The 114179-nt window shown below is 35.9% G+C and overlaps 5 protein-coding genes, 2 long non-coding RNA genes and 2 pseudogenes across 7 annotated transcripts; 2 read left to right on the forward strand and 7 right to left on the reverse strand.

The window, feature by feature from the left end:
• Positions 1-2318: 2318 nt before the first annotated feature.
• LOC126718003 (DNA topoisomerase 2-like) lies at positions 2319-7534 on the reverse strand (annotated as a pseudogene).
• An 882-nt stretch (positions 7535-8416) lies between these two features.
• LOC126719611 (uncharacterized) lies at positions 8417-28811 on the reverse strand. The gene is made up of 17 exons (XM_050422146.1): positions 28714-28811; positions 28328-28439; positions 17610-18373; positions 17147-17237; positions 16642-17034; positions 15313-16134; positions 15083-15157; positions 13792-13929; positions 13619-13695; positions 13444-13537; positions 12157-12217; positions 11580-11704; positions 11464-11506; positions 10891-11053; positions 10626-10714; positions 10321-10538; positions 8417-9393 (listed from the first exon to the last, which is right to left on the reverse strand). Exons 1-17 carry the CDS (start codon positions 28809-28811, stop codon positions 8638-8640), a joined length of 4119 nt encoding a protein of 1372 aa, XP_050278103.1. The 3' UTR covers positions 8417-8637.
• Positions 28812-48988: 20177 nt separating this feature from the next.
• Positions 48989-54331, reverse strand: LOC126718005 (chlorophyll a-b binding protein 7, chloroplastic-like). Its single transcript, XM_050420024.1, has 3 exons — positions 54198-54331; positions 52454-52546; positions 48989-49368 (listed from the first exon to the last, which is right to left on the reverse strand). Exons 1-3 carry the CDS (start codon positions 54300-54302, stop codon positions 49066-49068), a joined length of 501 nt encoding a protein of 166 aa, XP_050275981.1. The 5' UTR covers positions 54303-54331; the 3' UTR covers positions 48989-49065.
• On the reverse strand, positions 49386-51518 carry LOC126718004 (uncharacterized mitochondrial protein AtMg00810-like). Its single transcript, XM_050420023.1, has one exon. It carries the CDS (start codon positions 50770-50772, stop codon positions 49561-49563), a length of 1212 nt encoding a protein of 403 aa, XP_050275980.1. The 5' UTR covers positions 50773-51518; the 3' UTR covers positions 49386-49560.
• An 11881-nt stretch (positions 54332-66212) lies between the features above and the next one.
• Positions 66213-70025, reverse strand: LOC126716399 (uncharacterized). Its single transcript, XR_007652108.1, has 3 exons — positions 69356-70025; positions 68786-68894; positions 66213-66451 (listed from the first exon to the last, which is right to left on the reverse strand). It is a non-coding gene; the product is annotated as an uncharacterized LOC126716399 (long non-coding RNA).
• Positions 70026-73152: 3127 nt separating this feature from the next.
• Positions 73153-74956, forward strand: LOC126719612 (uncharacterized). Its single transcript, XM_050422147.1, has 3 exons — positions 73153-73684; positions 73736-74472; positions 74807-74956. The coding sequence occupies exons 1-3, from the start codon at positions 73153-73155 to the stop codon at positions 74954-74956; spliced, it is 1419 nt and encodes a 472-aa protein (XP_050278104.1).
• Positions 74957-75821: 865 nt separating this feature from the next.
• On the reverse strand, positions 75822-85896 carry LOC126719613 (kinesin-like protein KIN-4A; annotated as a pseudogene).
• LOC126719614 (uncharacterized) lies at positions 85837-89158 on the reverse strand. Its single transcript, XM_050422148.1, has 6 exons — positions 88419-89158; positions 87967-88057; positions 87443-87853; positions 86536-87357; positions 86326-86433; positions 85837-85902 (listed from the first exon to the last, which is right to left on the reverse strand). The coding sequence occupies exons 1-5, from the start codon at positions 88661-88663 to the stop codon at positions 86344-86346; spliced, it is 1659 nt and encodes a 552-aa protein (XP_050278105.1). The 5' UTR covers positions 88664-89158; the 3' UTR covers positions 85837-85902; positions 86326-86343.
• Positions 89159-91826: 2668 nt separating this feature from the next.
• LOC126716400 (uncharacterized) lies at positions 91827-93652 on the forward strand. Its single transcript, XR_007652109.1, has 2 exons — positions 91827-91916; positions 93472-93652. It is a non-coding gene; the product is annotated as an uncharacterized LOC126716400 (long non-coding RNA).
• Positions 93653-114179: the final 20527 nt, after the last annotated feature.

The following is a 114179-nucleotide window of genomic DNA, read 5'->3' on the forward strand; positions in this document are numbered from 1 at the left end:
GGACGTTTCCGGACCACGATGGGTGCCTGACCCACTGCTATTGCGGGGCATAGGTCGTCCTGTGAAGTCAAGAATAAGGAATGAAACGGATGGGGTACAGCGAGAACGGGGAAGCCGGAGGGAAGATCCAGACTTGAGGGAGACTCAACCGAGGCAACGATGCGGAGTGTGTCATCAAGAGGGGCATAACCGTAGAAGTTGTCCCAATTCCCGTGGGGCATCGACAAGTGGTACTGCTATAAACTAGGCAAGTGCCCTCACTGTTTTTATATAATATATTCAGAATTTCATTTTCTTATTGTTCTTTGCATTTGGAAACTAATGACCGTATTTTAATTTTTGGCAGGCAAGCGGAAACTCGATTTTGCTAAGTCACATTGTACGTGGGACTTGTGGTTATCTTCTGTATGGACAAGTGCTAGGTGACTATGTAGAGTCTGTTGTATCAGTATGGAGAAGTGCTTGGTAACTATGTAGAGTATGTTGTATCAGTATGGTTTAGTATGGACAAGTGGTAGACAAATATGGAGACTATGTTGTATTTATTAGTTGTTATTTTGGTTATTGTTGAATGTTGTTGTAATTGAACTATTTGCTGTCCATTGTACTTGTTACTATAGTTGCGTTGTGCAGCTTTTGCCTATAATGCCAGCAATTATATTACTTTGGCATTAGGTGCTACTACTTTGGCAAATTCAACCACAGGGCCCTCCTTTGAAGCGATGATAGCTAGTATTGAATGTTTTTTGTCCGTTAATAGGGAACCTATAATGGGTATGAATAGTAACTGTTTGAATTCAGTTGTTTGCATATGATGTACGAGCAATTTACCAGTATCATATGCTTGTATCTACTTGTTTACCGCTGCTTATGTTATGTGTTCTGGCTCTAGTTTACTGCTGCAGGGGAAGGGAAACCAATTATGGTTTACTGCTGTGCCAAAAACAAAAAAAAAAAAAAACCCCAGTGGAAATCGACTATATGATGGTCGACTTCTACTGGGGGATTTTTTTTTTTTAATCCCAAGTTGGGAACTAATTTCAACAGGCAAGTGAATAGGATTGAAGTGGACTAAAATAGACTGAATGAACCTAATAGACCGAATTGGACTGCAGTGAACTGAATGAACCTAAATGGACGGAATGGACCGAATTGGACCAAAATAGACCAAAAGGACCAAATAGACTGAATTGGACCGAATTAACCAAAGTGGACCTAAGTGAACCAAATTAGACCGAAATGGACCAAATGGGACTTAACATAAAGTCATAACCCTTGTAGGTCTTGCATGAAATACATATGCCAGATCAAACGAGCGCTAAAGTTGATGCCAAAGTTGGCACTTAACATAAAGTCATAACCCATGTGTTTATAGTTTTGATCTTCATGGCGGTCAACATGAGACCTATTATTAAATAATTGATAAAATGCTCACTGCTTGTTCTGAGAAACTAAAACTGGTTTTTCAAATGGAGAAACCATCTTGCTTCTACAAAACCATCAGTCACGAATTGCTGAAAATGATACTGTCCCTTTTGAAACACTATTTGAAAGAATCTTAACACAAGCTGATCGGACAAGTTCACAAAATATAAGCCAAACAATCTATAGAGGAAGTTCATACATCAAAAGGCACCATGCTATTCTCTCATAACTTGACCAATCAAAGACTTAAAAATAAAACGTATTATGCAGATCTTATATTAGTTGCTGGGAAGCATAAGCAGGTCTCCTTCCATTAACTTTACGCAGAATATGGTATCCTCAAGGCCATTCTTTGGGCAAGCCAAGGTCTTTCTGAATCTGGGTCAATGAAACGAGGCATGAGGAACTGTTCTGCTTCTTCGTCTATCAATTCTCTAGCCCATGCGACCCTCTTTGATGGGCAACTACCTGGCCCATAGCACCTGCATTTTTAATTGAAGCATTCCATACTTATTTAGTGTGCTATTAAGAATAAACTTTCATAAAGACACCAGCATCCATTTCAGAAGAAAAGTCAAAGAAAAGAAAGTACAACCAACTCCACCAAAACAGTAATCCAACATGTTATCAATTCATTTTCATTTTCATCTCTACTCAGCATCAAAAAAAGGTTATCAAAGAGCATCTGCACTTGTTACAAGCTACCAAATCATAATGGTAAAATTGGCGAAAATTTAATTGCAATTTATTAATTATATGGTCAAAAATGCGATGTTCATAATAAAGGCTTATGGTCATTAAGCACAGGAATTAGCAAGCAAAGAATTTGAGAAGCATGGTGATGTGTTCTGGCAGCAGCCACACCAAATTGACTATGCTGGGATTGGACGCTTACCAAGTTAATTGAGTCATACTTTTCATCAGCATCTGTAAAACAAGAAAGGTATGTTGTAAGCACTTCACACACTAATGTAGAATGACAACAATTGAATTTAGCGGAAATTCATACAATCAATCTAGTATCAAGTAATTACATACTTTTTTAAGGTAAAATACAAGAAGCCTGGCCTGCACTGTGCTTTCTTCTGCTTTTGATGCCAGGTACAAGCAGGTTGGAGCCACAAGACGCGGATCATATTCTGTCATACTCTTTCTGAAAGCACAAAAAGAAGTTAAGCTTAGCAAGCAAAAGAGGTGATGCTATTTTTGTTTTTTGTTTTTGTTTTCTTGTTTTCACTTTCATCAGTCACTTCATCAAATTCAGAATCCTCAGTGGCATCTTCACTTTCAGAGTCACTCAACACATACCTTGTTTTCTAACTTGGTTCACCCTTTGAGGTCTTGCTCTTGCTGGTGCAACTTCAATAGTTTCTTCAGTACTGGTAGAAGTAGAAGCAGAACCCGAATTTTCTTCATTTTCAGTCACTTCATTTACCTTACCAACCCTTCCCAACACAGAACCACTTTTCTTGTTGAATGGAGATGCCCTCATCCTTCTCACTTTCTTCTCCAGTGAAATCCTGGAATTTTCAGCAGGCTTTAACATGTCAGTTAAAAGCTTCTGGGCCAATGTCTGAGGCTGCTGCTTATTCGCTGCACCTCTCTTCTTTGCCGCTGCAGGGGCCTTAACTGCCTTAGCATTTGCAGCCAGTTTTCCCCCGCCCTTTTTCCTCGCTTCTGGAGTAGCTACAACTTCTATCTCGCTATCTTCATCATCATCATCATCAGATATCTCCGAAACAGTTGCCAAGGGCTTCTTCTTCTGTGCAGCAGCAGCCCTTTTGTGAGGTTCTTTCTTCTTGGCTGGTACTTTGGCCACTTCAGTCTCCATGGCTGTCAGGCATAAAAACAAAGAGAAATTTACTGTGGGAATACTTACATTTCAAAGAACAGTCCAACACATTCCCAATGATCACGGTAAAAGATCATGGAAAAATTCACAAGAAACTAATTATTAGTGATGCTGAATCTCAAGTGGGAATTTTAGTTGGTGCTTGTAACATGGAAAATTTTTATCTATGTACATTACAGTATTTTGTTCTCTTATAATTGATTTTATGAAGAAGAATAATAGAAACACAATTTCTCACACAAGATCATATATTAACTGGTTTGCAAACAATATCCCCATATCATCCACTGTAATTTTTCTTACATTACAGCTGAGTTGTGTAAAGATTATAATAACACAACCTAATGAAATATAATAATATAGCATTTACCAGCTGATTGATCAGGAGATGCATCGAGGTTATAGGCAGCAAGTCGTTCTTTAAGCTCATCCTTTCCAAGGAAAAATAGAACATAGGAACAGAAACAGACCTTAGCAGGAGCTTTCCTAGAGCCTGCTCTGTCTTTGGGTTTTGCAAACTCAGGAGCTTTCTCTGGTAAATGAAGCAGAAGTAAACCAAAAATCAAACAAAAAGTAATTCCCATATAATAAACATAATATTTTTTGACACTTACCAATTTCCATTGCAGCCACAGATGACGAGACAGCTTCTGCAACAGATTTTGCATTATTTGCCTTCTTATTATTGTTCTTCCGTGGGTTCTTGGGTGCTTGTCTAGCAGACTTCATAGCAGCTTCACCCCTTGCTTTGCCTCTCATTTTCTTTCTTAACTCCTCTGACTCACATCACTTCTCTCTAGCTCCTAAATGACATAAAACTAAAAACAGTCAACAAATAGAAAGACAGAAAAATAAACAAATCATCACAAGGAATTGTTAATTTTTCAGTCATACATCGAGTTGCCCCTCCAAAGCATCAAGATCTGTCCTCCAAAAGGACTTTGGAGTTTCCTTTCTCAAATCATCAACCTCCTTATTGACCTTATCCCTTTTAGCGCATAACTCCTGAACCTTCTCAATGGTCAAGCTTCCAATTGCCATGGCCAGTAGATACTCATAATCACTTATCTGTGCCCCATTACTACTGCTGTCAGCAGGAGATTTCACTTCTGTTTCTTCTGTATCATCAGTTGCACCAGCAACAGAATGGCTCAACAACTTTAGTTTTCTTTGGAAAAGGAGTGAAACCTTTTGTTTGCAGCTCAACAAACAGATCAGCTCTCTTCCTATTACTTACAATGATCTCTCCCTTCACAACTGCAAGGATAAACCTAACCTTGTTTTCTAACTTCAACAACTCCATTTCACGTTTGTTCAGTAGAAATTTCTGCATAAAATACAAAAACTGCAATTAATAATTGTTTCCCTAAGAAATGGCTGAAATTATTGAGTATCAGTGTTCTATTTGTGTTCACACAACAGGCCATGACATCAAAGGCAAAATAGACCCATTGTAATAAATTTGTTTTCACATACTCATTCTTCATCCCAACTAATGAAAAAACAATTTTTTTTTTTTTTTTTTTAACAAGAAAGGTGTGTTCCAAATCACTCATCACTAATACATTGCCAATGCCAACTGCTCCACACCAACATTCTTTCAAATTTCCTCTCAAGATATAAATTCTATGAAGCAGCTTAACAAGCTTGCAATTTCTTAAAGCAACAAAGTTTTTCAGCAATTAGATTCTTCTGGAAAAAAAAATACAAAAAATAATAATAATAAACAAAATAGATTCCAATATGTTTGACTGTAAGTTTGCTATAAGATGCTTCCAAAAAGAGAATTTACTTACTACATTCAGGATTTCCTAGAGATTAATATTCATGGAGGAAAAAAATAAATAAAAATAGACCTATGTGGAATGTACTCATCTTGTAAATAAAAATAATTCAGAATACTTGGGGATGTTGAACAAATTACTGGGAACTCTCAGCAGTAGAAGAAAAACATATGCTTGTCATGACGAATACCACCTCTATTTGGCAATAAAAATAAGTAGAGAAAAGAATGAAGCTTACATGGTAATCATCCATGTAATCACGACGGTCCTGCATAACAAATTAAACCTTGAACTTAGGACAAATTTTGAAACAATCATACAAGTCTTTTGAGTCCAAAAAATAGGGAGAGTTTTAGAGAGGCAGGTAGGGGGGGGGGGGGGGGAAGCTCTCTAAAACTCTCCGTATATGGAATGTGGTCAACTTCTAAATGCATGCACAATCATCAATCTGCATCAGTTTCCTATTATAAAATTCCATTAAAATAAAGAAGTGTTTCCATCAACTGAATCATATCCCTGCAATACCAAGATAAACATTAATGGAAGCACATAATTTATATAGATACTAATTGCATTTTCAGTAGTTAGAAAGAAATACAAAGTTTTAATACCTCAGGTTTAACCTCACTAGGATCATCAATATATTCCCTATCCTCCCAGTCTGCAGGCTGTGAGATATGACAAATGACAGTCAAATTTCTAATGAAAATTTCTAGAACTTGAATAGTTGTCATAAGAACAAGGTGAATCACAAACTATCCTAGGTCCACTTACAGATTTTCTGCTTTTGTTTCCAAAGTCCTCCAAGTCTTTAACAATTTCTTCATTCATCACACCATTGGCGCCAGCAGCATCACTATTCTTTTTCAAAAATTCATCCCTGTTCAACGAGCTGAAGATATCAACTAATTTGCGTTGTCGAAACTTGTCCTCCTTCTCACGAACCTTCTTATGCAGCCAATCAGGATGTACTACCCTAGGGACGGGATTCGCAACCTGTTATAATCAACTCATCTTACTTCAGATCACACAAAAGAAAAAGGGAGATATACAAAGGAAAAAAATAACAATGAACAAGCAACAAAACCTTTTGCATTGCTGCAGGAATGGTAATAACTTTCTGAATTGCTGAACTAAGCCTTTGCTTGTAATAAGACCAGTCAATAATGGATCGAATGCCCACATCTTTATATTTCTTGCACCATCTCCGCACATAATGCTTCATTATTTCTGTGAATTCAAATGTGTACATGCTTTCTTTAGTGCATAAACAAGAAGCAAATGAAATTTAAGAAAACCATGGCAGAACTTTACCAGCATCAGTTTCAAATATTGCAACAGGAACAGCACGCTCACTTAAGAAAACCTTGGATGATGCATTTAAATTTGGCTACATGCAAGTGGTATAATTAAAATAAATGTCAGATAATTGATGAGGATTTTGACAGTTGACATAAAAAAAAACAAACACCAATATGTCACTTTATAAAGCATGAAGAGCAGAATCGTACTTGGTTTTGAAAGTAAAGTTCCCTGGAAAAGATCCAGGGAGCACACACCAGATACCATCTCTATCTAATTCAAGTGGTTTTCCAATTTTTTCAACCAATACGCGAGCATTCTGAATTATTTTTGCTCCTGTATACGTAACTACTCCAGCCATTTCCATTGAGTACCATCTTGCACCCCTGGAAGAAATAAATGTTTCAGAGATAACACAAACACAGAAGCCACTGTAACAACAGGCTCCATACAATTAGTTTTCAAACCAAATGGAAATCACCAAACTCAGTTGCGCATGACGTAACCATAGAAGGAATTCAGTATACACTTATGGGCAAGTTGTAATGAATAAAAGAAGCACTACCATATCCTGCAAAAACAATACGAGACTATGTAACTCATTATCACAAATTGACTATATTCCAATTGTTCCAAAAGCTGATGAATACAACAACCACCTTGTGCTTCCTGGATTTTTATAGAATTTCCACTAGCCTTGGCTTCTGACAACTTCCCTTTCCAAACCTTGTGAAGTCCTTTGTATTCATACCTTCTGTCCCGAAAGCTTGAACAAGATCAAAAGAAATGCGACTTAGTGAAAAGAAAATGTAATTCAGGAATACACAGACGCACACAAAAGGACTTTCCTTTTGAATATTACAAATTCAGAATTTATAGCATACCAAAATTTTGAAACCCAAACGATTCTTTGTTAGTCACTACTACACATAGAAGCTTTTCTGGCTTGGAACTCTTTCAAGCTGACTTAGGTTTTCTATTATTTGCAAATCATATTGTAAAAGGGAAAATAATAATAAAGTTACCATAAGCCATCTAGGAAAACACTATTTATTGGGAGAGAGTATTTAGCACAAATGCAAATATACCTTTGATTTCCTCTTCAATTCACCCCATCTGATTGCTCTAGTACAAAGTTGCTCCACCCTCTTGTGCAGAGCATGTGATTTTCCTGCAATCACATTACATCGTTAATTAACCCTTAAGAAAGAGGGCATCTGAGATAGAGTGTACTGAATCAAATTGAAACAAGACAAGGCAACAATAAAACTACTTCAGCTCGTGTAATAAAACCATTTAAAATAAAATGTAATTTATGGTTAGAGTGGGTCTGAATCTGTACTTGTTTTCAGAAGTAAATACTGCACTTGATTTGTGTATAGCTGAGGAAGCTTTTGGTTTTTTCCTAAGAGCATTTCCAAGGTGATGACTTAACTATAATCAGACTATATAAGCAATAACAATAAAATGAAATTCCAACAACAATAGAAATAATTGATAAGGAAGATATACTTGCCTGTTCTAGGATCCCGACCGGCAAAAACAATGGGCTCCATGCCTCCATCTAGCTCTGGCAGAGCAACTTGCAAAGCTACTTGAATTGGGTGAAGCCCCAACGTACTATTCAACCATTCCTCAGTTGTCTGAAATACCAGAGGCAATGCAACAATATAAGGCACATCAAGCTTCCTCAGTGCCTCAACAGCCCTGGGATGATCCTGCCTGGCTGGCCCCCTGACAAGTGCAAAACCAGTAAGTGATATCACTGAATGCACAAACGGCTTCTTCGTGATTGGATCAATCAAATACCTCTCCACAGGCCCTGAAAAGTCAAGCCCACCGGCGAAAATTGGAATCACTTTAGCCCCTTTTGCCTCCAATTCCATAATCACAGCCATATAGTGACTCTCATCCCCAGTAACAATGTGACTCCTCTGCAAAATCAGACCAACAATTGGTGCATTTGGACCCTTAAGCTTCTCATTAGCATCCTTTTCTAGTATCATACCAATTCAAATACTCCTTCACATCCTCATACATACAAGGAGCCAAAGGATGCCAAACCCCACTATCCAAATATAAAACCGGGTCCGAATACTCAATCTTGATCCCCTTCAGGGCAGGCACATAAGACCCAGAAATCATTTTCAAGAAATTTTGCAGGTTATCAGGTGAGGCTCCTAGCCAAAACTGCAAAGTAAGTATATAAACCCTAGCATCCTGAGCCTTATCACTAGGCAAATATTTCAAAACCTTAGGCAAAGTCCTTTCAAACTAAGTTAACATACTCTCTGCAAACCTAGCAGACTGCTTCTTTCTCTTAAAGAGCTGGAAAAAGGGGCTCTTTGACTGTCCCAGCTGTGACATACTGAAAGACCCCAGCTTGTTGAGTCTCATTACCTCAGGCATTGAAGGAAACACCAACACTGCATCAAGTCTTTCCCTTTCTTTCTCCACAGCATCCTTAACCTTCAAAGCAAGCTCCTCTACAAAAATGAAAGACCCAATAAAGATATTGGCATCCTCAAGGTCTTTACAGAAGGCTTTATATGTTGATTCATCACGAAGCTCTTCAACCAAGTAACCAACAACTTGAAAGGAAGCGTTCCTCTGGTTTTGGTTGAGATCCTGAACTGCGGCTGTGAGTGATGATTGGTATTGTGCTTCTAAGACTACATAGACAATTTTGACTGTAGGGAGGTCCTGTTTGTTGTCTGGGACAATTCTACGAACTTCTGGGTTGGTTTGCGTGAATAGGCCATTGCCAATTGCAGTACATTTTACTTTTAAAATGGAGGACTTTGATGGGTTGGTTTGGTGGGGTTTCTTGGGGAGGAAAGAGTGAAGAAAGTAATGCTTTGTAGAGAGAGAAGAAAGGTGGTCAGTTTTGGAGGTTGGTAACGTAAATGGTGAAGATACATATAAAGATTTGTGTATCATTACCTCATTTCTCACATATGTCACTTTAAAATACCCTTCAAATTCCGGTTTTGGAGTATACTCTAAGTCCTCTATATCATCTCCAACACACTGAAAATAAACACAAAAATGTTGCAGATATTTATTAGCAATTGCGAATGAAGGATTGAGTCTATCAACACAGAACAAAATCATGGCTAGGGGATCAATGAATAACAAGCAATGGCAATAATGGGGCTTACATAGATGCAAAAGAAATGAATAATAATTCATTTTCATCAGCAATCACTGGAGGAAATCAAACTTTTATGAACATATACTGGCCACAATCTTAAAAATCATTGATTTGGTTAATTAATTACAAAGGTAACATAATATTGGAACTCGAGAATATAACATCTGTTGTAACCAAGAGTAAATCATAGATATTATAAGGAGATAATCTTCAATGCTTGTCAATGAACTGAATTAGTATTGCCAAAATAGTTAGGATATATTACTTATAAAAATAAAAATAAAATAAAAAGGAAAGCTCTGGCTGTCATTCACTAGAAACATCCATACTAGAGCCTGACAGAAAGGACTTCATATAACATCTCCTGGCCAAAAATCAGTACTAAAATGAAACAATAAGTTTGTAAGAGTTGAACTCGTATGCAGTCATCTTTTACAAATACATCCCCCCCCCCACCCCAACCCTGCTCCTCACCCCCAGGTTCTTTAACATGCATCTGTGAGAGCCATTAACTCTACCAATATGTCCCAAACTTCTTAATTAAAAAGCAGATAATTCTCATTTTATACATCTTAGGCTGATAAATCACAGTTATACTGGGAACGGGGAGAAGCATACAACAACCACCCCCCCCCCCCCCCCCCCCCCCCCCAAAAAAAGCTTCGGCATGCAAATAACTAGTTATAAAATTAAGCAACTATTATAGCTGAACATAAGACAGACCAGAGGAATCACAAAATCTTATTGCAAGACAGATAAAGAATTCACTGAAAGAGCACTAAGCTTAAGCCAATCATGTGTACCTCTCTGTTAATAATCAGGTACCCTTGTCCATCATCCATGTACGCAATCATCATTATTAAATCGTATTCAGCATCAGGAAATTTCAAAGAAAGCTTTGTAGTCTCAATATCAAATGCACAAACATGCACTTCAGCACGTTGCAAAAGATCTGTCCTCTTTTCCAGCATAAGACCAGTACTGGATACACTAACGTCATACCATTGCCCACATCGTACATCTGAGTCATGAATTTCTCAGTGTCTCTAAAGGAGATAGAAAAATAAAAATGAAATCTCAAAAGAAATAGAAAGAAACAAGAAATCACCATTATCAATGGCAAATCGAACATGATAAGGAACATCATACTCGCGGAGATCAACAATACAGTCTACAAAATCTTGAGGCCTTTGTTCTCTGCAGATCAAGTACCAAATATTTTGGGATAAGTAAAGAGATACCACATGTAAGAAGAGGTAAAAGGTCAGTGCTAGGGAGTAGAACTGCAGAAAGAAAACAATAACCTTTTCACTGAAAGGGCAATAATGGCTGGTTCAACGCAAATGGAACCTGAATGAAGAATACAGCCTTACCTTTTCCCTGCTATAATGGACTCATATGCTTCTGCAGCATCAAATTTTGCCTGGTTTCTTTGAACGACATGCAATAGGTCACTCTTCACATTCATTAATTGTTGAACCGTGTCAAAAGATAGCTTCAAATAAGGTTTGTGCAAGCCAAACATGTACTTGATTTCTGTCCAGAAGCATACAAAGATATCAGAATGCATATATAGGGATACAGAATTATAATACCAACTGAAGAATAAATAATGATAATGATGTGCAAGGATATGACAATTAAATAACCAATCATAACAAGCCCACTATAGTAAATTAAGTCTGCAGGTGAATGATATAGATTATAAAATTATCTGCAACAATTATTTTAGCATGGTACGACCTAACACTCCAAAAAAGATGATTAGCAAGAAAATGGGTTGAATAGACAAGTATACACCCTAACTGCAAATTTGATGATTTTTTTTGCAAAACATAATGGTTATTTAATCATGAAGCATACAAGGAAAGATAACAAAAAGGTGGAATGATATAGTTTAAATATTCTTTGTCAATCATAAATAAATCATGCAATCCTATGCATACTTCCAGAATTTCTACAATTTAATGATAGGCTAACAAGAAATGGCTAATGACCAATAAGCAGAGCATAAGCCCAACTTCTGCATGAAGTACAAATTCAAGCAATAAAGATTAATTACCTGAGCCGCAGAAGTTGCACCATGCCGTTTTGACAGCTTACTCCGATCAGGTGCAATAATTGGATTCTCAAAGTTACTCACCAGTTCATCTTTCGGAGGTTCATATGGAGGCACGTTTTCAAGTTCTGCTTTACAAGCAGCAAGAAAAAGTTAGCTTTAATGATTCTTTGTTACCGAGATTCTTCTTGCAACCTCACGTGTTCCACTTCTTTATATTTCTTTCTAATACCCCTTAGGAAAAAATATAAAGAAATGGAAGACCTGAGGAAGCAAGAAGAATCTCGGAAACATAGAATCATTAAAGCTAACTTTATCTTGCTGCTGCTGAAGCAGAACTTGAAAACATGCCTCCATATGAACCTCCAAAAGATGAACTTGTGAGTAACTTTGAGAACCCAATTATTGATTTATGCCTCAGGTCGTGGGTTATGACGTGAACCCACGACCTGAAGCTTGAAGCCCATTTTGACGAAAATACTTTTCAGTAAAAAAAGATTAGAAACCTATTAGAAATAAGTCATGCCATGGAAAACAACACACCCACGAACCATTTACAAATTTAATTGTATGAAGTAACCAACCTCAGTATTAATCCTTGCTTTGGATATGGCATCATCCTTGAGCAACTTCTTCAATACCTGCACAAAGTTCACTAACCATTAGCATCACAAGCTGAAAATCTCTATACACTGCCAATAACCAAAAAACCTCAAAACATAGTCACTTGCCTTACGAAATGGAGAAACTATAAATAAATATAAGAGCTGAGGAAACAAGAAGAATATTGTCAACAAAGAATCATTGATGCAACAAGTTTGTAGCTACTGCTGAAACAGAACATAAAGCAAGATAGTCGTATTGTTGTTAGTTTTTGGTGGTTTACTACAGCTAAGATTCATTGCAAAAATTTCTTATTTACAAGTAAAAAAAAAAAAAGAAAAATCATTCTGTGCATGGTTTTTTCAAAGGTAGCTCTATTTACCTTATAGTGTTCCTGCTCTCTGTATAATTAGTTTGAAAGGACTGATTGGACAAATTCAACTGTGGCTTTTACTTAAGTTCCTGAAATAGTTGCTAGCTTTCTCTTGATCTAAATAGTTCCTCAACTTAAACACTGGTTATAATTTACTCAGTTCTGTTTCCTGGCCGTAAGTCGTTGATTGGTTGAACTCCAGTTCAAAACTTGTTCAGGATTTATTCTCGTAAGGCTCTCCTATCCCACTTAAGCTTTATGGCAAAGCCTAGGACTGCAAGTGTTTTTTTTTTTTTGGCTCTTGTCTAACCTATTTCATTATATCTTTCACCCAAACCCTGGGTTTTGGCTTTCTTTTCTTGGATTCAATTTTCTTCTCCATTCTCTTCTAGTCCATTTATTACAGTAACCTAGCCTTATTTTTTGTTACATCGGGCTCTTCCCTATTTACCCCAACCTCATATTTCTCTTCTCTAACTCTTCCTCACCTAAGCAGTATATCTGTACATGTAAGTAATGGACATAAATAATGTAAGCTGCACCCACATGTAAGAGGCAAATATTATAAATATAGCTAGAAGCATGAGACAGATTGTATGTCTCCGCCTTGAATTATAAACCCAAAGGGTGACCCTCGAAGCTTTTTCTTGGACTCCTCAAGACACAACTTTTACATTTCTTGTATAAATATAGCTGAAAATAGAGCAGAAAAATTCTTTGTATCATCAAGGGACAATATTTCATTAATGTACAATGAAATAAGTCAAGATTCAAAAATATAAAAAAAATCATTAATAAAAGAAATAATTTAGATTCATATGTTGCAAAGAAAGATTAATAAGTGCAGAAAACTAACAAACAAGCAACATATAACCCAAAATTACAACGTACATCCTTTTTGTCAACTCGATGCTGTTCCGGAGGGTGGCAAAAGAAATCAGCATCAGCACGCATAGGCCAACCCAGCCGAAAACAATCAACTGACCTACAATTCACTCCAAAATAACTTTTAATATACTACATTCTGTACATACGAAACTCATATAAACAAAGAAACACATAGTACCAGAAATATTCATTTAAATCATCATAATTTCTCCACTGAGAATGCTTTGCTTTTCCTTCTTTGCTTCTTTTAGCTTCCTGTAAATCACAAAACAAATGGTAAGACAAAGCAGTCATATATCAATATAATAACATGCATTTTTATAGACCCAAAAGAATGTGCAGAAGCAACACCTTTGCTATCGTCTCATATATGGGAGTTACCACCTTCTTTAGAAAAGACTCATCGTCACCACCATAGGCTGGCTTTACAGGCTCACCAGTCATTGGACTGATACTTCCAGCCAGCATCCCATACCACTCAAACGCCATCTATAAAGATTGGAGTACAACAACTGAATAATTATACTTAAAATCAATAAAAGAATTAATTATACTCAATGATCAATGATAGTAACCATTTCAATGTTAGCATAAATAAATTTGAAACATGTGTTTAAGAACCTGAAAATTCAGAGCAAGTCTATTAAAAATTGTTCTGAGTATCTATAATTTATCTTTTTTGGTCTGAGACCCAAACTTCCGCAACTTAACTGCAGAAATTTTTATCAAGTGTAAAGCACAATGTATCAAACGTGGTAATGGCCAGAATGTACTACAAAAAACTTTATGGAAATTATAATCAACGTTTTAGAAAATTTACAACAGTAGAATTAGTACAATGATATCAGTGCATAATTTAAGCCTTCCAAACTCTAATGACTAGACACTTGACAATATCACATAACTTGAAAAAGCTGTTATATGTATGGCTTATTTATGGAATTATTATTTTAAAAGAAAAGCCTTTATCTATGCTTCCTAAACAAGGGGGGAAAGAGAAAAAATTGGAGATGATCAGTACATACTCATCAAAATGTTTAGACTGAATGAGGTAGATATTGCTTACTGATTAATACATTTATTATTAAGTCTGTAGATTGCAAATTTAAACTACCTATGAAGTCTATGAGAATATCAAAAACCAAGCACATGAAAGCCTATGATGGCACCTCTATCACATTGTATAAAGTAATTTAAAAACACCACCAAGTAAGTGAGTTGACTTGCATATTCTTGCAGCCCATTCAACCCCTCATATATCTTCCAAAGTTCCAAACCTCTCCTACCAATAGATCATAAAGCTGCAAATAGCAACAAAACATGCAGTCCTCGACACCATAAGCTAGGCATTTCCAACTACTCAATATGGCACATCAAAAGGCAAATGAAAAAACAAATTATGCATTTTCTTTCAGTTATAATCTGTCATTAATATCTGATAAAGAATTATTAAAAGTAAATTTTTTATTGTATTTTGGCTCCTTCAACTATCATGCCAACATCCTCACGATAGTGTTAATTCTCATAAGTATCTAAATCTCTCATACATCTCCTTACGATTTAGTGCCCTAAAGAAATGGGAAAGAAAAATTATTCTTTTTTCTCTTGTTGCAATTTCATGTACAATTTGAATTGTACATACATGATGATAAATATAGCAAAGGCATTCTGGCATGAATCTCAAGTTTACAGCAGGAGGAAGCAGCCAGCCAGCATCCTATGCTTTGTAGTCCCAACTGTACCTTTCACCTAGTTGAAATAATGTACATTAAAACCATTTTGGCCACAAAAATAATTTCATGAACTTTTCAACACCAGCTTGAAATGTCCAGTTAAAGGAATAAGGTATCATTTGAGTTACCTTTTTTGAACCTTACGCTTTCTCGTATAATAAGGAGGAGGTCTTGCATGTCCTTCGTCAGATGCCTCGGGCCCAGCGTTGTGTCCATGTTTGTGCCCCCCTGTCCCACAAGGAGGTGCCTTAGATATGCGTTTTGGCCGACCTTCTGCCGCTACAGCTAACCCAACAGGCTGCTCAGGCTGAACATGGGGTGGGTCAATGGCTGAAGAAGGGCCAGTGGACGTACTGTGCGAAGGTGGGAGGGGTTGCAAGTCAGGAGGGGTTTGATCAAGACCCAGGTCAAATGATGGAATAGGTGATAGCTCAGGAAATGACCGTGGGGTGGGTGGACAAATGTCAGACCCAGGACAGGCATGTGGGGTGGGTGGAGGGATGGTGGGACTAGGGGACTCATGTGGGGTGGGTGGAGGGATGGTGGGACTAGGGGACTCATGTGGAGTGGCTAAAGGGATGGTGGGGGTAGGGGATGGATGTGAGGTGGGTGAAGGGATGGTGGGGCTAACGGATGGATGTGGAGTGGGTGAAGGGATGGTGGGGCTAAGGGATGGATGTGCGGTGGATGGAGAGGGATTGAGGGTAGGGACAACCTGAGGGGTAGCAACAGGCGGACGAGAGCAACGTCCGGCAGGAGCTGTGCTCGTGCTTGGGCTCTCAGTAGTGCTTGGCCTCTGAGTAGGCGCTGCCGCAGGAGTAGCTGCCTCCTCGTTCGGGGCCTCAGGTTCCCGAGGTCGTACATGGCCAATCTCATGCACTGCCTCCAGCACATTAATAATGTCATTGTGGGCCTCCGTGCCCACTGGAAGACGGCGCATCATACGGACATATCCTTCAATCTGCACATGGAAAAACCAAGTATATTAATAATGCAATATCAAAATGAAGAAAGCCAATCAATAGTATAATAAAGGTTGGTTCCAAATTGATACGGCAACTAATAATTGGAAATTATAGGGACACCAACTGTTACATTGGACTAAATTGAAATTAGCTTTTGTATTAAAGATGTAGTTAGCGGATATCGGGTTCTCAAAAATGCAAATTAAAAATTCAAATGAGGAAAAAAATTAAAAATAATAAAAATGGAAAGAAGAATGTATACCATAACTCTAAAGGCTGAAATACGAGATATGACCTTAGAGCATCCCAAATTAGATTTGTATATGAACAAAGTTCTCTATAAGGTAAATCAACAAGATTGTCTATAAGCAATCTTAAGCAGACAACAATTTCAAAGGGAGGTTTGATGCTAAGCAAACATTGGACCACATAAGAAAAGTTCTCTAAACAGTGGTAAACTAAGTAACAAGTACGGTAAAATGTAGAACACGTGGAGAAGTTACCATTAGAATGAATCTAGCACCGGGGATATCGATAAACCTTCGAGTTATCCTTGTGAACCAATCGAAGTACTCGTGCTGTAGAGGCATATCACCAAGCATTGCTTCACAACGCTGTTGAAGGCGATGACCCCACTCCGTGAGATGCATAGCATGTCTCCGCATCCAATCAACACCCATCTTCCCCCTCAAATCAATGGCATGAAGCACCGGGTCCGTGTTAACATGGCGGGGAATTTCTTGGATCATCCCAAATTGCCGAACGACACGATCCGGTGTATGTTTCTCTACTAGATGGAAACATACAAGCGGCACCATTGCCGTCCACACTGCCCTCCCTGCAACGCACCACGGTGGAAGGTTCTCGTATTCATCTTCATACGGCTGCCACACCACCTACAACAGCCCAAAAACAAATATGCAACACATTAGGCAACTATCTTTCTATTTCAAAGTTCAGCAAATATATATCTTCTTCTTGAACATGTTGAACAAAGCATTTTCATACTTGGTTTGGCAACATTAAAGCTATTTGCTCCCGATACCTGTCCCTAAAGACCTGGGCGGGCCTATTTTTCTTGTTTAGGACCCACACCCACCTACAATCAAGAACAGGGGATCAATATCTACAACTTCCCAAGTAAGATAATATTATGATTAAAACTATAATGTAATCAGATATAACTACTAATAGAATCTTATAGAAATTTACTCAATTAATAATATCACTAGAAAAAAAAAAGTCCTTAAGCCAAACAAAGCACATACAAGCCACATGACAATGACAAAAAATTAGAGTATATTAACGTAATCATATATATTGAAACTCTGTTTAACATTTTTAAATGTTGACATAAATGATTCGTACAACCCTTTTAAATAAAAATAAAAATTTATATTTTAAGTTACATGATTGTAAGCTTAGGTAATGATCACATATTGTAAATGAAGTTACTAAGGTACAGACTTACTTTAGGGACAGTGGACCACGCACTGGAGGACCATAAGCACCCACTGGTGGGCCACGCTCAACTGCCGGGCACAAATAGGGGAATCTGGCCCACGCCCAATACTGGACCAACAATAAACACCCACCAATCTGACTGGCTTTCTTATCACTTGCCCTGCATAACTGTCGGTACAGCCATGCAAGGCAAGCACTTCCCCAACTATACCTTCGTGGGTTGCGAAGGTCTTCCAACTGCTGCACCCACATTAGATGCACCCTATCACCGGATTTGTCCATGAAGATTGTGTCCCCCAATAGTGCTAGGATGTAGCATCGTGCGTACCTATGCACTTCATCGTCTTCAGCATTAGGCGGCAGTGGATGGGCAACTTGCTCCAAAAGCCGTTTGATGAGAATCCTCTGGCCACTACATTCCAGATGGTCTTCATTGGCAGGTCGAAAGCCAAGGTACTCATCGCACACAGTCTCCCATATTTTTTGTGTGCTCCCTGTTATAGCGTCACCATCAACAGGAAGTCCAAGAAGAACCTCCACATCCTGCAATGTGATGGTGACCTCACCATGCGGCATGTGGAATGTGTGAGTCTCGGGCCGCCATCGCTCCACTAAGGCCGTTATCAGGCCATGATCAATCTCTCTACCCGGAGTCCTGAGAAGTCCCTCCAAACCAAGTGCCTTAATGATGTCAATCACTCGATCATCCACCATTGGCTCTCGATTCGAGAACTCTTCACTACGGGCACGACATTTAAGGGACCCTGGATCCTACACATAAGAAAACCATGGATTAACATATGACAGCAAGTTGAGTGCAATAGAAGTTGTTTATTATTTTTAACTTTGAAAATTGAAATGATACTTTAGAGTAATACCTTTTTTCTATATATATATATAAAAAAAAGAATAATACCTCAAACCTTAAAAAAAAAATTCCGAATATATAAAACTATATAATTTTTATATATTTATTTTTGTGTCTAATGATTGCTAATTTGCTATTTAAAAAATTTTATAATAATATTGCTATGAAGTGACTTACAAATATATCCAACCCAACAAAAGTAACTGTAGAAGCATCCAAATATATATTAAAACAAAATGAACGGTAGAAGCATCCAACTATATATTAAAACAAAATCAAGGGCCAAATATTGACGTGCTTTTTTGCAATTCATTAAAGTCAACACATGAAAACTTTTTCTCCAAAAAAAAAAAAACCAGACTTTGTGTGCATGCTCTTCATTTTAAAATATTTGATTAGTGTTTTTAATGAAAAATATTTTATTAGTTGATTTAATAGGTTTAATCTTTTATCAATTATCATGGATTTTAATATTAAGGTTGTGTTTGACATTGATTGAAAAAAGCAATTTTTTTATTCTATTCAACTTATTTTTTACTACTATTTCGGAGTCCCATTGCATATTGGAGTCCCATTGCATATTTTTGTATTATTTATGGGTCTCATTGTATTATTTCAGCTAATTTTTAGTTTTATCTATAGTACTTTCAGTAAAAAAAATTTCAGTTTTAGTTAAATAAGTTGTTCTCAAACAAACTCTAAGTGTTTGTTTGGGAACAACTTATTACGAACAAAAATTAAAAACTTTAAGATCACTTACATTAGGAGAGAATAATTTAAAGAGTGAAAAAAGTTTTTATTTTTATTGGTAGTAGAGATTGAAAGAAGTTATCTCCCAAGTCTGGTCAATAAATTAATATATATATATATATATATATTCATTTTATCATATTTATAAACTACCATTTTTATACCTGAAATTTTATTTTATTTTATAATTTAATAGTTGAGATGAGGGATTTGAATTCTGGATATCTAGAATTAAAAGACCAAAAAATACCAACTAGTTGAGTTACAACTCTAAACTTATGCATATTGGTTTGAATTATGTAACAAAAATAAAGTAACCCAATAAAAGCAATCATCCAAGCATGAAACATTCCACCCAACCTCAAAACGAAGATAAAGTTAAAGAATTTTCACCATATTCTTTTTTGCTTTTAATTGATATACTACGAACAAAAAAAAAAAGAAAAGAAAAGCAAAATAGAATTACATAAAAAGGTCTAAAATTAATACAATATGTTATATTAAGTCCCATAATTTTATTTTATCAATTAAAGTTTCAAAAATATAAAATCATTTCAATTTGAAGTATATGTCTATCTCCATTATTAAATTTATAATCTGGATAATAATAGAGCAAGAAAAGGCAAAAGTTTATTAATTAAAGCTGCATTTCTCTTATGATTTGTTTATAAATTAATTTGGCAGCAACTAAATAGAAATAATATAGAGAGAAAACTCAAAATAAAGAAAGTTTCACTTAGATTAAGAGAGTGAGTATTAGAAAATTGAAAAACTCCGTGGGTTTTAAAAATTGAAATTAGAAGAGATGGTAAAATATATAATTTATTAACAGTTTTAATTTTTTTTTTCCTGTTTCATTATTGGCCAAAAGAATGTAATTATGAAAATGAATAGTGGAAAGGACAGTTTATGATAAGTTTAAAACCTTAATGGACAAAATGAAAAATTACTACAATAAATTAAGAGGTCGATTAAAGACATAATGACCACGTTTACAAACCAGCAGGACTATGATGTGGGCAAAATAGTAATTTCGCCACCACAAATGAAATTTATTTATGTATTTTTTGATAACACAAATGAAATTTATTATTCGTACACGAGCGCAAACTTACTTTAATATATTAAAAAAAAATATTTATATTTTTTCAATTTTGGTTTTACGGGTTTCACATTCAAAGATCCAAGAAATTTCCAAACTGTAAAAGGAAAAGGAAAAATAGAAAATACAAGAGAATTGGAATATAGTTCTCACATTTCTCACATTGATTCTTCACTGTGATTCTCTGTGCTTTTTTTTTTTTTACACTACTCATATAATTTTCAACAACTGCATTTTTTTTGGGTATGTTTTATTCCTTTCAATTTTCACAGCGTTTGGTCACCAATATACTCTTAAATTCACAACCTTTATGTGAGTTCATTTTTTGTTTTTTGGGTTTTCTTTTATCTGAGTGATTTGAGGGTCTGATTTATGTGAAAGATTGAAGATTTTTTCTGGGTTTGATTGGAAAAGAAGTCTGGAAAGTGGGGTTCATACAACTTCTGAGCTACCGATGCCAGATAACCGGCAGGTTCAGAAGAATGCTATGCCTAATCAATCCGCAAACAACATTGAAGGTAGGACTGAGTTTTCGTGCACCCTTTGAGGTGTACGGAGATCTGATTATAGTTTTGTTTTAAGGAATATGTTTAATGGTTTTTGGTGTTTGGTTTTGATCATGGTGGTTTTGTTTTAACTATTGTCAACTTTACTTTTTTGTATTTATGGTTTTAAGTTTGAGATGGTTGTGTGTTTTGTATTAAGTGGGGGGGTTGTTGTTTTGATGAAGTTTGATCCATGGTACAATGCATATTGAGGTTTGGAAGATTCTGGTTTTTGTTTTTGGTTATAATGAATTAAGTGGTATTTTGCCTTGTTTAACGGGTTGTGGGTTTTGAGTTTGATGAACATATGTGGTTGAAATGAATGTTGACGCTACTTATCTTGTTTTTGTTGTGATCAATGGCTAAATATATGTATTTTAAGTTTGAAGTCTATATAGAGATTGTTTGGAATTAGTTCGCTGGCCTTATCCTTCTATGACTGATGATGACATGTCGGTTTGTGGTTTTGAGGAAGTTTAATAACACCCAATTAATTTATAACACCCACCATGGATTAACATAACCATGGAATAACATACAACTTATAAACATACAACTTATTATTAATTTCTAAAAGCTAGTTAATGACTTGATGCTAACTAAGAAAATTACACTTAAAAAATATTTAGGTCATAAAATCTCTTATTGGCATCAATGTACAACATTCGTTTTTTCTAAATAAACATGTAATATTCATAGAAAGAAAAGACTTAGAAACAAATCACAGGGGGAGGGAATTAATCCCTTCTCTATCTTGTGATTTAAAACGAAAATTTAGTGAGGAAGAGATAGTGTTAAAATGTAGACACAAACCCGATTATGTATGTGCAATTTTGGAAATTGACCATATTATAGATGCATGCAGAAGTACCTTAGAGAGTAAAGAAAGGATTTGAAGTGTTGCACTTGTACTTCTGCACAGTTTTAATATATATACATGTTTGTAAGTAAGAATCGTTGGAAGCCCATGTGTTTGTACTACACGTAAGGCAAGTGCACTAAGGTAAGCCTTAACTCCTAACCCACCAACCCCATCACTCTTAAACCCCCATTTTTTGCTGCATTTGATGTTTATCTATCTCTCTAGCTTCAGCTTTTGGTTCTTCTATCGTGTACATGTGTTTTTTTTGTGATTGAATAGCCTTTATGTACTATTGTTGTGAAACAATAATATTTTTTTCTTTGTTCTCTATTTTGTCTTTTGGGTTATCAAACTTGGCTTATAATTGGCCATGTCATATTCAATACATATGTCAAGAACTATTGAAGTATGTGACTGTATAAAAACAGGTACATAGATAATAAAAAGGATGGAAAGAAAAAAGGGAAAAAAGGAAAATTTTTGGATATGGTGATTGGTGAAGTCATTAGTTGAAGACCCTCTAGAATTTCAGTTATTTGTAAACGCATGTTGAAACCAATAATAAAATCTTAAGTAAAGGCAAAACAAAAGGTGCAACTATGACTATGGTTCTAGTTTCAAATTATGAAAGTGTTGTTGTCTTCTAAGAATTAGGGACACTTCATTTGGGATGCCGTGTACGTTTGGGACACTTCTGCACCCGTGTCCCTGTCGTATCATTTTTTTTTTAAATTGTGGGTCACGAGAGATATACTTATCTTTTATTTTTTTTAGTTTTAATCTTCAACACTTATATACTCTTATATTCTCATTATATTCTGCATGATATTGGTGATGGGTCGAGCGGTTGAAGTTTTGGCAAGACTGTTGTTGTGGGGAGACACCTCTTGCTGTCAACTTTCTTCAATTGTTTAGATTTTTCCTAGATAAGGAGGCAAGTGTGGCTGAATGAAGTTCAGTAATGGGGTCTTTTTTGGGATGTTAGTTTCTTTTGTGGGGGGGGTGGGGGTTTCATGTTCAGGAATTGCAGGCTGTGTTGAGCTTCATGTATACCATATATGGCTCTCCAGTAAGGGGGTTTGGGGAGGATAAAATGAGCTGGAAACCAATATCATACAAAGATAGCTTTCCATACAAAGAAAGTTACCCTTTTTGGGGCCTTCATCTTCCAAACACTCTTCCAAGGGAAAGGAGAACCTGCCCTAGAGCTCAAAGCCGTATAGAAAGTTTTGGCTTAAAAACCATGACCTGTGTAAGGGACCCTACATAATTTGTTTTCACCAGTCTACCTAGTTTTGGCAGAATAAATAGTATGAAAGAAAGAAATAATGTTTGGTTTAACTACGGGTCTAGAACAGAAAGTTCTTTTCCTCCTTGAGACATATATCAATGCAGCTTTTGTGGTGTTCCTTGATGCAAATAAGACTAAGTGATGCAGCCACCCTCTATCCTTAGGACTGACAACTAACCAGCCAACCTTTCTGGCCTCTTAGGACTGCCAGCAGCCCCTTATTTTGACTTCTCATATCTGCCATGTACCCCTCCTCTACCATTAGGACTGACAACCAGCCAGCAGCCCCTTATTTTGACTTCTCATATCTGCTATGTATGCTCATTAATTACAGCTTTGACTTATGTAACTATTAGCTACTTTATTTCCTAATAGTTAAAGACTATAAATAGGCTAGCTATGTAAGAGTAAAATCAGTTTTTGATGTGAATATAATTCCGTTTCAGACCTGGACAGAAACTTGTTTCTCCAGTTTCTCTATAATTCCAGCTTTAATTCTTAATTTTAATGCAATTCTAGTTCAAGTTCTCAATCAATTGATCTTGATTTCCATCATTTGGTATCAGAGCACAGATCTGGTCCTCTTTTTCCCTACCACTTTGATCATTTGAGCCCTAGATTTCCTTGTGTTTCTTTTTTCTCCCTTCATTCAACATCCTAGAATTTAGATCTAGGTTCCTTGTGACAATCAAATCTGTGGCTGTTGCAAATATCACAGATTTGATCACTTGTGTTGTTACTTCTATTTACAATTTTTTTTCAAAGATTGTGAAGCTTCTAATGGCTCAAGGAAGGAGGGGAAGGAGAGGCGGAATAAGGGGGAATCAAATGAATGTTGGGGAAGGAGTTGAAGCCAACCCTCCAGTGGGGAGGAATGTTGGACGGAATCAAAACATCGAGAGAGAAGACATGATTGCTGAATTAAGGAGACAAGTTGCGGTACTTACGGAGGTGGTGCAGCGTATGCAGCCTCCTCATGAGACTACCGATGAGTCCGATGACTCTCATTCTCATTTTGAGAACCCTTTTGGAGCTCCTCCAAGGGGTAGGCCTTATGTGGAAAGAAATGAGCCAAGGCTTGACTACAACTTCAAGGTTGAAATTCTAGAATTTCAAGGGAGTCTCAAACCGGAAGACTATGTAGATTGGCTGAACACCGTTGAAAGGGTGTTTGATTATTATGAAGTTATAGATGAAAAGAAAGTGAAGCTAGTCGCTATTCGCCTTAAAGGGAGAGCTTCCGCTTGGTGGGAACAATTGCAAATTTCTCGCCAAAGAAGTGGTAAAGTCAAGATCAAGAGTTGGGAGAAGATGAAGAAAAAGCTCCGTGAGCAATTTCTTCCTTTCAACTACACCCAATCACTCTACAAAGACCTACACAACCTTAAGCAAGAGGGAAGTGTAGAGGAGTATACGGAGGCGTTTCACCAACTTGTAGTAAGGGTAGATTTGAATGAAAGTGAAGAACAAATGGTTGCAAGGTACTTGAGTGGATTGAAGCCATCCATCCAAGATGTCCTTAGTCTTCAATCATTGTGGAACGTGTCGGAAGCCTACAACCGGGCTTTACTGGTAGAGAAGCAACAAACTAGGCCAGCTTTAAGGTCTGGACAGTGGGGTTCCAGGTCTGGGCAGGGGATTTCTAGCCAATATAAGGTTGGGAATTCAAGTACAAATGGGAGAGGAGAAACTTCTGGGGTTGAACAGCAACCAGCAGGTTCTAAATCTGCTATTATAGCCCCAAAACAGTCCCAAACAGCCACTGTTGGCGGGGGTAGACAGCAACAGGTGGGTACTTTCAAATGTTTCAAGTGTGGAGAGCCGGGGCATCGATCTTCGGATTGTAGGAAGAAGGCTCTTATGTTGGAGGAAGTAAAAGAGCTTGAACATGAAGGTGGAGAACCCATCTTTGATCAACCTTCAAATGAGGTTGGTGGTGATTTTGAAGAAGAAGAGGGCTTGACACTTGTGATGAGAAAGACTCTTCTTGCTCCTAAATTCAATTCTGAAGAAGATTGGTTGAGAACCAATATTTTTTATACAACTTGCAATATTGGAGGAAGAGTTTGTAATATGATCATCGATGGGGGAAGTTGTGAAAATGTGGTCTCTCAGGAGGTGGTTGATAAGTTGAGGCTTGCCACTCAAGATAGGAACTGAATTGAGTTTTAGCACTTCTTTCCACCCTCAAACGGATGGTCAAACTGAAGTTGTCAACCGAAGTCTTGGAAATCTCTTGAGATGCTTGATTGGAGAAAATCCTAGAAATTGGGAAAGTATCCTTCCCTTGGCTGAATTTGCTTACAACTCTTCTCTTAATCGGACTATTAACACATCTCCTTTTGAAGTTGTGTATGGGAATAAACCTTTGAGTGTCTTAGATTTGGCACCCTTGCCACTTTCTAAGAAGGAGAATGTAAGAGCAACAGAAATGACAGATTTTATGCAATCTGTCCATGCACAAGTCAAGGAGAGAATTGAACATTCCAATGCAAACTACAAGACTGCTGCTGATATTCACCGAAGGAGACTAATTTTCAAGGAAGGGGATCTTGTATGGGTGATTTTGACTAAAGAAAGGTGTCCTCATGGCTCCTATTCCAAGTTGGGAGCAAGGAAAGTAGGTCCATGCAAAGTATTGACTAAAATCAATGACAATGCCTACACAATCCAACTACCCCCTCACTTAAACATCTCTAATGCCTTCAATGTGAAGCATTTGAAGCCTTATTTTCCAACTGAAACTTGAGGGCAAGTTTCCTTTATGGAGGGGAGTATGATGCAGCCACCCTCTATCCTTAGGACTGACAACTAACCAGCCAACCTTTCTGGCCTCTTAGGACTGCCAGCAGCTCCTTATTTTGACTTCTCATATCTGCCATGTACCCCTCCTCTACCATTAGGACTGACAACCGGCCAGCCAAACTTTCTGACCTCTTAGGACTGCCAGCAGCCCCTTATTTTGACTTCTCATATCTGCTATGTATGCTCATTAATTACAGCTTTGACTTATGTAACTATTAGCTACTTTATTTCCTAATAGTTAAAGATTATAAATAGGCTAGCTATGTAAGAGTAAAATCAGTTTTTGATGTGAATATAATTCAGTTTCAGACCTGGACAGAAACTTGTTTCTCCAGTTTCTCTATAATTCCAGCTTTAATTCTTAATTTTAATGCAATTCTAGTTCAAGTTCTCAATCAATTGATCTTGATTTCCATCACTAAGAGCTGCGTGGAAATTTTGAGCATCTCCCATGGTCTGACATAGTTACTATTTCTTCTTCTTAGCTTTCATCTGCAGGGGTTATTCGCTTGCCAAGGTTTGACATGGCAATGGTTAAATCTGAGGCTAACAGTAAGCCTGTCCTAGCTGCTGAAGATATCAATATTGTCACTGTGTAGGTTCTTTTGAACACATTGTGTAGGTTCTTACTGTTTAATTTCTCCTGCTAATATATTCAAATTGTTCCCTAAAGTCAAATATTTAATAATTGTCACTATTCACAGCTATGGTAGAATATACTGCTTGCAACTTGATAGAGTTGCGATGCTCCTCCACTCATATAGGTTTTACTGTGATGCTGTCATACAACAGGTAAGTTCTTGCCCAATTATTTTCCAGTCCTTTGATTCACTCAAGTTGGATTTTCAATCCATTAGTGGCAGACTAGCTGGATTCGTTTAAATAATTATCATGCCTTTAAAGCACATTTGAAAACCAATTTAGGATGTTGGTTATAGAGTATACAGACAGGCTTTATTACAATTTCTAAATGATAGAGTTGAACATGCATGAGTTTATTTTGTGATATGTTCATCATTTTGGTAAATTTATTTGACATTGTTCAACTAATGTATGGTTTTATTTTTTTTAATGAATCATAGCCTTCAAATGCTACTAGTCACCTCATCAGAAAAAGTTCAACTTATGTATCTATTACATGCCGCATTTTTTGTCTAAATATTCAAAACTCATTGCAAAGAAGAGTAGAATACCCAAAATTTTGTTGCTAGACTTTGTATGGTTTGATGCTATATAAACCTAGGCAAGAAGTGCCTGGTAGAGTATCTATATCATGATAAACTATCACTACCACCAAAAGCTTGAACTAATAAGAAATGTTGAATTTAATTAATCTCTTTGGGGGAAGATTTTTTACTTGTGATAATCTCATCGAGCGAGGTTTCTATTTAGCTAGTTGGTGTTACATGTGCCAGTGTAGTGGGGAGACGGTAGATCTTTTGTTGATCCCTAGTGATATTGCATATGCTTTATGGATCTAGTATTTAGAGCATTTGGGATTTAATGGGTGTTACCAAGAAGGGTAGTTGATCTCTTGTTCACTTGGAGGAATTAGTTCAGGGAGCACTTATCAAATATTTGTAACTTTTCCCGTTATGTTTGATGTGGCTATGGTGGAAGGACTAAGATAGTCGTATTTTTTAAGATTCAGAATAATTAAAGGTCTAGTTGGAATCATTGCTAATTTGAACTCATGTTTGATTGGTCTAGAGCGTCGGGTCTTACATGTAGTAACTCCCTTCTAGAAATTAATAAACTGAGAAACTATTACTTACAATTCACTAGCCATCAATAAAACAATATATCATGTTTCCAGCCTATGATTCTTGTTGTGAAACAAAACTTGGTCAGCTTACAATAATCATGGACATTAATTCAAACTTTCCCCCGACTACTAAATATGTCACTGGAACCCGCATGTTTAGCTTCAGAATTTGAATCATCTTTACTTTCTGGAGGATGATTCTGACAGAGTTCTGTAAATGTATAATTGGTAGGTGTAAAAAACAATCCACACCAACTTTTTGTTGAATTTTCAAGGACACAGAAGAAAGGATGAAAATGAGACTATGATGCTGTTGACTGTGAACATTCCATGAAGATGCTGATGATGGAGGAAATGATTACATTTTTGTCATGGCATTACCAGTTGAATTGCAAAAGTACTAAATTAGCAAAATTCCCAATATGTATTAGTTCAATCTATGCTGCTTTAGCATAAAAAGTAGTTTGGAAGATGATTTTTATGTATCTTTTTTCTATTTATTTATTATTAATTTCTAAAAGCTAGTTAATGACTTGATGCTAACTAAGAAAATTACACTTTAAAAATATTTAGGTCATAAAATCTCTTATTGGCATCAATGTTAAACATTCGTTTTTTCTAAATAAACATGTAATATTCATAGAAAGAAAGGACTTAGAAACAAACTAAAGTCCAGGTTCAAAAAACAAAATTCACCACACACAAAAAAAAGTGAAATCTTTAGTGGTGTGTTTTACCTGCCCATTCCAAATGGCTTCTGATCGATGGTTGGGCTGCAACGTCAACACTGACGTGTCAATGGGGCCAGGCTGCGCATGGTTAATCTCTCCAGCATTTGCAGCAGCCATACTGCACAAAAATGATAAGCAATTAGCACATACTAGACATTATTGAAAACAAAAACAAAAACAACCTAAAAAATATTGTCAATAATAATACATAATGAAACAAGGTATGCATTTGATGTTACATCTAACTTTTTCTTTTATATAGGTTATTTGAACAAACCTCTAACAAAACCACAAAATACAAAATATAAACCAGCATATAATGTATCCGTGAACTTATCATAACACATTGCAGAAAATCTACTAAATATACATAACCATTGGATACATTTTACAGGAGACAAGATTTAACACATATCTCAGATGAATCTGAAGCATGTGTGTTATCTGCAATCAAATACCCAAATTCATCCCCTTCAAAGCTACACCACATGTCATGCCATTTTTTTGTCCTCCTTCATCACAATAATATACTCAAACAAAAAGAAATAAAAAAATACTGATGTTATCTAAAATGGGTCTTCGAAATTTGTCTTAAGAACATAAAATTCGAATCTAAAAAAGTAAGTGAGAAATGGCATACTTGAAAAATGGGAACGAATTGAAGCAACAATCTGGGAATGAAGAAGAATGCTTCTTATACGGAAAAAAAAAAAAAAAAAATACAAACAAACAAACAAAACGAACTGATTACATTGCAAAATGCATAAAGGGACTCACCTTTTTTTCTTCTATTTCTTTCAGATACCGCGTAGGTGAGCGAGAGAGTGACTGAGACTGGGTCGGTGAGGCTGAGAGGGTGAGTGGGTTGGGGCCGGCGTCGGCGACGGTGACGCTGAGAGAGTGAGAGGAGGAGAGGGTGAGTGAGAGTGTCGGTTTGCTGAGAGGGTGAGTGAGGCGTTTGACTGATGAGGGAGAGTGAGTGGGTGGGTGACTTAAAGAGAGCGTGACTGGGTTGGGGCCGGCGTCGGCGACGGTGACGCTGAGAGAGTGAGAGAAGGAGAGGGTGAGTGAGGGTGAGCGAGAGTCTGTAGAGGCGTTTGACTGATGAGGGAGAGTTAGTGGGTGGGCGACTGAAAGAGAGAGCCTTAAATTCAAAAATATCCTATTAGAAATCGACCTTCACACACTCGGTTTCCAGGTCGTGCTCCACGTCAGTCCACGTCAATGGCACGTGACACCAACATGGAAATCGACTCTCTGATGGTCGATTTTCAGATGGCTGCCACCTGGCAATAACGCCACATCAGATGTCACGGACAACCAAAACCGACTCTGTGAGAGTCGATTTACAAGGCCCAAAATCGACTGTTAGAAACTCGAGATGTTACTAACCCAATTTCTTTCAAAACCGGACCTATTAACTAGATAGTTGGGAAATTAGGCCTATTTTCCAATTTCGTTCGTTTTTTTTTTTTTTGATCGGAAACTATGGGCTCTCGCTCTTTGTTTATCAGAGTCTCTCTGTCTTTTTCAATTTAATGGTGTTTCTGTTTTTAAACTGTGTGCACGGTAAATGGGTAAAATTTAAGGCACTCAAATGGTGCAACATACGCTGTTTTGTAACTTTAAATTGCATACGTGTCTAAATTTAAGATAGACAATTATCCTATTTGTCAACACCTCTTTAATCGTAAGAATCCACTTTCTCTCAGTTTCTGTTATTATATATAGATATAGATATAGATAAAGGGTAAACTATATAATTAGTCCTTATCCCTTACATCATATTTCAATTTGGTTCTTGACCTTTCAATTGTGTCAATTTAGTCCCTAATCTTTTGGAATTGTGTCAATTTGATTCTTGCCATTATGTTTTAGATGAAAATATTTGACGATCCTTGCCATTATGTTTTAGATGAAAATATTTGACGTGTCTAATAGTATAATTAAAAAATAGTTTTTCTATCCCATCAACTTTCAACAATATAGCCACGTCATACTTACAAAAAAAAAGAAAAAAGAAAAAAGAAAAAAAGACCCCCTCATACTAAAAAAATTAAGAACAAACTTCTCCTCAAGTGAATTAGATGGGGGGGAAAATTAAATCCCTCACCCTTACCCTCACTCTCACACCGTTAACCCCTAATTCAGTTGCTTTATTTTCTCATTTTCACCAATGTGATCTCAATTATGTAATTTATTATTATCATATCAAAGCGACAATCAAAGTAGTAAAAAACTAAAATCATAACGATTCTAAATTGAAGAATAGCATCACTATTGATGGTGAGTGGTGAGAACGAATTTGAGAAGGGCATCATATTGTTGTAAAGAGAAGTGATATGCACAGCAATCCCAATCAAAGCCAAGTCTATCACCATACGGTGTCGTGTGAAGATTATTTAAGTGTTGAATCATTGTAGAAAGATAGGGATTCATGTGTTTGTATTTAGAGGCTAGTCGATTGACTTTATATACTAAAACTCAGTTTGTCAGTTATAGCCACTGTATAATGGCTATGCACAGTATCTGTATATATTAAGAGGATTCAGAAAGTTACTTATTGCTTTTTTTTTTTTTTTTTTCCTGTTAAAAGTACCCCTAAATTAATTAACTAACAACTTAAAAATGGGGTTAAAATAGTAAATTGGCAAAAAGAAAGTTAGTTATTACTTTTTTTACTGTCAAAAATACCCATACCTAAAACTTAAAAATGGGGTTAAAATAGTAAATTGACAAAAATAATAAATTCCTACTTTTACGTTGAAATGCCTTCCTGCTTCTAATAAACTCCTACTTTTACGTTAATTTAAATTCCTACTTCTATTCTCTAACTCCCTACAAAATAGAATTACTCTTTTGTTAGTTTTAAAACTCCTCAAATCTACAAGACTCACCCCACGTATTCATATATATAAATATATATATATATATATATATATATATTTTTTTTTTGGTGATTAGAAAAAGTAGAAATCCCAAATTATAATAAATACTAATTATTAATCTTTACCCAAAAAATAGAAGAGCCTCTGAGCACGCACGTGAGCGCGTGCGCAGAGGCTAGTATATATTAATGGACTTGGTCAGATCTATTGGTAATACAAGCAAATCATTTCCTTTCACTCCATATTTCTTGATTTCCTTTTATTTGCTCACAGTAGTTATTCACATTACCTTCTGGAACTTTTACAACTGTTTGGTCACTTCTACGAGATCCACTATTGCCACTCCTTTCGAGCTCTCATCAATAATGATACCTGCAACTTCATATTGGATGAGAGAGTTAGGGATTAATGGCATGAGAGTGAGGGAGAGAGGGTTTGACGAGATAGAGTGAGAGTTAGGGATTTAATTTTTCCCTCGATCTAACTCACATGGGAGGAATTTTGTTCTTAATTTTTTTTTTAAAGTATGGCGTGGCTGTATTATTGGCCATTGATATGATAGAAAAACTATTTTTTAATTATATCGTTAGATACATCAGATATTTTCATCCACGGCAAGGACCAAATTGACCCGACTCCAAAAGTTTAGGGACTAAATTGACACAATTGATAGGTTAGGGACCGAATTGAAATATAGTGTAAAAGGATAGGGACCAATTATGTAATTTACCTATAAATAAACTATTTTATTACTATTTTAACTATAGTGCAATGCTAGACCCATAGCTATGTTCCTTTACACTAAGATTGTGTTTGGTTCGTGTAAAATCATTTTCGGAAAATATTCCATTTTCCGGAAATGCTATTTTCCGGAAAGGAAAATGTTTTCATGTGTTTGGTTGCATTTCAAAAAATTTTCCGGAAAAAATTTTCTGGTGTTTGGAAAAGAAGAAGGAAAAGACAAACCCAGAAAAAAAAAATCATCAACGATCGACGCTTGACTGGGTTCGACGGCGCGGTGCCTCGCGAGCTCCAGTCCGACGATCGCGCCGTCGACCGCGATCTCGCCGGCGCGATCTTGTGAAGGCGAGATCGCAATCGACGGCGCAATATCGCGACGGCGCGATCTCGATCTTCGCGAGATCGCGATTGACGCTTCGCGAGATCTCGCGACGTCGTTTGCGATCTTTATCGATCGCGATCTCGGATTGCGGTCGTTGGACTGCAGCTCTCAAGATCGGCGCGGATTGGAGCTCGGAGTTCGCCGGCGATCGTCGGACTAACTGGAGCTTGATTTTCTCCTCTCGTGCGCACTCTCTCTCTCTCTCTCTCTCTCTCTCTCTCTCTCTCTCTCTTTTCCGGAAATACTTTGAAGTGAAAATGGAAGTGTAAAATGATTTCCGTGGTCAAAGCTAGATTTTTTCGGTCAATGGATTTCAATTTCCGGAAAATAGAATTTTCTGGACCAACCAAACAGCCCCATTTCCAGAAAAGCATTTCTGGAAGTGATTTTCACCCAAAACAAACACACCTTAATTGATTGATTGTTCCTTTAACTATAGTGCCGTGCTAGACCCATAGCTATTTTAAATTAGGGCTCTTCTTCAATTAATTGATTGTTCCCATGTTGGAGTCCTCAGTCCTTCAATTAAAACTCAAATGAATTGGCTTAATAGTTGATGTGGGAACTGGGAAAATGAAATTTCCCCTTTCCCTTTCTCGGCTATTTCTTGCTCCTTCGAATCCAACCTGCTTTCATCTTTGTCCCTTCGTCTCTTGCCTTTTTCTCCTAATTTGCCTGTCTCTTGGCTCTATCTCTCTTCACCAAACCAAATCATGTTTGTCCAAATTTTAATGGTTCAATGATGAGTACTTTAATCACATTTAGTGGAGTTTTGCTTCTTACGTAGCATGATTGTGTCATTCCAAACTCCTTGTTTCATCATGAGACCTAGAGTCAAAGAACGAGACAAAATATAAGAGGCATCACTCAAGGGTTTAGTAGGATTGCTAACGAAAAAGAGAAGGCCAAATAGCACAATTTAAGCAAAATTTTAGGAAAAAAGCACCCCGATAGAGTTATTTAGTCATGTAACACATTTTTGGAAAATCGAGTTCCTAGCAGCTCATGTGGAGTCCATACTTCTTAGAACTCGAGTTTGAGTTGGAACTCGAACTCGAGTTCCAAAAATGTGCTATATAACTAAATAACTTTGTAAGGATGCGTTTCTCCTAAATTTTGCTAAAATTGTGCTATTTGGCAAATTTCGCTGACAAGAGAATGTCTTGGTCAAGTTTATGATTAGCAATGAGACCCTCACAAAATTTTCTAATAGATGATTAGAAGAAGAAGAAAGTTGGCGAGAGAGTCTTGGAGCGTGCCATTGAAGAACAAAGGAAATTGAGATTAGTTGCAAACTTTCGGAGTAAGAACAAGATGCAATGAAACAAGCGGCAATGGAAATTGGTAAAGTAAAAAAGAAAGTACTTACTGAATTTGAAATAGACAAAAAACCGCCAAATCGATCGTTACTATTAAATTAAGTTTCGGTGGCACAAACAAATGGTTGGCCTAGAAATACGCCAAAGCATAATAACCATCAGGGCATTAATTAAGTATAAATAGAAGTCTTAATCAACATAAATGAGATAAACAAACCAGAGAATTTACTCAGAGCACAAAGATCAAGTGGCTTGTGATCAAGTAGTTCTTTAGGCCTGTACAAAGATTTTTTAAGTTTATATCTCCTTGTACATGATAAATCAAAATACTGCATAATAAGTAATTAAATAAATCCTCATCCAACACATATTTTTGTATTTTTGGATTTGATGAGATTAAACATACTTCATCTATTTAAACAAAAATCATATTCAAATTCAAAAAATCCTAATTAACTATGATTAACAACACCTGCTTCATCAGTAATATTCTTGTTGGGTAATAATAATAAGAAGACATTCTTTATTCAGTATATTTGCTATTTGTGATTGTGACACCAAAACAAAACATGTGCTAGGCTGCTAGTAGTTTAATTGTCCAGTCAGTGATAGCCTTAGCCTGTGTTGTGTGCGAAAGCGAATGGGCATAAGCACAAAACCTTAACACAACTGCCTTGCATGCATTGTGGACAAGCCTTGTAGCAGTCCGAAACTCCATTAGGGCAGGCTCCTACAATGTAATCAGCTGTTGCCCTTCCTTTTGATAGTTTTTGCGGAAGTAATATAAAAGAAAATTTATATTTTCATTTAAAGATCGTTGTACCACATAACCAAAGATTTTAAATAGAACAAAATTGCATACTTCTCTTAGCAACCCAAGTGTGTTGCCTCCCAAGGTATTCACGTTTCTCTCTTTGTTTCTTTTTGGGTTTTCAGAAGACTCCAGTATTACACAGTAGTTCTAATAGCCAACCACTGATATGATATTTTAAAATCTTATTTTTATTTAAGACTTCTAAAACCCAAGAGAGAGATTGAACGTGGGATCCTTAGGGATCCTAATATTCAACTGTAGGATTTATCAATAACTTTTTTGAATATTATTGACTTATCTTGAAATTTTTTCAAAATTATTCCTTAATTTTCTCAACCATATCAAGAAAATATTTGAATTTCTACTGATTGCAATAATGTCCATCAACACATTGCAATTGACTCTTGAAGATTAGAGAATTACAAATGAGGTCCCATTACTTACAATTTTATATCTATGTCCTTCCACCATACTATATTCCCACAAGCCTCTAGGATTGGATTAGTATCATTGTCATGTCCCTAGCTTATGTGACCCTTAATTTCTTGACTTCATAATTTCTATTGGACTCCAAAATAACTTTAAAAAACTCTTTAAATATATATATATACATACAATATTATATATATGAAAAACATTTTTGAAAAATGTCACCAGCCGATTTTGTTTTGAGTCTAACTTTAATATGAAAATCAATTGAATATACTATCTTCTTTAGAGACTGGTGGATTCATTATTAAGCATTTATATATTTTACTCATTACACACATAACCCAACGTGTCTATATATAGCCTTTAAAATTGGCATTACCGGTTGACATTGTCAAAGTTATGTGGATAATAAATAAATATACACAAACCCCTTATGTTTGAGGACAATAGAAAAATTGTGATAGAACAACCTTTTAATTAACAGTGATCACTCCATAAGGTGTCCTTGATTGGATCCAATTCAGTGTATATACTTGTTACAATACACCCACTTGTCTGCTTAAAGTCACTACCTCAATGATAGAGTAAATCATCCTATCATATAGCAACACAACAAGTGTATGCTTCAGTGGTAATATTTAATTAATATTCACAACCTAGAACAATTTAATAATCTATAAAAAAATCATTACTCCCTGCCTTTAATTCCTTAACCATTAACATGATTTTTCTACAGAAGTGACATTACATGTCACATTTAAACAATGAAATATACTTATAAAAATTATGAATGTGAAAATTAAATTTTATTATCAAATAAAAATGCATAGTATTGTTTTTGAGGGCACATAATTCTAACACCTTCACCGCCCATCGGCCCATCTGCAACCAACATTTTTTTTCTTCTATTTTTAGTAAACATCCTACTTATCTAATTTTATTACAAACTAACTTTTTCCCAGTAAATTATACTCATTAAAAGAAAAAAAGAATGAGGTATCATTTTATATATGTAAACTAAATTAAAGAGTGTTGCTGTATACATTAGTATGTTTGACACCATTATTATTATTGTAACTCAAATGGTTCAAATTCATTGCGCAGAGAGAAAGAGAGCGGCTAACATGACACAATGATCAAGAGGACGACCAAAAAGACCATCTGGTGTGAAACCTTGTGCATATCGTTTTAGTTTTACTTCACTTGGAACTGTGATCTATATGGATTTTGCTTACACTGAATTAGTGGAGCTTCTTCTCCCAATATTTATATGCAAGTACATTTATTATTTTAAGGTTGAAGAAATACATAAATGGCAGGTGCATTTAATTTCAAATCTACTGCATGACATGTATCATTTCTACATATAGTATGGAATTTAAATGACATTTTGGTCCTAAATAAGTTTTGCAAGCCACGGCGTTTTCTGTCAATGTCCAACGTTTTCTCATGAAGCATGCCATTATTGTAGATGTTTCATATGGTGATGCGCCATGATTTTCTTGATGTGTCAAGAAAATCACTCATATACCTTTCAGTTTTTAATAGGGTGGACCCTTTTTTTTTATTTTTTTTTTATTTTATTTTAAAAATTTCCTACCACATCTGGAGGAGGAAGAATTCAAATCCAAATTCACTTGATGGGAGAGATCAATTAGTGTCATTAAGCCACAAGGTTCATGATATGGAACAACTTTACTCTCGGTTTGTTATTAGAAAAAAAGTTTTCTAAAAAATTGATATATTTCCTGTGTTTGTTTGCAACTTTGAAATAGCAACAAAATATTTTTTGATGTTTTGTACACACATAAAAGAATAAAATTTTGGCTACAACTTCACTCAATATTTTTTTATTGGATATCTGGTGTGAAACCTTGTGCATCGATGCGAATTTTGACAAATATACAATTGGATTACATTTTTTTCTTATATTCTCCATACATACAAAAATTTCAAAAGATCAAAGACTAATAGATATGTCATCAATCAAATATTTAAATTTAAATTTTTTGTAGTCTAAATTTATGCATAATAAATAACATATGATTGGTAAGAAATTTAACATGTGTGCTAAAAACATAAAGAACATGTAATCTAACAATTAGATTTTCAATATATGTAGCCATATTATGTTTTAGAGGGTGCTATAGCCAAACTGATACCACATAAAATTAGTATAATTTCCTATAATCCTAAATAGTTATATGAATACAAAGTTTTCATTTATAAATGAATATAATGCACACCCCAAAAGTATAAAATCAACCAAAAATTGTGAGAGTCCTACACACTCACATCCAAGTCATAATGGCTTGATGGGGACTACAGTGTTTTTGGTTGTTTGATCTTTGTTGGTGATTTTTTTAGCCAAACAATCCCATTTTCAAAATATTTAGGGTGGTAGCCCTCTTTTGCAACTTGATTTTTGTAAAATCACCGAGGGGGTGTGGTTTAGTGGTCTTGGATGACGTACAAGATGCGTTGAGTGTGAAGTCTAAGGTTCGAGTTTGAATATGGACTCAATTGGGTTACCTCCTTCAACAGCTCAAGGTTCACAAGTGTCCCTTGTGGTTGGGAAACTATGGCTCATCGTGGTCTCCTACACCCCAACAGGGTCCTAGACCTAGCGGGTAGGGTGCTATAGGGTTACGCCTAGGTAGGATTACCACGTTGGTTGCCCCCCCTACCCATTTTTTATTCATAAAAAAATTCTATTTTTATAAAATTGATCTCTTAGTGCTTCTAAATTTCTATAAAATCAAGTTATAGGCCACATTGGCTGAGTTGGTAGCGATTGATGTGGTGTTCTCAAAAAATTTTAGCCAATTGGAACTCAAGTTTCTAAAAATATAGTTCAATTATTACTATTATTTTTTATTTTTTTATTTTTACTAACAATGATCTTTGAAGCCTTGAGTTCATTCTGACCACTTATAAATAAAAATTATATAAAAAAAATTCCAAGGCAACTTGACTCCTAAGAATTCAAGTTGTTAACATTTCGTTTGGGAAGAGGGAAATGAATAAAATGGAATGAGTTATTTTGGAATATTCATTCCATTGTCTCATTTGAGAGTTTTAATGAAGAGAATGGAAAGATTGTTATCTTATTTGGTAGTTTAAGTGAGAGGAAATAGAATGGGTATGAGGGAACATTTCCTCTCTATTTCCTCAAAACCTTTTTTTTTTTTACCCCAAATTTGGGAGGAATCAAAGGGAATGAAATTAAGTTTAATGAGATTTTCACTAAAAATCCAAAAATAGCCTTAGATATTCAGGATTTTATTTTAAAATAGGGGTCTAATATAATAATATTGTCTTAAAATTATTCCATTCATTTTCCTTTATGTTACTTACCTTTCATTTCTTTATTTTAATACATTCAAACAATGTTACTTAGAGGAATTATAGATGTCTCACATGCATGGTAGCTTGGTGTAAGTGGAGTCCAGATGTCACACATGCATGATAGCTTGGATGATATATAGCTTGGTGTAAGTGGATTCCACATTGCATGCATGATAGCTTGGTGTAATTGAATTCCAGATGTCATGCATGCATGATAGTTTGGTGTAATTGGATTCCACATTTCATGCATGTATGATAGTTTGGTGCAAGTGGATTCCACATGTCATGCATGCATGATAACTTGGTTTAAGTAAATTCCAAGTGTGCTTACTTAATTGGTCCCAATGGATGTGTATGTGACATTACTAGTTTACACTCTCATATACACCCATCTCTTAATATTTGAATGTTAAGGTTGCATTTGGGAACTTGGATTTGAATTTGAATTTTAAATTAATAGATTTGAAATTAAAGGATTTCAAATTCATTGATTTTAGTAGTTATTTCAAATCCAAGCACTTAAAAGGTTTAAAATTCTTGATGGATTTGTCAAATCTAAATCCTTGACCCTTTTTAAACTTCCCAAACAAGTTATTTGGATTTTAATCACCCAAATCCAAATCCAATTGCCCAAATGATGTCATCCAAACATACCACAAAGGTATTGTTTCATAGGAAATTTTAATATAAAACACAATTACCAATTACTTATATACCACGCGGAAGTAAACTGTGTGTTGCTCAAGGAATTAACACTTAGGGCATGTTTGGTAGATTATACTAGTGATTACATAGGAATAAGAATACTTGATTTTGTAATGTAATACTTATTACTATTCTTTTGTTTGGTGACAATACAATAATAGAACCCTGAAGATAATAGAATCTTTAAATCAAATTATCTAAATTGTAACATTAGAATAAAACTTAAGATATTTTTTAGGAAATATCTTACTCGTATATTAATATTTCCTAAAAAATAATATTTTTTAAATTTGAAAGAAAGATTATTTATTATTTATTACTTTTTATTTTCATAATTATTATGTATATATGGAAAGTTTTTTTAAAAAAATTTAGAAATATATTAATTTTAGAAATTAATACGCCTTCTAATGAATAGCTATTACAAAAAATGATTGGTGTCTTAATTTGATGATAAAAAGGTATCATCAGGAGTGGGCGCCATGAGTTTGAAACTTTAAAAAAAAAAAATTATTCATAAGGAATGACTAATCTTCTTTTATTTATTTATTTATTTTTTAGGAGGAATGACTAATCCTTGTAATAAAAATATAAGCAAACTACTGAATAGCTAAACCAAATTAAATAACTATTATATTACAGTGCTTATTACGGTCTACCGAACATACACTTAAATTAACTTAAACTTACATTAACTAGTTATTAAGGAGGTTCTTGTGGATTATAGTTAGCTCAACTGGTAAAGTCTCTGATGGTTGAATAAGAGATCTAGAGTTCAATTTCTGTCTCTACCAAAAACCGATTGATATCTTGGTTTAATGATAAAGAGCTATTATCAGGAGCGGATGCCATAAGTTGAAACACTCTCAAAAAAGAAAAGAAAAGAAAGAAAGTTTTTAATTTTAATTCAAGTTTTTAAATGGTGCAGGCACCACATTATCAATTTTAAATTCTTTGAAAATATGGTTTCTCAAAAAAAAAAAAAAAAAACAAAAATCTTTGCAAATATGGAGTTAATCTAATTTGAAAATTTACATATTTTTGAAATTTCTTGAGATTTTCAAATATAAGATTATCTTCGGACAGATTTTCACGTTATATACTTTGAAAATATGTCTTATTGTGTTCCTCAACAAATTGTCATTGAAACGAAAACCATATTAGGTTGAAACACCTTCCAATTAAAACTATAATTGGAAATATGTCTTATTGTGTTCCTCAACAAATTGTCATTGAAACGAAAACCATATTAGGTTGAAACACCTTCCAATTAAAACTATATATCTTCCAATTATATATATATATATATATATATATATAATTCTACTTGTTACGGTCTGTTATTGGGACAGATTTCTATACTGTTTTGAGAATCCTAACTAGTAGTATAAGCATTCACGTCAGTCTCTTCAAATATTTAGCTAAATTAATCCAAAAAACTATACTTTTGTTAGTTTAGCTATATATTATTTTCATACACATATATCAGCCTCAATACTTTATCAACATTGAAATTTAATGTAGAGAAGATAGAGACTCACTACATATAGCGATGAGACTATCCCCTTTACAAACTTTAGTTAATTTAGTGAGGTTGATGTATGCTTATTTTGGTTGAGTTTAGATAAATTTTTGCTAAAATATTAAATTGATGAGACAAATGTGAATGCTCTAACATCCTAACTTCAAATCTTTTTCATCTTCACAAAAGGTATCAAAGTTTTGATATTGAATAAATGAAGTTATATTTTAGAAACCCTCCTCATTAATTGTGTTGATTCTAATTCAAATTTGTTTATTTTAGTCTTGCTAAGAATCACAAAAAAAAAGTAAGTGATTTTACAATTAATATAAGAGTTAATGTCAATTTCTCTATTTGGTATCACAACGAATTTTCAATTTTTACGCCATTAGGTCCAAATTCCCTTTTTAATTCTGGCTTTGAAGGATTCAAAAGTTGATGACATATTACTTGTAGGCCAACAACTAGCAATGCAAAATGGTTATGGGAACCCTTAACTGAAGCCTTTTCACTGATAATAGATTAAGGATCGTATTTCACTTCATTTGATTGGATAGGAACTCAAGGAAAAATGCATTATATAATCTAAAATGAGATGACAACTCGTGCGTTTTTGATGCTAATTGTTGGAGGAATTGGCTTTAACAGTAGTCGCTTGTTCTCGTGTCAATGCATGTGCTATATTGTGTATGCAATCGCAGGCTCCACGTAAGCAATAAGAGATGAGTCCAGAACCACATTGAACTTTTTTGCAATCAGCATCGCTGGAGCACCGATCTCCCTTTCCCGTTGCTGCAGCACTTGCATCATTGACAATGATAAACCTGACATTTGTATGTTATTAGCCACTATCATCATGTAAACAACCAAATCCAAAACTTGTGTGTGTGTCCGTGAAAAAGAGAGAGAGAGGGAGAGAAAGAGAGACTAACATGCTGCAAAAGCCAATAAGACTAGCAAGAAAACCATTTTGAAAGTAGTCTTCCCCATTACTTTTTGATTGTTCTAGCTTCCGAATTTGTTATTGTAAAAGGAATAAAAGGACCCTTTCTTTTCTATTTAGTTTACCAACCAAGTAGAAATCTTTGAGTACCACTTTAAATAAGAATTGTATATTTTTACGTTACAATATGTGGATTGTCATTGATGACAACTGAGTGATTTCAGCTTTCTTCTTCTTTTATAGTTTTTTTAAATATAAGAACTGCCATTTCATTTATGGTCTGTTTAGTTAGGGAACATGGAAAAGTGGAAAAATAGAAAATGAGAAAGATATAGAAAATTAGGAGAATATAAGAAATTGAATTTTCTTTTATATTTGTTTAGTTGGAAGGATAGAAAAGTGGAAAGATAAAAAACTTTTTTATTTGGTTTAAAAGAAAATGAGAGAATAAAAACCAAATAAAAAATAGAGTTTATATAAATTTACCATCATATCCCAATTAGGTAAAACAAAAAACAATACATTATATTTTTATTTAAAAATTATGTATGAATGATTACTTCATTTTTTTTTAAAAAGGATAAGTTCAAGAACCCAATACTTTTTCCTCAAAAAAGAGGATCACGAAAGAAAAAAATGGAAGAAAGGATAAGCATGAAAGAAAGGGGGGGAAAAAAAACTTGAAGAAAAGATAAGCACAAAACAAAAGGACAAAAAATCAAAATTGAATGACGATGATACACAAAATCGTCAGTAAGCTGATAGTCCACATGCGCACCAATCGGGGTACCTAAAGAACAAAAAGAATAAAGAACCTATAGAGAACATCGGTGGGGTGCCAGCCAAAGACCCTCCAAAGGTTAAATCAGCGAATGAAGAATCTCCAATAACTCTAAAGTGTAAGAGCTTAGAAAATTGCTCGTACCTTGGAGAAGAGGAGACTTGGTGCTTATATAATGGTGTAGAGCTGACCAAAATCTCATGAACGTAGGATCTTTCATTGTAGGGAAGATATGGAGTTAATGTTCCAAGATCTTAGGATTTCTCTTCCTATATTTGGAGGATACGAATATGTAGAAGGATCTTTTGATGTGGTGTGCAAGTTCTTTCCATATATGGGTGCATGAGTGGAGAATACGCAAATGGTGTGAGACTAAGTGTAATTCATCGTTTGTATTAGGTAGCCTGACGAGTACCTTCCTACCCAATAGTGAATGTGAGTGGAAAGCATGGTTGACACTACATCGTAATCCACCCGAAGGAGACCCAATACCCAAAGGGTAAAAGAAGACTGTCGAGTATCCCAAACCTAAAGGGTAAAATGGGACCGAAAGAGACTTTAAACCTGAAGGGTCTGAGGAGCTCGAAGGGCATCCCCAACCTGACGGGCAAAAAGAGTTAGAAGTCCTATTAACCAAAATATTCCTTATCAAATGATAACATAGAAGAAGACAAATAAACAATTTAGCTCTGTTTGTTTCAGCATTAATGTTTTCTTGAAAATGGTTCATTTTTCAAAGAGCATTTTCTGGAAAGCTATCTCATTTTTCGGTATTTGATAATGACATTGAAAATGAGCTTGAGAATGTTTTCTAATGTTTGGTATGCATAAATTTTTTATAACATTTCTTGTATAATTTAAAACATGTATAACATGTGTATTATGTAAACCAACTAATGTAAATAGATGTTGGGCTAGGCAATTTCATCCAAAACATAGCCTTTGGTTTTCACTAAAGTCTTCTCCCTGATTTGGGGATGTTGAATTTTGGTGGGTCAGAGAGAAAACTACTGTGGCCGACTATTTTATTCCCTCATTTCCACTCTCAACCAAACAAAAATTTTCTCAATTTTCTCTCTTCATTTTCTATCCCTCCAATATTCACCCCGAACAAATGGATCCCTATGCTAAATCCAAACAAAAGCAGTACAACAATTTCCCTTACAAGCTTCCAAACCAGGAGGCAAATTGCAATTACTACAAGAGAAACATACTTTAAGAAAAGGCGAAACTATATTATTGGTCCCTGAAGACTGCAAATGATGGGAATCCTATCGATAAAGAAGAGGCATAGGCATCGCCTCTTGATCCAATCCGTCTTCCCTGGCTCTATTGCCTAGACCGATGGTGAATTAGAGCGGCAACAGCCCTCGCTCTAGGAGGGGGAGGGTATTGTTTACCCTCTCGTAAAGGATTTATTAAACAGTTAGCTCCATAAGAGTTGTATTCCTTAAGGAGAGTTCCATATGGTTCTCAAACCGGGTTCCGACCGAATAGAACGCGGAGCCAACGAGTTCAGTCGAACAGCGTAACGAGTCTAAGGGCGGGATCAAGCTTGAAAGGAATGGGCGGGCGTAGGCTTAATAGTGAATGCGGACCCCCCTGCTTATAGATATGAGATCAATGACTTAAAAGACAGATGCCGAGATAAACTGCTAAACTTCTTTATTGCGTTGCGAAGAGAAATCGAAGACGAAGATTTGCTGACGCAGTGCGGGCACTGGATGAAAAAGACAGAGAAAAGAACAACAACCCACCGGAAGGGCATACCTCAAGAGCACCAATCTCCCCCAGCAGATAATGCCTTGGTTACATAAATAATCTACTCCGCTACACCTACCCGTGGTATAACCGGGTGGACTACCTTGGTTTTAAACGATCTAGACTATCGGAAAAGTGTGAAATATTAGTCCCTTATGTTTAAAAAAATGAGTACTGTTATTCCTTTTATTAAATGCAGTTACACTTTGTTTGTTTTAGCATTAACGTTTTTTGGAAAATGGTTCATTTTCTAAAGAGTATTTTCTGAAAAACTATCTCATTTTCTATTGTTTGGTAACAATCTTGAAAATGGGCTTGAGAATGTTTTTTGGTGTTTGGTATCCACAATTTTTATAACATTTCTTGTATAATTTAAAACATGTATAATGTGTGTATTATGTAAACTCACCTAATATAATCAATATAAATTAAAAAAAAAAAAAAAAAAAAAAAAAACCAAGAATGAATTTGGTTTTCAAACTAAAATTTTGACAACGGACACAATCAAAATTAGTTGTCCAATTTTCATGATCTCAAATACTCATCTTGCTCACGTATATGAACATAGAAAAAAACCAAGTACATTGGAAGTGTACTATAGTGGCACAAATCAAGAGCAAAATATGGTGCCGTTTGGGTTGGGCTGAAAGCTACGTCTGCGTCTGCGTCTGCGTTCCTTTTTTTTTTTTTTTTTAATTTTTTATTATTTCACGCGTTTTGCTGAAAGGCAGGGGACAATTATCACTGTAACAGTACTGTTCATGGGACCCACAACCACTTTATTCAGAAAAAATATTAAAAATGAGTCCCACAGTACTATTCACACATTTAAAAATTATTTTGCTACAGTGTTTTCAGTTTTTAGTTTTCAGTTTCAGCAAAAATAAGTTCAATCCAAACGGAACCATAGATATATATATATATATATATATATATATTAACCGTACTTCTCATAATTCAAAATAACCATTATATCCATAAGTTCCATTTTAAATAGTTCAAAATGCCACATAGGCCAAATAGTTTGATAAATACCAAAAATTATTATAGAATTGTTGACGGATTTGTGAGAGGGGGGGGGGGGGGGGGAACACCTTATTAAAGAATGGTGTTATAGAGGGGAGTAGAAATAGGGAGAAAAAAGAGAAGAGAGGCAAATAGAGAAAGAAATCTGTGGGAAGAGAAGAGGCCAGAGGGGATGATAGAAAAGAGAGAAAAAATAAAGGAAAGAGAAGAAATGAGAGAGTTTATTGTGAGAAAGACTGAATGAGCGAAAGAAAATATTGTTTCCTAAGTTAAAAGAAGACAATATTTATAAGAATTATGCGCCGTATATGAGAGAGATTGTTTTCCAAATTTTTTTTTTTTGGAAAGTAACCTATAGAAAATAAACCTTATTTTTATAAGAGTTTTCTATTGACCAAAGATAGTTTTCTATTGACCAATTTTTTTTAAGTTACTAAAAACTAGAAAATGTGGAAAACTATCTATATAAAAGGTTTTCCAGCGAAACAAACATAGCGTTAATATTTTGTTTATATGACTAATGGAATAATGATGTGACATTTTTTTTAAACTAAAGTGGCATTTTTATTAAAATATTACAAAAATGAATTTACAAGTTAAGAACAAATTGATCGAGTTCCCAGATCAAGTCTTTTAACAAGGATATCATTAAGATTTGATTTTGGAAGGCAGTGGTACTACGGTGGTGGCGACAGAGATGAAGGCAGTGCTGTGGCAGTGACAAAATAACCACAAAGGTTGGAGAGCAAGTGGACATTCTGATTTGATAACCAGTCGAAACCCAAGCAAGGTGTTGCGTGGGGCTAGGGGTGGCAATTTTTATCCATATCCATGAACCCACCCATTACCCTCCTTATTTGGATAAGTCTTAACCCAACCCATTTGAATATTTTGGTTAAATGGGTAAAGACCCATTTGGTTATTTAATTAGATGGGTCTAAATGGATAAACCCACTAATACCCACTAAACCCATCTAAAATTTAAATAAACAACATAAAATCTAAATTTCTAGAAAATGACTAAAATACCCCTGAAACTTAAAAAATGACCAAAATACCCCGAAACCCAAAAAATGACCATAATACCCCCAAAACCTAAAAATTACCAAAATACCCCTAAAACCAAAAAAATGACCAAAATGCCCCTAAAACCCAAAAAATGACCAAAATACCCCAAAAACCCAGCAAATGACCAAAATACCCCCCGAAACTTAAAAATTACTAAAATACCCCCAAAATCCAAAAAATGACCAAAATACCTCTGAAACCCAAAAAATGATCAAAATACCCCTAAAACCTAAAAATTACTAAAATACCACCAAAACCCAAAAAATGACCAAAATACCCCCGAAACCTAAAAATGACCAAAATACCTCCAAAACCCAAAAAATAACCAAAATACCCCTGAAACCCAAAAAAAGACCAAAATACTCCCAAAACCCAAAAAAATGACCAAAATACCTCTAAAACCCAAAAAATGACCAAAATACCCCTAAAACCTAAAAATGACCAAAATACCTCCAAAACCCAAAAAATGACCAAAATTCCCCCACAACCCACAAAATGACCAAAATACCTTCAAAATCTCTAAAATGAGCAAAGTACCCCCCAAAACCTCTCAAATATTCAAAATATCCCCAAAACCCAAAAAAATGACCAAAATACCCCCAAAACCCACAAAATGAGAAAAATAACTCCAAAACCTCTAAAATGAACAAAATATCCCCCCCCCCCCCCCAAACCTTTAAAATCTCCAAAATATTCCAAAAACCCAAAAATTACCAAAATACCCTAAAAACCCAAAAAATGACCAAAATGCTTCCTAAACCTAAAAAATGACCAAAATACCCCCTAAAGCTTAAAAATGACCGAAATACCTCTGAAACCTTAAAATTACCAAAAATACTCCCGAAACCTAAAAAATGACCAAAATACCTCTGAAACCTGTAAAATGATTAAAACACCACAAGACCTAAAAAATGACTAAAATAACCCCAAAACCTAAAACAATGACCAAAATACCCCAAAAACTAAAAAAAATGACCAAAATACCCCCAAAATCTAACAATTACCAAAATACACCCTAAACCTAAAAAATTACCAAAATACTCCCTAAACCTAAAAAATTACCAAAATACTCCAAAAACCTAAAAAAATGACCGAAATACCTCTAAAACCTAAAAAATAACTGAAATACCCCTGAAACTTAAAAAAATTACCAAAATACCCTGAAACCTAAAAAATGATCGAAATACCCCCATAAACCTAAAAAAATGACCAAAATAACCCCAAAACCTAAAAAAATGATCGATAAAAACCCCTGAAACCCAAATTATGACCAAAATGCCCCTAAACATGTAAGATGACCAAAATACACCTGAAACATCTAAAATTACTGAAATAGAGGTTTCAGGGTATTTTGGATGTTTTGAGGATATTTTTGACAAATTAAAGGTTCTAAGAGTCTTTCATTCATTTTATAGGTTTCGAGGGAATTTCGGTAATTTTTTAGGTTTCAGGGTTATTTTGATCATCTTTTAGATTCTAAGGGTATTTTAGCCATTTTTTAGGTTACGAGGGCATTTCTGTTTTTAGTTTTAGGGTTATTTCGGTAAATTTCTAGGGTTCAGAAGTATTTTGGTAATTTTTAGGTTTTGGGGTATTTCGGTAATTTTTTAGGTTTCGGTGGTATTTTGGTCATTTTTAGGTTTCGAGGGTATTTCGGTCATTTTTTGGGTTTCAAGGGTATTTGGTATTTTTTGAGTTTTGGTGGTATTTTGGTATTTTTTGAGGTTTTGGGGGTATTTTGGTAATTTTTTGGGTTTTGAGGGTATTTTGGTAATTTTTAGGTTTCAGGGGTATTTTGGTCATTTTTTGGGTTTCGGGGGTATTTTAGCCATTTTTTGGGTTTTGGAAGTATTTTGGTCATTTTTAGGTTTCGGGGGAATTTTGGTAATTTTTAGGTTTCGGGGGTATTTTGGTCATTTTTTGAGTTTCGGGGGTATTTTGGTCTTTTTTTGGTTTTGGGGGTACTTTGGTCATTTTTTGGGTTTAGGGGGTACTTTGGTCATTTTTAGGTTTCGGGGTTATTTTGGTCATTTTTAGGTTTTGATGGTATTTTGGTCATTTTTTTTGGGTTTTGAGGGTATTTAGGTAATTTTTTTGGGTTTTGGGGGTATTTTGGTCATTTTTTAGGTTTTGGAGGTATTTTGGTCATTTTTTAGGTTTTGGGGGGCATTTTGGTAATTTTTAGGTTTCGGGGGTATTTTGGTCATTTTTTGAGTTTTGGGTGTATTTTGGTCATTTTTTTGGGTTTCAGGGGTATTTTGGTCATTTTAGAGATTTTTGAGGTATTTTGGTCATTTTAGTGGTTATTAAGCATATTTGGTAATTTTAGAGATATCAAGGGTATTTTGGTCATTTTAGAGGTTTCATGGGTATTTTGCTAATTTTAGAGATTTTGGGGATAATTTTGGATGTCCAAGGGTATACTGGTAATTTTGGAAGATTAGGGGTATTTGCATCATTTTAGGTATTTATGAGTATTTTGGAGGTCAAGAGGGTATTCAAGTAGTTTTAGAGGTATTTGGGTCATATTAGGTTAAATGGGTGGGTTACTAATTAAATGGGTTGGGTTGATAATGGATAATTAATTTATATATAAACGAGTTATAAATGGATAAATGGGTAATTATACACTCAACCTATTTATAACTCAACCCGCCCATTTGCCACCCCTACGTAGGGCACCTCTCTCCCCAAGATATACACTTTCGACACAGTCGAAGATTTCTAGTAGTACCTTTTCAACCTTCCTAAACTATTCCCTTTTTTCTGTCTATTTTTTTTTTTTTTTTTTCATGATTTGGGTTCCTCTTCATCTTTCCCTTCTTTCATTTTTATTTTTGTCTGGATAAGAAGTGCAAATATAGCTTGCTGTTAAAGGAGGATTTTATTTGTTAGATATAGATAGGTTGTGTATTAATTCATTTGTTAGATCTAACTGTTTAATATACATGACCTTGGAACTTGATGGAACAAAGCTTTTGGAGTTGTATGCATGTAGAATCAAAAGAATGTCTTTACATGGATTTGAGAATGGTAAGCAGGTTATCATGGAAGGGATCTGATATGTGCTCAAGAAGGTTCTGTACAGGACCCTTACCAGTCAAAGCTGCTTGTGTGTAAAAGCCTAACCAAGCAACCATAGCTAAGCGCCCATTTTTTATTTCTTTCACCTTCAGCTCCTCAAAAGCTACAGGATCATGAGAGAGGTTCAAGGGATCAAAAAGTGCTCCTCCTGGATAATTGATATCACTTGGCAAGAAAATGCCAAGAGGCTCCAACTCCTCAATCCCACAAAATCTTGCATATTCTGGTCCAACCTGTTAAGAATATAAAGTGTGAGAAAGACTGAATAGTCTGTATATTGATGTGTGTGAAACAATGTACAATAGAGAGCCTTATATAGGCTAGATATGTGTGCAGTACAAGTAAAAGGAGTAAACTACAAGTACAGTATACTGGGCTAAGCCCAATGGGCTAAACTAGTCTAAGCTATACACTAACATCCCCCCTCAAACTCGAGGTGGCAAGGAGGAAGCCAACTGGAGTTTGGATATAAGATCTCGAAGACGACCAGGCGGGTGAGTCTTGGTAAAGATATCAGCAGGCTGGTCAGCAGAGGAGATGGAGAATAACTGGAGATTTCCTTTCTTAAGATGCTGGCGAGTGATGTGGCAGTCGATCTCAATATGTTTAGTGCGTTCATGGAAGACATCATTATGAGCAATGTAGATAGCACTACGATTGTCACAATAAAGAGGAGTGGCAGTGGGCTGTGGAGCATCCATGTCAGCCAAGAGCCAGCGAAGCCAAACAAGCTCACAAGTGGTGTCGGCAAGGGCACGATACTCAGCCTCAGTACTAGAACGGGAAACCACATCCTGCTTCTTGCTGCGCCACGAGACCAGAGAAGTACCTAACAAGAAACAGAAACCTGTGATAGAGCATCGATCAGTCGGATCACCTGCCCAGTCAGCATCTGAATAGGCATGAAGCTCGAGAGAAGATCGAGAGGAGTAATGCAGACCATGATAAAGTGTGCCTTTGACATATCGGAGAATCCGAAGAACAGCAGCATAGTGGACAGAACGAGGTGCATCCATGAACTTACTAACCATACCCACAGCATGTGAAATATCTGGACGAGTAACAGTGAGATAGATTAAACTGCCAACCAACTGACGATAGCGAGTAGCATCGGATATAGGTTCACCGTCCAAGGGTGTGAGCTTTGCATTGTATTCCAAAGGAGTGGAAACAGTTTTGTTATCAGTGACACCGGCTTTAGAGAGAAGATCAGAAGCATATTTAGCCTGGGAAAGATAGTATCCATCAGAGGATGAGGTAACCTCAAGCCCAAGAAAATAGCTGAGAGTGCCCAAATCTTTCATCTCAAAATGCTGACTAAGGAAGTTCTGAAGAGAACGGATACCTGCAGAATCATCTCCAGTAATAATCATATCATCAACATAAAGAAGAATAAGAGTGATACCAGTAGAGGATCTTCGAACAAAGAGAGCAGTGTCATGAGGACTTGAAGTGAAACCCTGCTGAGCAACAACTGAGCTAAACTTTTCAAACCAAGCTCGAGGAGCCTGCTTAAGGCCATAAAGAGCACGGCGAAGGCGGCAAACTTGATTGCCTGAGTGTGGATAGCCAGGGGGTGGTTGCATGTACACTTCTTCATGGAGGTCTCCATTGAGGAAAGCATTCTTCACATCCATTTGATAAAGAGGCCAATGGCGAACAGCAGCCACAGCAATGAGACATCTAACAGATGTAAGACGAGCAACAGGAGCAAATGTTTCCTCATAGTCAATACCATACTCCTGAGTAAAGCCCTTGGCAACTAGGCGAGCCTTGTATCGTTCAACAGATCCATCAGCCTTGGTCTTGATCTCGTTCACTTTGTTGAGCCATAATGAAGAAAATGACCAAAAAGTGATATTTAGATACCTCAAATGCAGAAATGGAGTCCAAAATCAGAATCTACGCGAAAAACTGAGCAAGACAGGTCCTGTTAAAAAATTTTGACTTGGTCAACGGTCAACGGTCAAAGTCAACGGTCAAGTCTGGTCCAGTCAACGGCTGACGTGTGCTGACGTGGCAGGGTGACGTCACACTAGGGCTGACGTGGCAGTTCGCGAAACGGAGCTGGCGCGTGTGGCGCGTGGAGAACGGCTGGTCTGGCGCGTGGGGGCGCGTGAGTGAGAGTGACGGCGCGTGGCGGCGCGTGCTCGTGAGGCAGAAACTTCAGGCGGTGCGTGGAGGCGCGTGTGAAGTGTTTTCTGGCCGTTCTTGGTTGGGTTTTGCTCGGGATTGTCTGTTCTGTCACTCAATGCCTTTGCTTTGACAGTTGGATGAGTAGAACAATGAGATCCGAGATTTGCTGGGACTGTGGGCGTGACGGCGGTGACTCGCTTCTGTCAGTGGCTACTGGATGAAGGCGAGGGCAGCGGAAGAACGCCGGAGATGTCCACAGGAACCAGGAAGTCAGAGGATTGACTCTGATACCATGTTAAGAATATAAAGTGTGAGAAAGACTGAATAGTCTGTATATTGATGTGTGTGAAACAATGTACAATAGAGAGCCTTATATAGGCTAGATATGTGTGCAGTACAAGTAAAATGAGTAAACTACAAGTACAGTATACTGGGCTAAGCCCAATGGGCTAAACTAGTCTAAGCTATACACTAACACAACCTATTTATGAAAAATATCCAACAAAGAAATAGATACCCATCTTTAGAAACTATTATAGTGTCAATAAAGCACATTATTTGTTAAACTTTAATAATTCAGTTTGGAACAGACTTATTGGCTCTCCATCTCTTCAAGTACATTTTCAGTTTCTGCTTTAGTTACAATTTGCACAGAAATTAATGAAGAAAAAGGCTCGTGAACAAGCAGCCTGAGGCTTTGGAGGAAACCCCATCTCAGACAATCCATCACGAACAACAATTTCACCTCTAAATTTGTTAATTGAACTCCTTACATTGGCACAAAGCCACAAAGTAGAATGCATGATTGTGGAAGGATATGATTGGTGATAGTCTTATGAGAATACAGAAAGAAAAAGAGTGCAAAATACAGTTATTGGCTCTCCATCTCTTCAAACCATCTACCTGGGACAAAGTCCCAGGTACACTTTCAGTTTCTGCTTTAGTGACAATTCGCATAGAAAGAAATGAAGAATAAGGCTCATGAACAAGCAGCCTGAAGCTTTGGAGGAAGCCCCATCTCAGACAATCCATCATGAACTAAATTTCACCTCTAAAATTGATAATTGCACTCCTTACATGGGCACAAAGCCACGAAGTAGAATGTATGATTATGGGAGCATAAAATTGGTGATAGTCTTATGAGAATACAGAAGGAAAAAGAACGCAAAATACAGTTGTTACCATCAAGAGTGCTTGGCAAATAGCAATGACAATCACTCCTTGGCCTCCAGCTAAGTGGAGTCCTGGGATGCCAAGGTAGTCGAGAGTATCTCCCTGGTGAAATTGAAGAAGTGAAGAAAAAGAAATCATTAACGCCTCTCGTTATCATTGCTTATTAAGATTTTATTCACAGAAGTGTAGAATCAACTTGTGATTATAGTGAGGGTGAGCTCAAAAGGTCAATAACACAAATAGATGAGAAAAAATCCGAGTGAAGTCCAAAAGTTTGCTCAAGCAAGAAGGGCAGACCATGCTTAAGTGGTTGAATAGATCAACTACCATGTGGCTAGTTCTCAGAAAGAACTTTTTTTCCTGGCAGAATAGTTATTATGCTGCATTAAAAATATTGATAAGAAGAAGGATAGCAAATCATTTTCAGTAAAATTTTTATTTTTAAAATCCAGACATTTTAATAATCTTCATTTTGCCTAATTTGGAGAAAGGATGATGTAGAAGTGTAATTTATTATTCATTTTAAAGTTAGAAGTGTAATTTAGTAAGAAGCTTGATTTCAAAATATTTCTCAATTCTCACTCATCATGGAAATATATTAATGTGTTTCCAAATAATTCCACAAACAACATTTATGACCTTAGTTTCCTTTGAAAAGATCCACACTATAAATTTGCAAATCATAAATAGAACTCTTAGATCACATAGAACATAGCGAGAGCCCAATAGCCCCATAATGCATCAGAGTTCAAATATTTGCCATTCTAGCTTCAATGCTATATTTCTTAAGGTTTAGTAGGACTGAGTAGTCCAAATCTGGAAGTAAAGCTTTAAAAACATGCCTTGCAGAAGAAATCTATTTCCTTAATATGTTCATATCCAATTCTCTAATTCTTCATCTTAACATCTTTTAATTCTCAAATTTTTGTTTGACATTAACTTGGGTTAAAATTAGGAAAATTAAATAAGTTCTCGGTTTCCAAATTTAGTCCAAACTGTTTCTGTTAAATAATAGTCCAAAATCTGGTCCCTGGTTAGACAGTCATCTTTTATATCACCATCATGTTTACTGTACACCTAAATAGTACTCACATCAAGATATACATAATATATGGGCCCTACCTAGATAGTACCTTAGAGTCTCAGACAGTATGCAGACATGTTGATTGATCCTAGCCGTCCTATTCATTAATAAACTTTGAATTTTCCCCAAAAAGTCTATACAAACAGCATTCACAAGTCATAAAACATTGTGTGAACTGTCAATGTTAGAAGTTTCAACAATTGATAACCTAAATATTACTATCAGAGCAATAACTTGATTACCTATCTAGTTAAAAATAACAGAAACCAACAAGCTGATAACTTATATATTATTGTCCGAGCACTAATAACTAACTATATATCAGGAACCAGTAAAAATTACTTTGCAAAACATTAAAATCACAACCCCTCCCCCTTCTAGAAATCGCCCCAACTGATCTTGTTATATGGCTGTAAAATATCCGTAATTTCAATCCAATGATCAATGAGATCATCAGAGAGATGCTCATTAGCCAGAGATTGAGATGTGAACCCATAAGACAAGCCGTGATCTCTTTAAGCATATGAAAAGGCCATAGTCAAAGAGTATCTACTTCAAAGTTGAATGTGCAAACTAATGGATAATATAGCACATAAATTACTAGGAAGAAAGTGAACAAATAGGAACATATCCCCGGATGATGATATAGACACTCAGGCAGAAAATTACCTGAAGCTTTGAATAACCAACTCGCCACCAGACAGGCTCAACAAAGTGAAAGGCTCCTAATATGTCTAATACTTCTGGAACCAGAACACCAAGTGATGCAAGCATAGCCCAACGTGCATGCAGTATCTCAAAGCTGAATACAGATTAAACTAATCATTTGGAAAATTAAACATAAGACTCAACAAACTTTGTTGACTATGCAACCCATAGTTGACATTCTTAACGCAATGGAAGCCATATTTGACTGACAGTCATGGTAAGCAAAGCAAACCATATTGGAATAAATAATCGTTGTATTTTCATAGAGTTGTCCTGTAAAGTGCAAGAGTGTCGGGAATTCATTTACTCAGAGTCATAGGCCATAGCATAATATTTATGATGATAGTCAAATAGTTGGATAGCTAATGTTCACAACACATAGCAGAGTCTTTGTCTGACTACACAACTCATCACCCCCTAATCATAGTCCAAAGTTCAAAACTCTGTCATTTTGCATATGACTGAGTAGTTGGATAGTTAATGACTACATTACAATTTTTTGAATTGGTCATTAGACACACGCATAATAGGTCTTGAACCCATGACCTCACACCTTGCTCTATTGTGGCCAACGTTGACTCGTCTATTAAAGATCCATAACCAACCCCACAAATTTTAGAACTAAGGTTTGGTTGTTATTGTTGTTGTTGTTATCTTAATAAGGGAACATCAGGAAAACTTTGATGTTTTGAATCCAAATACCAACACTTCAGAGGGAATTGTAGTGCTATATCAACTATGGAAATAACAATTCAAAGGATTAGGTTATTACTATACAGGCATTATTGAGGCAGCAATGGTCAAAAGTGAAAATCATAACGTACTTAAAATATTTTTGGAAAGCCATAGGATCCTTACCTAGACCTGCAACATCAAAGCCGTAATCCCCCAGGTAGTTCACCAGTTAAATATTTAGGATAGTCTTATGGAAGTGGACCGAGCCAGTGAGGGCGCTCTTCTCCATACCACATAACATCAGAGAAGAAAGTGAACATATAACTTATGATAAGTACAATCAACAGTAACTCTGACTATGCAGATACATATTTGAATATGTAATGTCTTCAGGTACTTGCATATCTGCCACCGTGGCACTGTCTGACATGGCATTTGGGCATTAAAAAATGCCAGTTGGTACTTGAGTTTCTTGGAATCGAGTACTGTGCTTTGGTACCTGAGTCCATTAAACTCAAGTATCAATATGTATGTGAGGCCCCAATTTCTTAGAGTGCAAAGCAAAATCATACAGATTGATACTTGAGTCCATAAAACTCGAGTACTGTAGAAGTACCTGAGTCCATTAACCTCGAGTATCAATCTGTATCTAAGGCCCCATTCTTGAGTGCAAAGAAAAAATAATACAGATTGATACTCGAGTTTATGAAACTCAAGTACTGTGTTAGAAATACCCGAGTGCATTAACCTCGAGTACCAATCTGTACGTAAGGACCCATTCTTGAGTGCAAAGCAAAAATCATATAGATTGATACTCGAGTCTATGAAACTTGAGTACTGTGTTAGCAGTACCCGAGTCCATTAATGCAGGTTGATACTCGAGGCAGGTTGTATTAACAGGTTCATTGCAAATTTGAGCTTATGGACAAGACCTTATTCCTCACTGTCAACCTTATTATAGATAGGTTCTTAGAGCACCAAACAGTTCTCAGAAAGAAGCTTCAATTGGTTGGGTTGACAGCCATGCTATAAGCTTGCAAATACGAGGAAGTTTCTGTCCCTATTGTGGAGGATCTTGTTATATTATGATATCAGACAAGGCTTATACAAGAGAAGAAGTTCTTCATATGGTAATATCCTTAATTGGTTTCCACTAGTTTCCTTTCCTTCCTTTCACTATTAAATTAAACTAGTCACAGACCCACGCAATGCGTGGGAAAATTTGATATTATTACTTTATATTGGAATATTATTGAATTAATATAATATAAAATGTATATTTTTAGAAAGTCAACATGTATTATTTGAAATTATGTTTTAAATTACAACATATGAAAAAATCCCACAATATATTGCCCTTTAAATTCATAAATTACATGATTACTTGCATTATATGATAAAATAAGACCAACCCATCCTTCATGGCATTGTAACCACTGTTTTGTTGATCTTGTCTCATAAACTAAAAGTACCATCTATACAACTGATAAGATCTTTAAAAGGTAACATATGACAAAGAATTCTAGTTTATTGCCCTTAACATTGAGATCAAGATATATATATATATATATTTTTTTTTTTTTTTTTTCTAGAGAGTGTACATGTTCAACCAAGAGGAATTAATCAAGGAATATTTAATCACTGTCAACCATGTGAGTTTTCTCTTTAATTTTCCTGGTTTCTCACTTTTCAGAATGAAGATGACATTGGCATATACAAACTACAACGATTGTAGAGTAGTTATGCAAAACTGTTTAATACATTATTGTTCAAAACTTTGTACAGATAAATTCAACCTCTTGTTCCATGTGTTGCATATAGTAATCTCAAAGTTTATTCTCCACTTAGGCTTGCATTACAAATACCAATGACTTAATCATAGAAACCAACACTATTGAGAAGCTTATGTGGTGCAGTGCTTTAGCTGGTGCTAAATGTTGTAATAGAAGTTATGCAATTTCAAAACTTGCAAAGAGACTAAAATGGAAATATGAAAAACAAAATATTAATTCAAAAATGTTAAATGAAATAAGCATTGCATATATGAAATATTTAAGTAAATAATGGGATACCACAAAAGATGTCATTACTGGTAGGCTATCACTTGAAGTCTTGAACCCCCAAAAATTAATCTAAGGAGCTAGATATAAGGATAATTGGAATAATAATAAGTGCCAACAAAAATTCGTAAGCTTCAATAACTGATTGAGCTTGATTGTTTCCAATAACAAAACATTTATAGATTAGTTTTAAAGGAACATTGGTTGCTTTAAATCAGATTTTTTGGTTCTTTTGATGTTGGCAATTGTCCCCTTGTTCTACTTTTCCTTTTCTTTTTTTGCCTTTTTCCTTCAAAAAAAATCTTGCAATTCATCAACAAAAAAAAGTTACTTTTATAGTTTGGTCATTTTTTTTTGGTCATTTATTTATTTTATTTTTTTTATAATTAGAAACTTTTATAGTTTTTTAGCTTTTCAAGTCATGTCCATAAAATTATACAAAATGTGTAAAATATAGTTTTACAACTATCAAACGTTGCAAACCCACATACCCACACCGAACATCTTATTTCTACTACTAACAAAGTAGGTTTTTTTCCTCTTCTTATTCTTGCAATTACTTGTTATTGTGTATTTAAAACGAAAGGAGACCTCAAGTTAAAAAAGTTCTGGAGGTAAGCCAAACCCTACAAAAAGAGAGTGCACATGCAAAAGTGACCAATAGAAATAAAAGCAATAGAAACAAAAATATTAAAATCAAAACCTTCACCGTAAGTAGTTGTAATTCATACAATATGTAGATGGAATTTATGGACATAAACTTAAGAAACTTCTCCCAACCATTACATGCCAAAACATTTGAAGGTCAAAAGAGAATAGGGTGCCCAAGTTTAGAAATAGTGTTCAAAAGTATTCTCCCCTTCCCATTGATTACCTGCTACCACACGTCTAAGAGAAATTTCATCAAGTATATGTGCAACATGGGATAAAAAGACGAATGGGTGACAATTAAAACCTTTTTATTGACAAAAAGGAGAAAAATAATTGACAAAAAATCAGGTCTAAAGATTGATCTCTTTTTCAATATGTCTCTTTTGCTTTTGCACTGTCTAGTTCTCTAGTTTTCTCAATAGATTAAATTAGATGGAGAAAGGAGGAATTGAGAGCATGAGATAGAAATTAGGAGAGACAAATTGGCTACCTGGTTGATTGAAGAAGAGCAAAAAAGACCGTAGCATTACCAAGTCAGATGGTGTTTTGGTAGCTTCTGTAGAAGTGGAGAGGGGGCAATTGCAATGTATAAAGAAAATAAATCAATAAAGAGAGAATAGGAGTTGAGATCAAAGAATTGAAATAGTGCTGAATTGAGCTTAAAATGGATTTAATAAGGTGGTGGGAAAGTGGGGTGATTTTATTCCTTTGTTTGATGGAGAGAGAGACCAAGGAGGACGGTTAATTGAGATTTGGAATAGTTAGCCGGTTGGGTTCAATGGAGTAAATGGGGAAGATGAGTGGGTTGCACTCAGTCATTTTGGAAAGAATTCTACATATTCTATCCAAAAAAATAAATAAATTGAGGAAGTTGAAAAATAGGAAAACATTCAATGGATAGTTGGGGATTTAAAAAAAAAAGAAAGAAAGAAAGAAAGAAGGATTGAGTAATAGGAGGAGAGCATAATTTAATGCAAAAAAGTCATGAGAATATGTAAAGTCATGATATATTGTAAAGTCATGAGAATATGTAGCAATGCAAAAAAATTAAGACTATTTAGAATGTGTAAAGTCATGAGAATATGTAAAGTCATCATATATTTTGCATTCTTTTAAAAAAGGTAATAAATTAACAAAATAAAATAAAATAAATAAATGACATGGATGATGATGTGGCTCAGCTGGGGCGTGAGAATATGTAAAGTCATCATATATTTTGCATTCTTTTAAAAAAGGTAATAAATTAACAAAAATAAAAAATAAAAAGATGACATGGATGATGACGTGGCTCAACTGGAGTGTAGCAATAATAAATGCTATGCTTCAGCTTTTAGTAATATATAGATTTAATGATTTCCCTTGCTTATAGGAGAGATTTATGGTGAACTCATTACAATTTTTAAGTTGTCTCTGCCTACCCCAGTGCTTATGAGGAGATTCCTTAAGGCAACTCAATCTGACAAAAAGGTCAACAATCCAATGTCATAGAATCATCTTGATTGAAATTAGATTTTATTTGGGTCAAAATTGATACTTATAAGTTAGATTTCCACCTATGCACAAATGTCAAAAAATTAAATCAGTAAAAACAAGAATATCTAGTATATAGTTGCCATCATTTACATCAAGTGGAAATTGCCATAGTTACCACAACAAATAAGTAGAGTCAAACACCATTTACATCAGTAAAACAATTTAGTTTACTCCTGGTTGTAAACAGACATAATATGCCATAGTTACCACAACCAATAAGTAGAGTCATATTGCCTATCTTTTGTTCCATATTCCACAATTTCTCACCTAAAGTCGTAATTGAAACTCAAATGTCTCCTTGTCTTTGATGCCTTTGGAGGTCCAAGTGAAGCAAGTGCCTGTCTATTAATTTTCACCTCAAAATACTGTTTTTCTGTTCGGTTAATGGGACTGAAACATGATATTGGTTTTGCATGTAATGACTATGAGCTGGCCTGCATTGATGAATATTCTTCAAAAAATGCTTTTCTCCTGTTACAACCTCTTCATTTGCAAACCCCACTTCTCAGGATTCGATCTTTCTAAATCCCTGCTTAAAACACAAGCAAAGCTTGAATTTATATTTATAAAAGTTCACCTTATCCACACACACACGCACACAAAAAAGAAATAGAACATAAAACAATCCAATCTTAAATGGAGAAAAGAACACTCATTGCTAAACTACTATTGGATCAGTAGTCCAAAAATACTAGTTAAAAAGATGGATAATCTAAAATGTGTAAATCCATGCACACATTACATTACATTAACCAATTAGTATGCAATTTTCGCGACAAACCAAATGGCAGTGCTAATGACTTTTTGTATGCATCCTATAGGGAAAGTAGCTTATAGTATAAATGCCATATTTGGTCCTTAAAATTTTATCCAATTTTTCTTAAGTTTTAAAAATACATAATTGAATGGCATATAGCATGCATTTTGATCTAATGTCATATATCATGCATTTTGTCTCAAGTTGCATTTAGAAGGATGCCACGGTTCAAACTTAGCATACCTAGTCCGCGAGACCACCACTCGTCGGTGCCTCGTTTAGCTTAGGGCATATTCTTCGGTTATGCCCCTCTTGGTCACATAACCCGCATTGCACCTTCCTCCCCCCCTCCTTCCATGGTGTGGTTCTCGGCCGTTTGCCGCCCTCATCCATCTCATTCTTGATTCGTGTTGAGACAGGGTGACCTGTCTCTCGGATCAATCGCGGGTTAGGGACGACCCTTCGAGTTGGTCAATGTACTACTCTGCATCATGTCGATACCTAATACAAATTACAATGACATGTGAACATGGTATCTTGTACAGTTTCCATTTTTGACATGTGCAAGTTCTTTGCAGCAGATTAACTCCATGTGTGTGATCCCTATGTCTAGCAGTCCTTGGATTATGCGGTGTATCTACTTGATATAATTGTTGCTATGCGCTCAATCTCATCACCCTGTGATGCTCCGCCTTTGCCTTATTTCTCATGAAGATATCCAAGGAATATTTACACCATTTTTTTCTCGAATTCAACTGTGCTATGCTCTTATTGCGATGATCATCGAAGTAAGCATTCAGTTTGAATCATGTGTATTTCACCATTGCCATAATAGGTAGGCTATTAGCACCCTTTAGAACACCATTGAAGCACTCGGAGACGTTTGTAGTCATCGCCTTATAATGGTAACCCTCGTCAAAAGTTAGAGCCCATTTCTCTTTGGGCACATCCTTCAGATATAGGTGCACATCACAGTTGACATTCTCAATTAAATCGAAGGTGGCATTGAACTTTTACTCCTAGGTAGCATTTGTTGCCCTCTATACTAGATTCTTTAAAGTTTCATTATTCCATCTAGTTTTGACGTTACTTCATAGATGACGAAGGCAATAACGATGTTTTGTCATGGGAGGTTGTAAAAAGTCTTGATTAGTGTCTCTAAAGATAGCTTGTATCCCAGGGTGTCTGTCAGATATGACACATAGCTTGCTCTGGTCGGTAATATACCTTCTTATACAAGCTAAGAACCAACCCCAAGTCTCTGTGCTCTCACTATTGACAACGGCGAAGGCTAGTGGATAAATCTTATTATTAGCATCTATTGCCATTGCAATCATCAATTTCCCTTTATATTTTCCATAGAGGTGGGTTGCATCAATGCTAATCACAGGCCTACAGTGCTTGAACCCAACAATACATGGACGAAACGCCCAAAATACGGACTTGAATGTACAGGTTCCCCGTTCATAATTATCGTCCACTAGTAACTTATACTTTGTACCTAGACTTGCATCCTTAAGTCTTGCCAAAAAACGCGGCAACTCTGCATAAGACTCTTTAAAATCCCCGTATATAGCTGCAACGACCTTTTGTTTGGCATCCCATACCTTGTATGTAAACCATAATGATTACGTTAGAAATGAATACAAGTTAAATAATTATAGTTGAAGAAAACAAATCAAGACTTGTAAGGCTATAAGATGAAGATAATATTTCTTTCTTTTTATTCCTTTTTTCTTTTTCTTTTTTCAATTTCATTTTTCATAATATAAGTATTCATGGGTTTTGGGAAAAAATATCATGCTTATACTTCCATGAAGACTGATGTCTCTGCATTGTATTGAAAAAAGAATGCAAGTTAAAAAATACCTTGTAGTGAGATACTTCGTGTTTGAAGTCTGCCAAAGTAACGTGGCATAAGTTCTTTATCTTATACGCGGAGTCTTCTCGTATATAGCACTCAAGTATGTATGCTACGAACACCGAATCAATTATCCAACCATCATGAGCATTCTGAATTTTGTCGCACGTGTGGGGACCCTTGAATTTTGCGATTTTCCAAACATTGTCTCCCTTGCAACAGATCGGACGGACTGACCATGGACAAGAATCATCCTTGCAACTCACCATAAGCCTCTCTGAGTTTGAGTGTTCAGTTTTGAAGCTAAATTTCTCTCACATTGCATACCAAGTCAACGCATGTCGCACCGCCAATTTAGTCACGAATACCATCCCTTTCATTGGTTGCTCCCCAAGCGTCCAACTTGATACTTCTGCTTGCATAACCGATGATGGATCAAACATATTATCCCAAGTGTTTTTGGTGAACCATTCCGACGTAGTATCAGGACCGGGGCATGTGTCTCTATTCTCTTCTACAACCACATCATCGATATGATCAACATCCTCATGTTCACCCATCATATCTAGGAGCTCCTCGAAGTCATCTTTAGTAACATCAATATGGGTTACATCATCACCAAGTCTGTGATTATCTTCATTTTCGGATGTGCCCCCATGCAGCTTATCATGAGATAAATGCACTCCTTCATGCACTTCCTGGGGCCCTTCCTCTTCCTCAGTCGAGTTCACATGGGGAAATGTCTGCCACGGTTCATTGTTATACCCATCTCCTGTGTTCCTTGCACACCCTTGATAAGACTGTAATGGTATTGAGTCAATGTGCTCATCTACAGTTCCATCCAAAATAGTATGTTGTGAACCCTCTCCCACCTCTACTATGGTGGGCTCAATAATGACATAGAGATCTGAAGTAACAAATCCTTTCACCACCATTTGTTCAAAAACTTCCCACATCATCTTCACTTTGGCGCTACCCAATAACTGTAGTGAATTGTAGAAAACCTGGGTGTCTACAACCCGTTGAGGTGCTCAATACACGATGGAAATGTTATGCCTAGAGTGGTCTAACCCCATCGCCTTCAATATTCTTCGTTGCAAGTTCATAAGGCCTAGCCCACGCTTCACCTTAACACATTTTCGCTTTTGGGTCGAGCCTGGTATGACAATCCATGCAACTTATGATAATACGTTTCTCCATCGTAGTACACATAGAAAAAGTGAAAATCCATCACTGACCTGTTATTAACAATATAAAAGTTGTCATAATCTATAACTAGTTACATAAATTTGGTGTATGATAAAAACAATTTATATTCAAACTTAACCTCCTCGACTTTGTGCATAGACATATAAATAATTGAATCTCGATTATTCATATAATTTATACAAATAGACATAATGTGCACTTAAACCATATATATATTTCATACACATATAAAATAATAAAAGTTCAACCATTTTGACTTTATTTTATTAAGCCAATTTCTTTGTTGAGTAATGAATTCATATTATTATGAACATCCTTATTACCGGAAAATTCAACAAAATATCATATTACCTCTATCTATCAACCCATGAGTTTTATACAATTAAGCCACACCTGAACTATACTTGTCACTAATTGGGAATTCAACTAACCTTTACTAGTTCTAGCATTTGCTTATTCTGAAGGCGTTGTTGGATTGAATATTTTCAAAAGATTTGCTTAATTTTGTTATGTTTACACCACTACGTGTATGTGTGTAACTTACAAAATACTCTTACTATGCATGCTCTCTATTTGCCATCATATGGTCAAGCTTGATTCTTTTATATTTGTGCTCCATTTGTTTTGACAAAAAAGTTATATATATATATATATATATATATGAATATTAGCAGTTATACATAGTTAATATTGCAAAACTCATTACATGAAATACACCCCATGCATAAAAATCTCATACGACCACATGCAAACACAATCTAAAAACTAAGCATTTAACTATTACCTCTATGTACTGGTCACAGCAGGGTTGACCCAAAGGTTAAATGGACAGCACGTTAGTCTTGGATGGAGACACTGACACTAAGAGTCAAAGACTTGCAGATGGTGACCCAACAGTAAAGCTTTTGCTTCCAGTAAGTGGTCCGACTCGTCACATGGACTCGGAAAGATAAACTACTGAAAATAGCTTAAAGCTAGCGAGGGGTTATTTTGTTAAGAGGTACCCAAGTTCATAGAACTCGAGTACCATTCATTATGCATTCATTGTAGTGGTTGGCGCCAGTAAGTAGGTGTGTAATAAGTATGCCACTTGGTACTCGAGTTTCTAGGACTCGAGTACTGTGTTAGAAGTATCTGAGTCCACTAAACTCGAGTATGGCTCAAGTATAATAAGTAGAAAGCTGAAAATCATCCAGATTCATACTCGAGTTTCTAGAACTTGAGTACTGTAGAGGTACTCGAGTATGGCTTGGGTATAACGGAATATGGGTTGCATCATCCAGATTGCTACTCGAGCTTAATGGACTCGAGTATTGTGTTAGTTGTACTCGAGTCCACTAAACTTAAGTATGGCTTGGCTATGATAGAATTTTGAATATTATTTTACTATTCTCTTTGCTTCTCTTTATTGAAGAAATAATTCGAAAATAAAACAACAAGTACAAAAATGAGTAAGTAGAGACTAGTATGATTCAATTCAACACTTTGTTCTTTCGGGTTTGATAATAAAGATAGATCTATAATTTGAATTAGGTTTATCGTTGTATGAATTGCATTGCTGATATTGACCCCAATAAAGAAACGGTAGGTATAGCTAATTCATGAACAGCCAACCATCGTATAGTAAAAATGGGATAGATCTATTTATGGTTATTGGGGCCTCCTAAAAAGATCTACTAAATTCATCGAGTTGTTCTAAAGGATCAAAACGGCCAGTTTGTTAAGGACATATTTTGTATAATTGGCTAATCCTTTGACAAAACGTACTTTACTTGTATTTGGGTAGATCTAGGATGTGTTTAATACTTCAAAAAACATGTTGTTCAAGTGTAGTATTAAAGCCATGAAGATTGGATCAAGAAACAAGTGAAGAAAAACTGTTCACTAAAACTGGACAGATAGCTTGACACCTACGGATAGATAGCTCGACAGCTGCTTGACAGATAGCTATCTATCAAGGTTTAATGAGGCTCGACAGATACTATTTATTGAGGTATCTATCGAGGTTACGAGAATTCAGATTTTCAGATCTGATTTTCGGCCCATGTTGACATGTATGTGTAGGGTTTCTTTTCTCACAACCCTAGACATATATAAGGCTTATTTTAGAGGCTGTCACATAATAGAATACAAGGAGAACACATGCAAAATGTGATTGATGCCTTATTCTTTTTGAAAGAAGTTACTGTGTCTTTTGCGCCTTAGAGTTTTGCAACCAAGTGCTTTTTGATCTTCATTGTTGATGAAGTGAAGAACTTTGCACCCAACATCTTCTTCAAGTTGGTGTGTTAGTCATTTACTAGGAGTCGTGCATAATTGGTTAGTCACGTACTGGGATCCGTGCAAAAAGGGTGGCGTTCATATATTGAAGAGTTTAGAGGTTCTGAAGCGGTAGAAGGTTTCTGCTGTAAGTTCATCTACGAGGATTGTAGAGTCTAGGGACAAAGGTTTTGTACTAGATCTGAAACTTTTCTTTACTATAGCGGATTGCTTTTCGGGAAAATTTCCCTCCAGGTTTTTTATTGTGAAACTAGTTTGTTTCATTGGTTTTTCTAGGTTATCATATCTTGTCTTATCTACTTTTCCACTGTATGATTTTGACATGATATTGATGTTTGCTTGTTTTAACAAGTTTTATTCATAATAAATCTAATTAATAACTTGGGTTTAAAATTTGTTAATTTTATCAACCAAGGTCTTAATTTCCCAACACAGTTATTAATGGAATTCCTTACCAGTACATTATTTAAAGAATCCAAAAATTTATATTTGGATGGTAGGAATTAAAGTACAAGCAGGTGATGGTGCATGTGCAAATCTAATTAGATAGTTTCTTATAGTTCCTCAAATATTTTTGTTTTCCTTTCTTTCTTTCTTGTAGGTGGATTTGTAGTTCTAGATAAAAAAATTGTGTGATTTCTATCCTTCTTGGCAACATATTGACCACATATTAGGTGATTTTGACATTTATTTTCTCTCTTTTAAAAAAACAAACTATTTTGTCCCTCCTCTTTCTATTTCATGTCTACCTCATTAATTTTTAAGCCACCTCTTTAGATGACAAATACCTTCAACAAAACCCAAAGCTGACCTGTCCCATTGCCAACAGATTTCTTAGAGTTCGGTAATCAAGTTAATGTTTGGGTATAGCTAGGACCTTTGTAATTCAATGCCGCTTCCCACTTTTTATAACAATTGAATAAAAGAAGAAAGAAGATAAAATTGGGGTATTGAAAATTCTAGTTTAGTTATAATCACACTTTTAAGGATCAACTTTCTGTGTCATGAATAGATCAAATACGTATAACATGACTTCCGAAAGTTAACATTTGGCAACCGTTGTAGACCCAACCGTTGTATCTTAGTTGTATTGTGACAACAGGAACAACTAGTTCATAAATATTGTTGAAAAAGTCCAATTCCCTCCACTGAGTTGGAAGTAATCTTTTGATTCCAGGGACATCACATGCTGCCCAAAGAACAGTCCTAGGCTTAGAGAATACACAAGAAATAAAACTTCATAATAAATTTCACAGCATTCTTACATACAATAAGAATACCTGCAGAACAAAAGTTGAAGACGGATAGAGTGCAGCACAATAAATTTCTTGCTTATCTTTATCAAGTAATGACAGTGGAAGTACAAGTGTCACTGAAAGGAAGGCTAACAAAAGATATTTCAATCAGCCCTTCTTACTTCTTAGTACGTCTAATTGCACTTTATAATGTTTTACTTACTAAAATAACAAAGAAGTAGAGTTCTTTTCTATGACTGCTATTTCATAAATTATTTTTAACGTTACTCTATTGTTTCTTTTGTGGTTAGAGATAAAAACAGAAAAGAAAACCCTATCTTTCCTGTCAGTGGCGTTTAATTGTATTCCAGAGATGTGATTGGATGAGCTTAGGCCCAGTGAGCTAGAATATTGTAGATTTACTTCAAAAGAAGCTGGATAAGTGAAATTAAATTAGTGATTTAAATTAATCGACAGGTCCTAAGCTGCAATAACTTGAGCTTGTATGCATGCCAGCTTTATTAGCAAGGTACTTGCTGATTCATAAATAGATGTATTCTATAACATTCAAAATATTTCATCTCATTTTATTTTATTTTATATAGTGGTGTCTCTGTTTTTTCTTAATGTTATAGTAATAAAATTACATCTTTAATAGGGGGCAAAATAAATATATAAATAGGAATTTTCTTATCATTATAGCTAAGTTGGGCTGATTTTCAGCCTAGCTAAGCACAGCCCTGCAATTCTTTCCTATGCTTTCTGTAAAAAGCAATGAGTATTAGTCTAATTTCTGAATGATCTTCAGTAGAGGTATCCAATTATTAGACTTAATGACAGGTACGCGTGTAACATTTGCATATCGAAAATCTTGTAGTCTCAGCACTTAAGTAGCACACTGGCTGTGATTATAAGACAATTTTTTGTTTTTATTTTTCAAAGCAAAGTGATAATGTTAAATTTAGATTACTAATAAGGTCTCTCAAACAGGTTGCAAAAGATTGCAGATTCATTTAAGAATCAAGACTTAAGATGGTAGTACGCTGATGATTGATCTGGCAATAGTAAAATATTCTATATGACAACTATTCACGTGTTGGAGGTTGCTGTATTGATAAAGAAATGAATATAAGGTAATGTGGCAGGATTTTAGGTGCTGGGAAGTGTGGAGACTTTAGTTTGTCCACTGTGGAGGAAGGTTCCAGCTGAACATTGATGCAAAAAGTCTTTTGGTCCAGCTTAAACTGGAATCCAAGGACTTGAGAGATAAACTGAAACTATAAAGGGTATCTAAATCACATCTGCAGACATCTGCAGCAGAACCTTCAATTGAAAACAAGTTTTGGAGCATATTCTGGATTTATAAAGTATGAACAGTGAATTGTAGAGCTTTTTCCTAAAAGCTCCAAATTTCTGCTTTAAGGATCCCCTTAAAGCTGTTTACAGAATTTCCAAATGTTTGGCAATTTCATCTAAAAGAGTTTTAACCCCCCTTAAATCACTTTTCAACTCCTCCAAAAGCTAAACCAGACAGGATTTACACCTTAAATCATGAATATTTTCATTTCCTCATGTTTTCCAGTAAAAAGCCCCATATGTATAATCCAAAGATGAACCATACAAGAAAGGAATCCACTCGAGCTTTTTTAAGGGCTTATATGCCTAGGAAGTGCCACTAGTACAGATTTTACCCAAAACCAAATTATAAATACTATGTATATAAGGTAGATTTCAGGCTTTTGTCCCAAAATTTTGGCCCCAAGCCTGATTGACATCCCTAAAATTTAAAAGTTGCAATTTTGTCCTCAACATATTTAAAGGTATCAATTTTTTCTTCTATCAATTTGCTATAAAGCCCACATTGACTTTTAATGTGCCACATCAACATTGTCACAAAATTGATACATTAAAATTTTCATGAACTAAAGTGCAACCTATTAAATTTGAGGGACAAAAATTGAACTTGGACCAAATATTAGGTAATAAGGACAAAAAGTGCAGTTTAGCTTAGATTTAACTTTTATTAAGAAAATTTGAAATTTGTTTCCCATTATTCGGATTTCTGAGAGTATTAATAGAAATTCTAAGCATTATTGTGTATTAATTTTATGTTTCCCCATGATAAGGATTGCAAGAGCTTCAATTGGGTTCTAAATTGTAGAAAATAAGGTAAATCACATGTATCAAATGCAGAAGATGCGTTTCCTCTTACAACATTATGATGGCTACACTAACATAAGCCCCTTGAGAACTTGACATTCCTACTAACAATAAGAGAATCTGCATACCTAACGTCTCCTCCCCATACAGTTTGCATTAGTTGCTGTGCCATCTTCCTCAAGTGAACTCCTCTAAGCTTCAAAATGGCATCTAAAACCATAATGGAGTTAGAAGATCCTGCGTAGTAAAGCAAATAAACAGGTAGTGAGGTTCTTTGTGATAGTATAGCAACAAAGGAGAAACAAAACAAGGCATCTAATTTAATTAGCCAACAACTAGAAATTGCAATATTTAAGAAATTTTCTTGATCAACTATGACTTCTATAGTAAACTCATTGCACTTAGTTCATTGGAAACTCTAAACACCACAACCTCGAGAGTTGATAGAAAGGATAGATACAAAAGAGATTTTACACAAGCAAGCAAAAGATACAATTATATGATGAGATTATTTGTTTGATTTTAAAAATAGACTTAGTTGATAGAGAACATAAATAAAGTACATTTGAAGGATATCTCTAACAAGTACATAGTCATAGCCCAATTCGAAAACTTAGGAGTGGAATGGAATGTTGATATGAGAGGAAAAACAAGCTTTAATCATCCATTTTCGAATAAACTGATGGTTTGATACTTACATAATAAAAGCAAGTAACTCATGATTCCACTAGATATTCTTCCAAAGGTAATGCAGTAGTTCCATGGCCAATGCTTGTGCCTTGAATTTTCAAAGTCACATTAACAGTTGAAACAATGTCAAACTAGATAGCATAATGCGGAAACAAAGCAAAGATAATTTCTAAATATGAAGTAGTGCACAGTTAAGCCAGAAATAAAGAATGAGGAGAAATAAGTACAAAAATCTGAGAGAAACTAGCCCATTGCCAGGCATGATAATAAGTTGCATCTCATTTGGACCCACTTCAACTGCAGAGCCATATTAATTTTAGACCCGAACAAATGCTAAACTACAAGTCGTTTTTTGACAACAATTTGAGGTTGAGCCTTAGTGCGATAGCAAGTGCCCTTTATAGTTTATATTATGGGTTCAAATCTGAGACACTAAGAGTCTAAGACTACCCTTGTACCACTTCTCTCAAATCCCATAAAATCAGGATCCTAGTTCACTGGGTATGACCTATTGATAAAAAATGAAACTATTAATCAAAGACTGCCTCACATATATACATATTATGTATATCAACGTAAAAAATCAGTTCTATCAACAAATAAGTGGCAAAGAAATTTACGAAAACAAGTATATGAAAAGAAGTAATGGTGTAACACCCCATAACTTTGATACCTATTTAATTAGGGATTTTTCAGAAAATAACTACAAAACCCAAACTATTTCATTAGTTAGGAAACGTTTGAAACAAATTTGGAATATAACAACTCGAGTTCAGAGGGGACGATTTCCTGGGTTTTTTATTTTACTATTGCGAGAAATCGAGTTGAAAGAACTCGACTTCTAAGCCTGGAAACCGAGTCCAAAGGACTCGGTTTCCATGCTTTAAAACCGAGTCCCTTGCACTCGGTTTTAAAGCATGGAAACCGAGTCCCTTGCACTCGGTTTCCAGGCTTAGAAGTCGAGTTCATTCAACTCGATTTCTACTCTTTGAAACCGAGTTTAACGAACTCGTTTTCCACGCTTAGGAACCGAGTCCTTTGGACTCGATTTCCTTTTATAAAACTGCACCATCAGTTCCATCAAACTAGCAGCACTCCCATCCAACAGCAGCACTCCCATCCCACAGCAGCTTTCACGTGGGCATCACAGTTCCCCCACAGCAGCTTCAGTCCCCAGCCCTCCACGTGTCTGTGGGTCCCAGCCCTCTTGCCGTGGGAATAAGTTCTCTCTGTATTGTGAATACATATTAGAAACTCAGTCTCTATATTCAGCTCTCTCTTGAACACTCTCTATATTCAGCTCTTTCAACTCAGTCTCTATATTCAACTCACTCACAGAACACTCATCACACAACATTCTCAGGTAATATTTTACAATATTGTGATTATTTTGCTAGATTTTTTTTAAAGAAAAATTTAGAACATATTAGGAAAAGTTTTGTTTTTCTTATTTGTTAGTGTAAATATTGTGATCAATTTTTTTGTTAGTATATTGTGATTATTTGCTAGGTTTTTTTTAAAGAAAAATTTAGAACATATTAGGAAATGTTTTGTTTTTCTTATTTGTTAGTGTAAATAGTGTGATTAATTTATTTGTTAGTATATTGTGATTATTTGCTATTTTTTTTTTAAATTAATGTTATGAGACATTTATATAAGATCATAAATCTACTTAAGAAAAAATATCTATAATGAGTAGTAATTTAATGATTAATTGTTGGGAATATTTAGTAAATAATTGTGATTAAATTACAACATATTGGGGAATTTTTTTTTGTTAGTGTAAATATTTTGATTAAATTACAACATATTGGGGAATTTTTTTTTTTTTTTTTTTTTTGTTAGTGTGAATATTGTGATTAAATTATTTGCTAAGTTTTTTTTTAAGAAAGTTAATATTGTGATTATTGGGAATATTTAGTACCAAATATTGTGATTATTATGTGAAAATTTGAGTACTCTAGATATGCAATTTTTTCCTTTTTATTTTTATTTTTTCATTTAAGAGAATATATAAAACTTTTTTGGCTAAAGGTTCGAAGCTCAAAATCTTATAAATCCAATTATTTTTTATTTTTTTTAAGGAAGTTGCAACAGTAAAATTGTAACATGAAATGGTCATGACCATGACCTTGACCATGAATGAATGTGTAAGGATGGTGCAGCACGAGCACGTATAGTTTGTGAAAAATTTACAAATATTTGGTGTTGTTACAATTTGTAACATTCCAAGTTAGGAAAAAAGGAGCAGGCTTTAAAAATAGAAAGAGAGCAAACGCTGTCCATTTCCATAGCCCTTTAGGATTTTAGGGGATTAGATATAGGTAAAAAGAATGGAGTCATTAGGGATTTTTTTAGAAAATAACTACAAATATTGTGATTATTGGGAATATTTAGTACCAAATATTGTGATTATTATGTTATTACAACATATGGGAATATTTGTTTTGTTTGTTAGTGTAAATATTGTGATAATATGCTAAGTTAAAAAAAAAATAATATTGTGATTAATTATTGGGAATATTTAGTACTAAATATTGTGATCAATTGTTAGGAATATTTAGTACTTTTAGGTCTTTCTCATGGATATGAAATGGATTATGAGTTTGATACCTAAGATAGTAGTCTTTTTACCATAAATTATTTCAAGATATATTTGTTTAAGATTTGTAACAGAGATTTCAATGGATAACTGGTTGGTATATAATATTTTTGTTCATCATAACTTATTTGAATGGGTTTTGAAAGTCATGCCCCTAGAATGATTTAGAATTTTTAAAGAATATGAAATTGGTAATGACTATTTTTGTAAGATTACTAAAGGTGAGTATATGCAAATTTGGTTGAGGTTAGTATTGTTGGCATTTCATACGCAAAGTTTTGTGATTGATGTTGATTGAGCGTTATAAATTTGTCACTAACATAATTGCACTTGATGATCTATAGGTTGACAATGATCTATATAAATATATACTACGGTGGACCCCTTAACAATGCCAACCCTTATGATGGAGCCTCATTTCAAGGTCCGGGTATCCAGTGCTACTATATGATGATACGCCGTAAGCTAAAGACCCTGAATGAGCTGAAAGTAAAAATTATGGAAGAGTTGCAAGTGAACCTTGCTTTGCATGACATACATATTACTTCCCGTTCTCCATATGAAGTCCTCAATCAATGCATTAATTACAGATATATGGCGATAACAGAGGACAAACATGTGAAATTCATGTTTAGTAAGATGGACAAATGGAAACAAGCAGCAGATTTTGAGTTATACGTCACTTTGGAGCCTCGTGCAGAAGTCGGCGTAGAGGACGAAATTGTACAAACAACTACATCTCTACAGTTTGCAGTCCTAGATGATCAATGCACCACATTGGGAGGCTATACACCCCCTTTTCAAGAGACACCAATAACAATTGAGAGTGAACCTGGAAATAGATATGAAGATCAATTTTGTACACATCGAGGTGAATCCTCTACAGTTCCAGTAGTTGAAGATGAAGATGAAGACGAAAACTGTTCTGGGGAAGATGGTGAGGATAGAGATGAGTATGAAGAGAGGATTGATGATGGTGACTTTGATAGGGGTCTTGATGACCATGAAATTACTCACATTCCTCATGTTGATGATATGGCTGAATGTGATGAAGATGATGAGGACGCTAATGCTAGAGTTCAGCATGTTACAAATACGACCCTCGTTTATGAACCTCCTGCCTCATCATTTTATGAAAATACTTGGGAAAATATGGTTGATCCTGAAGTTGTTCAGTAATCATTTGGTTCTTGGAATGCAGACATGAATTTTGCGAAAGGGTTGATTTTTGCTAATAAAGATGCGGTGAGACGTGCATTAACAATTTACGCCGCAAAGCATAACAGAAACTTTGTGACTAGTAGGTCGACCACAAGTAGACTGTCTGTGAAATGCAGCGATGAATCATGCATGTGGTACGTTGGGGCAGTTGTGAAGCCTGAACTCGGACTATGGATGGTCACATCTTATAGGGGTCCTCATAATTGTATGCCCCTTGCCACGGCCCTTGATGGTAGAATGATGGATTGTAATTTTCTAGCAGAAGAATTTGTTCCATTGTTGAAAGAGAAACACACGGCAACAATTTATCACCTTAGACATTTCATTAAAGGGAAGTATTATGGGCATATTCTTTCTTACTATAAGATATGGGATGCGAAACAACGAGGTATTGTAAAGATATTTGGGGGTTGGGAAGAGTCTTACCAAAGGTTGAGAAAGTTATTGTTTGCATACTGGGATCAAGAACCTGGCACCCGTTTCTGGTTTCACACCATACCCAGGGACGAGTTCGGTGATACAATATTGCGCTAAATATTTTGGGCTTTCGCTCCATGCATTGCAGGATTCAGACATTGTAAGCCAGTGATCAGTATTGATGGGACCCATTTGTATGGTAAATATCGAGGGGTGTTGTTGATTGCAATGACCACCGATGCCAACAACAAGGTTTTGCCTCTTGCCTTTGCCGTTGTGGACAAAGAGTCAGGGTCTAGTTGGGGGTGGTTTTTAGAACGCCTCAGGAATGCACTGGGGGATGTGATAGCAGATAAGGACATCTGTATAATTTCTGACCGACATAAGGGTATTCAAAGTGCAATTGCAAACTGGCCTAGACATGATGATGGACGACAACGAGTAGTTCACAGATATTGCCTTCGACATGTTGCTAGCAACTTCAACACGCATTTTCAGGACGCCACTTTAAAGTCATTAGCCTTGAAAGCGGGGTATGCTACTCAGGAATCTAAATTTGAGTTGTACATGCAACCTATCAAGGAAGCTGAGATCGAGGCCCTTAGGAAGAAACGGAGAACCGAGCGGCAGGAAAGTGAACCCGACTCATCCATCATGCCATACACATATCTAATGAACGAGGATCTAGACAAGTGGACCCAACTACATGATGGTGGATACCGTTATGGGGCTATGACAACCAATGTCTCGGAGTGCTTCAATGGAGTACTCAAAGGTGCCCGTGGCCTACCCATTGCTGCAATGGTTGAATTCACTCATTGCAAACTTGTTGCGTATTTCCATGATCGACACAAAGAAATTACTCATGAGCTCTCAAAGGACAAGGTATGGACTAAATATGCCTTAAAAATCTATGGACACAACCTACAAAAATCAATTTCACACCAAATAAATCCGTTTAATAATCTGAATGGTATATATCAAGTAATTACTTCATACAACATCTATAGCTCTGGAGGGGGACACCATAGTTATGAAGTAAATGTAAAGGCCAGAACATGTGGTTGTGGAAAGTGGCAAATGAGAAAGATCCCTTGTTCACATGCAATTAAAGCTCTTCAGTACTTGGGGCAAGATGCGACTGCATATATTGACCCATGTTATAGTTTGGTGAACGCCATTCACACCTACTCACATGCATTTGTGGTGCCAAAGTCAGATTCATTGTGGAGGGATGTGGATGGTCCAAAGTGGGTGCCTGACCCAAAACTGTTGCGGGGCAAAGGTCGACCTGTGGCGTCTAGGATACGAAATGAGATGGATGGGGTCCGGCGAGAACCGGGAAGCCGGAGGCCAGATTCTGACTTGAGGGAGATTCAGCAAAAGCAGAGTTGTGGACTGTGTCATCAACATGGGCATAACCGTAGAAGATGTCCGCTTTCCCGTGGGGCTTCGACAAGCAGTAATAATCCAAACTAGGTAAGTGATGCTTTTATATAAAATGCCATGATTGTATCAATTAGCCAAGTTGCATAGATTAGTACGTATGTTTTGGGTTTTGGTATCTAACAACAATATTTGAATTTTTGCTAGGCATGCAAATACTCGAGTTTGGAATGGCATTGTAGATGTCAATTGGGGTTCTCTTTATTATGTATTTGAACTTACTACTGGGTTGTATCCACACAATTATTATTTTGTTCGTCACTGAATGAACTTGTAATCAAAGTATTTTATATCCAATGTACCTGTTTCTAGATTGTGATATCACTGAATGAACATGTTATCTTATTGGCTTCAACCAATAACTCAATAATTTTTTACTAAAAAATAAGTCCAACAACTTGTTACACTTAAGTAAAGACCATATTTGAACAAAAAATCCAATTTAAATGCACATATATCTATGTATTATCCGATACATGTGACTTATATTATTATTATTATTTTTTTTTTATGAATGATACATGTGATTTACAAATCAAATACATATGATTTATATAATACACATGTATCATATGATTTATGAATATGGTTGATACGTTGACACTTTTTTCACTCAATCAATACATATTGTAGTTTTACCTAAAAAAATAACAAATAGGACAGTGAAGCTCAATTTCTATTTATTAGTTCAGTGTTTAATTAGGTCCTTATGGAATGAGTACATGCCTGCAACTCATTGCTGTATACAAGAATAGAAAGTGGAAGGAAAGGGGCAAGAAGCCAAGAACTAAGAAGCAGCCAACACATTGATGCTTTACTTGAAGAAATATCAAAATACTACAATGTCCTTATTCCTCATGTTTCTCATTCTAAAACTTGATTAAAACTGTGTATGAAACTAAGAACAATACAGAGACCATTATAAATTCTACATGATCTTTGATACAACAGAGGATTAGGCCTACACAAATCCTTGTAGTTGTATCTCTTGCATCAAAACATAACTAATATAACCAAAAAATCCATGCCAAAGACTCTCCAAGGAATCTTTTGTTATCATCCAACTAAGGTCGTCGAGGTCCTGGTCCAGATCTTTGGCGAAGGTTGTCGTAAGTCTTAGAAACCAGCAACAGTCGTGGATCATCTTCAGGTATTTCACGTTCCTGAACCCAGAACAAAAATGGACACAGTTACGAATATGCACATAATGGGAATCAGTTATGAATATGCACATAATTCATATATGAAGAGATATCTAACTATATGAGGGCCAGCATGGCTAGACATAGTAGCAATTGCAGGCATTTGGATGCATCCAGAAGACCAAGGACTGGAATTTGACAACTTAGGATATTGTTATTGACTGTAAAAATAGCTAGCTGCACTTTCTGCTATGAAGCATTACAACTTCTGGTTGTGTTGGGCTGGAAACAATCTAGGTCATTACTAACTTTTTGGATCTAAAAAAAAAATCCCTCATACATGACAATAAATGATTTCTATTCCCTCTTCTGGCTTAGTCTTCAATGCTCAAACAATACTTTCAAGCCCAGCACTAGCAGTCTAGCACAATTAACTTAAATGTTGCTCCCCAAAAAAATACTCAAACAGTAGTTTTAGGCTCCTTTTGTTAAAGATTTCAACTTGTTTTCAAAGTTTTCAAACAATATTTAACACCATAGATTTCTAAGTAACATCCAGAGTAATTTGCAGTCTAACAACTAAGTAACACCATTGTCGAAACAGATGTGCTAAGAAAATCACTCATGAGAATTTACTATTTCTTAAGCATTATCTGGGCAAGAAACTCACTTTTAAGCCCTTGTAATATGCTTCCACAGCAGGAGGTGAAGGAATAAAGTTTCCAGCTTGCATCAGATCCCATATATAGTTAGCAGTAGTATATCCACCAGTATGCAAGGATATATTATAATTTAGTTGGAAAATAGACAGTATAAACTAAAATATACAGGCTAGGAAGAATGATAAAGAATCATATAGAGCCAGGACAAATAACAAAATCTCTCCTTCTCCCTAGCAACCACAGGGATCTAATCAAGTAATTAAACAAGGTATTACGTACTTTTTCACCAGAAGCTAAAAGGAGGAGATCACTCCCCATTTTTGGGCTCAAGAAGAAGTCCCTGGAATTCATGTTTACCTGCATAAGAAAATGTAGAACCGCAGATAGGGTTAAAACAATCAAGACAATGAATCAGGAACTCAAGTAAGAAGCTACATAACAACCATACCAGCGTGTCTTGAGCAAGTTGCATTCCCTTGGGAGTATGCCCAACCATGGCTCCCTCTACAAGTGTCTACAACCACATAAATCACAGTAATTTAATGTCTGTATAATACAATAATATCTTGATATGACTATACATTACATAAACATGAAATCCACTTTTAACCGGCACAAAGTAACCAAACGATTGTCACTGACAAACATGAATAGAAACATCTTCGTTGTCCCCCCAAGGAGCTTTTTCCTTTTCAATAACAAACTGAATATCATTAAAATAGCACCCCCCAAAACAAAAGCACTATCCTAGTACACAGGGAAAATGAAAATCAGCAGGGCAGTTAGCTTACATGTAAGTTCACCTTCACATCGATAACCAAAAATTAATTTTCTTCCAGTTTGTTATAAGAGAAGCATACATAATGTTTTTACCAATTTAGCTTGACTCAAATGGACTGGCAATGCTCTAGCTTAACCAAATCAGACAAACACATCTTCTATATGTATTGGCCACTTTAGGAGCATGACTTGTTGCAGTTTACAGATGCAGATACACACTCTTTTTTGATAATTATACCCAAAATTATTTTTCTTCTAGTTTTGTTATCAGTTTTGTTATCATAGAAGTGTAGCATATTAGATCCTCAATTTAAAAAAAACGAAGAAGAAGAAAGTGTAGCATATATGTTGGTCAATTAAAATAAACTCAAATGGATTAGAAACATCCTTACATAATCAAAACACACACACACACACACGCATCCCACTCCAGCTCAAATGGCACACAAACAAAAAATATGCATTTGCCAGTCAGGAGTATCAATTGTTGCATTTTACAAAATTTATCTAACGCACACAACAAGAGATTCGCAAATCATTAACATCAAAACGGATTGCAGATAAAAGTAGGCTTCTGCACCAAATGTTCCATGGCCAGGATGCCCATATTGAGTAGTGATCAGGAAGGTCATGTAGATACAGATTCTAAACCTTATATAAAATTAGTGAATCTGTGACAGCTGCATCTCTAAATGATTTATGTGCAAAGGCTTTTTCACGCCTTTTTTTTTTTTTTTTTGTTCCTTTTTAGGTCAGTGTTGCACAGAGAAGAACAGATCAACTAAACTAAGAGACAAAGCTATTCTCACTTAAAATGCAAGTATGAACCACAAGTGAAAAAGCACACATGCACTAAGAATTGAACTTTTCAGTCATGATCTTAATATCAATGAATGCATCTGTACAAATAAACATATATCATGTATGTATACATGTATTTGCCACATCCATGGTAGTCCATAGCTCATTTAAGCAAGAAATAATTTGAAATTATTCATCAACAACTATTTACCTCATAACTTGCATCACAGTAAAGACATCAGGAGTGTTTCCATTATTCTTTAGCATCTCCAACAAAGTTTCCATCACCTACCATGGTCATAAAAAAAAAGCACCCATATAAAAGCAGAAAATTGCTTCATAGCATTCAACAAAGCAGAAAATTGCTTCATAGCATTCAACAGAAAATTCTCTCAATTCTTAGATATTAAGCAACAGAAAAATAAATGAAAATTAAGCAATTAATGAGTTGAAGCTTCTCTTCTTTCAGACTTTTTTTGGATGCGTAAATGCTTCAGTTGTTTTTACTTTCAACTCTCTGCCTGATCTGCTTGATTTTTATACTTTCTTTGTTATTTAATTTTTTTTCAGTTTGCCTCTTAGCACGCTGCCTGTGTGCTTTGCATTCTTTGTAATTTCTTTTAGCTTTTTTCAATGAAATTTATTGCTTATTAAAAAAAAAATCACTAAACCGAGCAACAATAGAGGAAAATTTATGTTATAAATAAGGACTTCTACATTAGGGCTTCAAAAAAACAATTTTTTCCTAGTCTTCTGTGTCTGTATATAATTATAGATACAAACTAACAAATGAAATAGGTGACAGAAGGTCATGAGAGCATATTGTTCAGACAAAAGTTAGGCTTGAGCTTGCTTATCCCAAAAAAGAGAGAGTAAGGCTTGAACTATTCATTTGCAGCCATGATGACAAAACCTTTCAAAATGAAGAGCTTTACAAGCGGCATTGCCCTTCTTCACTCACATGATATTGCAGGATCGGGCTAAGACATCATACTGATGGGGATCTACTAATCAAATGCAGCTTCTCTTGGGAAACATAGCCCAATGTTTATTCTTTCTTATTAATTTCGGATTTCTTGGACCCAGAATATGAACTATTTTAAACAGAACTTGCCTTAATAAGTTCCTTTTGTTTTTACAGATGAGAGAATAATTGTGAAAAGGGGAAAAAAAGCTCAAATATACTAGAGTATCAAGAATGTCAAAATTGCAACACATTTTCAAAGCGCACATAAACAGATATGAACCATCATTTTTGATAGTTATTTATGTACTTGCACATATACACATACATACATGTGTATCCAGTGGGGATTTACTATCATTCCCACTTTCATGTTAAGGATAGCAGCCTTCCCGTTTTTGTTTAGCCAAATATTCCCCACTTCCTCCATATAAGGTGTGGGCATTTTTTTCCACAACTATCAAAACCACCCTCACAACTCACACTACCCCACCCAAGTCACACCATGTCTAATCAGGTCATACCATGTCACAAGTGTTAACTAGTTAAATATCAGACAATTAATGATGATAGACAGGAGCATTTCACACTGAACACAGATGGAGTGCATACACGAGGAGTTTATGATTGACATAAAAACTGTACCAATCACCATTGGCAAAAGGCCAACAAGAATGCAAAGATACAGTAAGAGCAGAAGGTTCACTTACAGTCAACTCAACCTCCAGCACAGCTAGGTCTTGGAGATTTGAAGAGTCCTCAACTCGTGATGGATCAATATACTTTGTAGATGTTAAATTCTCTGAAGTCTCATCATGTTCACTCCTCTCTATGACAGGCTCTTGATCTTTCTCAAAATGTTCATGTACAGCATGATAACACTCTAAAACATGAAAAATGTTTAATGAGATGCAAAATAATGAATAGAGACCAATGTTCTCCACACACCTTGTACCTCAACAACATAAAATCATAAGAAAGCAATAAAGTGCTTGACATTGGTACAAATTTTCTGCTTCAGCATTGAGGTTTCTAAAATCTAAAGTCTGAAGATTTAGAAATATTAGCTTTTTAGAAGTACGTTTAAATGAGGAGACAGAATTATTGGTACGTTTCTGATTCCCTGTGTAGCTTATAAAATAAACATTTAGGTTTCTTTTAATATATCGAAACTTAATTGGATTCTGTTTCAGTTCCCTTGAACTTAAAACCCCAGTCATTTCAAAAGGAATATAAGCATAACAACTCTGAACACGGTAACTCCATACATGCACTGAAAGCACATTCTAAAACTCCACACCATTTGCAACAAAAATATTAATAAAGATGGGCTTCAACTGCAAGTCAAGCATTGGGCATAAACTGAATGCGTATCCAGTGGCTTGTGGCAAACTACAATGCAATCAATGAAACACAATATTTCCAAGGTACCGGTACTTGTAGATTTGATGGTAAGAATGTAACTCAATAAATTTTCTCAGTAAAAATAGAAAATGAAGAACCTGAAGCAATTCCTTCTCACGAGAAGCCTTCCATTGTCGAAATTGTTCTGACTCTTGTTTTATCTTATGCTGCAACTGAACCTAGAATATGAATGTGGAACAAGAAGGATGGATCCAAAAATGTGAGACACCGTAATGTTGGATTTGTGAATATAAACTAGAATAAGCACTAAAATGAGAACCAACTTTCTGAGCCTTTATATACTGTATTTCAGCTTGCAGGCGCTTTGCTGCTTCATCACTTTTTTGTTTTTTCTTCAAGAGTTGGACCTGGCTTTCTTGTTTCTTCTTAAGATCTAAAATCTGAAATTCATTACAGAAAGTTAAGACATTAATCAAGAATCCTAGTTTACGGAAACAGAACAATATTAACTTATGAAAGTCTTGAAAAATAATCAAGAATTTACTAAAAAGAATGACATTTATATTTGTCATTTTGTAACCTGTGCTTCAAGCCCTTTTAGTTTTTGAGCGTGATTATCTTGCATTTTGTGTGTGTGCCCATCAGAATTGGCAGCAAGATTCTCAACTTCTGCCAACAAACGATCCCTTTCTTGCTGTATTTATGCAATTGAACATCAGCCATCAAAGTAAAAGCATATTGATTCTCAAAAAAAAAAAAAAAGTAAAAGCATATTAGGCAGTGATAATTTTAGAATTATCTTTTCAACCTGCACAATTCTTTTTTCTTCCTCAAGTTCTGTGATTTTCTTCCCAAAGTGCTGCTTGAGTGCTTCAGTATCAATGCCACCAAAAAGTTTCATCTCACACTGCACAAAAGTAAGCATAAATTAAAGATTAATAAAGGTGTTTGAAAATACTAACAAGCCACCAATTTGATGCCGTGCTTATATCCTAGAATATAGTGCAGTCAATACATATGGAATCTACATATATGCCCATGGCTGCCAAATTAAACTGCTATGTGATGAAATCATTAGACCAACTAACTCCTGCCAAAAAAAAGGGGTTAAAGTGGCTTCTTCAAATAAGGTAAAAAAAAAAAAATGAAACCTTAACTAAAATTGCATTCCCAAGCCCATTTTTCTTTTTCCTTTTTGGATATCTCAATAAAAAGGGGAACATTTGTGCCCCAAATAAACAACTGAGAATTATTTGAGTGGCGAAGAAGTAATCATTAAATTGGTTACAATTACAATCTTAAATCTTTTTTTCTGGAAGGAGCAAGACAGCCAGAGAGATGCAATGCAGAATGCATCTAATACCACAAGATGCTGCCTCCATATGACATTAGTTTAGTATTTCCTCTTTGTCACCACTTACACTTCATTTAAGAGTTTATAACGGAATGGAATGTATTTAAGTAATGGAAAGAAAAGTAAAAGAAATGAATGAAATGGAATTAAGTAATCGTGGTTGGATGTTTTAAATAAAGGAACAGAAAGGAATTGATGAAATGTATATATACTCAAACTTCATTAGGTCCAACAACAGATATATTATTTAAATTGTTAAGAATTCCCTTTCAAACCTCTAATTTATATACGTATATTAATATGCATGAAACAAGGCAAATAATGAAACCTCTTTCTGCTCCAAACGTTTGTTCAATTCATTTAACTCTTTGTCCATTGTATCTTGCAGAAGTGCATGCTCCCACTCTTTAGTTACTTCATCAAATTCCCTGGGACTTTCACCTGTATAAATGAGAGTAAAGTGCCAAACTTTGAAGAATTGGACTAGCCAACCAAAACATGATTTATGTAACAGAAGAAATCTCAGATAGATTGGCCCCACCAACAGATGGTGCCATTCCACAACCTCACCCACTCAAAGACTCTATGTATTATTGTATTAAACTGTGTAGAATAAAGTGCAAGGGTTTTCCTTTCATATAGGCAGACAATGTGTGCTTTACAAGTAATATAAGTGCAGTAAAAGAAACCTAGAACAGTCGGCTCTTATATTCTAACATATATAATAGGCATAGTTTAAAATAAAATGACCACAATTCACTGTAATCCATCTTATATCTGCAGGTGCAGTGCATTGAAGAAAATTCAAGCTCATCAACGTCATTTTTCTAAAATGTCCCAAACTATGCAGCAAAATGAGTGAAAGACCTTTTCTAGTTTTACAATTTCATAAGAGGGAAGCTAGTTACTAATAAATTAAATGGTCATCCATTGTATATCTAAGTATGCAGTGCATTGAAGACTATTTAAGCCTGTAACCAAACATTCTTCTAAATGGTTCAAACTATACAACAACATGAGTGGATCACCTGATATGGTTTCAACAATCTGATAATCAGATGAGTCTATGCTCTGAAAGCCCCTCTTAAGTCCATCACTTTTTGTAAAACCGAAGTGGCCTTCCTGATAAATAAACACCCCAAGTGATATAAGTATTAATGCAACAATTTTACTCAACTACGTAACTGAAGGAATAGAATAAATATAAATACACCCATATTGTATTGACACTAAGAAAAACCACAGACATTCCACTCCATATAAGTATGGAAAGGAAAACTAACCTTGGATAAAATAAGAAAAAGCAAAGAAGAGGATAACGAATTAGAGTTTCTAATAACATACTTGATCATCTATTACATCATGCTGTATGACACCACATCTACTGCGGTATTCATGAAGTTCTCGACAAAGATCCACATTGGTAGCCTCAAGCCAAGCAATCCGGTCCTTGAGAACCTATATAACCACACAAAAAAAGAAGACATTTTGCCACCAAGACTATTCAATATATCTTCGTGAATATATAGTGCACTAACTGCTAAAATCAAACAACATTTGTATTCTTTATAAAACAAGTACCTGCACTTCATCTGATGGTGCTCCTCCCCCACGAGCACCAAGCTCTGCCTGTAAGTTCATTAGCTACTGCCGCATCTTTTGCATCTCATTGGATATTAAATCTCTATTAACCTGCAGGGGAAAAAGAGGATTTAATTAATACAACAAACTTACAACAGGCCCTAATACACCAAAAAGGCGGAATGCATGGAACTTGAAACCAGAAAAAGCTTCGTTATCTGCATCTAGCAGGAAGTGAGGGTATCAAGTACAAAATGAGTCATAACAAAATAATGCAACAAACTTACAACAGGCTTATTTTGAATATTGCGGGCACGATTCGCATATTTGAGTGTGTTAAGACTTTCCTCAGCATTGATGTCAGCAGGACTGACGCAAGCTGGAAGAAGAATCACAATTAAAACAAATTAGAGAAGAATGAAAATATTTCCAATTTCAATAAAAGGAGCAATTCAGTTCAAAAGATCTAAAGTCCAACACCTCCCCACTTCCACACACATGATACAACTTCCAAAAAGACTCAAAAACATTAAGTGAAGAACACCTAAAAAGAAAGAAGGAAAAGACAAATGGGGGAGGGGAGCTCCACCCTGTTTCTGTGTCTTCTAGAGAGAATGAGAACATATCACATTTGAGAAAGGATGTTCTTAACAAGCAAGATTGAGCTACCAAAACAAAAGGTTGAAAATGAATAACACCTTGTTCAAAAGGAATTAACCAAAGAAAGTAAATACTTTTTCTGTCAGAATATTGCTTCCATTGATTAAAATGAAAACTAGGAGTAAGCAAAAAATCCAAAGTAAGGAGAAGAAAACTCAGTTCTATTTAATTGTTTTGCAAGGCAAATCTTGAATATATCTTATCTCTTTGTGTGTGTGTGTGTGTAACTATTTCTAGTATAATTGTAATCCCTGGACCAAAGTTCTTGAACAATTAAGCAATCACTTGGAGGTTACCTATCATGACAGTCTTGCTGTTTCCACCAAGTGAATCCTGCCAACATGCATAAAAGAACCTCAATCAGAAAACTATCATAGAAGAAGAAAAAAAGTAAAAACCAAGCAAAAACTGAAACATTGTTCTTAATACTATATAAATCCCAATAGAATAAAATAGTCATAATGCTATTTATTTGTAAGAACAACAAATACACTTATTTGTGAATCCTAGATATTAGGGTTAAAAGCAATATCTTTAAAATCACTATCTACTGATGTCCTTAACAAGCTATCTCAAAACTCAGCAAATCCCAGCCTTGATAAGGTGATAAGTATTAAAACCTAACTTAACTATATCAGGAAAGTATTGGTGAATCACTACTAAAAACAGATTAAGAATTTATCAAGCCTAGTGGTCAACAGAAACCAGGAATCTGTCTCTACCTAATTCTAACTTAAGTTTTACAGTGTTGCATTTAACATATGCAGAAAATTGTTATATTTTCCTTGGTTGAAAAAACATTTCAATGAGAAAGATAGAGGTTGATATAGACCACCAGAAATTCAGATCATTTTTCCATCTCAACACCATCATTTGGAACTTATGAGTTAACTGATAGTTCTATACAAATTTATATACCAGACATAACATTAATCCAACCTGCAACAGTCGAGTTAGTTTGCTGTCTCGGTAAGGGACATGCACACCCTCTTTCCGCTTTTTCTCATCCCCTAATGCACTAATGACATTACCAAGTGCAAGAAGTCCCTTATTTATGTGTATACCTGTTCACAGAAATAAAACAGAGAAATTTTATTTCATTATGATTATAAATAAAAGACAATAGGAATATATCAATAAGCAGTTTTACTAACCTTCTTTCAAACGAAGACCATCAGAACCTGTTCTTTTAGCGTGTTCAGATCCAGCAAGATCTACCAGATGGAGCTTTGCACAAAAATATTCTTCACCCATATCTTCCTCCGGGGAGTCACAGCCAGGAACATCTGAATGGATTTTGCGCATCTGCTCCAATGTGATTGTGTGGTGCAACGGCGCTACTGGACATTTTCAAGGGATAGCAGTCCGGCTGCATGCACCAAGTCATAAGTTCTAGGATACGTTGGAAAGGCTTCACACCTGAAAGGAAAATGGAATTATTATATATACAAGATCAAAGCATAAATTATTTAATACAACATCAAGCTATAACATGTAATATGACTTACTTCCCAAGAGCTTTATGGTGCAGAACAAGTCCCAAACCAGTACCATCCATCCCTACATACATTCATACCAACAAAGTTTCAACATCCAACAATTTTAAATATAAAAAATAAAAAAAACTGACAACAATTTGCCTAATGTTTTAACCCACCAAAAAACACATTAAACATCAAAGAACAAAATCACTTAAAGAAAACCAAGAAACTTATCCACTGAAATCTAGCATCAACACGTATCTCGTAAACACAAAGCACAAAGCAAATTCAAAAGTAGAGAGTTGGATAAACTTTCCAACCAGGCATTAGTATTTCAATGTAAAATTTACAAAAATCAAAGACTTTGAAATATAATTAAAAAGAAAAGGATTTTTAAGATAAACTCACATCAAATAATCAGGAATGTTTTGAAAGCATTAAAAGAATTAAATAAATAAAAAAAAAGTGATTTCAGAGAGCGAGAGAGAGAGAGAGAGAGAACCTCTATGGGATGCTAATCCTAATGCATTTTACGCTTATGCTGTCTCGTATAGTGTCTGGTATGTGGGGGAGGGGGTACTGCATCTCCTTCGTGAGGCTCCTCACGTTGCTGCAAAAATGGAGTTACAACCAAACAATGAATTACATGAATTCCAAAACCAACCATAACAGTAGTTACTCAATATTCATTACATTAAATGACTTGTCATACCGTGGGGCCAGTGTTGTGTCCTGCTTTGTGACCACCTGTCCCACAAGGAGGTGCTTTTATTGTACGTTTAGGTCGACCTGGTAGGGGTGACTGTAACCCAACAACCTGCTCATTCTCAACATGCACAGCTGGCTGTTTTGCTTGACTCCCAACAACTGAAGATCCTACAACTGCGGGGGAGGAGGGTGTAGCAAATGAAATGTGAGTGCCCCTACTCATGGGATCTATATGCAATCTAGGAGTGGGAATGAATGACATGGAGTGACTATGGGGCGGTACATGGTCTATATGACCAATGCTGTACGATGGGGATTGCGTGTGCATGACAGGAGGGGTTTGACTGAAATCAGGGCCGAGATCAAAGGATGGTGGAGTAAATGAAAGATGAGCAGGATCAAAAAATGTATGTGAGGTGTGTGAAGGGATCTCGGGGTGAAAAGATGCATGAGCAGTGGGTAGAGAGATCTCTAGGTCAGAAACTGCATGAGCAGTATGTGGAGGGATCTCTGGGGAAGGAGATGCATGTGGAGGTGGAGGGAACTCTAGGGGAGGAGATGCACGTGGGGGTGGAGGGAGATCTGCCCTACTGACAACCTGATGGGATGCAGCACGCTGACCATGGCTATGGCTGGCACGAGTTGAGCTCGTGCTTGGTCGTCCAGTATCTTCTGGCGCTTCTGGATTTGCCCCATCGATATCTTCCAACGGAAGTTGAGCAGTTATACGGTGAAGGCGTTCCACTGTCTTAAGTATAGTTGAAATATGCTTGTACTCAAGACTGCCTACTGTATAAAGTTTCAACAACTTCTTGTGACTGGCAACCTGAAAGTAAATAAATACAATTAGTACATCATACTGAAGTTCTTGATACGCAACAAAAATTGAAAAGAAAGGTCGAAGCAATTACCATAATAATAAGTGAAGCTGAAGTGTGGTCGACGAACCTCCATGTCACCCTATCGTACCAATCGAAGTATGGATGAGCAGGCGACATATCACCCTCTAGTCGTGCTCCAGGACATAGAGATTGTGCTCGAGTATTCCATACTCGGATATGGCCATAATGTCTGTCCCTCCAATTCACCTCCATCTTCCCCCTCAGGTCTATGGCATGAAGGGCTTCGTCAGTATCAACATATGGGGGGGGGGGGGGGCGGGGTTCTTGTACCATCCCGAACTGACGAACAACACGGTCCGGTGTATGTTTCTCTACTAGCCAGAAACATACAAGCGGTACCCTCGCCGTCCATACATCCCTTCCGGCGACACAAAACGTAGGCAGGTGGGCTAATTCAGCTTCATATGGTTGCCACACCACCTGAAATAGTCAAATCAAAGGACAACACATTATGCAATGTTCCATATCTATGAGCTCTTTTACATTTATAAATACAATAGTCATAAACAATAGAATAAACACAATTTTGGTACCTGCTTTGGATGCATACAATCTAAAAGCTGACGGTACCGGACCAGACAGATTTCAGCGGGGCTATTCAAGGTGCTCACAACCCACACAGTCCTACAATTGCGAAAGAGGGAGTCAATACTTGGAATTGAGAATATGAAGTAATCAACAACAATAAATGATGGGCAATCGTAAATTTAACAGTATATACCACTAAGATTATACTAATAAATGATTATCTAAACATATGATTAGTGGTGGAGTTAGAAATTAATAAGACTTATATTATACATCAATCATAACATATGACCTCCGTGGTTGTCAAACGATATATAAAAAACATAAATAAAAATCCTATTAATGAGTCAAAATTTGAAGAATATCAAGGTTAAAATTTTATTTTCTATGTCTAACAATGTGTTTAAAATTATGGATCTATTTCCAATAGAGAGAATCGGTCAAGGAAGAGACTTACTTAATAGACAATGGAGAAGGTGCAAATGGTGGGCCATATGCACCATCTGGTGGGAGGTCCATCCTTGGGCACAAAAAAGGGAATCTGACCCATGCCCAATACTGAACTAGCAACAAGGCCCCACCAATCTGACTAGCACCTCTGTCGGTTGCCCTGCATAACTCTCTGTACAGCCATGCAAGGCAAGCACTCCCCCAACTGTACTGAGGTGGATTCCGAAGGTCCCTCAGCATCTGCAACCACATCGTATGCACCCTATCACCAGACTTGTCGGCGAAAATTGTGTCTGCCAGGAGTGCTAGGATATAGCACCGTGCATATTGATGCACAACCACCTCTGTTGCATCATCGGGCAACCCTTCGTCAATTTTTTCTAGTAGCTTCTTTATTTGGATCCTTTGTCCTTTAAGCGTGGTGTCATTAGTAGCAATTCCAAGCAGACTCTGACATTCATCTTTTCATGTCAAGTCAGTTGTTCCAACAATTGCCTCACCATCGATTGGAATTCCGAAAAGAACCTCCACATCTTGTAATGTGATCGTTGTCTCACCATGTGGCAGGTGGAAGGTGTGGGTTTCAGGCCGCCATCGCTCAACGAAGGCCGTGATCAGGTTATGATCAATCTCTCTACCTGGGGTCCTATACAGCCCCTCTAATCCAACTCTCTTCACAATGTCGACGATACGATCATCCACCACTATCCGGCGTCGTTTTCGGAACTCGTCATTACGAACGCGGCATTTCAGTGGCCCTGGATCTGCACATGATAGAACTATGGTGATGAGATGCAATATGCCATAACCTTTGTATATATGATTGTAGTTATTGATCCCAAAAAACAAAAATAAAGCAGTTATGAAGGGACCTTAAAATATCAACCCCAAAAAGAAAAAAAAAAAAAAACCAAATCGAATCGTTACCTTGCCTTCCCAAACAGCGCACGCTCGATGTGTTTTTATAAACCTCAACACCGAATCGTCCATGGGCCCAGGACCAAACTCATCAGGGATCTGAGCAGGAACAGCAGCCATACTGCACGAAGTTTAGGGAGTCAAGAGTAATATAAGCACATGTTAAATTGGTAAGGATCCCAATTTCTTGCACAAACGATAAGTATTCAAGAGCTTCAAAAACGATAATATACTGCAGCTAAAGTATATAAGTTTTACCCATTATACACACACACACACATATACACTCTTCTAACCATGCATTTTATCATGAAATATGTTATATTCATATAAACACTCAAAATCCATGAGCATTGACTTTAAAGCATCATAATTTTATGTAACCTCATCATTCCGTGAAAACTGTGTGTCCAATACCTATTAACAAAAATTGATATATCAATCAACCCCAAAAAGGGACCAGTTACTATTCCAAAATACCCAAAAGTTACACTTCAGTAGTTTCAATCCAAACTAAGCAACTTGCATGCAAATAAGCGCTAACCCTCACAATTTGATTACATTTGGTCGTCAGAAACTTTATTTTGCTCTACATTTAAAGAGTAAACTCAGCACTACAAGGAATATTCATTTTGCACATATATCCTAAGGAAAAAAGTTTCTTCTCAAATGGTTAAACACTTAAAATGTTAGTGAAAAGACACATCTAATTATCTATAATTACAAATTTGGAAGGAACTGTATCCTTTTCGGGACAAATTCCCTGTTCCAACACCAACACAATGTGTTACATGGGGGAACTTTTATAGTATCAGAATGCAGGGACGCATCTAAATGGAATTTCAGACATATTCCATTTAGTAAGCATTTCAGACGTGTTCAACTCAGAATGTGTTGTGTTGACAAGTTCGGATTTTTAAAAAAAATAACTATAAATCCGAAACAATTTTATTAGTTGAGCAACTTTTCAAACTATTTGCATTTCTAACAAATCGAGTCTAATAGACTCGATTTTGCCCTTTGAAAAATACACTTAGAAATCGAGTGTGAGACACTCGATTTTCAAACTCGAGTGTCTCACACTCGATTTCCAAGCGTATTTTCAAAGGGCAAAATTGAGTCTATTAGACTCGATTTGTTAGAAATGCAAATAGTTTGGAAAGTTGCCCAACTAATAAAATAGTTTGAAAGATTTAGTTATTTTTTAAAAAAATCCGACAAGTTCCCTACACTACATATCATGAAATGTACCCAAACATAGATGCATGTACCCACAGCAAACATAACAACAAAAGAAAAAAGAAATATTATACAAAGGATTACCAAAGACAATATTATACAAAGGATTACTAAGCCAAAATGGATTTAATCACAAAATCAACAAACGATGATCGTTGTCAAAATACAACAATATTTAAAGAAAAAAGAAAGAGTTTACTTGTGACGGCGAGAGGCAGCGACAGCGACGGTGACGGGAGCGAGAAGCAGCGACGGCGACGGGAGGGAGAAGCAGCGACGGTGACGGTGACGGGAGGGAGAAGCAGCGACGGCGATGGGAGGGAGAAGCAGCGACGGCGACGGGAGCAGTGGACGGCGCCGGCGACGGAATGAGAGTGTCAGAGCTCGACTGAGATTTGAAGTTTTTGGATTTTTTTAGAAAATAAGTTTGAAAGTTTTTTGTGTTTGGTTTTTTTGTGAGAGGGACTGAGAGTGGCGACGGGAGCAGTGCACGGCGCCGGCGACGGAATGAGAGTGTCAGAGAGAGAGCTCGACTGAGATTTGAAGTTTTTGGATTTTTTTAGAAAATAAGTTTGAAAGTTTTTTGTGTTTGGTTTTTTTGTGAGAGGGACTGAGAGTCAGAGAGGGAATGAGAGAGTGCTGTGTAAGTTTGAACTTTGTGTGTTTTGTGTGCTGATGATGACTTACACGTGTTACGCATAAATCGAGTTTAGTGAACTCGTTTTGTAAGAGTAAAAAACCAGTTTAATGAACTCGTTTTCCAGTGTTGCAAAACGAGTTCATTAAACTCGATTTATGCGTGGAAAAACTAAGTTCAATGAACTCGTTTTGCAAGAATAGAAACCGAGTCCATTGAACTCGTTTTTTACTCTTACAAAACGACTTCATTGAACTCAATTTCTGGCATATTGGGCCCACCTCAAGTACTGGCAAAAAAGCAAAATCGAGTAAAAATTACTCGATTTCATAACACAAAAATCGTCCACTTTAGACTCGAATTGCTAGAATCCAAAATAGTTTAAAACGTTTCCTAACTAATGATATTGTTTGGGTTTTGTTGTTATTTTCTAAAAAAATCCTATTTAATTATAATATGTAAATTATAAAGAAGGCCTACAATTAAATGGATTAAATTGATTTGGGCCTAAGATATTAAAAATAAGATAAATACTATGAGATATGAAGCCTAGGTGAGATGACATAAGTAAATATATGGGCCTTAAAAACCCTAGCTTTCTTCCTCTTTAGTCACACGTGTATTTTACTGATGGGAGCTTCCTTTTACTTTAGCCGCATCACACTACTGAACCTTGCTTTGCTTCACTGTGGCTGTGAGTGGAGACTACAGGTACGGCTCTCTTCTGCTCTAAACTTAGGAAAATTGTAATACTCAATGGCTAGCTTTTGTTCCCACTCTTATAGGAAGAATCTGTTAGTGGCATACCTAATAGAAAATAATAATAATAATAATAAAATAGGGGCTGCTGTTATGGATCTAAGGCTATGATTATGTTGATAGAAAAAAAGGTGTTTTGTGGACATTATATGACCGTATATGGCCTCACTAAATATCACCACCCATCTGCCATGTATTTTCACCTTATCCTTGTCCAATACGTGTTCAGCAATTCCTTTGTGTTTTGGCGGCATCACGTGTCCACCTTCCTGCCATATTAAAGTTTCATGCATAGCTAGGATTATATTAATGGAAAAAGGCTGCATTATGTTATTAGATACCTACCGTTGCATTATTCTAGTGATACTAATTATCATCTCTAAGCCACTGAGTATGCAGCAACTTTTTAAGCCCAAAAATCTGATTATGCAGCAATGATTTTAAGTCAAAATCTGATTAGGTAGAGCCAAAAGATATGATTATGCAGCGGTAACTGTAAGTCCAAAAATCTGATCAAAGCTGAAAGTGAATTGGATAGTTAATTGAATAAATGGAGGATTTTGGATATATTAATATTGTCTAGGATAAAACCATTTAAGTGTGAAAATAAATTTTTAAGTGGGAAATTATGTATTGATGAACCTATTTTTGGTGTGCTAGGTTCTAATTCTATTGAATTGTTGTGATTCAAGGGAGGTAGATTCCCTTTATTTTTGCAACTAAGAGGTAAGTAGAGTTTACTAATTTTGGGGGTTTTTCCAAAACAATGTTGATTATTAAACTATTCTATATCAAAGAAATATGTTGATACTCTATATATAAATTGATATTTTATAAATATTTGATGTGCACATTTAACTATTCGTTTTATGAAAAACTTGTGGGACAACCTAAATTTTTTTAAACCTGTATGTGTGAATATGTCCTTATATTTTTTGAGAATTATGAATGGATTATTTTGTGAGCATATTGAATATGTTTTGAAAACTTATGGCAAGTTGTGATTAGAAGCTTAGTATGGTATTTAGTCCTTAGCAAGGGATAATCATACTGCAGCTAGTCCTTAGCAAGGGACGATTCCAAAAAAGGGGACAATGCATCTTTAATAGCTCCTTAGCAAGGGAGTATACTATTGAGGATTCAAAAAGGAAGTTCCTTAGCAAGGGAGTGCACCTTTAGGTTCCAAAGGAGCCTTCCTTAAGAAAAAGAGATGGAAAGGAGGTTCTAGTGCTAAAAGAGGACAGCACAACTCTGTCAACGGGGCGTAAACGTTGACCAAGAGAAAAGTCTAGGAAATTGTTTATATGATGGTATATATATTATGATGGCTCACAATATAAAGATATTATTTTCTTTTACATGAAATATTTGATGACAAAATATTGATGAGTTACAAGTTGTGAATTTGTTGAAAGAATTATTTATTTGAAAGGTTTGTTCACACATCCCGAATGTTAGTGAATTTCACTTATTGAGTTATCTCACCCCCCTTTATTTTCCCTTACAGATACATTAGAGGAATTATTGGAGTAAAGACTCATGGAGGACAACAGTTATGAATTATTTTGTGGAACTGAGGAGTTTATTATGATTTTTATGGCATTAAACTTTGTATTGGAGAATTATTTAGAGGATGTTTTATCTTTGGTGGATTAGAGCTCTGACATTTGTGATGAGATTTTAGATTACTGATTTCTTTTATTTAATATATTTTTTTTATGGATTATTTAGATTAAATAGACTTTTATTACTTATGATTTTGGGGCGTTACAAATGGGTTGCTACGTTCATGTATGGGACCAATGCTTACTTGCATCTCCTCCCCTATCAACACCCCTCCCCAATGGTGAACTTTCTCAAACTGATGAACTCAAGATCTTGACCATGTGCACTTTCTCAAACTGATGAACTTTGAATATTCCCAAAGTATCTCGACCATGTGCACCAGCCTCTTTACGGAAGCAAGAGGAATATCCAGCGTATCTGGAAAAATTGAGTATTTATGAGCAAAAGGCCACCTTTCTAGCCGTAGGAACAAGCTTCAAGAAGATATTACAACTTTATTGGTAGCTCAGAAGGGTGGATCCAATCTTGCAGATGATACGCACAAAGTGGCTGTTCAGCTGTAGCAATGAGACATTTTTCATCTCCATCACCTGTGACCTATTAAATGACAACTACTCCAGTTAGCTCACATACCTGTACATATGATGTAGGAAAATAAAGTGAATGAAGCATTCATTTTCTATGATGTCAGACCCTCCCGGGCTCCCACACTTTCTCCCCCATTTTCTTTTGTTTTGTTTTTCTGATAATTACGAGTATAAAGAATGAGTGCATAAAAAGTACATGACAGGTAACTCAAAAAAGTTAAAACAAAGAACAGAGGAAGAAGAGAAGCAAAAATGCAAGAAATCAAAAGGTCAAATAAAGAAAGAAGGGGATATTTTCAGAAATTTACAATTGTTACCTTGTAAAGCTCCACTTGAACTGGAGACCTCATGGGGGGCTTATTTATCACCTGAGTACTAAGATTTGAAATGACATGACACCATATACAGCTCGACCTCGCATAAGCATTCTCTTCATTTGTTTATGTCACAGGGAGGAAACAAATTATTTCACAATGAAATTTAGTATTTTTAATAAGGAATCAATAAGACATACATGGTGCCAAGTCATTTGAATTTGAAATCAGTAATCATTAGTATACTAAGATTTGAAAACTGATCACATTTGTTTACACAATCTGTAAGATTTGTTTTTTTTAGATTTAGAGACTCCACCAAAGGATTTTCTTAAAAAATAACTATAAATCCGAAATTATATTATTAGTTAGACAACGTTTCAAACTATTTTCGTTTCTAACAATTCAAGTCCTCTCTGGACTCGAATTGTTAGAAATGAAAATAGTTTGAAATGTTGCCTTACTAATAAAATAGTTTGAGGGATTTGGTTATTTTTTAAAAAAATCCTCCACCAAATGCAAAACATTAATGCTGTTTATATATACCTCACCAGAAAAAATTCAGTATATTTTACAAATCCACAGTTGCAACATTTGAAGACCATGCATTTTTAAAAGTTATAGGAACATAATGGTGCAAGAATAAGACCTTTCCAAGCAGTGCATTTTCTATAAATTCTAGAAATTTCTCCCATATGATAGCTGGAGGGCAGATCCATTCACTGAATTGCAAAAGTATTCCCGTAACCAATGTGTTCAAGATAAAATACCTATCATCATCCTACCAAGCAGAAATAAAGAAAACCACAACAATTCAAATTTAGACAACAGCACCTTAGGCATGCACACAAAAGTTTATAAAACATGGGTCAAAGGAGATAGGCAATTATTATCACAGAGACACATAAAAGAAAGGAAATCCAATCAAAACTGATAAATAGAAGGGGAAAAAAGAATATAACACTATCATTGGGAGCGAAGAAAATAATCTGAAAACTTAATATTGAGGTCAGTCATATAGAAATTGAGTTGTTTCCATTTACCTATACAAAGCAATTGGTTGGCCTAGAAGTGGAAGATACTGCTTTGGCATGCTCGCCTATTTGCAAAAACATAATAGATTCATCATGTGGCAGATGAGGAATAGAAAAACTATTGATAATAAAGAAAATGGAAGTACATATGTGAGATGTGTAGTGTGCTACATATAAACACCATACACACACATGCATGTATGTATATGCAAAAAGATACAAAACCATACATCATCTCAAAGATAACAATGGCACAATTAATAGTATGAATAATATAAAGTGTGAGAGCTAATAATGACGGTACAGTTTCACTAAGTTGAATTCTAAAAGCTTGACTAGTCTCACCTTTTTGGTTCCACCCATGCCAATTGACCATCGAAAATCATCCCCGTTTTCGTCTCCTCATTGGTTCCTTGACTGGTCTCACCTTGTCTATAAAGAACACAAGCAAATACTATTATGCAAATCATTTAACTATAAAGAGATGTATATGTAATCGGTATTAAATCGAAGTATAGTACCATGTCCAGTTCCACAGTCAGGATGATGTGTCTGGGTCTGTGTCTGTTGCGGCCTTTGTGGCCGATCCTTAATGTGTGAAGCCTCTGGTTGGGGGGGGGGGGGGTGGGTATCTCTGTCTAGATGAACTCGATATGCACAAACTCAGGGGGGACAACACCAGGGGTGAGCATGAATCTCATCTCATCTCTACCACGTACATCTGCGGGGGTAGTGTGGGTAGTCGGTGGGGGAGACGTATGGGTGGTGGGCAATGGAGATGTAGTAAAGGATGTGGATGGGAACCGAGATGTGTCCCCATGGGCAAACGTATGGGATGGACCCGCATCATCGTGTGCCATGGAGCTCATGTCATAACTAGTGTCCAAACACATCTCATTTGCTGTCTGACTTACCTCCTCCATGGTGTGGTCATGCACGGGTGTGTGACGCTGACCAGATGTGGGACGTTGACTAGATTGATGGCCTCCATGCCCTTGACGTCCACCTGCTTGCCGACCACGCTCTACAGCCGGTTCACTTGTGTTGCCCACAGCACGTGCATCGTCCAAGGTTAACCGACTGAGCTCTTCAACAGATTGCAAGGCATTAATATAGTCAGTGTAGATCCTCAAACCCTGGTTCGCACTTCACCATAATCCTCAACTGTGATTCAACCTGTCACAAGTATACAAGAGTATTGTTAGTAGGTTGAGCTAAACTATGCGAAGTGAGGTACATTTATAATAGAACAGTCTTTGTAAACTTACCAAAGTGTCCCAGTATGAGGTCTCTTTTGTAATATGGCAAAGAGTGCAGGGACGAAACCACACCATATACTCGTCATTGTAGCTCATCTCCCCATGAAAGGGCGGTGCATCGACAATTGTGGCGTGCGTAGTCCATTTAGCAATATGTGTGGCATGTTCTTGAGCCCAGTTTTTATCCTGCTTGCCCTGGAGTGTTATCTTGTGAAGTTCAGTTGAAGTATCGACATCGACTGGTGTGCCTTGTTTCATCCCAAACTGTCGGAGAACACGTTCGGGGTGTTGGTCTTCAACCACCCAAAAATGTATGAACGACACGATAGACCTCCATATGTGTTGGCCTGCCATACAATATGCAGGCAGGGAGTGCGGGGATGAAACCACACCATATACTCGTCATTGTAGCTCATCTCCCCATGAAAGGGCGGTGCATGGACAATTGTGGCGTGCGTAGCCCATTTAGCAATATGTGTGGCATGTTCTTGAGCCCAGTTTTTATCTTGCTTGCCTTGGAGTGTTATCTTGTGAAGTTCAGTTGAAGTATCGACATCGACTGGTGTGCCTTGTTTCATCCCAAACTGTCGGAGAACACGTTCGGGGTGATGGTCTTCAATCACCCAAAAATGTATGAACGACACGATAGACCTCCATATGTGTTGGCCTGCCGTACAATATGCAGGCAGGGAACCCAAATAATTTATGTATGGCTCCTAGATAATTTGCAATGATCCAACATATGCAAACAACCATATTAACAATACAATTAGAAAAAATGTGTAACGATTGTGAACAATACATGGCAACAATGTTTAACTCTAAAATAAAAAAATGTTTATTCATTTCAAAGTGAATTGTAAGTACAACAACTACATGCCAAAGTGGTTCCCACTTGTAAGGCACGATACCTGATTTGGCCGTAGCGAAGTAAGCGACACAAGATAGGCGCGTAGAACGTGCATTGGATGTTCAGTTGTTATCTTAGCCCCTTTCCATCTAGCAAACAACACAGACATAATCTTCATATTAGTTACTTACATAATTCCCATACGAAAAAGTTAATGCGAAAATGTAAAACGGTAACTATCTAAGATCCTACATACCTGATAGCAAGTGGACCTGGGGGCAGTGCCTAGTGTGGATGCCTCATCATAGGACATATGTGTGGAAACCTCGCCTATGCCCACAATTGCACCAATAGCATGGCACTGCTAGTTTGCTTGGCTCTGATGCCTTACAGAGGTGTTTATATAGCCAACTTAGTGCTACACTACCCCAACTATAATTCTTTCCGTTGCTGATTGGATTGAAAAATTGTAGATACATAATTGAGTGTCGTTCGCTAGACTTGTCCATAAACAACATACCACCCAACATCTCTAGTATGTAAAACTGAGCATACTACTATACAAGCACCTCAGTGGCGTCAGCCGGGAAAGGGTTGCTAGATTGCTCCTCGAGCCATTTGGCTTTTACCCTCGGCCTTTCCATCACTGTAGTGTTCTTACTAGCACCGACTTGTCTGTTCAGCAGCTTACGCCCTAACACTTCGGCGCAAAGGTCGCCCCAATCATCCATACTGGTAAATCCCACCACTGGCAAGCCATCTACAGGTACTCCCATTATAACCTCTATGTCTTGTAGCGTGATGGTCATCTCACTGTGGGGCAAGTGGAATGAGTGCGTCTCCGGCCGCCATCTCTCCACCAACATTGTGATCAATGCATGGTCAAGGTCTATATTTGGGACCCGAAGTAGCCCATCTAATCCCGCATCTGTGATATAAGCGGCAATCCGTGGATCTAACCCACCTTCAAGCAGACCTTTCTCTCGATGACGACAAGTCAGTACATTTGGCACTTCTTGCAAACAGAGTAACTTAGTATTAATAATAGCGTTCACTAAGCACGTAAAAATTACGCTTCAAACTTAAATGCCAAAAATCATTCTACTACATATATTGACTACAATTTTGGACAAGTGCATACCTTGCCCACCAAAGGAGCATCCCAAAGCGAACTTGAACGATGCACAGCCTGCCTCGTCAAGACATCCCCTATAGAGGGTCCCGCTCGATATGGGTCCATATCTGGCATAAATTAAAGGTGATTAATGGCCCATTAAGTGACTATTGGCCCATTAGGTCAAATGCAAAGCATAAACATTCTAATTCTCTTTTTAAGGAGCATGACACATGAGGAAAACTCACATAATTGAGTTCCTACTTTTTCTTTAATAAATTTCTTTTATAAGCTTGAATTTCATTCAAGAGAGAGTGGCTATGTACCTTACAAGCAGATTCAATGAACTACTAGACAAAGAAAAAAGTGTTATTTGTGTTATAATTTATTGGCAAATTTAAAAGAAAGAGAATTGCATTAGGGTAAAGTGAAGGCATTTGTTTTGGATGTGTTTATGCCTGGTAGTAAACAGAGTCATGGCATGACCAACATATACCCACAAATAAAACAACAACAACAAACAAAAAGGAAAGAAAAGAAGTCAATTCATGAACCTAAAAGAATATATATCTATGGTGATTGGAGCATATACACTTGAATCGAAATTAACATAATGAGTATTAAATTGTCAGAAAAGCTAACAAATAAAACATTGCATGGAGTAAAAGGACTCATTTCAAGAAAAGCATTAAACTCTCACATGACAAAGAGCTTCAAGCTAAGTTCTAGATTCTGAAATATAACACAAAAAACATTTTAAAATACTATATAAAATTTTGGTAAGTAAAATACCAAATTAATATTCACCAATCACATTCGTTATATAATTATCTATTATGCTATAACTGCTGCCTCAAATAGATAAGTTTCAAGCTTAATCAAGAATAAATCATCAAAAGATGCATTGGTGCACAAAAATCTAAAAATGAATAAAAAATTATTGGATTGGAAGCATGAAACTCCAAATGAAGTGCAAGAAGACAAAAAGATCCTGCTATATTTTCTTCTAGTGTTTGCAAGCTAGATAATGAAGCACTTGGTAGGAAAAGCAAATAAGGTATCCAAACAAGCACATTAAAAGCAACAAGAACCACATGATATTGGAAAAAAGCTATAACATGAGAAAAAAAAAAAAGGAAAGATGTAACCAAAGGTAACCCAAATAAACCAAGAAGATTATGAGATAAAGAGTTAATCAACCAACAGTAAAAGGACTAATTACTACAAAACTGATGTAGGGGAAACGTAAGCCTAAAAGATTTTTTTTTTTTTTTTAAAAGAAACCATTAGTCCCTTATCTTTTATTTCTCTATGTTATATTTTATTTATTATTATGTATTTAGTATTACAAAATGTCATGTCACTAGCAAGTGACTCTTAATGAAGTTGGATGGTTAGAATCTAATTGTTATATGTAAGATAAAGGATTAGGATTCTATGGTTACTAAAGTTTATTATAAAAAAGCCTATGTTATCTTTAATTCTGTTATCTTTTTCTTTTGATTTAATCTTGATTGTTACTAAAATTTCTTCTTAAACCCTTCTTCTACATTAGACCTAAGTTCTCCTCACCAAATAAACAATCATGAGACTTAACAGTCCACGCTGGTAGTGCCACTAATTTGGAATCCAATTCACTAGTTATAGGTTCGTTAAAAGAACTTATATAAGAAAACTAATCTTTATAAATATATATATAATGAAATTTATTGAACCAAAAAAATGATCACCCAAGTCTCTAGGGTGTATACAACTTGGCACCGAAAACAATCAAACACTCAAATAACAAACATCTATCCAATCACAAACCAAAAATTAAGAGTGAATTCTTATAGCTAACATCCAATCCAATAAAGTTCTAAAGAAAAACAATTTCAGTTCCGCTAAAGTCCTTTCTAAATCCTTAAAGCTTTGGTAAAGTCATTCCATAGATACCTTTAAACCCATTACATAGCTACAACCCTTATTAGATGGTAAAAATACACCCCCTCCTTCCTATCATCTTAAATGTAAATATCCTAAGATTAAAAAAAAAAAAAAAAAATTTAAAGATAGTTTCCATAGAAAGCTATAACCCCATTACATAGATATAACCATTATCTAGTTCATTCCCTATAAAGAAGAAATTTAACACACTAAGATAGAAGAAATTTGACACACAAATACATGTTCGCAAACACACACAATGCAAGCATGGCAGACAGTTTAGCGCTTAATCATTTTTACAAATAAACTGAAACCAAACTACATATCATCCAAAATGGCAGACAGTTTAGCGCTTAATCATTTCTTTCCTTTTTGTTTGTTGTTGTTTTTTTACCCCACCTAAACCCACAAATACCGACATGTACCCCAAAATAACCCTAACCCCCAAATGCTCAAGCAAATATTTAGGTAAGGTGACATACCTTGTGATTCCAAACTGAAGATGTTGACCAAGAGTGAGAGTACAGAGCATGAGCAAGAGGGAGAGTACAGAGCGAGAGCGAGACTGAGAGGGAGAGTGAGAGTAAGAGCGAGAGGGAGAGTGAGAGTGAGATTGAGAGCGTGTGGGAGAGTGAGAGTGAGATGATAGCGAGATTGAGAGAGTGAGAGGGAGAATCAGAAAGTGAGAGTGAAAATCTGTGATGAGAGAGTAAGACTAAGTGGGAGAGACGGAGATTCAGAGAGTTAAGTGTGTGGGTGTAAAAAACAGGGGCCATACCCGAGTTCACTGAACTCAAGTATGAGTCTAGATCACTGACCTAGCTGGCATGTTTTAATCCTAAATGCCATGTCAAATGGTGCCACGGTGCAGGACTTCTAGGAACTTGAGTTTGTAGAGCTCGAGTACCAAAAAGTGGTAGATCACTAATAAGTTCTGAAACAGTGTTTTTTTGCTACAAATTTTGCAAAATGGTGGTATTAAGCCATTTTCACCCCAATAATGTAGTTTCACCTTAAGAAAGATAGCAAGTTTCATAGTTAAATGAGCTTCTAAGTTTACAAATCTTCTAACCCAACAAAACTCCAAACAAAGACATTTTTTTCCCTTTGAAAACTCTTTCTTTTAAAATTCAATATGATGATTGTTATACAGATTTCAAAAACAAATAAGAGTTTTCCATGCAAAAAGAAAGTTAAATAAAAGAAATTGTGACAACTATATCATAGATGTCAAATTATGATAGTTGTACTACAAATATCAGATGATGATAGTGTTGTATATATAGGTATATACATGGGATAGGTTGTAATAATGATGTTTGAGTTTGGAGAGTATTGCTTCATAAAGTGAAAATTCAAGTTCTGGAATTTTCCAAGTGAAATTCGAATTAAAGGATTTTTGATTGGTCAAAACTTTTGATCAATCGATTAAAATGATGAAGAAAACAATCCTGGAGTCACCAGATGATTCAATTGCTATTCGATTGATCGAAAAGAACATTCAATTGATTGAAAGGAACTCTCGACCGATCGAAACTCATAAAACTGAGTTTTCTACAGGATCTTCTGGTAACTGTTCTCAATACTTGAAGAGGTTTCAAACCTTGTGAACAGTTTTATGAAACATTTTAACTCTCCATAACCCCTTATTGGTATAAATAGAGGCTTATGTTCATAATTGCTATCTGTAGAACCCAACAAAAAAGTAAGTTAGAGAGAAACACAAGAAATCCTATGGTTATTCTCCATAATTGCTATCTGTAAAACCCAACAACTTGGTTGTATCCTAGAGACAAGTTTGCGATAACCCTTTAGTAACAAAAGTGTGGGGGCAAATATTATCTAAGGATAACAGTTTTGTACTTCCAAGTTATCTATTTCTATTTCTCTTTTGTGTTATCCTTGTTTTTCCTTTATTACTTTGTGTATTATCCACAATAGATAGTTGTGAAACCATGCTTAGGCCTCACATTTGATTGTAGTAGGTAAATTTTAAGAACCGTTCTATGTTTGCAAGACTCCCCACCCCCAAGGAAAAAATTTCCCCTGCATGTCCATTTGAAGTTTGCTATCGCATTTTACATTTTTTTTTTCTTGGGTCAAATTTCGTAATTAATTTCATAAGAAAAGCACAGTAAAAACATCGAGGCCGTGCTTGGAATGTTGGACATATAAATTCTGTACCACTTTCTATACTTGCTTTTATTATTTTGGCTTTTACTATTGAAATGAAACTCCACTACACATTGGGCATTAATTTTTTGGTAAAATTTACCTATATTATTTTAGGTGTATAGTAGATTATGTTCCTACAAAATATTAAATTTAAGCTCATAGTTGCATTGCATTTAATTATTTTTGAAAATAATCACTATTTGAGTTACATTAGGCCTCATGACGAGGGTAGAGCCATTGCAGATACACATGCTTGGAGTAGGTCAAATTCATTTGAAATTTGAATGGAGAAAAATTGGAACTTTTGAATATGGAGGGTCCCAGTGCTGATCGGCCCCCATCGTTTGCCGATCAATAGATGGGGAGGTGATCCTAGTTTAATTGCACAAAACATAACTACGTATATGATGTTCTTATGAAAACAAGTTAATGAAATATAAGCTATTTAAATTGTGTAATGACCTTCTAGTTTAAAAACATAATTTGTCTTGCGTCATAGTTGATGAGAGTCTACACTTGAAGGACCTAAAACCTGGGGAAAAATTCTTGTGCCACACCAAAAAGCACAACATTGGCCACAACTCGCCCATGTGGCGAGTTGTGGTTGGTGGAGGAGTGATAGTAGGTCCATGTGGGGACACCCCTCCACCAACCACAACTCACCACATGAGCGAGTTGTGGCCAATGTTGTGCCTTTTGGTGTGACACAAGAATTACTCAAACCTGGGTACTTGTAACACTTAAACCAAATATTTAAGCTTATTACAATTGATGAATGATGTCTACTCAAAGAAAAAAGAAAAAAAAGAAGATATTTTGTCTTTATTCTTCTCATTATTAAGTCTTGATTGACTTCTTTCTCAAAAAAAGAAAAGTCTTGACTTAATATTTTTGGAAATATTTTATCTTATTAAAGACTTTCCATGTTAAACAAGTAGGTTCCAGTTATCTTAACTGGTAAAGTCTCTGATAGTACCACTGTACACTCTTGGTTTGATGGTCACTCTACAAGTATAAGTGCTTGTGGGGTGTGGGGGGTAAGGACTGGGGTTCAAGTCTCCAAGAGAGAGTTTCACACACATATACACTTAGATTAGGCTAAAGTAGAATTCTATCTTGTATAAAAAAAAATAAAAAATAAAAAAAAGAAGTCTCTGATAGTTGAATTAAAGATTTAGGGTTCAATCCTCGTCTACACTAAAAATCGATTGGTGTCTTGGTTTGATGATAAAGAACTATCAACAGAAATGGATGTCATAGGTTGAAACTCTAAAAAAAAAATATGTTAAACAAATTAATTTGAATTTCAAATTCAAATCTTTGTGACTTTTCATTTTTTAGGAAATTTCTTGTCATTTAATGCCTTGTTTTCTTCCTTAACTAGCCCTAGAATTAATGAAGAAACCTAATCTTAATTGAAAGAAAATTAATGCTTATTAAATAAGAATCTTAAATTTTTTTGGTGTTTTGCATTTGATTAATTTAAATAAAATAAAGCAAACAAAGGTAGATTATAACATGACTAACTTATAATATCGTGATTGCTGATGGTTATTTTGGCTGATTGATTTTTCAATAGGCTAGTTTCAACAATTCTTAATTAAAGTAGAGAAATTGTACAATATTTATTAAAAAATCAAGATGGAAATAATCAACATATAGGGTTCTACCCAAGGTGGCATATGCCATTAGGCTCGAACATATTTCCAGGAACTACAAGAATATATGAACATGTGAGAGGAAATGTGGGAATCTTGGCGCACTAGACTAGCGTATGGCTCCACATTATGGCATATGTTGGATTCAAAGTGGCATGCATTAGTAGCGTACATCACTTTAGGAAGAATCCTAAATTCATCAAAAAGTTCAAGAAATTACTAATGAAATTGATGAGGCCGAAAATTGACCTCGTTAGTATGCTCCTCGTCAATGTTGATGGATGAGCTCTGGTACCTGTTGCCAAGGAAAGAAAGGTAAAGGAAGTTTCACCGGCATGGCACCAATACTAAAGGCAGCTAAATAGCTCTCAAAGAATTCTCTTGCAAGTATATATTTTGTTTTTCATATCTCTTTTACCTGAGTTCTATTTCCTTTTTATAGTTTGCCTCGGGTTGGTGTAGTTATGTTTGTTAATGCTCCTCTAAGCGTTTTTCTCTTGAAAGAAACGCAGCATTAATTGACAATGAAGATTCTATTTAGAGTGAAACGAATGACCGTCGGGCCATCATTACCTTTGTAACTGATCCGGCGCACTTATTCCTTGTCAGCTATCCTGATGGCCTTTATTTATGCCTTCAATGAATGCGGTCCTATCTCGTCAATACGAATGGGGTCTTGCCCCTACACTCGTTCCTGATTTAGATGCAGTTTTGGTCGTCATTAAGCTAGACGACCTCCACTTGATACTCGTCAATTGCCCCCCCATTCCTTGGTTGTCAGGAACTTGGATGATCTTAGGAATGTGATCAGACGTGACGATTCGTATCTTCTCAGTTCTTGAAATTTGGCTCTTCGTCTTAAATGCAAAACGACTACTCTTCAGGAAAATAACACATGTTGGTCTTTTATTCATGGCGTGTGTGAAACTTCCTTGATTTTGGCGCACCTTAATTCCAATTTTTCCTTTTAGAGAAAACCATTCCTCTTCCTCCACCCTATTTGGTCTAAACTTTAGAGTGCTAAGAAATCCTCATACTTCGAAATTTCCTGGTAAGGCCTCTTTTCCCTATGCTTTGATGGTTGGTTTTGAATTCCTCAATTAAGAGTGCCCTTTGGTTTCATTTTTCTTTGCTAGGTTGGAGTTTTTCTTAGAATATTCTTTTGGTCGGCGTCCCCAAGTGGGTTTATTTGTGTCTCGTTTTTTCTGTACTTAGGCCTGTTTTGCTTTCTCTCTACCCTCTAATCCGTCAATCTCTGATAAAGCACCATTCAGAGATGGCCAGCATTGAGTATAGGGTAAATGATGTTAGGTCTAGTAAGTTGGAGACTGGATTGTCTTCCAACGCGGAGTCTTTGAGTAAGGTAGTTGATACTGCTGCTTCAAAGTTGCCTTCGTCTTCAAATTCTCCCTCCTTGCATGCTTTCTCTAAGTCTTGTTCCTTGAAAGAGAAACATTTAAACAAATTTAGGAAAATTTTTCAATTTCCTAGGGGTACCTCTGCAACTTTTCCCACGGAGAGGTGTGCTTTTACGAGGCTGACTTTTTGTGTGGCCTTTGTTTCCCCATCCATCCGTTTATCATGCAACTTCTGAACAAATTTCAAATCACCCCAGGTCAACTCGTCCCTAATGTTTGGAGGACAATCATAAGTTGTATGTCCATCTAGATGTCTGCTTGTGATGGGGAAATGATAACTTTGAATGAATTCCTATTTTTGTACCGTTTGTAAGCCTCTACCCACTATGGGTATTTTGAACTTTTACCTTGGGATAGGAAATCTAGGATTGTTAGAGGTTTTCCTTCATCCTTTTGTGATTGGAAATCAAGATACTTTTTTATCTCTAGAATGGGTTGGGAAACCCTGTCTGACGATTTATGGGGGGGAGTCCCAAGATTACTATGAAAACAAGAAGTCCCAACACTTGGTGCATATTTTCATTGTCTTTTCTCGCTTTTCTTTCAAATCGTAATTGCCCATCTAATGATGTTTTCCTTTTGATTCTTAGCAGCTCTTGATCGTCCTGACTTAAAAGATAAACATTGCCATTGGGTTCATGTTGCTTTTGCCTACACCTGTGAAATTAAGGATTTTAACGACCTTGTCGATCCTCGTCATCTATTTGACTGTTGTTAAGGTCCCGAAAGTATGTATTAGAAAAGATTTGCCAAGAGGAAAAGAGTAAGATCGTCTGTCCATAAGTTTCTAAAACTCCTTCATCTTTGTTAGCTTTGTTTGTACTCTGCCTAACTGCTTTTTTTTTTTTTTTCTTTTTTTTTTTACCTAGCAAAAATAGCCACTAGATATAGTAAAGAGAAGTATGCCTGCATCAAGAATTTGAAGAATGTACCCTTATCCAATCTGACTGCTGATTCCAAGAAGAGGAAGTTGGGCGACGAGAAAAGTGAGGCTGCTGCTCTTCCTCCCGTTCATATTGCCTTTTCTTCTCCTAATCCATCCTTAGAAGTGACTAGCTTTTCCCCTCCAACTACCTGTGCTAAAGGATATAGTAAAGAGAAGTATGCCTGCATCAAGAATTTAAAGAATGAACCCTTATCCAATCTGACTGCTGATTCCAAGAAGAGGAAGTTGGGTGACGAGAAAAGTGAGGCTGCTGCTCTTCCTCCCGTTCATATTGCCTCTTCTTCTCCTACTCCATCCTTAGAAGTGACTAGCTTTTCCCCTCCAACAACCTGTGCTAAAGGGAAAGGCAAGGTTGGGAGGAGCATTTGGAACGATCTTGCTACTGTTATGGGCCATGCTCATAACATAATTACTGACGATGAACTCAAGGGTTTGTCCTTTCCCATGAGCTGGTCAGCCATCATATCCATAAATTAGTACAGGTATGTGGTTTTTCTCTTTCAACATCCCTTTGGTATTTTTCTGTGTGCATAGTCTCTCCTCTCATGTGCTTGTTTCTATTAGGTCCTTGGGGAGTCATTGCACATCATGACTAACTATTTGAACATGGAAGAGAAGGTTGTGGTGGCCAACTCAAAGGTGGAGTCCGTCGAGGTAGAATGCTCCAAGTTGAGGAAAGATCTAATTGTTGCTATGAATGAGAGGAACGACGCGAATGAGAAAATAAAGGAGCTTACTGAGGCCTTACATGTAGAGAAAGTGCTTGTCATCCAGAAGGATGAAGAGATTCAAGCTGCCTTTCTAAAGACTGATGCAGAGAGAGAGAAAATCATCCAAAAATTCAAGCAGTCAGATGAGTTCTCAGATCTTCAATTTATCCAGTACTTCAAAGGGTTCGAGCTTCTATGTCGGTGGACAATGAAGCATCACAGCTTGGCCTTGGACTTCTCCAATTTAGGCTTTGAGAAGATTGACACCGAGGTGCTTGTAGATGAAGCCAAGGAGCAAGAAGAAACAGAAACTGGTGCAGCGATGGAGAAAGATTTGATTGGGAAGGATCTTGCTGAAGGAAAGGATACCAAAGAGCCTGATGTTCCTCTTCCGTAGTATATTCATTCTCCCTTTTTTTTTTTTTTTCTTTTTTTCTTTTTTTGGAGGGGAAAACAATGGTTGCCCCTTTGTTTTGGGGTTTCATCTTTGACGAACAATGGTTGCCTCCATGTTTTGGGGCCTTATTTTATTTATTTTATTTGCCTTATTGCCTCTTGAGGCTTTGGTTTTGGACAAACGTTTTGCTACTAACCTGTTGTTTTGCTCATGCTATAACATAAGCTTGACTATTTACAACATTCTTGGCTCTGCGAATTAAACTAGTAGTTTTTTATCGCTTAGATTGTGCTTTTTATCACTTAATTCATAAGTTGAACTCATCATATATATATTGGCTGAGTCTGTTATCTTCGTGATTTGAACTTAAAGTTTTTATCACTTAATTTGGATTTTTAACTTCGTCATTCATATTGACGAAGCTTTTATTCTCGTGATTTAAAACTTAAAGTTTTTATCACTTGATTTGGATTTTTAACTTCGTCATTCATATTGACGAAGCTTTTATTCTCATGATTTAAACTTAAAGTTTTTATCACTTAGTTATGATTTAAACTCATGTTTGATGTGGACGGAGTTTTTATCATAGTTGTCGTGCTTTGAACTTGTCTTTTCGATAAAAGCGATTTTCACCATGGAGTGTTTGACATCTAATCATTTGAAAAGAAATAGCTCTACAGACGTTTTGTCTATTTTATTCATCCTTGTTTATAAAAAGGGGATTACAAGGATAATACTTCACGAAAAAAAAAAAAGTACTAAAAATAAAACAAATGCATGAAAACAATGAAATCCTACTTATCTATTGATGAATAAATGAGGTGTTCCAAATTCTGGATTAATGTTGAAGGTTCGTTCCCTCACTGATAGTACTTTTTAAGATGCTCTGTATTCCAAGGACGAGGTAAAGGTTTCCCATCTGCATCCTCCAGGTGGTAGCTCCCTCTTCTTGAATAATGGACGACCTTGTATGGACCTTCCCAGTTGGGGCCTAGCTTCCCTTCGTTTGGATATTTGGTGGCTTGTGAAACCTTCTGCAGAACCATATCTCTAGTATTGAAACATTTCAGCTTTACCATCTGATTATAGTACCTCGTCATCCTCTCTTAATATAAAGCCATTCTCTGAGCTGCGTCATCTCTGACCTCGGGTAAGCAATCTAGAGCTAACTTGAGGTCCTCGTCATTGCTGCATTCGTCATAACATGTTCTTTTGAGACTTGACACTTTAACTTCCACAGGAATTACTGCTTTAGTTCCAAACGCCAACTTGAAGAGTGTCTTGCCTGTTGGTGTCCTCACCATCGTTCTGTAGGCCAATAACACTCCTGGAAGCTCTTTAGGCCATGCTCCTTTTGCCCCCTCAAGTTGGGTATTGATTAGCTTAAGGAAAGTCCGATTTGTAACTTTAGTCTGGTCGTTTGCTTGTGGGTGTCTAGGGGAGGAATAGTGATTCCTTATCCTCAGCTCCTTGCAAAAATCCTTGAACTTGTGGCTGTCAAACTGTCGTCCATTGTCAAAGATGATAACCTGTGGAATCCTGAACCAACAGACGAGTTTTTCCATAGAAAGTGTTGTATTTTGGCCTCTGTTATAACTGCTAAAGGCTTTGCTTCCACCCACTTCGTGAAATAGTCAATAGAGATGACTAGAAATTTTACCTGCTTCTTACTAGGAGGTAGGGGGCCTAGTATATCAATTCCCCATGTGGAGAATGGTCATGGTGATGTGATGTTGGTCAAGTGCTCTGCTGGGACATGCTGCACATTTTTAAACCGTTGGCACTTGTTGCATCTCTGAACGATTTGAGCTGCATCTTTTTGCATGGTTGGCCAGAAATATCCTGCACGGACAACTTGCCCAATGAGTGACCATGGTCCAGAATGATTTCCGTAGACTCCTTCGTGGATCTCTTTTAGTACATACGCAACATCATTTGGGTCGAGGCACTTTAAGTAGAGCTATGAAAATCCCCTCTTGTAGAACTCGTCGTTCAGGATTGTGAACCTGGATGACCTTACTTTGACTTTTTTGGCTTCTGAGGGATCTACAAGGAGGTTGTCATCCTTGATGTACGTGATTATTGGGTCCATCCAGCTCCCTCTGAATTGGACGTAGCTCACGTCAAACCCTTCAATGCTTGGTAGGTGTTGCACTTCCATGTACAATCCAGGTCGTCCTTCATTGGTAGTTGACAATGCTAGCCTATCAACTTCATCGACTTCCAAGTTTTCCTCCCTTGGTACCTGAGTGATCTTGACATCATCAAAGTTAGAAATTAACTGATTAGTCAGCGTTAAGTACCTTTTCATTCTATCCTCTTTGGCCTTGTACTTGTTGGTTATCTGCCTTACCACAAGTTTTGAATCAGAATTCAGCTTCAAGTTTCTTACACTCAAGGCTTTTGCAATTCTCAAGCTCGTCAAGACAGCTTCATACTCCGCTTCATTATTCGTTGCTGGGAACTGAAGTTGGACTCTGTATCTGAGGATATCTTTCTTAGGGGATAAGAGGATCACTCCTACTCCGCTGATGCTTGCTGCTAATAGCCTATTTGTATAAACCATCCAATAATTTGACTTTGGATCTTGATCAGCAATAGTGAACTCAATGACGAAGTTAGCCAATGCTTTGGCCTTGATTGCCATCCTAGGCCTATAATCGACGTCAAATTGACTCAATTCTACAGCCCATTGGACCATTCTTCTTGCCGCATCCGGCCTACCCATGGCCTTTTGTAGAGATTGGTTTGTCATGACTAGTATCGTGTGCGCCTGGAAATAGGGACGAAGTTTCCTTGATGCGACAATCAGTGCAAAGGCTAGCTTTTCTATCTTTGGTATTTTGCTTCTGCGCCCTGGAAAGCCTGACTTGTGTAATAGACTGGCTTCTGGATCCTCAGCTCTTCATGAATCAATGTCAAACTCATGGCCATTTGGGAGATAGCCAAATACAGGAATAGATCTTCTCCTTCAACAGACGGACTCAAAAGCGATGGCTTGGATAAGTAATTCTTGAGGGCTTGGAAAGCTTCTTCACACTCCTCCATCCACTGGAAGGCCTGTTTCAACTTTTTAATAAACGGGAGGCATTTATTCGTGACTCTAAAGACGAATCTGTTCAAAGCTGTTACTCGTCCCGTCAGCATTTGTACTTCCTTCACTTCTTGGGGAGGTCATGTCTAATATGGCTTTGACTTTCTTTGGGTTGGCCTTTATACCTTGTTGCGAAACCATGAACCCCAGGAACTTGCCTGACGAGATTCCAAGCACGCACTTTGTGGGTTCAATCTCATTTGATACTTCCTTAACATGTCAAAAGTTCCTCTGAGGTCGTCCAGATGTAATTCTGCTTTTCTGCTTTTCATGAGCATGTTGTCCACATGCACTTCCATATTCCGTCTAATATAGTGGGACCCATGAATAGTATCAAAAAGTGCAGTAGGACCCATGAATAGTAGCAAAAATAACTGAATAGTAATATAAGTTGGCAAAAAATAAGCTATGCAAACGCAACCTTCCTAGGCTTTTTTCTATTTACTTAGCTTCCTTTGTACAAATTGGATTGGGCCCCTTTTTTGGACCTACTCAATACTCTTTCACTCATGCAATGGTCTTGGGCCATCCATGGCCCCGCCTATTACCCCATCCACACGTATTCTATGGAAGGTCATTCTTAGCCTTTTTCATTACTTCTTTATCTTCTTTATTCGAATGGGCTGGGAAAACTTCCTACAGAGAAATCACATATTCAAAAAAATAGTAGCTAAACCCTTACTTAGCTTAGGTTTTAGATGTAATTGAGATAAAAAGACCTAAGAGGGAGCCAATGCTTTCCTAGCATGTCTTAGTGAGGTTGAAAGAAAAATGAGAATTGCATCCCCTTTGCAAGGCTGGTTGGCCTAGTGGAATTTGGTAGGTGGAACCCTTGGTCCTTATGTGTCCATGCGCCCCAATTGAATTGGTCATTTGGGAGATGTATGTGCTATGCCCTTCCCTTAATGTAAATTTACTACACTTACATGCTTCTATGTACATTAGGCTACGCTTGTGCCCAGGTACAATTTTGCATTCTCTACTCTCAAGGTCCACATTCCCCTTGGGCTTGGGCTTTGTTCATGGTGTTAGAAAAACGTGCCCTCAAAAACAATATTATGCATTTTTTATTTGATAAAAAAATTTTACTTTCACATACATAATTTTTATGGGTATATTTCACTGTTTAAATGTGGCATGTTATGTCGCCTCTGTAGAAAAATCATGTTAATAGTTAAAAAACCAAAGATAGGGAGTAATAATTTTTCATAGATTATTAAATTGTTCTAGACCGTGGATATTAATTGAATATCAACATTGAAGCCTGCACTTGTTGTGCTGCTATATGATAAAGATGATTTACTCCATCATTGAGGTAGTGACTTTAAGTAGACAAGTGGGTGTAATGTAACAAGTACATACATTGAATCAGATGCAATTAAGAACACTTATGGAGTGATCACTGTTAACTAAAAGGTTGTTCTATCACAATTTTTCTATTGTCCTCAAACATGAGAGGTTTGTGTATATTTATTTATTATGCACATAACTTTGACAATATCAATTGGTGATGCTAATTTTAAAGGCTATATACAGATACATTGGGTTATGTGTGCAATGAATAAAATATGTAAATGCTCAACAATGAATCTACTAGTCTCTAAAGAAGATAGTATATTCAGTTGATTTTCATATTGAAGTTGGACTCAAAACAAAACCGGTCGGTGACATTTTTCAAAAATGTTTTTCATATATATAATATTGTACATATATATATTTAAAGAGTTTTTTTCAAAGATATTTTGGAGTCCAATAGAAATTATGAAATCAAGAAATTAAGGGTTACATAAGCGAGGGACATGACAGTGATATTAATCCAATCTTAGTGGCTTGTGGGAATATAGTGTGGTGGAAGGACATAGATATAAAATTGTAAGTAATGAGACCTCATTTGTAATTCTCTAATCTTCAGGGGTCAATTGCAATGTGTTGATGGACATTATTGCAATATGTAGAAGTTCAAATATTTTCTTGATATGGTTGAGAAAATTAAGGAAATTTTTTTGAAAGAGTTTCAAGATAAGTCAATAACATTCAAAAAGTTATTGATTAATCCTATAGCTGAAGATTAGGATCCCTAAGGATCCCACGTCCAATCTCTCTCTCTTGGGTTTTAGAAGTCTTAAATAAAAATAAGATTTTAAAAAAAATCATATTAATCGTTGGTTATTAGAACTACTGAGTGATACTGCAGTCTTCTAAAAACCCAAAAGAAACAGAGAGAGAGAGAGAGAGACATGAATACCTTGGGAGGCAACACACTAGGATTGCTAAGAGAGAAATGTAATTTTGTTCTATTTAAAATCCATGGTTGTGTTGTACAATGATCTTTAAGTGAAAATATAAATTTTGTTTTATACTGCAAAAACTATCACATAGGTGGCAACATATAGCAATATGCTATCTTTTATCATTTTGTATACAAATTCAAGAGACTTGTAACGTGTTGTGAGAGAATTAGTTCATGTTTCATGTTAATTTAACTTTTGTAATCAATCTATTGATGTGTAGTATTATTTATTTTTTTTTTTTGAGAAGAGACGTGTAGTCTTCAACTCAAATAGACTTAAAAATTCAACAAATTAGATTTTGAGGTTTCAAACTCTCAGAAAGAGACTTACAATGAATTGAGAGTGTTGCTGATTTAGTTTTAAAGCAAGAAAAAATAGTTTGTTTCTAAAAAAGAAAAAAGAAAAAAAAGAAGAAAAACACAATTTTCTTTAGAAATTTGCTAGAGGCGCTTGCTAATGTGTTCTAAAATAAAAGTATTGAGATAAGATAAAGAAATTTAGAAAGAAGATAATAATATCTGTAAGGGGTCATCCACACAATAGTTTTGATTCATGAATAAATGTGTATTTGCATTTGTAGTTAGATCACATTTATTGGAGTTAAAGCTCGTATGGAGGGAATTCTTAATAATGCAACGCCATACATTTCGGGATGTAACTTCATTAATTTATAAATTTACCACAATCTATTTGTAACTTTATGCATTTACAGCACAAATTGTGCATTTTGACTACTTTAGTTTTCATTAAATATTTAAAAAAAAAAAATTAACATGTGACAGTCCATGTGAAGGCCAAGGTGGCAAAAAAGAAAAGTACATTTTATAGTTTCACTATTAGCCACATAAATTTTTTCCATTCACCACTTAATGAAAA

This window comes from Quercus robur, chromosome 3, assembly GCF_932294415.1.
Source record: "Quercus robur chromosome 3, dhQueRobu3.1, whole genome shotgun sequence".
NCBI classification, from domain to species: domain Eukaryota; kingdom Viridiplantae; phylum Streptophyta; class Magnoliopsida; order Fagales; family Fagaceae; genus Quercus; species Quercus robur.

Excerpts from the sequence above, each read along its gene's own strand:
- LOC126719611 (XM_050422146.1), bottom strand. The coding sequence starts at position 28,811 with ATGTGGTGTAGCTTTGAAGGGGATGAATTTGGGTATTTGATTGCAGAT. Across the intron at positions 28,440-28,713 it reads TGTGTTAAATCTTGTCTCCT|TATGGCTGCTGCAAATGCTG; the intron begins GTAAAATGTATC and ends ATTTTTGTGCAG. Across the intron at positions 13,696-13,791 it reads TATATGAGACGATAGCAAAG|GAAGCTAAAAGAAGCAAAGA; the intron begins GTGTTGCTTCTG and ends TGTGATTTACAG.
- LOC126718004 (XM_050420023.1), bottom strand. The coding sequence starts at position 50,772 with ATGGATGTGAAGAATGCTTTCCTCAATGGAGACCTCCATGAAGAAGTG.
- LOC126718005 (XM_050420024.1), bottom strand. The coding sequence starts at position 54,302 with ATGCTTGCATCACTTGGTGTTCTGGTTCCAGAAGTATTAGACATATTA. Across the intron at positions 52,547-54,197 it reads TTGGTTATTCAAAGCTTCAG|GGAGATACTCTCGACTACCT; the intron begins GTAATTTTCTGC and ends CAATTTCACCAG. Across the intron at positions 49,369-52,453 it reads TTTGCCAAGCACTCTTGATG|GTTGGACCAGAATATGCAAG; the intron begins GTAACAACTGTA and ends TATTCTTAACAG.
- LOC126719612 (XM_050422147.1), top strand. The coding sequence starts at position 73,153 with ATGAATTTTGCGAAAGGGTTGATTTTTGCTAATAAAGATGCGGTGAGA. Across the intron at positions 73,685-73,735 it reads CATACCCAGGGACGAGTTCG|GATTCAGACATTGTAAGCCA; the intron begins GTGATACAATAT and ends CATGCATTGCAG. Across the intron at positions 74,473-74,806 it reads ATGAGCTCTCAAAGGACAAG|ATTCATTGTGGAGGGATGTG; the intron begins GTATGGACTAAA and ends TGCCAAAGTCAG.
- LOC126719614 (XM_050422148.1), bottom strand. The coding sequence starts at position 88,663 with ATGTGGTTGCAGATGCTGAGGGACCTTCGGAATCCACCTCAGTACAGT. Across the intron at positions 88,058-88,418 it reads CCTTCTCCATTGTCTATTAA|GACTGTGTGGGTTGTGAGCA; the intron begins GTAAGTCTCTTC and ends TCGCAATTGTAG. Across the intron at positions 87,854-87,966 it reads ATTGTATGCATCCAAAGCAG|GTGGTGTGGCAACCATATGA; the intron begins GTACCAAAATTG and ends TGACTATTTCAG.